Genomic DNA, 144,179 nt, shown 5'->3' on the forward strand with positions numbered 1-144,179 from the left:
TTGTGTCACTGTGGCCCAGCACAGTGCCTGGCACACACTGACTATGGAACTGAATTAATTAAAATTGCAATCATAAATGTCTCCAAATGGGGCTTTGAGTACCAAAAAAGAGGGGGAAAGAAGGTCTTGTAAGTTAGGATTCTTTTATTTGTAAGGACAGAAAACCCAATCTAAACTGGCTTAAAAATAGGGAACTGGAAAGTCCAGGAGCAGGGATGGTTCAAACAATGCTGTGAGGAACGGATTTCTCTTCCTCTCTTGGCACTACTTTCCTAGCTTGGCTTCATTTCAAACAGGCTCTTTGCCTCCAGCTAGCAAAATGGCTGCATAGCTCCAGACCTAAACCTTTCCCAGTTCCTAATCCAGCAGGAAAAAAAAATCAACAGTTTCTGTCTCCGCCAAACACTCATTACAACTTTAATGTGCTTGTGTGTTCATCTCTATGACTATCCTGATGCCATGAATTGGTTGGTTCAGACCTTAGCCTCATCCTCTTCCCTCAGTGGGAGGGAAGGATAGGATAACTTGCCTTTAACCATGAATTGGTGTTGGCATGTGCTGAATTGGTGTTGGCATGTGCTCAAGGTTGATCCTTTTTAAAAAAGGTACCTGGAGTTGGTTATTCCAATTAAGCCAGGCCAAGACACCAAGAAAGGATTGCCATCGAAAAGATAGTTTGTTACCTACAGTTCCCAAGAGGAGGGAGCCAGCCACACCAAGCAGAACCACATGGAGGAACCACCAGGGAGCAGAGGCAAGAGTAAGGAAAAGAAAGGAGAGGGTAAGAGCCTTTGTTGTGATTTAGGGCAGGGGCATAGTGTCCACTGCAGGAGCCTGATAAAACGAGGTGGATAGGGTATGTATGGATTGGTTTGCATAGTAAAGGGGTGCTCACAGGCAAGTGTTTTGTTTTGTTTTTTTAATGTTTAAAGATTTGTTTGAGAGAGAGAACGAAAGAGAAAGCATGAGTGGTGAGAAGGAGGGAGAAGCAGATTGTCTGCCAAGCAGAGAGCCCGATGTAGTACTTGATTCCAGGACTCTGAGATCATGACCTGAGCTGAAGGCAGGCACTTAACCAAATGAGCAACCCAGGTGCCCCTAGTTTGTTAATTGTAGGAATTAGCTTGCCCTGGAAAGGGCCGTCCCTTGCTGAGTTTGCAAGGCCCCACGATGGCAAAGCATCATGAAATATAGAAAAATTAAAATATGATTAATGCCCTGCTGGGTGGCAAAAAAACAGAGATATCTACTACTAACACCAAAGTGTAACATGGGGGTGTTATCGCATTCATGCACTTACCATTTACTGAGCCTTTCTGACATGCCATACACTGAATTAGGTGCAAGGGACAATAGAAGTGAAAAGAAGCAGGCACAGTCCTGGTATCTTGATTAGAGCCATTGAGCGAGTAATCAAAATTCCTAAGAAGCTTTGTTCAGTCCTACTAGGTACTATTCCACATCATGTGGGATCCAGTATTTCATTTTTAAAGACTTTAATCCACTTATTTATTTTAGGCTATCATGATATGGTTAGCCTGGAGATGTATTCTGGATCTCTGGAGAAAAGATTTGATACCCAGAAATAAAAATGCTCTCACAAGTGAGGCTAATCCTGCATGACATGTATAGCATTTTAGAAATCACAAAATGCTTTATTCTCGAGATAACCCGATGGAGACTATTATCATCTCATTTTACAGCTGGGGAAGCTGAGGTTTTAAGAAGAGGTGAAGAGATTTGCCTGAGGATTTATTGCCAGCAATGTGCCAGTCGGGGGCTCAAAACCAAGTCTGGTTCTCATTCTACTTCACCAGTACTTTCCAAACTGTGGGACCTCTACTAGTGGCGCACAGATAGAGCATCCAAATACATGACCTTGCATGGTGAGAAGTTTATTTCCATTCCAATTCTCCTTCAATTCTTGTAGTTGTGCCAAGGACAGGATCTCATATCTGTGCTAATATATCTTCGATATCTTTTACTTGCTAATCAATCTCTCTCCCTTTCTCTCTTTTTTCATCGCTCTCTCTTCTGAAACCAAGAAAGTGCAGGACTCAATCCTGGAATCTTTGGAAGGTAAATTAGATAGAGAATCTAGAATAACATCATTTTACTTTATTTATGACAAATGATATTGGTTTTTAACATTTGTAAAGTTTCTTTATCAAAAAATTGATTTTTGAAGTTAAGAAAGTATTGATTTAAAACAAATGCTAAATAAGTAAGAACATAGGTGGTTTGTGGAGATGTACAAGCTATGAAAATGATACCCAGATTACTGCCATCTGGAAATGCCACATAGACCAAGGTAGTTGGAAGGGACTTCTGGAAGGAAGAGAGGGTTTCTCTTACTTCTCTCTTGTCGAGGGAGGAAGAGGACTGGGTCAGATCCCACTCCGTGTGGCCGACATGGTTTCCTGTCAGACAGTGATTCTCAAGCCAGGCTCACAGACTGATGGCCAGTCCAAAAGGTTGTCTCCTGATCCTTTGTGAGAAGAAAAATAAGGACGATGTGAGTATCATAGTAAGAACACCAGTTATTCTGTCCTAGGTGAGGATGCACTTTATTCTGGAATTACCTCCTCCTCCTCCTCCTTTTTCTAAGTGTCCATGTGTTAAATGCCATTGTTTAACGTTAATATCTTTATTTGGCCAAACAAAAAGGTGGCAATTTTATTTTAACGACCCCCTCTACTTTTTTTTCTACATATCACTGAACCTCTGCTCTAGGAGACTTCAATTGCAGGAAACAGCTTGCCTTCTATTGTTAGAGGAAAAAGATATTGATAGACTCAGCGTAATAACTGTGGTTGATAGTTAATGCAAAGCAGCAAGCCATAACTCCTTATTGAGCCCAGCTGCTGCTGTTTATCATTGAAGAGATCCTTCTTTCTCTCCAGTGTCACTAAATAAAGATGGGAGATTAGCGAAATAAGATAGCTGTTAAATTAAAGAGGAAAAAAAGTTCAAGTTTCAAGGAGGCTGTTACAAAAACAAACAAATGTAAAGACTAAGTGACCCCCAAACTCTCTCATTGACCAATTTGCAGCTCTCATTGACCTCACAGGCCATCCTGCTTGAGAGCTTGAGACTGGTAAGCGGACAGGCCCCTGAAAGTGCCAGCCCCACCCCCTCTGAGACTCTGATCTTGGAAACGTACACTGGTACAACAGACTAACTCTTTGACCTAACAATTCCTTTTCCACTCGTTTGCCTCAGAAAACATCATCACTGGGCACAAATAATGATAAGGATGTTCAACAAAACTATCACTTATGTAGTAGAAAGCTGGATACAACTTAAATATTCAACCTCAACAGACTGGTTGGGTAAATCATGGCACATTCATACACTAGATTATTGTATAAAAACATAAAAATATGCTGTAGGAAAACACTAAATGCCATGCAAAGATGTTAAGAGTCTATTGCTAAATGAGAGAAGGAAAACAGCGAAACGTGTTCAAACATTGGATATAGTATCTTTTCTTTTTTTTTAAAGATCGGCACAATATGGTCTGGATGGTGAAGTGATGGGTGAGTTCTCTTTTCCTCTTCTAATGTAAAGGTATTTTGTAAAAATGAGGACAGTGAAGACATTGTACTTTTAAAGAGAAAACAGTAATTTCTTTAAGTGGGGCCTCATTTAACCTGGTTAAAATGGGTCAGCCACCATCAGCATCAGCTTAAAGGTGTGTGTTTGTGGGCTTGCATTTTGCGGTGGTGACGTGCTTCCCCGAGAACCAAAGGGAGACACTAAACCTCTCTGCAAACTCTTTGTAGATTCCCATCTGTGACTTGATAAATATTTGATGCAGTGGCCAGTCAACATCCCTACATTAGTGAAACTTCTGCCCAGGAGCAACTGCACAGCTCTCAGCAATGAGATGGGAGTAAGTTAAAAAGAGTGTATTCATTAGCCACTTCAAAGGATTTGGTTTTTTGAGCTGGCAATTTTGCAGGCTGGATTATTGGCTTGGCTGTCTACTGTGTGATGACCAAAAACCATACTACTAGAAGGAGGAGCTTGCTTCTTCCCTGAATGATATTTTCTTTCCTTTGTGTTTACAGCTCAGGAGGCAAATGCAGCATCAATCACCCCCCTCTCTTGCCCTGGGTTAAACAGCTGTGAACATCGAAAGTGAGTTTAGGATCTGTCCAATAGCCTTGGTGCCAAAAGCCTGGAGTCTAGTCATCCTTTCTGATAATTGTTTTGTGTAATGGGATGGGCTCCTTATTCTCTTTTAACCTCCCTGGTTAAAATTGATAATTAAAAAGTTAGCATTTTCGGGGCACCTGGGTGGTTCAGTTGGTTAAGCATCTGCCTTCAGCTCAGGTCATAATCTCAGGGTCCTGGGATCAAGTCCCCCATTGGGCTCCCTGCTCCTCGTGGAGTCTGCTTCTCCCTCTCCCTCTCCCTCTGTGCTCTCCCTCAACAAACCCCCACCTCACTCTCAAATGAATGAATAAATAAAATCTTTAAAAAAATTTAGCACTTTTGTTCCTAAATATCTTAGTTGACAAGGAGAATGGGTAAACAAAATGCAGCAGGGCAGAGAAAGGACCTGAAACTAGCGGAAATTAATCCCAACTCCAGAGGTATTCAGAAGGACCTGGGCAAACTTCTACTCATTCTTCAAACCTCTTGGCACCTCTTCCTAGAACTCTGCTAGCATCCCTCTCCACTGTTCCAGGCTTGGTGACCCTCCTTTGAACTTCTAGAGCTTCTGGGCTTTTCCTGCTAGAGCCTGTAGGCTATATTACAGTTACCTGCTTGTCTATATCCCTCCTAGGAAACCGAGTTTTCAAGAAGACTGTTCATCACTGCGTTGTATAGGTATCTGGCCCTTTAAAAAGAGCTGAGTAAATATTTACTGAATCAAGTACATTTTTCTTGAAACTGCTGCTGCATAGGACTTAAAGAATTGCAGGATCATAGAGTATCAAGTTTGAAAGTTTCTTTCATTCATTGCTCAATGCCCTGCCCCCCAGAGCTCTCCAGGCAGGCACACTGGACAACTGTAATGACAGTCAGAGGCAGACTAAGGAGGTGATTAAAATAAAAGACAAACAGGACAGGTCCTGAACTAAGGTGGGATGGAGTTAATCCAGCTTCCCCTTTTCCTGCAGGGTCCTGAGCTCACCTAACGGTCAAGTAAACCCTACCAAGGTAGCCACTGATAGCAGTTTAGGGCTCTGCTTTTCAAACCAGAGGAACAGAAAGAATGCCAAACAGAGTCCTTGAGCTCTAAAAACATAGACTCTCTTCTGAAGCATCATTTTTACTTGATGACCTGGAGGAAAACTTTATATATATATTTTAAATAAAATAAAGTATTTGATAAAATAAAAATATTATGTTTATATAAATACATAGTATGGAAACAAATATATGTATGATTTTAAAGAGACAGCACAAGACTTTAAAGAAATAGGTCAGAATATTTTGGGCTGAGCCCTCGGACTCCTGGGAGTTAAGAATTCACTTTTGGCCTGATGGGTTACTTTGGTGGAAAAAAATATAAGAAATACTACTGGTTTCACATGCTATCATCTTAGGCACCCTAGAGGCATTTCCAGTTTCACTGGTTTCTTTTGGAGACTGGAAAGTCTTTAAAAACAAAAAGCCATCAGTGCATGATCGTGGCATTTCAGGGGCAGACAGATCTTTCCTAGAGGAGGCCCTGCATTTATAAAGCCCGTTCCCTGGAGTGCCATCAGCCCTCAGCAGCCAGTCCCCATGAGGATGGGCACAGTGAATGTAAACCGGATTCAGCTTCAATATTATTTAGGCAAGCAGCTTTGCCTCTCCAAGCCTTAGTTTTCCTGGCTGTAAAGTGAAATGGTGTTGTAAGCCATTGTATAAACAGTAACAAGCTCAGTGCCTAGCTTATAATAAGCAGTTAATAAATAGTTGTTATTATTAGCGTTAATTATAAAATTAACATACACCCACTCACATCCCCCCTGAATTTGTGCTAAAATAAAAATGGGAGACCATATGTCTAAATCTTTAAAAGCTACAAACAAGCTAACAAACTGTTCAATATAATAAAATATGTTCTATCCTTCTTGAATACAGATCTTTTTTGTCCCCCCCCTTTTTTGTCCCCCCCCTTTTTTTTTTTAACAAAAATGATTTCATTGTGGTAAGAACACTTAACCTGAGATCGAGAAAACAAGTTTTTGTATGACTGAATATCAGCAAACCTGAAAGTTGACCAATCTTTAATTAATTAATCAATTAATTAATCAATTAATCTTTAATTGATTTCGGATGTGTGGTAACAATCACATGCATGATCCATACATTACTATGACTTATTATATACATTCATTTTTTCCCATCTTTTATTTCAGCTAAATCACTAATTACATTGTTATAAAGGATTTTTACATAACTTGTGATCTAATGGTAGTAATGCCAAATTAGTCACCTGTTCTTAAGTCATTGCATTCTCATGTTTTAATTAATTTTAATCTTGAGGAAAGTTGCTGGTAAGCCAAAAGCAACTGAGGTTGTCGATAAAGTTATTGCAGGACGATTTATATTCAGAAATCAACAACGGATTTTACATAAACGTTTCAAATAGTGTGATGGGGTCTCACAATAAATAATTACCAATGAAAGTGGCACAAAATATTCTGATTTAATCATAGAAATCACTATCACTTTGTAAAATAAGATGAAATCAGAGAGAGAGACAAACCATTAGAGACTCTTAATCACAGGAAACAAACTGAGGCTCGCTGGAGGGGAGGGAGTAGGAGGATGGGGTAACTGGGGGATGGGCACTACATGATGTAATGAGCACTGGGGGTGTTATAGAAGATTGATGAGGGATCCCTGGGTGGCGCAGCGGTTTGGCGCCTGCCTTTGGCCCAGGGCGCGATCCTGGAGACCCGGGATTGAATCCCACATCAGGCTCCCGGTGCATGGAGCCTGCTTCTCCCTCCGCCTGTGTCTCTGCCTCTCTCTCTCTCTCTGTGACTATCATAAATAAATAAAAATTAAAAAAAAAATAACTAGAAGATTGATGAATCACGGAACTTTACCTCTGAAATTAATAATACACTGTATATTAATTAATTGAACTTAAATTAAAAAAAGAAATCACTACCACTTTTACTGCAGTTTCCAATCTCTCTAAAAGCAGTATCTAGATAGAGAAAATATTTCTTAAGTTCTTTTTTTCAAAAAATTTGAGGCTGGAATTATAAGGTGAACCAAAAAAAGTGACAGTATGTTCTGTGATTATTCAAGTCTCTCTTGAATTGACATTATATGTTGATTTATAATAACCCTAAAATAGTTTCAGTGGAAATTAGTTGGGGATTGTTTGTATCTGAACATTCTTTTTTATAGTGCTGCAAACCTTTTTAGTTTACTTGTTCTGATTTTCTAATATTTTATAGGAATGTCACACTTACTACATGCTTTGCATACAGTTTATTTCAGTTTAGAGAAATGATTTTCTCTAAATCAAAAAACAAATGAGTCTTAGAAAGGCAAAATAGTCTAAGTCCTATCAGAGCAAGTGTCAGGAGTTTCTGGAAGCTTTGGCTAATATTACTGACAGTAGGCAACAGTTTGCACTAGGTAATTGTGGATTGTGCAAAATCAAAAATCACAGTTTTTTTAACTTAAGGATCATCTTTTATTTCTTGTACAATTCTAATCCATCTTGTTATTGTGTGTAAATTAAATCTGATTGCTTTAATGGTGTTTCATTAACATTCTCTTTGTGTGTCCAATAGTGGTTGTAGTGACAGATCTGACATGGTTTTCATCATGATGCCTCCTATTTGGGCAGATGGAGAAAATATCTATGCCATCATTGAATTGTTCAAGGATGCCATCACTTATTGGTACAGATGAGAACTTGTTTCTTAATAAGAAATTCAAATGGTGCATTGTCCATCATTCACAAAAAATGATTGTTCCTTACTCACCACTATTATCAGTAGCTAGCCCTCATCATTTTTTTAAATCAGTGCCTAAAAGTCAGTTATTTTTTGCTATTCTATTTTTTATATTGGGCATCACCAATAAACTACTCATTAGTTTTAATATCTTCTATTTTTTTTTAAAGATTTTATTTATTTATTCATGAGAGACACAGAGAGAAGAGGCAGAGACACAGGCAGAGAGAGAAGCAGGCTCCATGCAGGGAGCCCGATGTGGGACTCGATCTCAGAACTCCAGGATCACACCCTGAGCCAAAGGCAGACGCTCAACCACTGAGCCACCCAGGAAGCTCCAATATCTTTTATTTTCATCTTCTGATAGTTTGACAGTATGTAAGATGAATATTAATATAATCTACCCTACTATAAACTAAAGTACTGATTAATGTTTAGAATTATATGTGTAATTTATTCACTCACTTTCAATACTGTTTCGCATTCTCTTTCCTTTACGGGATTTTCAGGAGGTTAGCTTTTATTTATCTATATATTGGTTATTCTGGCATCAAATTTTGAAGTTATTTTTTCTACTAAGTTAGAAACTTTCCATTGTTTTCTATGAATATTGTGCTGTTCTTGTCACATGCTGGTTACATATACAACATCTACTACTATTCTCTTAAAAATAATCACAGCAATATTTTACAACCCTATTTACTCACTTATGAATTTCCTTGTTGATTACTCTTGTCTAGTTACTGTTACTTTAGACATTTTTGTAGTTCTGGTATTTGCATAGGCAGGTTTTTTGTGTTGTTTTGTTTATTTATGTATTTTTCGTTGTAAGTAACATTGTGTGTTCTTTTAATTGAGAACCTAAGTATGTCCACTCCCATATACTTTCCTTGGCCAGAGCAGCTGGTGAAGACTGACTGGGAAATGTGTAGTAACACTAACAAAATACAGTCTTTCAACTTAAAATTAACAAAGTTTCTGCAGTTTCTCCTTTTGAATAAACATTTTATTATAGTATGAAATATTACATTTCTTCCCATCTTTATCCAATGGAAAAGTCTTCTTTTTGGTAAAGATTTTATTTATTCATTTGGCAGAGAGATAGAGCCAGTGAGCACAGGCAGGGGGAATGGTAGAGGGAGAGGGAGAAGCAGGCTCCCCACTGAGCAGGGAGCCGGTGCAGGGCTTGATCTCAGGACCCCAGGATCATGACCTGAGCTGAAGGCAAACGCTTAACTGACTGAGCCACCCAGGCGCCCCCAGTGGAAAATTCTTTTCCAATAATTTGAATCAACTTATGTTGACCTGGAAGCATTCTCATGATTTTAAAAGATCATGTCAGGCTTTTTGTAGGGTCACTTTCCAATAAACAGTAAAGATTCAAAATTTTAATTTTTCTCATCCAATTTGCCAATTTTTGGGGGTAATTTCTTTATTGTCTAATGGGCAGGCCGGAATTGTGTTTGTTTCTTCTAGTTGTGAATTTTATATAAAAAATTGTCCTTTTCATTGTCATCTTTTGATCAGGAAAAAAAAACACCTCTTAGTAATGAATATAGTCACAAGTGTTTTATCTGACTTGCTCTGGTTGTAGATTTGTAAGAATACTTTCCTTGCTTATTTTGTTGTTTTGCTCAGTCACTAAGTCTTCGTTCAGTAAATGATTTGTAATGTTTGTAAATTGTATGTGGGTCATGTTTAGCAGAAATCTGTTTACTTTCATTTTTTAAATTTCATCTGCAATTCAAAAAAATTAAGCAGCCCACTTTTTTGTTTTTTCAGCCCGTCCTCTTCTGAGTTCCACTTTCATTATGTGTGGTTACATCCCAATGCCAGCTTGTTCTCATTCTCTGCAATCTATTGGATTAAAAGATTAAATGTAATCATGTTCAAAAGATTCCAAGTTTCCCTCTTCTTCATAAAAAATGTAATTAAAGTAAATGTTAAAATACTGAAAAATTAAAATTATTTTTCCTGTGTGGTCTCAAAAAGTTATTGAAGAGTAAAGAAAATAATAATAATTAATTAAGAGTAAAATCTGAACAAAAATTATTCAAATAAAGCTTAGTTACTTGTTTAAAAATTTAATTATATCTTGGGGTGCCTGGGTGGCAAAGTCGGTTAAGCCTTCAACCCTTGATTTTGACTCAGGTCATGATCTTAGGGTTATGAGATTGACCCCCTATTGGGAGTGGGTATGGGTGGGTGTGGGTCTCTGCTTAGCAGGGAGTCTGCTTGAGATCCTCCCCTTTTCTCCCTCCTCTCTCTCTAAAATCAATCAATCAATCAATCAATCTTTACAAAGATTTACTTATATTTTATAAAATATTTTTATAAATATAAAATTGTTTGCAATTCCTGTGTACATGACCATCAGTTGCTAATGCAAAAAACTGGGATTATGCTTCATGCTTTAAGCATGCCATGTCTGGACTATGCATAAAAAGGAATTAGGAATGATATTCTTTAATATTGCAAACTGTTCTTTGGCTGCTATATGTAACAACTGCAAATACTGCAGTAATACTTATAGGTCTGTAAACCAGGACTTAAAGCAAGAAAATACATGCTAAGCACTCCTGGGAAAAGATGCTTTATTATGCAGGAATCTATAACATCAATGATATGCGAGAAGAAGGATTTGACAAGCTAATTAATTTGTCTCTTCTCTTACCTAAGTGCTTCCACAGCTCAGATTTTCCTCACACTCCTAAGCAATGTCCTTCCAGGATGTTGGCAGAACAACCCACAAATCCTCATGACATTTGGCAAAAGTCACCTATTGTTTTTAGAACAGAAGGCGAGATGCAAAGAGAGATTTCCTGTGGCCTAAATGGTGTAAGTCACCAGTGTGGACTCTACATTTGTGGCTGTTCTGTGTCAGCAGTGAGTACTCAATCCCTTAGGTTCTTTAATAAATTTACCTTTTCATTGTGTGCTGCTGATTTTTAGACTCTAATACATGAGGTCTGAGGTAGGAGCCTCTCTTCACCAGGCCTAAGGGCTGTCCTGAGCTCAATAAAATATTCAACACGACTTATACATATAATTCGTATTTGTAAAATAGACATAGCTTTACTTAACCAGTACCTGAATAAATTATAATGAAAACAGTTTAGTGTTAATTTTCTAGGCATATTTTATACTAACCTACACATATATATCTATTTTTTACATAAAATTTAAAATATATATACATTTACACAAATGAGATCATAATATAAAAGCTTTAGTAACCTTTTCCTCCTTAACAATATATTATGCACTGCTTTCCACATTGTTACATAATATACACCATCAACTTTATCTTATTAATAACTACATGATACAAACTAATTTTTTTTTAGCCAGTTACTACTTAAATGGTTTTTACCCAAACTTTTGCCATGATAAAAATCATACAGCAAATACCCTCATGTAGATGACTTGGTTTTAATTACTTAAAAAAAAAATAACCTTTTGGGCAGCCCGGATGGCTCAGCGGTTTAGCACCGCCTTCGGCCCAGGGCCTGATCCTGGAGACCTGGGATGGAGTCCCATGTCAGGCTCCCTGCATGGAGCCTGCTTCTCCCTCTGCCTGTGTCTCTGCCTCTGTGTGTGTGTGTGTGTGTGTGTATGTGTGTGTCTCATGAGTAAATAAATAAAAATCTTTAAAAAAATAACCTTTTTACTTTGGAATAATACAGAAACATTACAAAGACAGTACAGAGAGTTACTGTAGATCCTTCAGCTATGTTGACATCTTACATAATCAGTATCCATTTGTCAAAACTAAGAAATTAATTAATTAATTCAACATTATTGGCTAAGTTACAGATTTCATTGGGATTTCACCAATTTTCCACTAACATTCCTCCCTTTTTTATTATTGTGATAAGAACACATAATGTGAGATTTACTCTCTTAACTTCTGAAGTACGCAGTTAAGCATTCTTAACTATAAGCACAATGTTATACAGCAGATCTAGAACTTTTTCATCTTGCATGACTGGGACTTTATACCTGTTGAACAGCAACCCCCCTACTGTCCACTCCCTCCAGTTCCTGGCACATTCACCATTCTAGGTTCTTAATGCTTTTAAACTCAAGACTGCATTTGGTCAATCACAGTGAATTTATAAATGTTAGAAATGGGTTGTCTATAGTCCCTGCTCCTGTTTTTCATCTTAAGGCTTTCTTGCAGACTTTTCTGGACAACAAAGTTCCAGATGAATATTTCACACTAATGTACCTTGTCTAGGACCCAGGGCAGTCTGATGTATTAATGTGTTAACCTTTACTGTCCAGAAATGGCAGAAAAATTAGAAATCTATATTCATTAGGAATGGCAAATGGAAACTCAAATATGTACATAATGTATATTTAAATATTTTATTTTCATATATTAATTATAAGGAGAGATACATTTATCTACCTTAATTATAAGCAGTATATGCATGCTGCTATTTCCACTTTGTTTGTCTGATCCTCAAGGATCAGATCAGATATAGGATCAGAATTCTGGTTTGGCTGATACCAATGCCAGCAGTCTTGCCACCATGCCATGCCTTCTAGTAGGTATTAGGATTTGGTGGTAGTTGTGGTTCCTCAAAGAGTTTTTAATTCTTTACAAAATAAGGATTTTTTATGCACACCAAACTGATCACAGTGGCCACATGTAAGGAGTGGAGAGATTGATAAGAGAAATGGGAATTTTACATCTCTGTGTTGATTGACATTTAAATAATGAGTATGGGTTCATGTAGTTCTTGTCAATTTTTAAAAATTAATTTAAAAAACCCTTGTGCATCAGTACTGGGAATACCAAGCAGTCAGTACAGCCACTTTTGAAAACAGTTTGAAAGTTTAATCAAGTTAAATATACACATACCATATGACCTTGCAATTAATTGCATTCTTAGTTATTCATCCACTAAAAATGAAAGCATATGCCCACAAAAAATCTGTACCCAAAGTTTATAAAGCTTTATTCATAATCACTAGAAACTGAAAACAATCCATGTGTCCATCTATAGGTGAGCAGATAAACAAGCTGTGGCACATCTTACAAGGGAATATAACACAGTAGTAAGAAGCAACATACTACTGATATGTGTAACAAGGAGGCTGAATTACAAAAGCATTATGCTAAGCTAAAGAAGTCTGACATAACAGGTTACATATGATTTTGTTTATATAACGTGCACTAAAAGTGAAAACCATAGGGACAGAAATCAGATCAGTGGTTGCTGGGGAGAAGAGGGGGGAACTAATTATATAGTGGCACGAAGGATCTTTTTGGAGTGATGCAAATATTTTTACTTGATTGTATTGGTGGTCACACAATTATGTGTGGATTCATCAGAACCCATTTAAGTTTATATCAAAAAAGGGCTAACTACAGATAAATTATGGTTTATATTACAATTGTATAAAATATAGTGTATAACGTAATATTACGTATAATATATAGTATATAGTCTAGTGTACACTAATAATTTAAATCCTAGTATATAATTGTTATAGTATATAGTATTACAGTATATAATTATATATTATATAATTGCTAGCATTAAATTATAGAATGTAACTTAATATATACTATAATTTAAATTATGTTATATGTACTTTATATATATATACTATAACTTATAGTCATATATAGCTATATATGTCTATATCAAGTTAATGTTATTTTAGTAGAAATTATAATTTATAGTTTATATTTTTATTTGTAGTTTATATAATTATATATGGTTTATATACAATTATAGTTTTATTTTATTTTGTTTTTAAACTATTTATTTGAGAAAGAGAGAGGGAGAATGAGCTGGGAGAGGGACAGAAGGAGACTCCCCCTTGAGCAGGGCAGCCCTACATGGGACTTGATCCCAGAACCCCAGGATCATGACTTGAGCCGAAAGCAGCCGCTTAACTGACTGAGCCACCCAGATGCCCTATAGTTTTATTTTAAGGTAACATAATTTATATTATAAATCATAGATCAATAAATATAATTTAAAATTTAATAAACAGAGAAAAGGGAGACGTTTCAAACAATTAAGGCTAAAAATGACAATAATGAATACCTCATAGGGATAAGTTCAGCAGAGTGTGGACCATCTGGCAAAGACACAGCAGCAGGAACTGGGTGGTGGGTGATTATGTGATGGTTCCTATTCCTTGTTCTAGATGCTCATCATGATTCATGCATCTCTCCACTCCAGGAGGCAGCTATTCGCCTATACCTGACTCTCCAGCGAATTAGAATAGGCCCCTCCTCTATGTGGAGGAGGTGCAGAACCACAGAGCACTCTTTTGCTGGCTGATGGTGCCCTAGTGAACCTCAAGGATGTCTCGGGACAGGCAGAACAAAAAAGATGTGCCTTGTAATAGTCTCAGGTAGGAAGAAGTTAGGAAGAGAGAATCTATCTGCTCAGCTCCATCTTTTTTTCTGTTTCCCACTGGTCATGCTTTATCCTAGGGAGAGTTAACTCTGTTATGCCTCAAGTTACCTCATGCAATCCTTTTAGCAGCCATTTGGGAAGCTAGATTAAATGCACTATGCTTTTTTTTAAAAAAAATTTAAGAGCCTGTTTATTTATTTGAGAGAGAGTCAGCGTGGGGGGTGGGTGGTGTGTGTGGAGAGGCAGAGGGAGAGAGACAAGCAGATTCATACTGAGCTCGGAGTCCAACAGGTGGCTCTATCTCACAACCCTGAGATCGTGACCTGAGCTGAAATCAAGAGTTTGATACTTAAGGATGCCCTGGTGGCTCAGAGTTGAGCATCTGCCTTTGGCTCAGGACATGATCCTAGAGTCCTGGGATTGAGTCCTGCATCAGGCTCCCTACAGGGAGCCAGCTTCTTCCTCTGCCTTTGTCTCTGCCTCTCTGTGTGTCTCTGATGAATAAATAAATAAAATCTTAAAAAAAAAAAAAAGTTGGATACTTACCCGACTGAGCCACCCGGGTGCCCTAACGTACTATGCTTTTATAGCATAAGTCCAGATGTTGCAAGAGAAGCAAGAAACCCAGGGCATGTAGCTCTTAGATTTGGCTGCACAGAGGCAGTGGGGAGGAGAGTTCTTGGCTTCTCCCAGCAATGAATGATCAGCCTTAGGTGGCAGATACCTATGGGCTTAAGGGGAATCAGGTCCTTACAATGGCAGTCAGGCCAGAACAAGCAGTGGGGTCCTGAAGTTAATGGCACCAAGAGAAGATGAAAAGGCCTAAGATTACAATTCAGGACTCAAAATTATTTGTTGAATAAATGAGTGAACAAATAAATCAATGGAAATGATAGGAAGATGGTAGCAGAGGCAGTGAAGTTTTTAAATCTTCCGAAATCCCCTTAAAAAAAAAAAAAGACAGAAAACTCTAATGGCAAAATCCAAGGCTCAATGTCAACATCTTTAAAAAATCTAGATGAACATGATATCTTCATGAACCCAAAATATAAGCAGATGGAAGAAAATCACCAATAACTAAAGACACACTGTATATCCATGCCGCACGAGGGAGCAGTGAGGTATCTGACGATCCTGAGAACAGAACTCCAAAACCGACAATGGGACTTAGTGAAATGCAGAGTGAAGCAATTTGAGAACAACTGGAATGAGGAGGACTTGGGAACACTCCAATAAAGCTGTGGCTGTGTGGGGTCCACGATAAGATGCAAAGATGCTGGTATAGTCTTGGCTCTGTGAACTTTTACAATTACAAAGCCCCCTTTCAGGAGAAAGTTTCACTCCAAGGGTAGAGCTCTAAGAGTAGAACCCCTATGGGGAAGGACAGGGTAGAATAAAGGAAAAAGAAAGTCTAAATAAAAGAGCAAAGGAACCACATTTCAGGAAGCAGAAGGCCATTAGAAAAGAACTCTCTGTGAGGACCTCATAAGAGGAAGATCTAGAGCACTGAAGCCAGAAAAGCTGTTCAGACTCACCCTTTTTTCACAAAAGACAAACTGAGTTCATATAAAAAGAAACAAATGAATTTGATCATGGTCAAATCCAGTATTAATCTGGATGTGTTAACTTACTTCATTGTGGTAATCATTTTACAATATATATATATATATATATATATATATATATATATATATATATATATATATATATAATCATTGAATTGTATACCTTAAACTTTATACCATATTATACATTAATTGTATGTCAAACTGGGGAAAAATTCCAACACTGTTATCATAGAAAAAATAGCCAATAAAGAACATAATAACCTGCCAACAATGAAAACATATTAGAAAGACATGCTTAAAAACAGATGAAAAATATGACATTATTGCAGGATGAGCTTACAAACTAATAAAACATTAAGAAAAGTCTACAATCAAAATTAGAAAATCTCAGAAATGAGGCAGGAGAACTCAGAATTAATATTAATTGTTTGAGAAATGGAGACTAAAATGGGACCTAAGGGTGAATAAATATAAGAGATAATAACTGATATAGGAGGTGAAAAGGAGTAAATGTCAACAAATCAAAGAGATTGAAGAGAAAGTGGTGGATATAGAAGGTGAGCCAAGAATATCAACACACATACACCTAGGATGAGTATTCTCCTGTTAGAAGACCTACAAATAAGAAAATAAGAAGTAATGGAGATTGAAAACTAATTTACATTTTAAAAGATAACATTTAAGGAAAACTTCCTGAGAAATAGAGATTTGACACTAGTACCTAGGAAATGAATCCTGAATGATCACTATCAAGATATATTCTAGAAGATGTCTGGAGTTTACCAAAAAAAAGAAAAATCATTTGGGCATTTAGTTAAAATATCAAGTGACTTAAGTGACTATCTTTGTACTTTATTCCATAATGAATAGAGCAACATATTGAAAATATTCAAAGAAAGGAAGCACTAAGGCAAAGACTTTATATCTAGCCAACATGTTAAAAGTAATGAACATTAGAGAACCAGAGAATATAGCTCCCATGTGGCATTCCTGAGGAATTTACTAAGGAAAGGTTTTTTAGACAACCAAAAGGGAAAGGCATTGATTAAAGGACTAATGATGAGCATAAATATGTAGTTACCCATAAAACTATGATGGCTATAAGGAAAGTACTTGCTCAGTCCACTTGAAAAACAGAATATGGGATGCCTGGGTGGCTCAGCAGTTAAGCGTCTGCCTTTGGCTCAGGGCATGATCCTGGAGTCCTGGGATCGAGTCCCACACTGGGCTCCCTGCATAGAGCCTGCTTCTCCCTCAACCTATGTCTCTGCCTCTCTCTCTCTCTGTCTCTCATGAATAAATAAATAAGATCTTTAAAAGAAAAAGAAAAGCAGAATATACTTGTTGATTGTTTTATAGTTACTGATGGGGGTAAAAGGATATTTATTCAAATGAGAAGCTGGTAAATTGGGATGAGAGGAAAGAAATTATTAACTAATTTAAATATTTTGGGGGAACTGATAGAAAATAACAAAAATAAGATGGTGTGTGGGGAAACTAAGATTTCAGCTTCCTTTTTAAAAAAATATTTTATTTATTTATTCATGAGAGACACAGGCAGAGACACAGGTAAAGGGAGAAGCAGGTTCCCTGCAGGGAGCCTGATGCAGGACTTGATCCTAGGACCCTGGGATCATGACCTGAGCCAAAGGCAGACATTCAACCACTGAGCCACCCAGATGCCCTTTATTTTAGCTTTAATACAAAACTAACTATTAAAGGGGTACCTAGGTGGCTCAGTTGGTTAAAGCATCCAACTCTTGATCTCAGCTCAGGTCTTGATCTAGGGCTTGTGAGTTCAGGTCCCACCTTGAGTACCAGGCTGGATGTGGAGTCTACTTAAAAATGACAACAACAACAAACTAATAATTAAAGTAAGTAAAAATATATTTGAGAAAATGAGTACAATAGACCACATAGAGAAAAATTATTACTATGAAAGGCTTGTATATATAATATATAGGACAATAGGAATTGAAAAGAATACGATGCAAAGAAGTATATACTACATACTACCATCTGAATAAAAAAGAAGGCAAAATGAGGACATATGTATGTATTTACTTATTTTTGCAATTAAGAAAGGATAAACCAGAATCTAATACAATTTGTTATATATGGGGATTGAAGAAAATTTCTCTGAGTTATCATTTCATGTGATTTTGACTTTTGAATTATGGCACTGTTTTTACTTATTAAAAAAATCATATCACTGCTCCCCTTCAGCAGCACATATACTAAAAATGTAATGATACAGAGAAAATTAGCATAGGCCTTGTACAAACACAATCTGTAAATTCATGAGGTTCCATATTTTCATGATGGGTGTTAACTAAACTTATTGTGGTAGTCATTTTGCAATACATACATATTCTTTTTTAAAATCTTATTTATTTATTCATGAGAGAGAGAGAGAGAAAGAGGCAGAGACACAGGCAGAGGGAGAAGCAGTCTCCATGCAGGGAGCCTGATGTGGGACTCAATCCTGGGACTCCAGGATCACACCCTGGGCTGAAGGCAGGTGCTAAACCACTGAGCCACCCAGGGATCCCAATACATACAGATTCAAATCAGTATGTTGTTCACCTGAAACTAACACAATGTCAATTATATCTCAATAAAATTGGAAAAAATAAAAATAATAACATTTTAAAAAATAAAAATAATAATGGGGCATCTGGGTGACTCAGTCCGTTATGCATCTGACTTGGCTCAGGTCATGATCTCTGGGGACTCATCAGGCTTCCTGCTCTGAGGAGAGTCTGATTCTCCCTCTCCCTCTGCCCTTCCCCTCCACTTGTGCGTGCTCTCTCTCTCTCTCTCTCCCAAATAAATAAATAAATAAATAAATAAATAAATAAATAAAATCTTTAAAAAATACATAAAATAAAAAGCCCACTACCACAAAGAAAAAAAAAAAAGAAATCAACATAGAGAGGAAAACCCTAATTTGAAGAGAAACAAATGAATTTATTTCAAGGTTAAAAGCCTTTTAGACACACCATTACCTTTAGTCGGCTATATTCTAAGGATAAAATAAAAGCTGCAAGCAATCTTGTACTTTATTAGTAAGTTTATTGTGGTAGAGACATAGTAATTCTGAACTATCCAGTGTATCGTAGGGAGCTGTAAATAAGCAAATATACTGATGTCGGTGAAAGCCAGGGTTTTCAATGTGGGAAAAAGGAGATAAAAATAGGGACTAGGGGAAAAGAAGAAGGACCCTGTAGTGTTGGATTGGAGTTGGAGGACTGAGATAAATTGGTTATTTAAAATAAAATACAGGGATCCCTGGGTGGCGCAGCGGTTTGGCGCCTGCCTTTGGCCCAGGGCGTGATCCTGGAGACCCAGGATCGAATCCCACATCAGGCTCCCAGTGCATGGAGCCTGCTTCTCCCTCTGCCTGTGTCTCTGCCTCTCTCTCTCTCTCTGTGACTATCATAAATAAATAAAAAAATAAAAAAAAATTTAAAAAAAAATAAATAAAATAAAATACACTTCCTGACTCTGTCCCCTGAGAAAGGCCTAGAAGCAGTGACACCCCACCTGCAATGAGCACTCTTCTCACTCAGTTCTTGGTTTCTAACAACTTTTTCTTCCTGAAAAGAACCAGGTCTGATTCCAGATCTGGGCCAAGGAAGGTACAAGATGAACTTGGGATTTCCTCTGTTAGAAGAACAAAGAAATGCTCAAAAACAGGCAAGTGTCAGAAGGACATAGAAACCAGTTTGAAAGGGCTCCCATTTTGAAGGAGAACACATTTTGGACAAACTGAAGATCAAGAAGCAAGAGAATGGTAATGAACATTCTGAGTTCATCATGATACTCAAGAAAATTGCAGAAGTGTGTGTGAGGGAAACGAAAACCCTTTTTCTTCAACAGTGGAATGCCAGCTAATAAATGTAGAAAAAATGATAGATTTTCTTTAAATTGTGGTTTTTGCAATCACTAATACAATAGTTGATTCAGGCAAGCCTTTTTAATGATTGTTAAAGCAGTGGCTGAAAGTTTTGGGGGCACAAGATACTCTCACAGTACAATCCCTCGGGTTACTTCTTAATCACAAAGGAGAAAGATATGTCTTTATGACTGAGAGTGCTACCAGACAGCACCCCAATCAACTGATTCAACTTAGTGTGACCTATGGAAGAACACAGTGACATCATGTGCCTTTTGTTGTGATGCACTGAGAAGAACCCAGCCTCACCCCTTTTAGAGCTGTTGCTAAAAATCTTTAACTGGATATAATCTGGAAGAAAAACCAGGCAACTCAAATTGTGGACATTCTATAAAAGCACTGGCCTGGAGATGCCTGGATGGCTCAGTGGTTGAGCGTGTGCTTTCAGCTCAGGTTGTAATCCCTCCGGGGTCCCAGGATTGAGTTCTGCATCGGGATCTCTGTGGGGAGCCTGCTTCTCCCTCTGCCTATGTCTCTGCCTCTCTCTACGTGTCTCTCATGAATAAATAAATAAAATCTTAAAAAAAAAAAAAAGCACTGGCCTGGGGCACCTGGACGGTTCAGTTGATTAAGCATCCAACTCTGGTTTCGGCTCAGGTCATGATCTTGGGGTTGTGAGACTGTGCCCCAAGCCCCATGTTGGGTTCTGTGCCAAGTGTGGAGTCTGCTTAAGACTCTCTCTCCTCTCTCCCTCTCCTTCTGTCCCTCCCTGCTGCACTCTGTCCCTCTTTCTCTCAAGTAAATAAATCTTTTATTAAAAAAAATAATAAAAGAACTGGCCTGAAAGTCAATGACAGGAAAGACCCATCCCCACCCCCAACAAAAAAAGCAGGAGAATTGTTTTGAAATAAAAGAAAGACTGTAGGATGACTTTAAAACAGCATGTAAAAAAAAAAAATAAAACAGCATGTAATTCTTGATGAATCCTGGATAAGAACAAAAAGACAAAGACAAACTCAAAAAAGCACCAAAGGATGTTACTGGTTACTCAAAAGAATGCCCTTGTGTCTTAGGAGGTAGATCCTGATGTACTTTGGGGTGAAGCTTCATAAAGTCTCTAACTATTTTTGAAATGATTCAGAAAGAAAGCCCTTATATAGGGGAAAATGTCCAGTGAATGTATGTAGCTGAATGTTAACAACTGATGAATATAAGTGAAGCATATTTTAGCATTCATTGTATTATTTTCTCAACTTTTCTGTATGTTTTCAAATGTTCATAATAAAAGGTTGGGGTGGGGGACAAACATATGGACTGCAGGTAGGTGCAGGACTCCACGGCAATAAATCTGCAGGGTAGCCAGCTAGTGACCCAGGACCTGAATGACCTGGCCTGAAAAGATGAGCTGTACTGTATCTGCTGGGATCCTTCTGGCTTCAAGTAACAGGATACCCGAGTCAAAGTAGCTAAAACTGTAAGGACATCTAATTATCTCATGTAACAAGAAGTCTAAAGGTGAATGGCTCCAGGGTTGGTTAAATCGTCAACTCAAGGATGTTATAGCCCTCTTCAGTTCCTCTCTAGTTCTCTTGGCTTTATTTCATTTTGTGACTATAAAGTAAACCACACAACCACAGCTTCAAGCATCATATCCTCATATGACATGTCAAAGCCAGCAGGAAGGGCATGGCCTAGCTCTTCCATAGGCTTTCCTCTCTTGTATCAAGGATAAAACTCTTTCCCATAAGCCTCCCCACCCTTCCTGAAGATTCCTCTTCCATCTCTTCGCCCTTCCAAACCAATTTAGTTTCTCACTTGGGGTTGTTCACCTGAACAAAACTAATTGGGAGGGATGGTTGTTGGATAGGCAGCCAACCATGTTTGCTACATGAGCCAGTCACACTCACTTGGTCAGGAATCTGAGCCAAGAAACCTGGCCTGGGCTTGCTGTTAGCACTCAAGCTGGCGGTGAATAGACAACCAGAAGCTGAGTCATGCCCATGGCACACTAGGCTTTGTAGAAACCAAAATTAAGACAAGAGAAAACTCAGGACATCTGGGTGGCTCAGTGGTTGAGCGTCTGCCTTTGGCTCTGGTCATGATCCCAGGGTCCTGGGATTGAGCTCTCAATGAGGAGCCAAAATCCCTCTGCCTATGTCTCTGTCTCTCTATCTGTGTCTCTCATGAATAAATAAATAAAATCGTAAAATAAATACCACACAAGAGAAAACTCTATAGAGAGAGTAAGGAAGCTATTTGGTAGGGAAAGGAGAACATAGCACCTGTGCTGAGAAAGGTGGAGTTGCCTTGAGGGCTAGAAACTGCCCCTCAACTGCCTAGATCCCTTGTTTCTTAGTTATGATTTCAGTTCCAGGCCACAGAGAATATACCAGTAAGGACTTATTTGCCAATAACAGAAAAACAAAAAACAAAAAACACCAAGAAACTGCCCTGGCATGAAAGCGCAATTAGTTATAATTGCACAGAAATATTTTAAACTACCCAAGGCAGGAAGTTTGGCTTACCTGGAAAATGTTAGAACCTTCTCTCTACCTCTTCCTTTGTGTTTCTATGGAGTTATTTCATCCTTATCTTTGCAGTAGGATATCTTCACTTGCTGGCCCCATGTTATCCTACATTCATCCACACCTCCTAAATTTGTGTTAATGTTTTGACCCCACAAAGAACCCAGGTGATAGTCCCTAGGTCCTGGTTTCAAATTCCCACAGGAAAGAAGCCGAGAGGCCCAAGTGGCGTCAGATGACCAATATACTAAGTCCACAGGCTTCAGGTCACAGCAGACAAGCATGGGACAGGGAGGAGGGTCAGTGCTTGGAGAAAGGGGTCACTGGCCTAGGCTGGAAAGATATCCCCAAAGTTATCCATCATGATCTTTAAGATAGTGGTTTTGGGTGGAAATTGGCCCCCCAGGGGGCTGTTAGCAATGTCTGGAAACATTTTTGCTTATCACAACTTAGGGGGTCAGTGTGACCTGCATCTAACAGGCAGAGGCTAGGGATGTTGCTAAACATCCTATGATGCTCCCACAACAAAGAACTATCGAGTGCAAAATGTCAATATTGCTGAGATTGAGAACCCCAGCTTCCCTTTTGATTCTAGTTCTTTCAATCAAGTCAAGTATCTGTACCCACAGAGAACAGACCCAGACCTGGGAAGTCATGGGGCTCAGTTAGTATTTGTGGGGCGGAGAGTGAATGAAAACACCATCATGAGAGTGTGTGGATGCTGATTCCGCTGCTGATTATGTGGGTTCAGGGGGCACCCTCAGTGCAGGAGCACACAAAGGCAGGAGACCGTAGAGTTCTTGCCCTGGGGCGGGGCGGGGGGGCTGTTAGACAGAAAAAGGAGATGGCATAGGCAGAAACATACAAGCAGAAGACAGAAGTATAAACACACACACTTTGGTCTTACAAGTGTTCAAAACACAAACAGCAGCTGCCTTGCCGGTCCCTACTCCTCCCCACACACCATAAGGGAGAGCTGTAATCCTCGCATTCCAAACAGCTGCCAGCTATGATCAGAGTCTTTTTTTTTTTCCACACTAACTTGTCAGGCAGAAAGGGACAGGCTCCAGGCCACTGGGTTTTGTTTTTGGCGTAGTCAGTTCAACATCTGCTTTCCTTTCCTGAGGAGGGTTGTCAGCCTAAAATCTTAAAAAAAAAAAAAAAAAAAATTCTATAAATGGTACAGAGCAGAGGAGTGTTCAGAAACAAGGAGAAGAAAGAGTTTGTAAGGCTCAACATTTTCCTGAAATTCCTGATAAATCCACGTCTACTATTTGGCAAAAGGAAATAAGTTTTATGGACTTTGCCCAGCATAATCAGTCAGAAGGTAGATAATTTAGGGTCTTTGCTGCCCTCTACTGATGGTAACAAAGACTAGCAGGGGGTTCAGAGAGGGAGAGAGGCTTTTCAGCAGAGTGCTTCACCCCTTCATTTAATTTTTCAGCACGTATTTACTGAGCTTATACTCTGTGCAGATGCGGGGTGAGGCATTAAATACAGTCGTGAGAAATGCGCACCAAGTCCTTGCTCTTATAGGATGTACATTCTAGCAAAGGCTATAGACAGTGTGTAGGTCAACAAATAAGAAGCATTTGAAGGTTGCTTAAAGAGCTCTGAAAGTAATGAACAGGGTAATGGGGAGAGGGGACAATTGAAGATTGCATGTGTCGGGAGGTGACACGTGAGCTGAGAATGGAAGCGGGAGACAAAGCCAGTAGTGGTGAGAACAGGACCCAACCCAAGACTTTCCAGGCAGCTCCAGAGGTGGGTGTAAATATGGGAGGCAGGAAAGATCTTGGTAATTTCTGGAACCCAGTGCGTAGCAGGGGACAGAGTGGAGGGAAGGCTCCAGATCATGAAGAAAACCTGCAGTCTGTAAAGGAACTTGGATTTTATTCTGAATACATCTTACTCAGTAGAGAAAGGTATTGAAGGTTGCTATTTTTGTTTTTAAAAGATTATTCTTTTGTTTCGTTTAAAGTAGGCTCCATGCCAAGCGTGCAGCCCAACATGGGGCTTGAGCTCACGACCCTGAGATCAAGACCTGAGCTGAAATCAAGAGTTTGATGCTTAACCAGCTGAGCTACCCAGGCACCCCTAAAAAAAAGATCATTCATTTTGATGCAACATATTTGCTATAGAACATCAATAAATATATTTCCAGAAGTACCAGAAAGTTTACAAAGGTACATGTTAAGTAAATAAGTGAACATCTAATAGGTAACCATACTTAGTCTCCTCTGTGGATAATAATGTCCCTGTGTAAGACCAGGGACAAGACAAGGAGGACAGAGGGCGCTGTGCGGGGGTCAGGCTGGACCAGAATGATGCTGTTGAGATGGACACAAATGGATGGGCCCGAGGTGCCTTTGGGAGTTGCATCTGCAAGACAAGGAGATGGGCTGCAGGTGGAAGATGATGAGAGTTGCCGAGGCTATGAGGGCAAAAAAAATTGGCCCTGACATGCGATTGAAGAGAAGTGGCATTTGCAGCCTGCGACCCTCGCTCCTTGTGGGCCGGCAGGTGAGGGCCATGCACTGGTGCTTGTTCGCTCTCTTTCCTTCTGCTCAGTCTGGGTGATTATACCTGACAGGTCTCAGGGAGGCATTCCTCATAAAAATGGCTGTAAAGCCTTTTGCTAATATGAAGCCTCCCATAAATGTCAGGGGATGAGAATTACAGCCCCGCAGCCTCATAAAAGAGAGAGCGTGTCGTGGCTTGAGGAAGCCACAGCGACTGGGAGGGCACCGAGCTGCCTTTGGAAGCTGTATTTTAGTTTCGGGGAAGAGAGGACGGGAGGAAGTGGAGTGCTGGCTGAGGCCACAGTGGCTCCCAGCCTTTCTTGAAAGGCCCAGTTATCAAACCTGTCAGCAAAGTCTCCCTGCATCTGGCCTGGGGCTTCTTCAAGGTGAAGTAGAAGAACTCTTAACTTGTTCTTACTTTTAACTAATGAATCTGAACTAAGAGTTGGTCTTCCCAATGGTTCTCTGCAACTGCTCTTACTAACTCAGTCAGGAGGAATAGGGGTATTAGGGAATCTGGCCTCGGGCAGTCTCTGATTCCGGGGAATAAACAACATACTGCTTCCCACCTCCTCCAGGCCTTGACCCACCTGTCAGCTAATTAGTACATGTTTCCCAGGTGTTTTTCCTGCCCTGAGCTGCTCCCCTGCTTACCATCTGCCTGACATCCCTTTGATGTACCCCATATGTCTAACAGCCCAGACCCCAATGCCCTTTATTTCTCCCCTTTTATTTCTCTCTTTACTGTGCATTCAAGATACGGCTCAACATCCCCGGGATCATATGATAAGCATGGCATTGTGCTGAGGTCTTGGAAATGGGGCTGAGGGGCCTGGAAATATGATCTGAAGGCCCTGCTCAGAAGTTACTCATCAAGCTGACTGCCAGCTGGATGAGCAACTTTGAGGAGCACATACACACTTGAAAAGTGGAATAAAAAAAAATAACAATGGCTAACATCTATATTGAGGCCTGACTGCATGCCAGGCACCTGCCCGAGGGCCTTATCTCCGGGGCAGGGGGAGGGGTCTTCGGAATAACCTGAGGAGGTGAGTATGACTGCTATTTTCATTTTCTGTTGCAGGAGCTGAGGTTTGCGGAGGTGGTGAGTGGGGGAACCCTTCTTCAGTGTAAGAGGGCCTGATCCTGAAGCCTGGGCCCTGCTTTGTCTCTGGCCCATCAGTTACGATGACATGAGATTCCTTAGTGGCATGGGGGATATTCTGCATGCTGTTCCCTCTCTGAAGCCATGCTGTCTTTTTTTTTTTTAAGATAGATTTATTTATTTATTTATTTATTTATTCATTCATTCATTCATTCATTCATTCATTCATTTGAGGTGGGGAGGGGCAGAGGGAGTGGGAGAGAGAATCTCAAGCAGCCTACCTCCTGAATGCAGAGCCAGAGGCGGGGCTCGATCTCAGGACCCTGAGATCAGGACCTGAGCCAAAATCAAGAGTCAGACACTCAATGGAGTGAGCCACCTAGTGCCCCGTGCTGCCTTTGTTTTTTTCCTTTCTCCTACACAACTGCATGTGCACATACACGCACATACACATACACCCCTTGATCTATATGCCCATCCCAACTCTTGGATCTTAGTGCACTTTGACATCGAATCAAAATTATACCAACATTATTGCATGTTCATTGAGCAAGCTTTTTCAAGGGCAAACACCAATAGCCGCAATAACTTCCAATAAACTCCAACAAATAATAACCTCCCCTCCAAACATCAACAAATTTATGGAGCAATTTTCTACATTATAAAACATTTTTATAAGTTTTGCTGTAGATTTTTTATTTACTAAGGTAATAACAATAAATAATAATAGTAAAGTAATAACCCTGTCTTTCTGGCAGAATTAAGTGTTCATTTAAATTTCAGAGCACAGATCTGAATCATCCTGCAGTTTTGCCTGTATCAAATTTTACCAGTTTTTAGATTGTTTTTGTGAGGGTTCTTCAGTGACTGTTGTTTCTACCAGATCCAACTTTTCTGAAACAGATTTTGCAAATATGCATCTGACGATTTGATCAATTTTTAAGAGATTGATTGATGGGCACTGAGGGGGGCTCTTGACGGGATGAGCACTGGGTGTTATGCTATATATTGGCAAATCGAACTCCAATAAAAAATATATAAAAGAGATCGATTATTTATTTAGTTAGTTTATTTTAGCAGGGCAGGGGCAGAGGGAGAGAAGCAGACTCTCTGCTGAGCATGGAGCTCAACATGGAGCTCAATCCCATGACCCTCTGAGATTATGACCCTTAGATCAGGACTGTGGGGTCATGAACTGTGCCAAAACCAAGAGTCAGATGCTTCACTAACTGAGCCACCCAGGCGACTTGATCTTCAGTCAACTTTTAGTCAACAACCACATCTTAGCACATGCAGTCGTGACATTTTTAGTTTTAATTTGTATTGATTATTTTTCCCAGAAATACCCATTATAAATCGGACATCAGACTAGTAGGTTGTATTTATTTCTTAGTTACCCCTGAGAAAGTTGAGAGCCTTTTATGCAACAGAGAGAGCTAGGTAAAACAGAGAGAAAGATCCAGACATGAGGAGATAAATATAATGAGTGGAGATCAAGTAAAAAGAATAAAATTGTATTTATAGTAATGGTAATAGCTACTGTTTATTGAGCACTTACTGTGAACTCTGTTCTAAACATTTCAAATAGAGTTACATTTATTTAACCCTTACAATAATTCTTTGCAGAGATATAATTATTACTTCCATTTTCAGGTGGGAAAGCTTTTGCACAAAGACTGGAAATCAATTGTCCCAAAATACACAGCCAATAGAGGGCAGATGCAGGATTCAAAACCAGGCAGGCTTGTGATGGAGAGTCTGTAGCAGTCCTTGTACATTTATTGTTTACTTCTCAATATTGCAGCATTGAAACACCCTTTGGGACAAAATGGTGACTTAAGTCAAAATGTCCTTCTTTCACCCCATGCTTTTCTGCAATCTGAAAGGGCATGAAGTTTTGATGTTGTGGTGTAAGTGACTGGGCTGTGAGTCAATTACTTAATTTCCACTGTTTTCGATTTTGTTCTAGAAATCCTACAGTATCTGGTAATAACAGATTTCATTAGCAATTTGAATGTAATAAATAAAAGTCTAAAACCAGAACAGGTCTATTTAGAATATACATCTGTCCTGCACTGTGTGTGTGTGTGTGTGTGTGTGTGTGTGTGTGTGTATATATATATATATTTACTGTACTCTATACTTGATCTGTAAGGTTGGAGAATTTATCCCTATGTATTACCCAAGCTGCCCAAGTCAGAAATCCTAATGTTGCCTAAAACTTCACCTGTCCCACACTGCAATCCAATCCATCACCTAAGTTTTGTTGATTTTATCTTTTGTGGTGGGGGAGGGGGTGCAGAGGAGGAGAGAGAGAGAGAATCCCAAACAGGTCCACACCTAGTGTGGAGTCTGATGTGGGACTCAATCTCATGACCCAGGGAGCCAAAATCAAAAGTCAGATGCTTAACCAACTGAGCCACCCAGGTACCATAGTTTAAATAGTTCCTGAACCTATGATCTCTTCTCAATCTTGCTGTCATTATCTCAGCTCAAAGTCTCATCATGGTAAATACTGTCTCCCTAACTTCAATCCTGCTCTGTTTTAACTCCTTATTCTCCCTATAGTCCAAGTGATCATTTTAAGAAGCACATATGATCCTGTCACTCCCCCACCTGAAACTTTTAAATCATTTATCACCTGCAGAGTAAAATATAACCTCACCCACCTTTCCAGCCTGCCCCCTGCCACCCCCTGGCACATTGGTCCTAAATGTAGTTCCTAAAATAGCTTCCAAATCACTGTTCCTAATGCATCTTTTCCTAGTCCTTTTTGCTGCCTCAGTTTCCACCTCCACAGCGGAGTTTTCCTCCAAATATAGTCCCCCCTTCTGTGTTTCTGAGTTCTAAGCAGTATGGCATAAATGTTTGGAGCAGACAGAGTCATGTGGAATGACCCACTTATACGTAGGAGTTTGGGCAATTCAGTTAACCTTTCTAATTCTCATCTGTGAAGTGGGGATAATAAGTAGCTGCCATGTATTATTGTCATGAGGAGTTCCATGAGAAGTTCCATGTAAAATACCTGCTATAGTAATCCCTTCGTAAATACTAGTAATTTGTCTTGGCTAAGATTTGGTTAATCTACCCCCTCTTCTAGACTGTGTACTCCATGGACAATGCCTCTTGCACCTTTAGTAACTAAGATAATTTCTCACACAAAATGAGCATCCATTAAATATTTGCTCAATGGACACATGAATGGATTTGCCAGATGGACAAGTTAATTATCTTCTGAATCCAAAATTAGAACACTTGGTCTGATACATTTTGTGTAATGGAGAAGAGTTCAAGTAACTTCTAAAACAATGAGTTATTATGTTAGCAATAAAAAGTTATTACCTCACTCTGTCCCAAGGCCGGTGGGATGCATAATGACGTACTGCAGACATTGAGTTTCATAGATTTTAAGAAAGAGAGAGTTCAGTCAGATTTCACTAAGGAATACAAGATCACGGAGACCTGGGTTCTAGTCCTGTCTCTGCCACTAACTGGATATGTGACCAAGAGAAAGTTTCCTTATCTGGAGACAAAGAATGTTCGGCCAGATGATGTCAGAGATTGCTTTCAGCTCTCCAATAAAGTTCTTTTGTAACTTCTCAAAATTACAATTGGAGAAATTGTAAATGACAGGTAGTATGCAAAGCAATTGTAATATAAGAGTCTTAAATATTATCTTTCAATGAGGATTCCTAAGATAATGTCATTTTAATTTTGAGAAACAAAAAAATTTTAATAGTATGATTTTGGAGCTGGAATGAGCCATAAGACATGATTATTGTTAATAAAAGGAAGAGGAAGGCTCCCTCCCACTAATCCAGTAAAAGAAATGCTGTTTACACAATGGATTTGATGAACTGTTTGTGTTAATAACCAAGTTATTGCAAATGTGTCATTGAATATTTTGGGACAAGTCCAAAATACTGAGTTAAACTAGTAAAATGCATATACAGTGAACTTAGATCTAGTCATCTGTGTTAAAGAATCAAAAACTTGCACATAAGTGGGTGACTATTCCAAGACAAATCCAAATTAGGGTAATCTTAGGGAATGTGATTATCATTTAGTAAGTGGAGGCCTAAGTAATCACATGGAATCCTACTAGGGAAAAATTGTGGAAATAAAACAAACATGGTTGTCTTGAAGCAGTATACTCTACTCTGGCCCACAGATCCCAGGTGGTCCATGGAATTATCTTAAGAGTCTACAAATTCACGAGCTCATCAACCATTTGTTGTCTGTTGACTGAATCAACCAATGATGCTGATGGTAAAAATGACTTCCTTTCTATTTGTTTTCTATAGAGCAGAATAGAAAAGAACACAACCCTTTAAAATTTCCTTCTAGTTAGGGAAGTAGGGTTAGATACACATGGGAAGAAGAGGTTCTTGTGTAGGGCAAAGAGTTCCCCAATGCAAGGGCAGACACAGATGGTCTAAATGGAGGGTATATATCTCTATTTGGAACAGTGAATTATCAAGCTTTCATGACCCAATGTTATTAAAAATTCAAATAAAATAACTTATTGCCCTTTTTCTGCTTCAGTCTCATTGAGCTGTTTTCTGGTAATTTTGCTAGCTTTGTTAAGTTTGCCCATGGAGAGGACAGGGACATCTTGCTCACCTGACTATTGTAATTCTCCATAAATAAACTGGCATTCTGGTTTATGGAGATGGATCTTTCTGTGCTCAGTTTAAAGTGAGTGTTACTGACTTCGGTTTTGATCTTATTTTGCCAACGAAATCTACCTGGGAGACTGTAAAGCTAGGAGTACAATCCTTAACCACCAGTATTTCCCAAGGTCAAGGGTACCTTTGGAGGTCACTTGGCACTCATGTAGCTGAAGCTTTTTCTAGGGACATTTTGCACTGCTTGCCCTTATCATTGGATAAGCATCTTGTTCCATCCTCTCATTTCATGGACGAACTAAGGTATACATCACAAAATGACTGTGGTTTTTATCCTCTGCACTTAGTTGGCATCATTGAAAGCTAGCTTTCTGCAAGCTGATGATATATTTTGAAAAATTTTTTATTTTGAAATAATTCTGGATTTATGCAGGAGACACAAAGTTAGCACAGAGATACTCTGCATCTAGTTTCCCCTAATGTTAACAGATTACATAACCATAGTACATTTATCAAAACTAAGAGGTACAATACTAAGTGAACTACAAGCTTTATTGAGAGTTCATCAGTTTTTTCCACTAGTGTCCTTTTCCTGTTCTGGGATGCAATCCAAGATATCATGTTTCATTTAGTTATCATATTTCCTTTGTTGCCTTAAATTGGTGACAGTTTCTCAGTCCTTACCTTTCTTTGATGACTTACACATCTTTGAAGAGTATTGATAAGGTATTTTGTAGAATGTCTCTCAATTTGTATGTTTGATGCTTCCTTGGGTTTAGACTGCTGTTATGGATCTCAGGGAAGAATGACACAGAAGTGAAGAGCCCTTCTTATCACATGGTATCAGAAGTGCATGCTGTCACTGAAGATATTATCCTGCAGCACTTGGTTGAGATGGTGTGTGCCAGATTTCTCCACCGTTAAGTGTAAACAATATTAGGTAGAGTAAGTCACTAATGTCAACCTACACTCAAGGAAGGGGACACTGAGCTCCATCTTTTGGAGGGAGGAGTATCAAAGAATTCATTGATGTATCTTAAAACCATCACAGTGTTTTATAACTTTTGGGTGGAGATATTTTGAGCCTCTGCCAAATATCCTGTTTCTCTCTATAGTTTCATCCACTAATTTTAGCACGCATCAGAAGAACCTGCCTAGAGCATAATTACTGTAGTATTCTTTTGTTTTCTTCATTTTTTCTTCATTTGTTAGAAACAATATTTTTTAATGGATATCTGTTTGTAACCCAGGGTGTTTTGTGACCTGGTATCTTTTAATCTGGCTCCTGACCTTGGTCACCAGGGATAAGTCCTTGTCTTGAGAATCTCTTTTCTTCTAGAAGAGAGATTCACAGGTTTCTTTCCCCCTTTCCTTTGTAGTGATCAGATTTTCTCTAAATTTTGGCATTTAAACAATAGTACACATACCATTGTTGTCAGCTTTCCAACAAAAAAGTCAAACATGAGATTTCTGTTATCTTAATCCATTTTATAGGATGCTCTCTTTAAAAATTTTTTAATTTACAATTTAAGTATAGCTGACATATAATGTTACACTAGTTTCAGGTGCACAATATAGTGATTTGACAACTTTATATGTTATGCAATGCTCACTATGTTGAATGTAGTTACCATCTATGACTATAAGGTATGACTACCTTACTCTTTATCTAATTTAGCTTGTGTTGGGATAGCTGGTATCATCAGTTCACTTTACTTTCTTTCTGTTTTTAAAGACTTATTTATTTGAGAGAGCGAGCAAGGGTGTGAGCAGAGGGAGAGATAGCGGGAGAGGGAGAGAGAGAATTTGAAGCAGATTCCCTGCTGAGGGCAGATTCCGCATACGGGGCTCCATCTCAGGATCCTGAGACCATGACCTGAACCGAAATCAAGAGTCCGATGCTTAGCCCACTGACACACCCAGGTGCCCTGTTTACTTTCCTTTCTTATTTTTTGTCAGACTACAGACTGGAAATGTAGGCAGATACATTTTGCTGTGTATCAGTTTAAACAGTTTTATGTAGTTCCCTACATTGCAACGTCTCAAAGGCTTAGAATATTTTCTTTGTTAATGGAAAATTCCAAATACTAAAGAATAGAGAGGATAGTATCATAAACTCTCATCTACCTATGACCCACCTTCAGCAATTCTCAACATGCAGTGAGCCTTGTTTCATCTGTAATCCTCTCCCCTGACTTGCAGCTCCCTACTCTTGTTTATTTTGAACCTAATCCCAGGTATTACATTATTTAATCTGAAAGTCTTCAGTAGGTATTAGAATGCTTTTTGTTGTCAACTAGAGATGATAAACAATTCGTGAATTTGCTTGTTAACTTATTTATTGACTGGCAGTGAGCTACATTCAAAAGAAACAAGTTGAAAAAAACATGGATTCAGTCCCTACTCTCTTGGAGACTACATTCAATTGGACATTGAAGTGACAATCTGAGCCACTTTAGCTACTTCACTTGTTAGTTACTTAACTTCTCTTTGTCCCAGTTTCTTGATATGTAAAAAGGGATAGTAATGATAACTTACTTAGAAGATCCTTGTGAGGAACAAATGGATAATTCATGGAAATTTGAGCATCAAGAATGATGATTGATTTTAGTTAATCGAAATGGATTGAATCTATTGAAAACCCATGAGTCCATGCTAAAGCTTAAAGAAAGGAGTCAGAAAAAAACAAATTTGTCTCTAGTTGGGATGGCTATCAAATCACCTTTTTATTTTGAGAGTTCATAAATGAAGGGAAAGAATTAAGCATTTATCCATGTTTTAAAATAGAAACCGTATTTTATAGTTACTAAATAGCTGCTGTTGTTCAAGGAAATCTCCAATTTACAGAATTGTTAGCTGGTAAATGTAGAAGGTAACATAATTAGAAACTTATTATTTTGCCACCCTCTGAGGAGAACATTGATTTAGGAAAAGACAAAACCACTAAACACTGCTAAACCATTTAAGTTAACAGTTGATAGATAGGGTGACCATTCATCCAATTTTATCAGAAATAGCCCTGGTTTCTAACTACAGTCCATATGTAACTATTAATAGTGCAGATAGTATTCTAATTACAATGGAAGGATGTAACTGTCATTACTGTAATCCAGTGTCAATCTCAGCATTATCAAGGGTGGGATAATCAGATATGCGTGGACTTCTTGGTGTGTTATAACTAAAATAAACAACACTACTTATGAAATTTTCTTCATAAAAACATTCAGTTTATATCTAACCAAGTCTTCACATCTAATTTCCAGGTTACAGAAATACCAGGGTTAAAAGGAGGAATCAGAGAAATCCAGCAGGTGGAACTGGCCTGGTATCTTCAGCAAGTCAGCATCCTGATAAAAGGAACTCTTCTAGATCAAAAGCGACTTAAGCAACATAGCAACCAGATGCATCGAATGGTTCTGAATTGGATCTTAATTTGGACAAATCAGCTTAAAATGACATCTTAGAGACAGTTGGGGAAATGTGACTATGTACTTGGTATCACTGTTAATTTTGTTAGGTGTGAAAATGTTACTTTTGATATGCAGAAAACTGTGGGTCTTTTTTTTTTTAAGAGATATATACTGATGTACTTAGTAGTGGAATGTTACAATATTCATAATTTACTTTAAAATACTACAGAATTAAAATAAAAAAGTTGACAGGAAAAGAAATAAGACAATACATGCAAAATGTCATCTACATAATGCTCCATGTTACAATATGTAGTAACAAGTGGTTGGAATGTTAAAAGACATGAAGGGTGCTATAGGAAAAGAATATAATAGAGGATATTACCTATATGGGCATAGCAGGAGGTCAGATTTTCTCTCTGAAGAATGCTTTCTGGAGGAAGTAAAGTGGAAGTCAAGACCTGAAAAAGATAGTATGGCAGATAAGATGGCCCCCAGCGATCCCTGCCTACTGGTTTTCAACTCTTGGGTAATCTCCCCTTGAGTGTGAGCTGGACTGACTTACTGACCTGGTTCTGATGAACAGGATATGTGTAGAAGTGATGAAATTTCACTGCCAACATTGGGCTACTAAAGTCTGTGGTTTCTGTTTTGGGCATTCTCTTTTTCTCTCTCTCCCCCTCCTTCCCTCTTTCCATTTCTCTTTCTCTCTCCCTTTCCTTCTCTCTTTCTTAGATTGCTTATGCTAGGAGAGGCAAACTGCCACATTGTCATCAGCCCCATGGAGAGACCCATGGGTGTATCCTCAGTTGTTAAGAACCTGCAAGGAAGTAACACATGCCAACAACAAGATGAGAGCGTTTAGAAGCAGATCCTTAAACTTCAGGTGAGTCTTCCATCTTGGCTGCCAGCCTGACTGCCATCTGACAAGAGACTTACAGCCAGGGGCTGCACCTGGACTCCTGACCCAAGGAAACTGTGAAATAATAAATTTTGTTGCCTTAAGCTGTTAAATTGTGGGGCAATTTGTTATACCCAGAAATAGATAACTAATACAGATAAGGAGTTACCTGAGTGAAAAAAGGCACAGGTAAGCTGCTATGATGATTTTCTGCTCTGATCCTTATGTTGATTTAGTGTGATGTTTACTGTTCAGAGACTAACATTGTTCTAGTATCTTGGCTGAGAGCTCAATGTTTTCACATGTACGGGTGACAAAGCTGAAGACTATCTTGATCTTAAACATTTCGGTGAAGCATTAGCTAGCAAAATGCCCTAGAGCAACTCAGTTAACAAATTTTATTGAGGCTTGTCAATTGTTGCCTAGGCCATGGCAAATGGTTATTTATAAAACCTCACAGCAACTATTTCTTTTCCACATAAAGAAGCTGAAGCCGTGGGAAGTCAAGTAATTTGCCCAGGATTACACAGCCAGTAGTTAGTAGAGCCAGTATGAGAACCCTGTTCTCATTTACTCGAAAACCTGTTAGCAACTGCTGTCCATCTGGCCTCTTAGGTAGTCAGCAAGTGTATCTCCATTTCTGACTTCTCTTTCAGTGTTTCAAAGACAAGTATTTCCAGGAAGGAACAATATAGCTGCACAGCACAGTGGATAGTATTGCTTTATAGGTAAATGAACACTCTACTAGGACTTGGGGATTCAGTGAAGAAAATAGAGTCCTTTCAAAGTATTTCAGTCTAGAGGAAAGAGGAAGAAATGATATATTAGCTATGCTATCTTTGTGGTTTGGGTGAGATGTGGAATTTAGCAGTACCCAATTGGTTTTGATGTGACATAAATCTGTGCTTGAATCCTAGCTTCACTTCTTATTAGCTGTGTGCATGTCACTTCGAGCCAGTTATGTGCTCCCTCAGTTTTTCCATATGTAAAATGGTGACAGCAGGTCTGCCTTGCAGGGCTGTTGAGGAGATTAAAGACAGTGCATGCAAAGTACCCACCATAGGTTTAAGATGGTGCTTAAAAATGGTAGTTATTAAAAAGAAAAGCCTGATTCTGCATTGGAACCATTTTTCAAGATCACTTCAGCTATGGAGCTAAAACTTCAAGCCTTGATACTAATTAGTCTTAAAACAAACACCGTCTCTTTACCTCATTTTGATATAGTAAGTTTTAGGGTCCATAATTCAATTGCTGCCAATTGGGCAAAGGTGGTATTTGTTTTTCTGTTCTGTGTAGATAGGCACAGTTTTAGTATCCTGGCTCATCAAGCTTTGACTATTGAAACGTGCATTTGGTCTGCAAAGATCAGATATTTGCAGTATGATTTTTGTAACTATTGAGTGCAAAATAACTGAATTTCAAGCTCAAGTTTATGTGAATAAGTTGTGGCAATGAAAAAATGAAATGATTATACATGTATAATAATATATATACCATATATATACATATATTTTTTATTTTTTATTTTATTTTTTTATTTTAATTTTATTTTTTTATCCAAAATCTGTTTATTGGAATAGTGTCCCACTCATCTTGATTCAGGGAGCTTTTAGTGCTGCTTCCGCCTGAAGGAGCATCCTTCTGTAAGCCTTGCTTTTCCTCCCGTGGGCTGGCAGAGGACAGTAGAACAGCCGACACCCAGAACTACCGTCTGTGCGTGGCTGAAAAGGGTGGTGATTTTGTAGCATCCCGGGCACTTCACGTCCATGAAGTAGGAGTTGGGGCTCTGCACCAGGTGCTTCTTCTTGTGCTTCCTCTTCTCCTCTTCCGGGGACGGGTGCAGGAGATCCTTCGCAAGGGGCATGTTCTCGTGGGGAGGTCGTCACCGCCTGCTCTAAAATCTAAAAAGAAGATAATACAATAAGATATAAAAATCTAAATGTCTATATGTAGATATAAGTAATAAAACTAGCAAAGGATAAAATTTTCATTACAACTGCAAAGAGTTTCGTCCATTCATTCAAGCTGATAGTTTGTTTTCACTTTTTATACAAGCCAGTGATTTGCTTTCTAGAAGATAACTATTTTGAGGTGTTTTATTTCTCCCCCAGCCATGGGGATTAGTTTGTGGTCAGCCATCTATACCAGTATTAATCTCAGAATAGTTTGCCAGGATTTGGGAATGCATACTGATATTGAAAAAGAGACCTAACCTCTCACTCTTAGACTCCAGTTTGTTTGAATGTCACATATGTAGTGAAGTTTATTTATTTTTAAAGATTTATTTATTTATTTACTCATGATAAGACAGAGAGAGAGAGAGAGAGAGAGAGAGAGCCAGAGACACAGGCAGAGGGAGAAGCAGGCTCCATGCTGGGAGCCCGACATGGGACTCGATCCTGGGACTCCAGGATCGAGCCCTGGGCCAAAGGCAGGTGCTAAACAGCTGAGCCACCCAGGGATCCCCCTGTAGTGAAATTTAAACCATTCTTTCTTTCACCAACTGATCACCTCAAAACTCTGTTCAGCCCTGATTACATTTTATCATACTTAATGGATTTTGAATATTTTAGTGGGGTTCAGTACAGCAAGTGTTTACTGCAATATAATTCACATAAAATAAACTTTATCCTTAAAACTGTACAGTTCAGGGCAGCCTGGGTGGCTCAGCAGTTTTAGCGCCTGCCTTCGGCCCAGGGCATGATCCTGGAGACCTGGGATGGAGTCCTACATCGGGCTCCCTGCTTCTCCCTCTGCCTGTGTCTCTGCCTCTCTGTCTGTCACGAATAAATAAATTTAAAAAAATCTTCAAAAAAAAAAACCCTCTACAGTTCAACGCATTTTAGTATATTACCAAATTGTGCAACACTCATCATCACTATCTAATTCCAGAACATATCCATCATCCGAAAAGTAATCCCATACCAATTGGCAGTCACTCCCTTCACTCCCTGGAAGCCACTCATCCACTTTGTTTGGATTTGTCTATCCCAGGCAGTTAATATAAAGGGAATCACACAATATGTAGCTTTTTCTGTTTTTTTTTTTTTCCTCACTTAGCAAAATGTTTTCACGGTTCATCTATGTTGTAGCATGTATCAGTACCTCCTTTTCATGACTAATATTCCTTTGTATGGATATAGCTCTTTTTTTTTCTTTTTAAATCCACTCGTTACTTGATTGGACATTTGGGTGACTTTACTTTTTGGCTATTATGGATAATGCTGCTATAAACACTTAGCACATGTTTTTGTGTGGGTGTCACGTTTCCAATTTTCTTGGATACGGTCCTTAAGAATGGGGGCTTTGCGGCCACGCTGCTTTGGGTTCAAGGTCACGCTCTGCCACTTACTAGTTCTGCGAAGTTTCGTTAGCGGCTGTGGCTCTTCCCGGTTCCCCCTGCCCGTGTTCGCAGACGTCGGAGAGCGGGTCAGGTCCCTAGGACCGTGCCTGCTGCATGCGGTTAGGTCTGAGTAAAAAGGATCCATTATTAAAAAAAAAAAAAAAAAAAAAAGATGTTATTATTTAAATATTCTGATGGGTTTGAGACTATTTGGTTAGGGTTCATCTTCATCACGCCTACGATACCCGAGCCTAAAGATTCATTTTTCAGGTTTTCCCCACCTTTAACAAAAAGAGGAATGAACAGAATTGCCTCTGGGAATCAGGGTGCGCGGACTTCAGACAAGCGTCCCTCGAGGTGGAAGGACGGACGCTCCGTGGGGCGCAAAGCGAGCAGAGGCTCGCGGTCTCCGCGACCTGCTGACCCCGCCCGCCGGCCGTGCTGCTCGCCAGGACGCGCTTCCGAGCTCGCCGTCTAGCGCCGACCGCGCGGGCCTCAGCGCCCGACTCGGAAAAGCCGGGAGACGCCTCGCGTGCCACGGCCGCGCCGTGATTGGTGTGGGCGCGGCCCCGGTCGGGTTTTGATTGGCTCTCGCCACGGAAAGGGGCTCCGCGGGGCCAGCATTGCCAGGAGGGGGCCAACATGGCTTCATAGCGGGCTTTCCTGGAAGCCGGCAGACACGTGGCTACCGCAGCCCGGCGGTCCGCGGGAGGACCTCGCCCTGCTTGCCGCGAGAGGGCGCCGGCGGTTCCTCGTCGCGCCCGTCTCATTTCCCATAAAGCCTCCGAGTGACCAATCACCTGGCTGTCTCGATACCGCTTTCAAAGTCGGCGGGCCCGTCCGCCAATCGTAAGGCGGGTACCGCCCTCAGCCCGAGGATTGATGGAAAGCTGCACCAATCAGCTCACGGATCTCTGCGCTCTCCGCCTCGCTCGCACGGGATTGACGACGCGTCCGGCCAATAGGGGACGCTCAGTCGGCGGGTGGATGAACGCGGCCCTCTGTAATGGCGGAGCGTGGCGGGGACGGGGGGGACGGTGAGCGATTCAACCCGGGGGAGCTCAGGTAAGGGGCGCTGCCCCCTCTTACATTTCAGCACGGGGGAGTCCCAGGGGCTCCGCCTGCGGCGCGGAGGTCCGCGGTGGGGGGGCGGGCGGAGGAGCCGCGGCGGCTCGGGGCCAGGACCGCATGGGGCTGGCGAAGGGGGAAGGGGAAGGTGGCTTGAATGAGAGAGCCGGGCCGGGGCTGGGCCGCGGCCTCCGGCGCCTTGGGCCGGCGCTGCCCGACGCTTCCGCGGGGCCGCGGCGCCCCTCGCGGGCTGCGGCCTGCGGGCGGGGCCCGGCGTTCCCGCCTTGCGGCGCCGCCTCAGCCGCGTGCCGCCTCCGCCTCGGCCCCGGTCAGCCCTCCTCAGCCCTCCTCAGCCCCCCTCAGCCCCCCTCAGCCTCCCTCCGGGCTCCGCACCGCGGCGGGCCGGGCGTCCCGCCTCGGCCCCCCTCGCCCGCGCTCAGCTCCCGGGACCCTCCGGCCCCTCCTGGCCCAGCCTTGCCCACGCCCTCCGCGGCCCGCGGGGGTCTCCGCGTCTGCCCTGAACCTTCGTCCCCCACGTCGCTTGCTTTTCTGAACTTCCTGTGTGTTTCCTTCCTTTCTCCCCCGCTGTGCTGCTCCGGGCGGCGGTATGAACCACAGCGGTAGCCGCAGCCGTTTGTTACGTGCTGCTTGTGTGTGCCTTTGGAGTAGTTGCTATTGTCATTCTGCAGGCCACAGACCAGAGTCCTCTCCGGTTAAGTTACTTGCCCATCTTACAGGTGAGGAAACTGAACCTCGCAGAGGCCGAGGAAGTGGGACGAGGCCGCATAGGTGGAATCGTGGCTCCACGAAGTGGCTCGAACCCAGGCGGGCGGGCTTCCGAGCCTGCAGTCTGGATCGCTCTTCCATACTTTTGCTTACGCCATTGCCCTGAAGAGTGCAGTGACCTTTCTTCCTCTGGTGTCTCAGTGCCTATGGAATTTGCAATTAATATGTGGTTCCGTAAAGTGTCTTGATAAAGTGAAAATTCTTTATAGTCAGCGATTTTTGAGGACCAGAGGGACGGAGCTTTATGTATGTTCGGTACATTTTTTTTTTTTTTTAAGCCCCCTTGCATGGGGGAAAATGTCATTTCAGATGTTCAGCTCTCATTCTGAATTGTGCCATTGTCAGCGTTTGGAAATGAAAAAGAGCAGTGTAGGTTATGAGGACTCTTTAGCATTGTCTGGAGCTCAAGATGAAATTGTATAAAGAAATGGGTATTGTTACTCAAGTTTTCAGGAGAAAAAAATCTTCTAAATTATGAATTGTCACACACAAAAATCCTTGTTTGACAGGAATAAAATCTTGTTTTCTTTCAGAGATGAATTTCAAATCCTTTAAACCCCACATGTACACTTTATTTTTTAAAGATTTAATTTATTTATTCATGAGAGGCAGAGAGACAGGTGGAGGGAGAAACAGGCTCCCTGTGTGGAGCCTGATGCAGGACTCCATCCCAAGACCTGGGGGATCACGACCTGAGCCAAAGGCTGACGCTCCACCCCTGAGCCATCCAGTGGCTCCTCCCCACCCTCCCTTAGGTACACTTTAGTAATGAGTGATCAAAGTGCATTGTCAGGGTGGTTCAGTATTAGTGATGGAACGTTTATTCCTGATTGTGCTCTCAAGAGAATAGTTACTTAGCTAGTCATATTGGGAACACTACTTTGCATTTTAGAGCTTCACAATGAGTAGCCTTTTAGACTTTTTTATTTTTATTTTTTTAAAGATTTTATTTATTTATTCATAGAGAGAGGCAGAGACACAGGCAGAGGGAGAAACAGGCTCCATGCAGGGAGCCCGACGTGGGACTCGATCCCGGGACTCCAGGATTACACCCCAGGCTGCAGGCGGCGCCAAACTGCTGCGCCACTGGGGCTGCCCCCTTTTAGACTTTATTAATAGTAGCCTAGATATTGTAAAACTGATTTGAATAGGGTTTTAAATTAGGTGTTCTCTTGCGTATATTTTATACCTTGGCCTCTTGGGTTGGAAGTTGCTTCCAGAGTGTATTGTAAAAACTATTTCATGTAAATAAAATAATTTATTTTAGCATTTCTCATGGTTTAAGAGATTATCTATTTTTGTGGCTTCTTTGATGGTAGAAATTGAGCCTTAGTTTTTGTATTTGTATCCTTAATGTATATCATGTTCTGTCTGTAGTAGTGCCTGGCAAATAAGGTATTCAATGGATGTATGGTAAATAAATGAATATAGGAAATTTAGAGATGGTTTCCTTATTGGGCCTATATTTTGTGTGTGCTCTGTGACAGTCATTGACCTAGGTGCCTGCTGGCATTAGAGTCTCTTGAACCAGACTAGAAACCTTTTGTCCTCAAGGAGCTTCCATGCTACTTAAGACTGATCTAAATTCTAAATTAAACTAATCTCATCAGATGATCAGCCTGTAAGTGTGAAGAGCCTTTCGCAGGGTCACCGAGTAATTGGCAGGGTCTAGGTCTCTATACAGCCCTACCACTTAATTTGATTCCCATGTACCAGTAGCACCTCTCTATTTTTGCCCCTTCTATTAAAGTACTTGGAGTGTTGTCTTCACTACAGAGGGCGTTGCATATCTGGATAGAATACTTGTAGGGAAATACATTTGTTCTTTTGCGGAAAAAAAGTTATTTTTTTATTCATATAAGAAGCCTTCTGTTTTCCAAAAGGATTGAAAGTGGTAGGGATGCCAATAACCCACAGTAGATAGAATTTATTCAGAGATTCAAATGCCACCTATCCCTTCATGTTTGAGGACCATTAACAAAACTTCTGTTGAGTCCTGTTTCTGTAGATCCTTTATCTGAGGGCTTTGTTTACCTATTAATGCTTTACATCTTACAACAAGGTACTTGCAATCTCAATTTCCTCAACTGTACAATGTGCATAAGAGTACACTGGTGCTATCCCTGGCTAGCTGCTTTAAACAAGTTATTTTTTTGTGTCATAGTTTCAGTGGTGCCAAACTTAACCTTACTGGTTGTCTGAGGATAAAAGAGTTGGTATAAATACTGTCCATATAACTTGCCTAGTATATGAGAAGTATCCAGTTTTCACTCTCATTAAAGGAGTAATGCTTGAACAAGTATCATCCTGGGCACTGGGTTGCAGCAGTACACTAAGAGGAAATTATATACTAGGGGGTAGAGATAATACAGAAGTAAACAAGTGAGGAATTTCTCCATAGCATTTATCATAATTGAAAATTCACATTGAGTAATGAGCCAGAGGGATTGGGAGAGGTTTGGGATGGGAAAAGAGTTTGAGGTAACGTTTGAACTGAGACTGAATAATGAGCCAGTTATGTAAACATCTGGGGAAAAGCATGCCAGGCAGAGGCTTCAAGGTAATGAACTGTTCAAGTATTTGATCAAAAAAGAAGACTGGAGGGATCCCTGGGTGGCGCAGCGGTTTAGCGCCTGCCTTTGGCCCAGGGCGCGATCCTGGAGACCTGGGATCGAATCCCACGTCGGGCTCCCGGTGCATGGAGCCTGCTTCTCCCTCTGCCTGTGTCTCTGCCTCTCTCTCTCTCTCTCTGTGACTATCATAAATAAATAAAAAAAAAAAAAAAAAAAAAAAAAGAAGACTGGAGTCTATAGAGAGGTCAGGTTACAGAGGGGTCAGTTACAGGGAGTCTGATAATAGTAATTATAGTAATATAGCTATTATATAGCTATGGCAATATAGCTAACGCTATAGTGTAGCTAACGTCCTAATATTAATACCGTTTAACACCTACTCATCTTCCTATATACTAATGTTATAGCCACAGTAGTACTAGCTAATACTTAGTGAAGACTTAACTGCTAGGTGTCGCTCCAAGTACTTTATTAGCTAATGTTTTCCTCGCAGTTTCTAGTAAGGTTGTTGGGATGAAACTGGTATAAAGAGCTCTGCACGTGTGTCATACAGATCTGAATCAGAAGATGCCAACTTTAGGCTGTTGATGGGGGAAATTCTGTGAATCTTGTCACCATTTTTAGTGGCAGACTTGATAGCTAAGTTGTTTAGTCAAATTGCCAGTGAAGTGTCTTTTCAAGTAGTGCACTGTGCTAGGTTTTATAGGGGAACGAAAGTAATGATAAAATCGTTTACTGTGTACCGGATACTATCCTAAATGTTTCACAGGGATTATCTCATTGAACAGAGAGATAGGAGATAGGTTTTATTTCTCTTCCCCTGCTAATTTACATCTGAGTATACTCAAGCTCAGAAATTATGTAACGAGCCTCAAAACAAGAAGCAGAGCCCTGATTTGACTTTTCTGTGATTCTAGAGCCTAAACACTTAACTTCAAGCTGTTAACTAGGAAGTGAAATTCTAAAGAAAGAATTACTGTAAATTTTTCAAAAAGGGAGAGGCAGACTCGAAATCAGAAGATTAAGGTGCATTTTTAACTCAGTGCTGAAACAGAGTATCTTTCCTTGGCTTTTTTTTTTTCTTTCTTTCTTTCCTTGGCTTTTAATATTTTTCTGCCCAAAGGTTAAGATTTTCTTCAGTAGCCATGGCTGTCTTTGGGGGGTGCCTATGGTTTGAAGAAGACTAATCATTCTGATACAATCATTGCTGCTTTTTGTAGTCACTATTTTTACCTCATACTTTGTAACCTTGAGTGTACAATCATTTGCAATTTTGGTTAAATACACCTGGTATAATAATTAATAATTCTTGGATGTGTTTATTTATAATCCTGGTGTTCTCATGGCAGGCATATTGATTCTTAGGATTTTTTTGTGACAGTTGACCTACAGTGTGGAAAATTTAGAAAGTTCAAAGGATAATCTTAAGCAGAAGGTTGAAAAATGCAGAAAAGTTGGAAGAGCTTGGTGAGGAGAGTATAAAAATTATTATTTTCAAATATACATAAGGAATGTAACTAGTAATCTTGTGAGCACAGAAATGTAAATTTCATGTACAAAGGAGAGAGAGTAGCTACTGAGAAGAATAAGGCGAATTACCTTAAAAATAGTTTTTAGAATATTCTGCATAACCTACTTGTAAGGTAGCTTGTGTAGGATATCACCTAGGTATTCATCAGTTGATTGTACACATACTGAGACCTACCGTGTGCAGACCTGTGTGCTAGGAATATACAGGGTAGCGGGCAGACCTAATTTCTGCTCTAAAGGGCCTTATGTAGACAGCAGGGCGTAGTGGTTAAGAGCCATTTGCCTGTGTTCAAATCCTAGTTTTACTGCTGAACCAGCTGTGAGGTCTTGGGCAAGTGCTACTTACCTTTTCTGTGTCTTAATGTCCTCATCTTTAAAATGAGGTTGATCATGTAGTTGAGCTTTGAACAATGTGGGTGATAGGGATGCTGACCCCCAGCCCCCATGCAATTTGAAAATTCAAGCAGAACTTTTGACTCCCCCCAAAACTCATCCATTAATAGCCTGTTCTTGTCTGGAAGCCTTATCCATAACATAAGCAATTGATTAACACATGTTTTGTATGTTATATGTATTGTATACTGTATTCTTATAATAAAGTTAGCTAGAGAAAAGGAAATCATAAGGAGGAGACTATAAGTTAGTACCGTACTGAATTTAGTGAAAAACATTTGCTCATAAGTGGACCTGCGCAGTTAAAACCTGTGTTGTTCAAGGGTCAACTCTAGTGTCTTACGTCATAGGGCTATTATGGTGGTTAAATCCCTTAAAAAGAGCTTAGAGCACTGCCTGACATAGAGTAAGTAGAGTTAGTAATTTTTTGAAAAAGCACTTGTAAGAAGAGGTGGATAATACCACCTTAGATGTTACTACCTATCTGTTTAAGTGCCATGGAGAAAACCAAGGTGTTTAGCTAGAATTTGAAGGATGGAGTGGGGTGCAGTGTAGCAAAAGGCTTTTCATTTAAAGAATACTTGTGATCTCTGAAGCCACTGCCCACCTCTATCTCCTGTAAAAACTTTGTATTTGGAAGTAATTTCAAGAATTTCCAAAAATGAAGGTAATCACTTATTGTTAATATTTTATCTCTTCTGCTATATAATTTGCATGTATGCATGCTCTTTGTTACTCTGAACCATTTGAAAGTAAGATACATATACTATGGCCCTTTACCCCTAAATACTTAAGTGTCTATTTTCTAAGAATTGAGATACTCTCTTAACTACAACACAGTTATCCGACTTCATAATTTTTTTTTTAATAAAATTTTATTCATTTATTCATGAGAGACCCAGAGATATAGGGAGACGGAGAGGGAGAAGCAGGCTCCATGCAAGGAGCCCGATGCGGGACTCAGTCCTCTGACTCCAGGATCATGCCCTGGGTTGAAGGCAGGCACCAGACTGCTGAGCCACCCAGGGATCCCCCAACTTCATAAATTTACACTGACACAGTACTTATTCTCCATATCCCAAGTGTTATCCTTTGTAATTCAATACGTCCTATATGGCAATTTTTTCTCTTTAGCTTCCTTTAAAATCTAGAACATTTCCACAGCCTTCCTCTTATGTATAACTTTGATATTTGTAAATACCCCCCTTCCTTTTTTCTTCTAAAATTTATATATTTTAGAGTGTGCACGCATGGACGAGTGGAAGGGGCAGAAAGAGAGGGAGAGAATCTAAAGCAGACGCTCGGTGGAGCATGGAGCCCAACACAGGGCACGTTGATCTCACAACCCTGAGATCATGACCTGAGCTGAAATCAAGAGTCGGACACTTAACCAACTGTGCCACCTTGGTGCCCCTCCTTCCTTTCTTTTTAATGGAACATTCCTCAGTTTCTGTTTGCCTAATATCTCCTCATTATTAGATTGAGGTTATACATTCTTGCCTGTAATAGGTGATATTGTATCCCTCTGAGTCACATGGTATCCATTTATCCATTTTAGATGATAGTAATTTTGATCATTTGGTCAGGATGTTGCCCAGTTTCCTTAATATGTAGTGTTTCTTCATCCTACCCTGCAACTGTAAATAGCATGTGGGGTGATGTCTTAGGACCATCCAAATTTCATCCATATCCAAAGTTCCTCCCAGATTTGGTGACCATTGATCATTCTTACCAGTGTACTTTTTACCATGATGATTGCAAAATGAGGACTTTCTAACTCCACTTGCTTTTAAGGACCTTTTAAATTTGATTTTAATTAGAGATCAGTAGCTACATTTTATAATTTTGAGAAGGAAAAATTTATGCATTGCTTTCTCACACAGGATGGCTCAACAGCAGGCCTTGAGGTTCCGAGGCCCGGCTCCCCCACCAAATGCAGTGATGCGAGGCCCACCACCTCTTATGCGACCTCCTCCACCATTTGGTATGATGCGAGGCCCTCCACCACCACCTCGGCCCCCTTTTGGACGCCCTCCTTTTGATCCTAATATGCCGCCAATGCCTCCTCCAGGAGGGATTCCTCCACCTATGGGCCCTCCACACCTCCAGGTAAAGAATGTAGAGGTTGCTGTTTCTATGTCAGTGTTAGTATCGATATTATATATGAGTTTTGCTTAAAAACCAGTTCTTAGTTTCATTGTATAGGAAAATGGGAGCTAAAGAGAACATCCATATGTTAGCATCTTTGTCCAGAAGCAGTGGTAATATAATTAGTACAGAAATTCAGAATGGGACTTTAGATGGTGATAGGCAAAAAACCATACATGTAAAACTAGGATTCAGCAGGGTAGTTCTTACATGCCTTTGTCTCTTGAGAATTTAGTAATCTGTCTTTATGGGATATGAAATTTGAAGTCTTAATATATAGAGTGAGCGAAATTTATTTTCATTGATCCATATTGCCAAGAAGTATAAATGTATGTATATATATTTCTGAGCAGTTCCCCCCAGAAATGATGCCTAGGAGAGAATCTAGAAAGTGACAATAAATACGTAAGTGGAATACTTGGATTTTCTCTCCCTGAGGAGAAAAAAAGAGTTATCTTAAAATTTTAGAAATAGAATTATTGTGGTATTTCTTTAAATAAATGCTTTTTTGGTATTTTAACCTGAGGCATTATATTTCTCTCTAGTTTACATAGACTCATTTATTGTCTAAAATGATGTCATGAAGATATCGACTCTCAAATGTCTACTTTTGAGATTGTATTCTTTTTGTTTGAGTATGTATCTGTTTTCATGTTTATCTAGCCAGCACACCTCTGAAACCGAATAAATATAGTGCTGCCATCTGCCCTCCATTAGCTTAGATAATCAAGATTGAACTTACTAAAAATAGAAAAGGGTAACGATGTAGTATTTAAGTGAAGTTAATTCAGTCTAGATAGGGTTATATTTATGGAAGAGACACAAGGTTTTAATATTTTGCTAAGTAATTGTATTGCCTTCCAAGAAGTGGATAGTTCCTATATGCCCCCCCCTCCCCAGTATTAAATGGTTTTATATTTCTTTGAAGATTAGAATAAGAAATAGCTTTTTGACCTACTGACTCTGGTATAACTTGTAATGATAGGTGGTGGATATATTCTAATTTGTGTCTTTAAGAGTTAAATCTACTTGTGAAATAACCATAAAATGTAATGAACTAATGTAACTCTCTAATGGAAATAAGTCAGATGTTGTAATGTGATATTTTCTAATGTTGTGATGCATTTCTTGGTCTTGATGGATAAGAGAGTGGTTTTACTTCAAATCCAAATGATTTCTAGCTAATGGTGCATGAAACATATTTAGGGTGGTTATTTCATAGAATGAAAGTCTGTGTGCTGTTGCTGGAAAGACCAAACTGAATCCAGAAAAACCTGGAGTGTGGGAAAGACCGTTTTAGAAAAAGGAAACGCAGTTTCATACTATTAGCATAGTGTTTGTCCCGTTATACAGTTTAAGTTACTTTGGATAATTGAATTTTAATGTTACTTATAGATTATAGAGGCATCTTTTAAATTCCTGTTCGGAATCTGTTTTTAAAATACCAGGCCACTTTTCTGCTTTAGTAAGTAAGATATAGCAGTTGCAGTTAAATTGTTTGACTCGGGGTCTTGTGTCAGCAATTGTTAAAGAATGACAGTAAAGGAATTGTCAGAGATAGGATTAGATCAGCAGTGGCTCCAGGAAATTTGTTAAAAATTGTAATATATACCATTTAAGTTCTTATTTTCACTAAAAGTAAAATGGATAACTATTTAACTGTCTTTTAAACTTCCTGATGTTTGTGTTTTTAAGCTACATTATTAGTATTATTTGGGAAAAAGAAATGATGAATATTTTCCTACCTTATTATAGTTAACTGCTTTATAGGAAAAGAGAATAAAGGGTTAGGTATAGCTGATTTTTCTTTTTTAGTTCTTGCTGTGTTATTTTATGAAATAATGTTTCTCTTATGATTGGTTCCTGTCATAGATGAGGTATGGAGACATTGGTGTGCTTGGTGTTCAGCAAAATGCTAAATCAGTTTTTTCCTTTTGAAAATAATCCACTGCCCAGGGTCATGAAATAATACAGTTAAAGTATAAAGAATATAGCAAGATTGATTCGTCCATGAGGCTGTAACACAGCGAGGACTCCTGTTAGTATTTTTTAAAAAAATATTCATTCATTCATTCATTCATTCATTCATTCATGAGAAACACAGAGAGAGAGAGGCAGAGACATAGACAAAGGGAGAAGCAGGCTGCATGTAGAGAGACGGACGTGGGACTCGATCCCAGGCCTCCAGGATCATGCCCTGGGCCGTAGGCGACGCTAAACTGCTGAGCCACCCGGGGTGCCACCCTGTTAGTATTTTGATGTATTTCTTTTTAAGTCTGTTTTAGTAGTCATTTTTTTTAATAATAAATTTATTTTTTATTGGTGTTCAATTTACCAACACAGAATAACACCCAGTGCTCATCCCGTCAAGTGCCCCCCTCAGCGAGTAGTCATCTTTGTTAAAGAGAAACTTGTCTTATACAACCTAGATGAATGTATTTGAATGGACTATAAAACTAGTTTCTCTTATATACTACTTTACTATTGGGTAGAATTTAGTCATTTGAAGGAAAAGAAAGATAAATACAAGTGACCATTACTGTTTTCCTTAATCAACAGAGACCACCTTTTATGCCTCCGCCCATGGGAACCATGCCTCCTCCGCCGGGTATGATGTTTCCACCAGGAATGCCTCCTGTTACTGCTCCTGGTACTCCAGCATTGCCTCCTACCGAGGAGATATGGGTTGAAAATAAAACTCCAGATGGGAAGGTAAATTATAAAATATATTTAGGTGGTTATCCTGGCAGATGAAAATCAGTGACTGTATCCTTGCCAATTAAAACAAGTCCCAGATAAGCACTGGATAGGTTAGAACGCAAAGAAAGGCTCACCGGATTGGACTTCTGCACAGACGTAAGGTTGCCTGGAATGCTCACATATGTTTACTTATGATTCTGGAAGCTTGGATTTTAAAGTGTCATGAGGTTTGGTGTTCGCTAGGAGAACTCCCAGAACTCCGCATATAGTAGTACTTACAGCTAAGACTAATTACAGTGAAAGGATCCGAAGCAAAACCAGCAAAGAAAGAAAGGTGTATGGGGAAAGACTGGAGGAAACCAGGCACAAGCTTCCAAGAGTCCCCTCAGTGGAATCAAATAGAACATAGAACATGTTTAATTCCTTCAGCATGGAATTGTGACGGTACCTGTGAAGTGTTATCTACCACTGAAGCTCGCCTGAGCGAATGAGTACAGGATTTTCAGGGAATGGTGGGAGCCCTCTTAGAATTCTGGTGTCCAAATGCCAGTCACGGGTCAGCTTTGCAAACAGGGCTTTCTATGGAGAGCAGTCTGAGGCCTGCTGTGTTAACTTTGTACACAAAATATAACTTTGGTTTCCTTTTAATGTTCAAGACAGTGTGCTCATAGGACATTAGGGGAAGGGGTGAAAAGGGAAAAATTACCTTTAGTATTATAATAAACAACAGCTAGTTTCCATCTACTTCTTTTTTCTAAGTTTTTTTTTTTTAATACCTTTTAAGACAATATAGTTGCATTACTGTTTTTTAATGATAGTTGACAGATTCTGGGATACCAACGATTTTGCTTCCTCTGCAGGTTTATTATTATAATGCTCGGACACGTGAATCTGCATGGACCAAACCAGATGGAGTTAAGGTTATTCAGCAGTCAGAACTGACACCTATGCTTGCAGCCCAGGCTCAGGTTCAGGCCCAGGCGCAGGCGCAGGCACAAGCACAAGCTCAAGCGCAGGCCCAGGCCCAGGCCCAGGCCCAGGCCCAGGCTCAGGCCCAGGCTCAGGCACAAGCACAGGCTCAGGCGCAGGCCCAGGTGCAGGCCCAGGTGCAGGCGCAAGTACAAGCACAAGCAGTAGGAGCTTCCACCCCTACAACCAGTAGCCCAGCACCTGCAGTGTCCACTTCAACATCATCATCCACCCCATCCTCTACCACTTCTACCACAACAACTGCCTCTTCGGTTTCGCAGACAGTATCAAGTGAGTACCAGCCAGCATGTATTTTCATTCAGGGGCTAGAGAAATGGACAAGTAGGGACTGCATTGCAAAATGATCCTAGTGTTTCAGGTATTATCTTTGATTTTATTTAAAATACACATTGACATTAAGATTTTTGGGTTAAAAAAAGGAACAGGAATTTACATTAGTAGAAGAAACTATTTGTGCTTTTGGCATTCATGGAGCTAAACCGAGGAGTGCAGAAGTAGCTGTTCATCTTGGCCGATAGTAAAGCTGGGTGCGGGGTTTGTAAAATAAGTGTCTTTGTTCCTGCCTTCCAGGCCTTCCAGTTTTTTTAATTGAGGCAAGCATAACATATGTGGGACAATTAGAAGTGTGCACAGTTATACAGTGAGAATAGAAGGTGTAGGAAGTTAAGAATAGGGAGAGACAAGTAAATGGGTGGAGAAACTGGGTTTTGAGGTTGGTCATGAAGGATGAGTGGTAGGACTCGAGTAGGTTTCAAAGTAAAGATATTTTTCAGGTAGAAGGACAGCATGAACAAAGGTCAGGAGATGAGAACAAATACAGTTCATAGGATTGCTAAGAAACTCTTCTGAGTTGGGGGTGGTTATATCGGTTAACATATTTAGAGTGAGACTAGATTACAAAGAGTTTTAAGGACAAATAGGTGAAGGAGGTAGGTTCCGGGGTCCTGTGTAAGTGGCGTGTTCTGGAACATTTTTCTGGTGTTCTTTGTTTTTACTGTGAGGGTGTTACTGAAATCAGGAAAAATTACTAGGAAGTTTTCATTAATCTCGTTTAGAGGTAAATAGGTCTTAGAATAGGATACAGGTGGATGGATGAAGAGCAGAGATAGAAACAGTCAGAAAAGTGAGAGAATTTTCAGGTGTCACATCACAGAGGCCCCCCGGGGTAGACCTTTCCAAAAAAGATGAGAGGGGATTAATAGATTTTAGGAATGGGAAGAGAAGAATTATTAATTAATTTACTTAAAAGGATGTCGTTTATATTTACATTACTAGTTCTGGGAGGTTTTTTGTTTGTGTTTTTATATATATGGTGCTACTTAATTTTAGGATGAGATTGAGCCCAAAAATAATGAAAGAATGATTTTACCAATTAGATTATTTGTTATGATACAGGCATGAAAATACATAGTTAACCCTATAGATAATTAGAAGTTGGATTATTTTGCTACCTGGATAATAGATGAGAATAAGAAAAGTCCCGTAGCTTCAGGGACTTGGGAATTATTAGTGTCTTTTACCTTGTAAGAAAGAAGTGAGAGAGATTTAATAGTAGTAGATTCAAATTGGATTGATAACAAGGAGTAACTGCAGAAGTCAGGTACACCTGATGTAGACTGTATTGATATATTTTAACAGCTGTACTTGATATATTTTAGAAGTTTGGGGGGAAATGCGCTTAGTAGGAAGATGTAAATAATGCTTTACGAGTATTTTCTCGTTTAGCTAAGGTGAATTCCGCCATGGAAGTATAACGGACAGGAGCTAGCTGGCTGAGGGGCTTTCCCTTCTTGTAGGCTCGTGCTTCTCAAAACCTGTGTGGTAATGCAGGAAGCTGCCAGTTTTTATGGCATACCTGTGGCGATAGTGGCAGAAGGAGATTAATAAAAGCATTGCAGTTCTCTGTGGATGCTGTGTTGCTTATGCTTTGTTACCTTCCTTCTTAGGAAGGGGAAAGAGCAGTACTTTGTTTTAAAGAAGGTTGGTAGTAGAATACTTTAACTGTCCTGTGTGTATTCTGTTTCTGTATCATAGTGGTCTGTCCATTGGCCCAAAGCTGTCTTGCTGCTATAAACTATTCCTTTCAGAACTCTGGTTTGTCATTTTTTTGTACTGCCCTTCGCTGATTGGGAGGCCCTTATTCTAAGAACAGAATAGCAGAAACATGTTCTTTTTATTGCCTTTAAGCATCACTTTTGATGTTCTTTCTGAGTATTCCTGATGTCTGTTTTTATTTCACTTGATTCAGTATCCTGAAGTGTTGTCATACTACAGTCTTAGTATTTCTCCATCTGTTGTAGTCACTTGTCTTTTTAAATTAATATCTGAAGCTGGATTAGTAGTATATTTGAGGCCTAGCGTTTCATTAGTTAGTTTAGCAAGAGGAGTTGGCAGGAGTTCAGTGACCATTAAGTCCTAGCTACCATTTTCCCAGTTTTCCATTGAATTCTTTCATTGCCTTTGTGTCTTTCCTCTCATGACTCATGGCCACGATCAGATTTAGAAAATCCTGTGTCAACAGGAGAAATGGATTGAGTGAATAACTTTTTGCCATTTCTACTGGTGTTCCTTTCCACTTGAAATTTGATACTTTTGTAACTCCTATTCTTTTCCTGACTACAGTACTTTTTATCTTGCTTCTACTAATTATATCTAAATAATTATTACTATAACATTTTTAAAAATGTAGTTGTATGAACTGCGGTATAGTCCTGTGTGCTAATGGAACTAAAAATTATTAAGAAATTTATGTTTTAGCCCCAGTTGAGCATAAACTCATTTTATTGTGTGCAAGTTCGTGAAAAATGCTGATGGAACCCTCCTTCTCAGGGACATTGGGAAGAATAACTAGACATATTTTTAGCCATTACGGTAGATTACAAATGCTAAGTGGTATATTTATGGGACTGGGCAAATGTTGCATGTAATTTGTATTTTTCACACTGTTCTATAAAATTATATTAATATGATACTGTACCCTAAGGCTAGGTCTATGCTAGACCAACAATTCATTCCTGGGCCCCTGAAGATACTTGTTTGGCCCTGCTGTCTATTTAGCCAAGGTGAGTCCCGCATTAACAAGTATGAAATTGCTCACATCTTCCCAGCCTAAGTGAGTTTTTCATTAGTAGGAGCTGAAAAAAGATATAAATTTTGTTAGTTGGATTATTGGGTGGCTTGTATTCAACAGTGTGCTTTCCCTTAGAATAAAATTGGCATAAAGATTGGGAATGCACGGTTTTATTTCATTTAATTTGATAAATTCATTCTTAGTCCAGTACAGGTAGTTTGAAGTTTTTCTTTACATCAAGAAAAAATGAAGTATTTGTTACCAGTGAATTACCAAAATGAATTCTGTTTTGGAACTAAATGGTTTATAAATAAATAATAAAAATGTTTTATAATATTTGAGAACTAAAACTTTTTAAAAAGTATAAAATACGAATTTATTTATTTTGGGAGGGTCACAATTTGATTTTAAATGGGATCCTAGAGATGAAATGTTTTATTTTTGTTACTTAAAAATAATGTAGTAGAGTCAGATTATCCCTAGTTTCACATTCTCTTGGTCTCTCACACTGGAAACCTGAGTTGTTATTATTTTTTCTTTTTCCACTTTTTTATTTTGAAATTATTGTAGAGAAACCTGACTTGTTTTTTACTCCATTTTGTTCATACTCAGTCATCAGTTATTACTTACCTTTTTCTCTGTTCTTCCTTGCTTGGACAATTCCAGAAAGGCTGAAATTGATTTTCCCACCTGTGTTCTTCCTCTTCTTCCCATTCATCTGCCAGATTAATTCATCAAACAAACATTGATTAATCCTTTCCATACAGAAACCTTCATTTTGCCTCTCTTAGACCTTTTCTATACTCACAAAGTCACACAAATAACACATGTATGCATTCTTAGAAAAAAATTGAGACTAATGAAGGATATATAGCAAAATGTGGAAGACATTTACAGATGTAATGAGAATATACATTTTGGTGTGCATTCTCCTAGATCAGTTTTCTACACTTACATTAGCTCTTCCCTCTCCCTGCCCAGTGAAGTGCAGACTCCTTAGACTTCTGTCACAGCCTGCTACTTGATGCCTCTGGCCTGCCTCTCCAGCCATAACTCACTGGTTCTTTTGATATGCCTTGTGTTTTATTAGTTGACTGCTTGCCATGTATTTTTTAAACAATTCCTTGTCGTTACCTCCTCTTTGCTTTTACTCACTTTTCTCCCTCCACTGTCATTGTCCTTGTTGAAATCCTAATCTTTCAAGGCCTGTCATCACAGTATACAACTTTCTGTACCCTCTCACAGTTAGAAATGGTCTTTGCGTCTTGATGTACACTCTGCTACATTTATCCCATTTCATTTTGTATTTTAGTTATGTTTGTATTTCATTTAGCTATTTTCAAGCTTCTTGAAGACAGAGACCTTGTTAGAAATTTCTCGCAGTGCATGGAATGGGCTCTTAAGTACTTACTGAATGAGTGAATGATGAATGAATATAGCGAAATGGTTTATGAAGGAGTGATACATATTCTTTTTTTTTATCTTTTATCAGCACCCACAACACAAGATCAGACCCCAAGTTCCGCTGTTTCAGTTGCCACGCCTACAGTTAGTGTTTCAACTCCTGCTCCTACAGCCACACCTGTGCAAACTGTTCCCCAGCCGCATCCCCAGACGTTACCTCCTGCTGTTCCTCATTCAGTACCTCAGCCAGCAGCAGCAATACCTGCTTTTCCACCAGTAATGGTACCTCCGTTTCGTGTTCCCCTTCCTGGCATGCCAATTCCACTTCCAGGTAAACCAATAGATTCTAATAGTCCTTTCCAGCTATGTTTTCATATTGTCAGTTAGTTTGTTCTCATGTGTCTGTTGCATTTGAAATTTGCCTTGAATCTCACCTGTTTGAAATGTTTTTGAAAGATTCATGGCTAACTGCAATATTTTCTCTTCAGTTTTGGTAAATGTCCTTTTTTGTTGTTGTTTACATGTCTTAAAAATAGAGCCACATTTGAAGCTACACTCATTTTTGATAATGGCCTCAGTGAGTTAAAAATGATCATCTTTTCATGTAACTATGTTCAAATGCAATATCTTTAAAGGACTGAGTCTGTGAAGTTGAGAACTTATCAGGTCATTAATAGCTAATACATATTGATTTTATACATCGTGCCCTGTTCTAAGCACTTTACGTGTAACTAACTCAGTTTTGCAACCATGGTATGAGGTAGGTACACAGATAGGTTAAATTACTTGCCCATGGTCACATAGTAAGTGATCGTATTGGGATATGAGCTAAGCACTCCAGACCCAAATACCATGCTCTTAATAACTATGTTATACTGGGAAGAAAATGTGTCACTTAACTGTAAGAAATTCATCAAAAAACAAAACCAGAACTTTTCCTTGTAACATTTGTGAAATGAAGCATAACCTGCACCATTTAAATAGTTAACGGTGAGATTGTGAAGTAGAATTTTTCCTGTAGCGGTTAAAACAGTGACAGTGTTGGGCATCCTAATTTGAATGCATTTGCTGTTGGCAAACACAATTAACTCTTAATCTGTGGTCTGTTCTCCTAGTATTTCAGTTTGAAGCTTTTCTACATTAGAGAGCTCAAGTTCACAGGGCTAGTTTGTAGCAGAGGTGTATAGAACTTAGGCCCCTTGTCTCCCAATTTCATATTCCTCCCGCTGTCTTTTGCTACTTTATTTTTACTAGTTTTTATATAAGAATAGGGTTGTAGTACAGCTGTTTCTTAGATTTGTACATTTTAAAATTATCGTTACTGTTCTAAATTATCTTTTTCCTTGTGACCACTTGGAAAAAAAACAGTCACTTAGGTATTTATTATACCTTAGCAAGAAAGAAACCAGAATTTTAAGAATTAGTGAGGTTTTTTTCCCCCTAAGGAAAACCTTTTGCACATTGTTGATGTAGTGTTAGGTAATTAAGTGCCCAATATGTGATGTTTAGGAAATTCAAAACTATTTAAAAGTAAGAGGGAAACCAAAAATGTTTCCTCATACTAGGGATTGCCCTTTTTCTAAATTAAATTTAAGAAAAGCTGCTGGATAATTGCCTCTTTGGATATACTCTTGGTAGAAAACCAGGTGATAAATGGAGACTAGGTTGACACTGGTCATGAGCTCTTGAATCTTAGGTGTATTTGGGGTTAAGGACAGTATTCATACCAGCTGCTGGATTCTGAATGATCTGAAGGAGCTTGGGTTGTTAATTCTGTAGAGGGAAGATTGAGGGTTGGGTAGGGTAATCATATTACTGAAGTATTTGAGAGGTTGAGAGGATTTTTATTTTGCTTCGGAAGTTGTTAATAGGACCAGTGGGTGAAAGGTATAGAGTAGCAGAATTGATATCTATAGAATGTTGAATTTTGTCACAATAAAATCCCTTCATTTATAGCTCTGTTTTGATGTCAGTCTTCTCTGATCCTCATCCCAGGTTTTAGTGGTGACCGTTTGACCAAATGAGGTAGTACCTATGAAGTTTAGTCATAAAAAGCATTTAATAAATGGCAGTCACTAATGTCATCTTGTAGGTCATTTGGAAGTGAGCTTGAGGTAGATAATCTGTAAAATTTTGTCCAAGATGCCAAGATTCCTTAGAGAGTTAATGTATGATAGAGAGTAATAATAATAACAATATTTGTCTATGTGGTAAGGCATCTTTGATACTACAAATTAATTTTCTCATTTCCCTTTCAATTCCGTTCTCCATAGTGCGAGAAAAAAAAGAAAAGAAAAAGATGACTTGTTTTGCTTCTCCCCAGATCTTTTATATACAGTGGGATTGATCTCTTTTTATCAATTTGGCAGTAAGGTAAACAGGAAGGATTTGGATGTTATTTATTCTGGAGCTTTAAGTTCTATCTCTAATAGCAATGTATGGCTCTAATGAGAATGATTAAGGAAGGGATAGTCAAATAAGATGAAGGAAAGGAGTGGAAGAATTACGGGTAAAAAATACAGGAATAAGACTTGGCATTGGGAATAGTAAATTGGATTAAAATTACAGGATGTCTGAAACTATAAAATCTTAGAATATGAAGAAACTTGTCATTGACATTGGAACTCTTCAAAATGCTAAGTGAAATTTTCTAAATTCTTAGTAGAACATAATTTGAGAATAAACTTACAGGAAAATTGAAGATGCTCCCTTCAGGTTCTTTTTAATTTTATTTTTTAAATTTTATTTATTTGGGAGAGAGCATGTGAGCATGAGAAGAGGGAAGGGCAGAGGAAGAGGGAGATAGAGAATCTTAAGCCACCTTCCCCCTGAGTACAGAGCTGGACATGGGGCTTATCTCAGGAACCAGAGATCATCACCACCTGAGCCAAAACCAAATCTGACTGAGCCACCCAGGCACCCCAGATGTCCCTTTAAATAGAAGATTAAAAATTCAGATATATGGCAATTTTGAGTCTTATGTATGTAATCATCCTTAAAGAAAACCTTAAGTTTACCTTTATAGTATGAAAAGAAACACAGATGACCTTTCAGTATGGTCTCTTTGTTGTTAGTCAAATATAGGCATTCTGTGTTGGCCCAGTTGATATTTAACAATGGCACTTAGGCCTAAATATGAATAGGTTTGATTTTCTGTTTTAGATGGATAGTTAAAATTACCTTTTGGGAGTGGTTTTGGAGAACATTGAGAATAAAGTTCATATATGCTAAGAATTGAATTTCTAGTGTTGACTTAATAGGTTCAGTGGTCCTGCAGATGGCAGTATTTATACAAATTTAAACCTAATATGTGGTATAACTTCTTTAACCAACTTAATTTTTGCATTGCTTCTTTTAACATTATGGAAAACAGAACCGTACATATGACTTAACTCAGCATGCTTTTATGATCTAGTGCTTTTGTTTAGTTTCAGAGGTAGTTGAAAGTTTAGCTTTAATATTCTTTACTTAAAATGGTAATTAAGAAATTAAAGGCATTTTTCAAAAATTGGCAGTATTTTTGTGTGTGCGTGCGTGAACTTAGGTACATTATTTACAAACCCAGGGGTTTAATTTCAATTTTCATCTCTAAATTAAGTGAAATTTCTTTTCCTGTACTTTAGTGGGGGAAAATAGTGTATTACTTTAAATTATTGGTACCAAACTAGGTTTAGTTTTTTCAACCAAAACAAATAGAAATTAAAACCTAATCCCCAAACCCCTTTTCTTCCTGCCTTCAGCCTTTTCCTTTAAAAGTTTTTTTCTATTTCACACTTAATTTTGGCTTTCTTCAATTAATCAGTCTTAGTTTTCCAGCTTTTCCTTTCATTCCCTTTTTATCACACTGTAATGCATCATGATGAGTCTTCATTCTTCTAAGAACTGTACGTAATTTCCATTCTTTGATACAAGTGCTACTCCTTTAGTTGGCTTAAATAATAGAGGTTTCTGAAACAATCAGCCCATGTAGTCATAAGTGATACTAAAGGGGCTGTATTTTTCTTCACATGTTAGCCTGCTTCCACATTGTTTCAAGCCTGTGACATTCCACAGAGCAGGCACTGAAAATGGATATTTTGTCATTAGTTGAATGCTACCCTTCTTTTCATCTCTGCCCTTTTATTTGAAATATTTGCATTGGGATATTTGGATCCATCTCATACCTTACTTCCTTTCTCTCACACCCTTCTTTGTCCTATCTTATTCTTTTTCTCCTTCTGCATGGTTATGCTCCATGCCTCAGCTTCTGCATGTAGTTCCCACTTAGCAGCACAGAGAAAGTGTCTTGTCAGTGTCATGCTGCATCTGCCTTTCACTGGTATCTAAGCAACAGCAGCATGGGTTTGATGTCCTGTGGGAAAATGTCCCACACGAGAACTTGTTATATATATATTTAATGAAGGGGCTTCCTTCATCGATTTTAAACTCTCAAGACTCCTTCAAGTATTATCACAGCTGGTTTGATAAAAAGGTAATTGATGCTATAATTTAGAATTAGTTATCATTGGATTTGGCACCACTTCCCACAAAATGTCAAACAAAAAAGAAATTTTACTCCATTCTTGGTCTTTTTCATTGGAAATTGCATTCTAAATTGTAGTGGTAAATTACTTCCCTGAATCCCAGTGGTAGCCGACATACCATGGCAGCTTTCCAACGTATGCTTGCTTATCCATTTTACAGGTGTAGCAATGATGCAAATAGTCAGCTGCCCGTATGTAAAGACAGTCGCTACCACCAAGACCGGTAATTTTTAAAACCATCTTAGTTTGTTTTGTCTGTAAGTTGGCATGGTAGTGAATGTTGTTGTTTATCCTTTTATTTATTTATTTTTGCCCAAGTGAGTGGATTTTTTTATATTTTTCTTTTTAATGAGCAGTATAAATGCAGTTGTCATATTTGGCCAACACTTAATTTTCCCAATTGCCTGTAGTATTAGCTTCTTTGGTTCACAAAAGCAAATAAGGTCAGATCACTTTATATCTTAATTTTTGTAATAAGTGTAAACAACTTCATTCTCATATTCATAACATTTAATTTTATTTTTGATGTGTGTTTCTAAGTTAAATATAAAAAAATCATTTCCATGTGTAAAGTGATGTGATTATGCTTGCATGCTAGTGAGTATATGTGTGTGAATATTTGTGTGTATAGTATAAACTTAAATTTTAAACTTCTTGAAGACAGCTACCTGAAACTTAAATTCTAGAATAGGATTTGAGGGTTTTTTTTTTCAATTTGGATTCATATACCTTTAATTATTTATATAATGTCAGCTTGTTTAGCTGTCTGATTAAAAAAAATACTAAGCTTGGCTTATCTTTTAAAAAATAGAAACTGCCTTTTTTTTTTTTTTAAGGAAAAAAACCTAAACTGACAAAGAGTTAACAGAGACACCTGACTTAATCACTTAGTATATTAAAGTGGATTTGATAATAAACTCAGTCATTTACTTTAAAACTGAGAATTTTATTCATACCCTTTTAGGTACCTTAGAACTAGAAGATAATTTTGCCTCAGGAAATAGGCTCAGTAAATGTTTGTTGGCTTGATTTCATTAGAATTTGAGAGATTCTTTATAAAAATATATTTCTGTTCACATGTAGAGAATGTGTCATGATTTTTATAACTTACTGTTAGGACTTCATCATAACTTCGATCCAAATTTTTGACTATTCTTAAGGTACTTCTTGGGTTGAATTTCTGAAATCTAATTGGATTTAGATCTTAGACCTAAACCAGGGAAATAGCATTAAGTAATGAAATGAAATCACATTTTATATGATTTGTTGTTTTTGTTCCAACTGGCTCATTCATTTATTAATATTTAATGGAAGATATAGCTCATATTTTAAAGTTTTCGTTTTGCATTGCAGTTTGATACTTGGACCTAACTTTGTATTCTTCTTCTTTTAGGTGTATTGCCAGGCATGGCCCCTCCTATCGTACCTATGATACACCCCCAGGTTGCTATTGCAGCTTCCCCTGCTACCTTAGCTGGAGCAACGGCGGTTTCTGAGTGGACTGAATATAAAACAGCAGATGGAAAGACATATTACTATAATAATAGAACATTAGAATCAACCTGGGAAAAACCCCAAGAGCTAAAGGAAAAAGGTACTGTTTTAATGACTTGTTGAGACATAGTAAAAGCCATGGTACTATAAATAGAATGCTGTTTGAAATTCTGAGTTAAATTCCTTTTTAACGCATTTTAAGAATTTGCTAATTCCATCGTTGTTGGATTATTTATTTCTACCAAACTGATAAATATGTATGAATTTAAAAAGCCAGTTCCACTTAGATGTTGGTCTATGATTTTTTTCCATCCAGAGAAATTAAATTATTTATCTGTCACATAATCTGTTATTGCAGTTAGGAATTACGTAATTGTTCTCCTGTGTAATTACTGAGATTATTGATATAAGGAAGAAATGTGTGTATAGCATTTGTTTCTGAAGAAAGAAATAGAGGCCCTTGGGGAGTCTTGGATGAAGAAAACTCATAATTTTCTGTATTATAAGTTCCTGTTTCTAAGTCTCTTAGTATCTTATCCCTTTGAGCAAAATGAATCATTGCTACAAAGGATGCGTGAGTGACTTGAAAGACTTCATGTCCCTCTGCAATCAGTGGTTCTTCTCTAGTGACAGTTTCCTGATGGGATAGCAAGGTATTTCAACTTGACCATTACATTATATTGAAATTAATCATGGTACAAAGAAGAACATTTTATCTTGGTGGTTAATAACTCCTGGTTACAGAGTATCTCCATTCTTTAGTCTCTGAAAGTTCTTGGAAAATTATAACAAAAACCATTGAGTGACATTGTCTTAACTTTGTAATAGAAAAATTGGAGGAGAAGATTAAAGAGCCAATTAAAGAACCTTCCGAAGAACCTCTGCCAATGGAGACGGAGGAGGAGGACCCTAAGGAAGAGCCTATAAAGGAGATAAAGGAGGTAAAGGGCCACGACCGGTTAACTTGGGAGCTAGCATTGATTATTGTCTACAATTTAGTTGTAATTGAAAACTCATCTGATACAGTTTTAGATAATTGTTAATGGTCTGACTTCTGAAATTTTAAGGTTCTTTGAAGTTGGTAATTCAATTTTTCCTTTAAAAGTTTCATTAAATTACTTCTTACAGTAAATCAAGGCCCCTAAAAAGAAAGGGCCTTGGACCAAGACATGGACCCAATTCCGGCCTCCTGATGTATAGACTGGCACATGGTAAAAATTAGAAGTACAATTTTTTTAAAAAAAAGGTTTTATTGTTTTATTTATTTATTCATGAGAGACACACAGAGAGAGAGGCAGAGAGATAGGCAGAGGGAGAAGCAGGCTCCCTGCGGGAAAGCCCGATGTGGGACTCGATCCCAGAACTCTAGGATCACGACCTCAGCCAAAGGCAGACAGACGCTCAACCATTGAGCCACCCAGGCATCCCATAAATACAATTTTATATATTTGGGGAATGTTACATTTTATTGGTCTTCTCCTGACATTGGAATGATCTCTAACAGCACTATAAGAGCTCTGCTTTTTGGAAGCTTCCTTTATTCAGTGAGAGACTAATGATAGTCATGTTTTATTAGTAAGGAAGTTATTAGCAGGAGAAAGAAGGAACCTTAAGTGAAGAGGTCTCATCTAGTTTTCTATCCTAAGTTCTCTACTTTTGTTCCTAAGCAGATAGTGAATCTGTAAGATAGGACCATCTGCTGTTGCTGGAGTCTGCTGTTGTAGAATTTGGCTCTGTCTAGGGAGCAAAGTTTTAGAACTTTCTTAGAAGTCCCTACTCACAGTCCTCACTATCCTAGCAACAGGCCTGATGTTGGTTGTACTTTGAGGTATTTGCAGTATTACTTGTATTTGTGTGAGATTCAGGTATAGTTTTGTGATACTAATTAAATGGGAGTAACCTCATTTCCCTTAGGAGCCCAAAGAGGAGGAGATGACTGAAGAAGAAAAGGCTGCCCAGAAGGCAAAGCCAGTAGCTACTACCCCCATTCCTGGAACTCCATGGTATGTACTTGGCTCAGTTAGTTAAGTTACTTTATTTCATTCTTTGTTAATTTATTGTCTTATTTGATAAACTGTTTATCATATAGAATGAAACATGCTTTAAAAAATACATACCAAGTAGATATTTTTATCTGGTGAATATTTTGGTTCTTGTTTCTTGTATTTTGGGTGTTCAGACCTAAAACTCAATTGTCTTTCTCCTTTCATTGTAACTGTCTCTTAATTTTTATTGTGCACAATTATAGACTTGAACCACTGTGAGATCCTGAATCTAGTTTTTATTGTGTGAAATAAGTTTTTGAAATTAGTTTAGGGGCAGCCTGGGTGGCTCAGTGGTTTAGCGCTGCCTTCAGCCCAAGGCATGATCCTGGAGACCCAGGATTGAGTCCCGTGTCGTCAGGCTTCCTGCATGGAGCCCGTTTCTCCCTCTGCTTGTGTCTCTGCCCCCCCCACCCCCATGTTTCTCGTGAATAAATAAATAAAATCTTTAAAAAATAAAATAAAATAAATTTGGTATATATGCCTACAAAGATGATTACACTTACAGAACTGTGTAAAAATTTTTTTAAGTGTTTTTCTTTTCTGCTTTGGTTTTCTTTTCTTTCTTTTTTTCTTCCTTTCTTTTTTTCTCTTTCTTTTCTTTTCTTCTTTCTTCTTTCTTTCTTTCTTTCTTTTCTTTCTTTTCTTTTCTTAAAAATTTGTTCATGAGAGACACATAGAGAAAGAGGCAGAGACAGGCAGAGGGAGAAGCAGGCATCCTGCGGGGAGCCTGATGTGGGACTTAAATCCCAGCACTCCAGGATCACACCCTGAGCCGGAGGCCCATGCTCAACCACTGAGCCACCCAGGCATCCCTCATTTTTCCTTTTCTTATTCTTCCTGAGTCAGTGTTCTGTCCTGGTCCTGCTGCAGCCCATTTAATCCGTGTACAGTCCACACATTACATAGAGTTGTTCCAGATGTCTTGTAATCTATAGATTCCCCTCCATTGTGTTTTCATTGCATCTTTCCTGTTTTTGGTATTTAAAAAATAAATGTTGGTTACATGGAGACTCACAATCTGAATGTTACTATTGCATCCCAGTGATAGTGTTTCAGTCTTCTATTCCTGAATTTCCTGCAAACTTGCAAGTGTATGCAGATACCTGGTCAGATTCTCATCAGATTTTTAGCAAGACCAATTCATATGTGGACATTTGGCAGGGTTGGGGGACGTTTTTCGTTGTCATAACTTGGAAGGGGTTAATAGCATGTAATATCTAGTTGTTAGAGGGTACGGATGCTCCTAAACATCCTACTATGTACAAGAGATCTCCCTACAAGAATTATTTGGCCCAAAATGTCAGTAGTCCTGAGGTTTTCACAGTAATGAGTTGGTTTGGGTATTATAGATTCATTGATTTAAATACATGTTCTTTGCTTCTCTCCAGGATAATTATTATGCTTACCAAAGTTCAGCTGTTTCATCTTGGGCTGCGTGAAGCCTCTTAAGATTGACTCCGGGGTTTTTTTGTTGCAACCCTGTTCTTTGATACCTACCTTGTTTTCTACTCTGACAAAGATGTTTCTGGCTGTCTCATGTACTCATGTATTTCCTGCATCAGACCTAGATTTGGCCATTTTGCTACGGAGCCTGGTTTCTTTTCCTGGGATGTGGCATTTATAGGATCTAGGGATAGTTGTTATTACTGAATAAGTCATTTTTTTTTTTTTAGATCTCTTTGCTAGATAGATTGAAGATGCATACATTTAAAGACATATCATGAGTTCATATAATTATTTGTAGTTGAGGTTTACTATAAGGTTTTTACTGAACCTCATCATCTAGTTTAAACTCAGTATCGCCTTTCTTGCTGAAAATCCTCTTACTAAGCAATAGCAACATAATTATTTATTTGCTTTTCTCACACACAAGTCACAGAATTACAGTACTAACACTGTCGCTTTTACAGTGTGATACTGAAAACCATTTTTAACTCCTCCCCCACCCCCATTACATTTATGTTCAGGGAATCTTACTCAAGGGGTTCATCACAGATTATTCTGTTTTAAAGTCATTTGGAATAATTGTTTTCTATATATTTCGTTCTACCAACTTGATGCAAAGCCTCATTTTAAAAAATAAAATATTTACAAAATATTTACCACAATTGAAGTTATGAAAATAGTCCATTCAAAGAATATGTTCCTAGATTGTGGTTTCTGCGTTTGTACGTGAAAAGTTGGTAACCAACTCTGAATCTCACCAGTCTGCAACTTCATGGCCCTCAACAGTTTTCAGATTTGGGTCTGTCCTCAAATTGGTGGAATTTTTCTTTTGGAATTTATTTAATGGCTTATCTTTATCTGTTTTTCTTTTTCTGGAACATTTGTTATTTGCATGTCACATCTTTTATGTTATCCTCGAAACCTCTTTTTTCTGTATGTTTTATATCTATAGTTTTTGTGTCCTGCTTTGAGTTGTTTTCTCATTGATTTGATATTATTAGAAGAGAATACATGAATCCATAAATACATTATGAAAGAATTACATGGAAAAAATTACAGAATTCCACTTTCATCTAGCCTCTTCATTAATAAAAGTTTGGGTACATATGCTTTCTAGACCCTTTGCTATGTTTTATGTACATGTATACAGGATTTATGTGTGGTGTACATGCGTGTTTATAGTGTCTTAAAAACAGTATTCCTGTTTTTTTTTTTTACTAAATGTCTCAAATTTTGCTATTTATGTATATATAAATCTATTTGTGATAGCATAGTTTTCTGTAAACGCATAATTTTTCTATAATGAGTTGATTAGGTTGTCCCCCACTCCTCCCCCGCTCTCCCCCTATTAACAAAAGTTGCTGTTGCTGTTTAGGACATCCTTAATACATATTTCTTTGTGAACACATTCAGATATTACTGTTGAATTGATTTTTAGAGGTGAAGTTGCTGAATCAAATGATTCTGTTATTTAATATTTGGTAGATACTGCTAAGTTAACCTCAGAAAGGTTTTGGCAGTTGGGGGGAGGGAACAAGGCAGGCTGGACTTAGTCAGTTAATATTCTCGGCAATAGCCTGGTAGTACCAGTGTTCTCTCCCTCTTACCAGTGTGGGCATATTCTGTTTACATCTTGGGTAATCTGTTAAGAAAAAGAATCCTGTTACATTTTCCAGATTGAATTACTGGTGTAATTCAATTTATTTCATGTTGATTGGCCGTGGATTGCTTCCTTCACAGTTTTCCTTGTCCTTTTTATGGACTTGTCTTTTTCTTAATAATAGGAGAGAGCCCCCTTTTTTTTTTTTTTTTTAAGATTGTATTTATTTATTTGAGAGAGCTTAAGTGGCGGGGGTGGGGGAAAGAGACAGGCAGAAGGACAGCAGACTCCCTCTTGAGTGTAGAGCCTGTTGTGGGGCTCAATCCCAGGATCTTGAGATCATGATTTGAGCTGAAGTTAGACACTTAACCTACTAAGCCACCCAGGTGCCCCAGAAAAGATCTTTTCATGCATGCTATTAACTCCTTTGATTTTTACATACATTACAGTTTCTCCCTACCTGTTGATTTTCGTTTTAATGTCTTGTCATACATAGATTTTATATTTCAGCGAGATCATATTTATTGATATCCTAGGGAATATTCCCCCTTGCCGCAACTCTGTGTTCCTAGTGCTTATACAGCCCATCTGCATACATGTAAGACAACTGCTTATCTAAATTATTTTCCAAGTCTGTCAGTGAAAAATGTATTGTCAGTAGAACTTTAATTCCTTAATTCTTTCCTGTTTCTTGTAAAATGGGTAAATGCTAAACAAATTACTAAGGGTGTGCTTGGTTGGCTCAGTCAGTGGAGCGTAGGACTCTTGATCTCAGGATTATAAATTTTAGCCCCATGTTGGGTATAGAGATTACTTAAAATCTCTTTTTTTTTCCTTAAATTTTTTCAAAGATTTTATTTATGTATTTATGTATTTATGTATTTATATGAGACAGAGAGAGAAAGAGAGGCAGAGACACAGGCAGAGGGAGAAGCAGGCTACATGCAGGGAGCCCAATGTGGGACTCGATCCCAGGACTCCAGGATCACACCCTGGGCCAAAGGCAGGCGCTAAACCGCTGAGCCACCCAGGGATCCCCAAAAGATTACTTAAACTCTTAAAAACCAACAACAAATTATTTCGCTAAGCAGGCTGTGCCACTTCATTTGGATAATCAGATTTTTATTAGTCTTTGTATTGCTTGATATCTTCAGATGTTGATCTTGAAGTAACGGTTTCTTCAGAGTTAAGCTAGATGTGAAACATGAAGTTTCATATTCCTTACTGATACTGGTATGTTTTACCTAGTATTTCACAACATTAGATTCTTTGTTTTAAAGATCAAAATTAGAAGCATTTTGTATTCCTTAGGGTCAGTAAGCTTTAGTTTCTGGTCCAAGTGAGTTTTTAATGTTTTGACAAAAATTTTTAAAGCTTATGGACTAATTGTAATTTTTTCCATTGCTTCTTGAGATTGCATCATATGGCTTTAGCTTGCAGTTACTTGTACAGTGTCCTGCAGAGTGCATAGTGAGGGCTGCCTATATTTGCTGTGCTTTCCTTGTGTGTAGTCTGTGTTGGGTTTTAACTTAGGAAAATTGATCTTTCAAGTTTTACTTGGTATTGCATGTACAGAGAGTAGCACAAGGCCACTAGCTCTTGTGTTTCATAGGTTTTTGTTGTTATTCCCAGGGCTTTTTACTCCAGTATTTTATTATGAAAAAATTGAAACCAACAGAAACATTGGAAGCATGTTTCCGGAACAGTGAGCACCATATATTGACTTAGCTTCTACAATTAACATTTTATAATATTTATCATTTACTTACCATCCCTCATCCCTCATGAATCTGCCAATCATAGCTATTTATTTGATAGGTTAAAAGTTATAGATATTAGTACACTTCACGCCTAAACATTTTATCATGCATTTTATTAGCACAGGGCAGTTTTTAAATAAGAATTCTTTTTTTTTTTTTTTTAAGATTTTATTTATTCATGATAGTCACACAGAGAGAGACAGAGAGGCAGAGACATAGGCAGAGGGAGAAGCAGGCTCCATGCAGGGAGCCCGATGTGGGATTCGATCCCGGGTCTCCAGGATCACGCCCCGGGCCAAAGGCAGGCGCCAAACCGCTGCGCCACCCGGGGATCCCTTAAATAAGAATTCTTTGTCCATAATCTTTGTTAATTCTGAAATGTCCTGACAGCTTCTTACTCCACGTTTATTTTTAAAGATTTTATTTATTTATTCAGGAGGGACACACACAGAGAGAGAGAAGCAGAGACACACACAGGCAGAGGGAGAAGCAGGCTCCATGCAAGGAGCCCAATGTGGGATTCGATCCCGGGACTCCAGGATCACATCCTGGGCCGAAGGCAGGCGCTAAGCCGCTGAGCCACACAGGTGTCCCTCACTACAAATTTATCGTTAGTACTGATGGAGCTATATTAGCACATGTTTTGAAGTTAAAATGAATTAGTAAAATACTATATCTTAAAGTTGTTACTGTTGATATTAAACAGTGTTTTAGAAACCAGCATAGAAAATTTAGGGTTAGGTTTTTTCCCCCCCAATACAGTTAACCATCTAATGAGTTGGCTTAAGTATCTCAGGATTATTATTTTTTGAAGATTTTATTTTTAAGTAATCTCTACACCCAACATGAGGCTCATACTCATAACACTAAGGTCAAGAGTCACATGCTCTCCTGACTGAGTCAACCAGGCATTCCTCTCAGGATTATTCTAATGTAACCTATAACACTCGTCTCCACATCTGCTTTTATATTTATGTTTTTAAAGATTTATTTATTTATTTATTTATTTATTTATTTATTTATTTATTTGAGAGTGAGGGAGCACATGCATATGAGCATGAACAGCAGGGACAGAGGGGGGAGGGAGAGAGATTTCCAAGTAGACTCCATGCTGAGTGTAGAACTGGATGTGGGGCTCAGTCTCACCACCCTAAGAACATGACCTGAGCTGAAACCAAGAGTCAGATGATTAACTGTGCCCACCCACGTGGCCCCCACACCTGCTTTTAAAATTAATTACAGAGTAAAAAAAAGTTTTGTTTTCCCTAGGATCAGTGAACTTTGCTTTTCTGTTAGATTCCATAACAAAAAAATAGGTATCTAGTACATGATACATTTTCTCATTAAAAAAAAAAAACAGATTTTATTTTTAAGTAATCTCTACACCTAGCATGGAGCTCAGACTTAGAACTCTGAGATCAAGAGTCACATGCTTTTCTGACTGAGCCAGCCAGGAGCCCCTGTTTCCTCATTTTTCTGTGTTACCAAGTACCGTTGAAGTACAAGGAGCTGAAATATTTAAAGTTCATTTCTACAATCGACATAATTTCCAATAACCCCGAAAGTTTTCTTGTGTCTCTTTATTGTCCTTCCCTCTAATCCAAACCCTAAGGATCCTTCTGCTTTCTGTTATTTTACGTTGCTTTGTATTTTCTAGAATGTTATGTCAGGAATCATTTAGTATATACTTTTTTTTTTGTTTAGCTGCTGCTTAAAAATATGACATTGAGATAATTCATACATCATACAGTTGACTCATTTAAAGCATACAACTCCATGATTTATAATATATTCACAGAGTTGTGCAACCATTACCATATTTAATTTTAGAACAGTTTCATTAGCCATTTTCAGTTTCCCCCTCCTAGAACTTTAAAGGTGTTGTTTTACTGTGTTCTTGCCTCTATGGTTTCTGGTAAGGAATCCATGGTCATTGAACTTGTTTCCCTGTCAGTGGTGTGCCATAGTTTAGAAAACGGCCTAGAAAAGTTAGGGTAGGTCCCCCCCCCCGCCCCCCAGTAAAGTTAAACATCTGCATAAATGACATTTACAGAAGGCATTTTTTTGTTTTTTTTTCCTTTCTTTTTTTATTGGAGTTTGATTTGCCAACATATAGTATAATACCCAGTGCTCATCCCATCAAGTGCCCCCCCTCAGTGCCCATCACCCAGCCACCCCATCCCCCTGCCCACCCTCCCCTTCCACTACCCCTTGTTTGTTTCCCAGTTAGGAGTCTCTCATGTTTTGTCACTCTCTGATTTTTCCCACTCATTTTCTCTCCTTTCCCCTATAATCCCTTTCACTATTTTTTATATTCCCTGTATGAGTGAAACCATATAATGATTGTCCTCCGATTGACTTACTTCACTCAGCATAATACCCTCCAGTTCTATCCATGTTGAAGCAAATCGTGGGTATTAGTCGTTTCTAATGGCTGAGGAATATTCCATTGTATATATAGACCGCATCTTCTTTATTCATTAATCTTTCGATGGACACCAAGGCTTCTTCCACAGTTTGGCTATTTTGGACATTGTTGCTATAAACATTGGGGTGCAGGTGTTTTGACTTTTCACTGCATCTGTATCTTTGGGGTAAATACCCAGTAGTGCAATTGCTGGGTCATAGGATAAACTCTAAGGAACCTCCACACAGTTTTCCAGAGTGGCTGTACCAGTTACATTCCCATGACCAGTACAAGAGGGTTCCCAGAAAGCATTTTTCTGTAGTTCTTTAGCTTCCTGAAAGCGTATTCTTTTTTTCCTCTCTTTGTTCTTTGGGTGAAATAATTATTGATCTACTTTCTAGTTTACTTATCATTTCCTGTCATCTCCATTCTGTTCTTGAGCCAATCCAAAGAAATTTAATTTCAGTTGTGTATTTTCTTTTTAATTGTTAAATTTTAATTCCTAAATAGTTAATAGGCAGTGTTATATTGGTTTCAGGTGTGCAATAGAGTGATCCAGAGCTTCCATACAATACCTGGTGCTCATAACAAATGTATTCCTTAATCCCTATCCCCTGCCCCACCCTCTGGTAACCATCAGGTTGTTGTCTGTGGTTGAGTTTGTTTCTTGGCTTGTCTCTTTCTCTTGTTTCCTTTGCTTAACTTGTGTGTTTTTCATCTCTAAATGTTTTAGAAATGAAACTTGAACTTTTGAACTATGAGTTTTCAAGGTGTTTTTTTTCCTTCATCTCATGAACTCTAGTTATAATTACTGCTTTAAAAGTCTTTGATTGCGGGGCAGCCCGGGGGGCTCAGCGGTTTAGCGCCATCTTGGGCCTGGGGCATGATCCTGGAGTCCCAGGATTGAGTCCCACATGGGGGCTCCCTGCATGGAACCTGTTTCTCTCTCTGCCTATGTCTCTGCCTCCCTCTCTCTGTGTCTCTCATGAATAAATAAATAAAATCTTTAAAAAAAAGTCTTTGATTATCTCAGCAGAGAGGTTTATCTGATATTTTCAGCATCTAGATCATCTTGGCTTGGCAGCTGTTGAGCTACTGGTGATAAATACCTGGTTTCTGTTGGGAGTTTTTCCTGCCTGTGCTGCTGCTACCGTGCTACTGTGTGACTGGGGCCCCTCAGCTTTGAGGGAGGAAAAATGGGAAATTTATGCCCTCACAGTTGCTGCCATAAATAGTGTCTTTCTTTCTTTTTTTTTTTAATAGTGTCTTTCTTCTGTACTTATTTTTTAAAAACTATATACAGTCCTTATATTCTTGTTTTTTCTGTTTTCTCTGAACTTCTTGTAATTAACAGGAATAGTGAGTTATAGTGGGCTCTGGTGTCATAGTGCAATCAGTGTTTCTTATTTTTTAGGCCAGATATAATAAGGTACTAAAGACCTCATAGCAGTTTACATTTGAGTATGTAAAATTCTGATTTGGTAAGAAATATTAAGAGATACTACATAATAGGTATTGTGCAATGATCTGTTCTTTAGTTTCCGAACAGCTTAATATACCATTCTTACTTGTCATTAAATTTATTCTTTTACGATAGGTTCAAGTGTTGCACAGTTCAATGTTGGACTGCTGTTGTAACCTTAGCCAGTCAGCTCTCCCCTTCAGAAATCATCTTCGGCTCTGTAAATATTATTAAATATGAAGGTGTCCTCCCTGCCCCCCCTCCCCTCCCCCTTTAGGCAGGATGACAGTAAAAGACTTATATCTATCACATATGTTCCGTAACGTAAGAAACCTGATATGTGAATCAATTTGTAGGTGTGTTGTTTGGACTGGTGATGAGCGGGTCTTCTTTTATAATCCTACCACCCGTCTTTCTATGTGGGACCGACCCGATGATCTGATTGGAAGGGCAGATGTTGACAAAATTATTCAGGAGCCTCCTCATAAAAAAGGAATGGAAGAAGTGAAGAAACTAAGTAAGTTTTAAATTAAGAATTTATCCTCTAATTTTATCATTCTTTTAATATTTTTATAGAAAATATGAAGCCATTTAGGAAAACTTGCTATTTTCAAGGAATATAAGTGATTTAATAAATGGGAAATAGACTACTATGCTAGTTTGAACTCAGTAGTAGAGATACTAAAATATAGAGAGTTTGGACAACTGTTTTTTATAAAATATTTATATGTATATATTTTTTAACTTTATTAAGATTTTTAGTTAGTCCAAAATATATTGGTTCTGCTATGGTTTGTTTGCTTAATAATACTAAAATATTGCTCAGTTGAGCCATTTAGCACTTTGTAACCAGTAATATATTTTTTTAAATAATTAGAACTTTACAGAGTATTTTAAAAATACTTACTAAAGTTCTACAAAATACAAAATTTTATAAGGATATAAAAGCATACTCTTTTAAAGATTTATTTTTATTAGCAAGCTCGTGAGGAGGTGGAGTGGGAGAGAGAAAAAAATCCTAAGCAGACTCCCCACTGAGTGCAGAGCCCAGCCATGACCCTGAGATCATGACCTGAGCTGAAATCAAGAGTCAGATGCTTAACTGACGGTGCCACAAAGGTGCCCCCAAAGCTTACTCTTTTCAAGTAGATGAAATTTAGGGAAAGTAAGTCTTACTCTTGATAATACAGGGACAAAGTTTATTTATTTATTTTTTGTTGTTTTGTTTTTTTTTTAATTAATTTTTATTGGTGTTCAATTTACCAACATACAGAAAAACACCCAGTGCTCATCCCATCAAGTGTCCACCTCAGTGCCCGTCACCCATTCCCCTCCAACACCCGCTCTCCTCCCCTTCCACCACCCCTAGTTCGTTTCCCCGAGTTAGGAGTCTTTATGTTCTGTCTCCCTTCCTGATATTTCCCAACATTTCTTTTCCCTTCCTTTATATTCCCTTTCACTATTATTCATATTCCCCAAATGAATGAGAACATACACTGTTTGTCCTTCTCCGATTGACTTATTTCACTCAGCATAATACCCTCCAGTTCCATCCACGTTGAAGCAAATGGTGGGTATTTGTCGTTTCTAATTGCTGAGTAATATTCCATTGTATACATAAACCACATCTTCTTTATCCATTCATCTTTCGATGGACACCGAGGCTCCTTCCACAGTTTGGCTATTGTGGCCATTGTTGATAGAAACATCGGGGTGCAGGTGAGGGACAAAGTTTATTAAGAGATTGTCTTTTAAGGTTCGGAAAGCATTTCACTATATATGACACAGATATTTTTACATCATTTTTATTGCATATTTATCGGTAATTTGCCCTTATATTGACATAATTGTGTTTTTATAGAACTCCTCCATCTGCTGTAGAAGCATAAATGAATCCCCTTATACTTCCAATGAAATAAATCCTAATGTATGTCATTCATAATAATTGAGAAATCTTCATGTGTTATATATATATGTGGTGCTACATTTTTGTTTACAAGTCCTTTCTAAATCAGTGAAGCTTTGCCTGCCTGTGCTAAGGATGCTGGGCACCACTTTTTCCCTTCAGCAGTATCTATTTTATAGCTGTGATACATGACACCAAATAAACCTAGTGTTGAACCATGCCAAGGAGGTGTGAGGTTTTCTTTTGTTTTTTTGAATGTTTTTTTTAAAAATATTTATTTATCATTTATGATAGACATAGAGAGAGAGAGAGGCAGAGACACAGGAGGAGGGAGAAGCAGGCTCCGTGCCAGGAGCCTGACGCGGGACTCGATCCCGGGACTCCAGGATCGTGCCCTGGGCCAAAGGCAGGCGCTAAACCACTGAGCCACCCAGGGATCCCCTATTTTTTTTTTAATGTTTTCAGATATTTAATTCAGTTATTTGATAAGTACATGTCTCATGAATAAACTTTACAAAGTGAATTCGAAATTTAATGTAAAGGGAAGATAAATTTAGGAAGTACAGAATTGTTTGTTTAATCTTTTATAAAGGAGAGAGTATTATAGGGTGGATATTTTTATATAAATAGTAATTTTTTAAAAGAAAAGATTGTGTAATATGTTCATGTAACTTCATAATAATATTTGTTATGTTTTTGCCAGGACACCCAACCCCTACAATGCTGTCCATCCAAAAGTGGCAGTTCTCTATGAGTGCAAGTGAGTAAACTCTTAAATTGTAGCTACTTTTTAATATTATTAAAGCAAGTATTCTGGTAGTGGCTAACAGAAGGATTCAGACTTAAATGTTTTAACTGTTGCTTGCTTATTTTTTATTCTGGCGAAATTTAATTAAATTTGATCTTACAGTTAAAGAGGAACAAGAATTAATGGAAGAACTTAATGAAGATGAACCAGTTAAGGCCAAAAAACGGAAGTAAGTAATACTCACAGTTCATGTAATTCAGGTAGATGATACCTATTTTAAAAGTTGGTTAGGTCACAGTCAGTTTGTGGTCGGGACAGGTAATGTGTATGTTGTTAGGAGACAGAAGTCATGATTGCTCTCTAAGACCTGATAGTATAAAACTTTGCTTTAGAATGTAGAAATGGTGTCCCTTTTATTGCTAGATTTGCAGAATATTTGATTACTTAAATATGTATTATAAAGCCAAGTGACATTTTAGGAATAGTTGCTAAATTACTTTTAGACATTCATTAAGCCTAAATTTTACAACAAATCTCCTCCTTACTAGTAGAATCCAACAGAGACCATTCCAGAAATTTCAGATGCACAGACTTCTCTCTCTTTTTATGTACTTGTCACTTAGCTAGTCCTTGGGTCTGTGTCATTACTGCGTGGTGAAGAGGGAACCTGTGAGTTTAGAAAATGCTTTGGGGGAAAGAGATTGCCATACATGGGAGCATTTAGGTTGGCCAGTGCTGTGTAGTTGGTTAAAATTGTAATGTTTCTAATTATGGGGGGTGAAAGGCTGGGGTAGAGGGTATTTGTGTGTTGGGGGGGGGGGGGGGAATGGGACCATTATTTAGCAGCAAAAAGGAAAGTTTGAAGACATTATTAGGAACTGGATGAACTGTAGTCCTTATCTAAAAAGGACAGATTGAATGCAGCCAAATTATGGCAAAAAAATAAGTAAGACAACCCCCTTGGAAGGGTGGTTCTTTAAAAAAAAAATCATTTAGCAACAACATTAAGAAATTAAGTTATTAAAGAGCATCACTCATAATCAAACAAAGTAATATAGCTGTTTTCATTTTTGCAGTTGACTTTTTAGTTCTTGACCAAATATGTAAATATTTTTATTAGTTGTAATCAACTGATTTTGTGTTCTTTAAAAAAAAAATCTAGAATAAGATGTTTGTTTTCTTAATCATTATAAATGACTGTATTCATTCTGTTTATATAATCATAATTTTGGATGTTCCTACAATGTTAAACTTTTAGGTTGTTTTTAATTGTTTGTTCTTATAGACAACTCTGTAAGGTTTTTAACTGCTTTTATCAGGAGAATGTCAAAGAAGTCCTTTATGTGGATTGCCCGAGCTTCTCTATTTAGGTACAAAGTTAAAAGCCTATTTTTCCTGGCTTAGTTTTTCTTTATTTCTTTTATTGAGATAGATAGTGATAGTTTGTATTGTGACATTTCCATTTAGTGTAATTCTGTAAAGGTTATTTGTTTTCATTAGTTATATTTCTTGGATGTCTTTTAATTCTTTATTTAAATAGTTCTTAAATAAATTATTATAAGAGGGTATATTGTTTGGCAAATTACTTTTACCTGTTTGTTTTGTGCATATCTTAGGTCACAGACTATCTCGCTAAGTTCCTGCAGGTCACGGACTATGTCTTCTATTTCTTTTGATTCATTCCCTAAGTTGCTAATAACCTCTCACTTAATATATTTGTGGGTCAGCCTTAGTTCCATTTAAATCTCCTGGGCTACCTTCACTTCCCTATATAGTATGCTTTTGAAATTGATGATGTTTTTTGTCATCCTAATTCCCTTAAGTTTGTGGAGGGCATGTGAGCCAATTTTATTTTTATACTTAGCAGATCATATTTAAGAAGGAAGATCTGCTCAGACACACCCAAATATTAACTGAATCACTTACTGTTTTGGATTATTCACATGAATGGGCCTTCTTCATAGTGCAGATGTTTGAGAGGTGACTCCATTTCATGTTTACAATCTCCCTTGAGTGAGAGCAATAGCAACAGGGTTGTCCTTAGCACTGAGGTGCATTTTTGGAGGAAAAAGAAGTAGTTTAGTCATTGATGAACAATTCTAATTCCATCTAACTACTCCTGGGCCTATGTTGCTCTCTGGGACCTGTCCTTCAACTTAAATCTCAACTTACCACCCAGAAAGTGAGTAAAAAAGATGTCAGGTAGGTAAGGTATATATCTCACGTATCCACTTAGCCAAGTTTGCAGATATTTTCATTGTATTTTCAAAATGAATATTTGAGATTACTAAGACTTATACCAATTTTTATTAGATTAAAAAATATTTTATGCATCTATAATGTAAAACATTTTGGAAAATACTGTTTTTCCTATATCATTTCAAGAACTAAAATTATATTTTGTGCTGTTTGTTTCTAACACATAGAGTCTTACTGCAATGTTAGTTTTTTGTTTTTGTTTTCGAAAGTAAGGTAGTTCATTCTGTGTATCAGAGGGAGAGACAGCACAACAATATAGCCATTGTAACATCGTTAGAAGCTCATTGTAACTTTATTATTATTATTATTATAATGAAAGTTGCTTATCCCTTAGATTTCATTTGAAACCCTCAATATAATTTTTTTTTGCCAAAAATATGCTGCTCAGTAGTGAGTCTTGAATATTCCATTGATTTAAAGATTTTAGTAAGATTCCTTATTAATATATTGTCAGTTGATGCTTTATATTTTATTTTTTTATAGGAGAGACGATAATAAAGACATTGATTCAGAGAAAGAAGCTGCCATGGAAGCTGAAATTAAAGCTGCCCGAGAAAGGGCCATTGTCCCTCTGGAGGCCCGAATGAAGCAGTTCAAGGACATGCTGCTAGAGAGAGGGGTCAGAAAACAATCTTTGGGGGAGATATTTCTGTTTTGTATAAGTAATATAAATATGTCTTGCTAAAAGGTCAAATCTAAGGTTAGTGCTCATGTTGTGGGGGGGGATAAGGGAAGCCTATCAAATTACTGTACTCAAAGGGCCTTTTTCTTGGCTCATCATATCATGTTTAACTAAATGCCATTTTACTATCCTTTTAAATACAAATAACATTTAATATGTATTGGGTTATTACATTTTGGTGAGTAATATAAGATGCGTATTAACAGAGTATTAACATTACAGAGTGGCGGACTACGTGGGATAGGTAAGGTATAAATGACTCTTTAATATTTTCACAATGGCTTTTGGTTAAAGGAGAACTGGTACTTACTGGTATTATTAATAAAGTTTAATTGAGAGAGGGTTTCAACCTTTTGGTTATATTCACAGATTCATTTGAGTAAGTATAATAGTTGAATTTAAAATCACAACATTGTTCAAAAGATTGGAGCAAGCATGGAAAATCAAAATGCAAATCTTCAAGGCTTTTTCTGATGTACTGATTTTTAAAATGTCACACAGTAGTGGTTATTTTAATGAGTAATTAAGTGTGTGTTATTTCTATATAATATAGAAATGTTCAGAGCCAATTAGTGTGGAAATTTGCTCTTGCTAGCCTCCCACTGCTTGTCATTTATTAGTGATGGAAACTTCAGTATGGTTTTTATTATGTCTCCTTTTTAAGCAGATGTCCTGTAGATTTCAAGGAAAATTATATGACCTTTATGTTTTTAGAGCCAACTTAATTATGAAGCAATACATTTTTATTTTAAAGGTGTCTGCTTTTTCAACATGGGAGAAGGAGTTGCACAAGATAGTTTTTGATCCTCGGTACTTACTTCTCAATCCTAAAGAGAGAAAACAGGTAAAAGGAAAATAACATTTAAGAAATGTATCTCCCTTTGCAGCATAATTTTTACAACATAAAGAATAAACCAGCATCCTCCTCTCCCCTAACACAGTACTTTAAAAACATAGTCTTAAACCTTAGAACACAGTGATCTTCTATGTGGACATTTCTACCTCAGAAATATTGGGATAGTTTTGCCTTTATTGTGGCTGTTGCTACTGCTTCATGAGCATTTTGTCTTTATGCCTTGTACACACTGAGGTTATATTTAAAAATTTTTCAAAATTCATTTCAAATGTGCTTTTCAATTTACTTTTTCTTCGGCAAATGATGGCAAATTGAGAGTAGAAAAAAATGTCAAAATAGATATGAGTAGAAAGGAAAAAGAAACACATGCAATCCTACCCAACTGATGGGATCATGACTGAATACTGGTGTTAATAACCTTCATGACTATTAGTGCCAATATATGTGTGTGTATGTGTGTGTGTTGTATATAGACAATATTCAAAGGCATGTTTACGTTTCATGTGCACATTCTACATCAAAGTGGCAGCTGTTAAAATGTCTTTTCATTATACGCTTAAAGAATTGATGGACACTTGAGGGTCTGCTGAACTAGAGTTAACACCAATTAGAGTTGCCTGGTTATTGAGTTGCCATTGATTCCCATGATGACTCAGTGATACATATCCTCTCACAGTGATTGCTTCTTCCTCTAAAGCATTGCACACTTCTAACTTAAATAGCTTCTGAATTACCTGGACCACCCTGACACTGATCTCTGTAGAACTGTGAGTATGTTGAACCACTTGCTATAGGGCTTTTGGGCTACAAGATTTCATTTGGTAGTCTGTCCTATTATATATTGATAATTTAACAGTTGGAATAATTCTCTACACTGCTTGTGCCATTATGCATGTAGGTGTCATCACAAACTTTTTATGAAGAGAGGACATTTATAGTGTGCCAGACCTGTATTTTAGTAGGTGTAATAGAAAAGCATGACTTCCCAGATACATTTGCATCTGCATTTCAAATGCAGTAGGGCTTTTTTGTGTTTGTTGTTATTTGTTTTAAACTGTATAATGGTCTCATTCTCACCTGGGGTGATGGCCCTATCAAAAAGTATAAATGAGGGGATCCCTGGGTGGCGCAGCGGTTTAGCGCCTGCCTTTGGCCCAGGGCGTGATCCTGGAGACCCGGGATCGGGTCCCACGTTGGGCTCCCGGTGCATGGAGCCTGCTTCTCCCTCTGCCTGTGTCTCTGCCTCTCTCTCTCTCTCTGTGTGTGACTATCATAAATAAATAAAAATTAAAAAAAAAAAAAGTATAAATCAGCCTTGGTTCTTTACTTCTCTCCACTGTACATTTCAAGTCTGTCAGCAAAATCTACCTACAAAAGCTTGTAAATACAACTTTTTATTCACCATTTCCCCCACTATCACTGTATTTCAAGCACCGTGACCATTTCTTGGTATCTCTGTAGCCTCTGACTGATCTCTGCTTCTTCCATTCTTGTTTTTTTTTTTTTTTCTTTTTTTAAAGTTTTATTTATTTATCCGTGAGAGACACAGAGAGGCAGAGACATAGGCAGAGGGAGAAACAGGCTCCCTGCAGGAAACCTAATGCAGGACTCAATCCCAGGACCCTGGGACCATGCCCTGAGCCAAAGGCAAATGCTCAACCACTGAGGGACCCAAGCCCCCCATTTTTGCTTTTTCTGTTGTCAAGTTCTTTTTTTTTTTTTTTTAAAGATATTATTTATTTATTCATGAGAGACAGAGAGAGAAGCAGAGACATAGGCAGAGTGAGAAGCAGGCTCCATGCAAGGAGCCCGATGTGGGATTCAGACCCGGGAATCCGGGATCACGCTCTGAGCCAAAGGCAGACACTCAACCGCTGAGCCCCTCAGGCATCCCTGTTGTCAAGTTCTTTTTCCACACAGCAGCCAGACTCATTTTAAAGTTTAAGTGACAGGGCAGCCCAGGTGGCTCAGCGGTTTAGCACCGTCTTGAGCCCAGGGCCTGATCCTGGAGACCCGGGATCGAGTCCCATGTCAGGCTCCCTGCATAGAGCCTGTTTCTCCCTCTGCCTGTGTCTCTGCCTCTCTCTCTCTGTCTTTCTCTCTCTCTCTGTGTCTCTCATGAATAAATAAATAATCTCTTAAAAAAAAAATAAAGTTTAAGTGACAGATGAAGGCATTGTTACTGTTCCCTTGCTTAAAAAATGTGCGGTGCTTCCCATTTCGTGTAGGATAAAATTGAAATTCTTTATCATGACTTACGAGATTCTACTTACACTCTTAACTGCATACTTCTTGAAGTTCTTTTCTTAGATTCATTCATCCCAGCCACCCTTCTTTTGTTATGCCTTGAACAAGTTAGGCACAATCTGGTATTTGTTTTTTCTGTCTGGAATGTTCTTCCCCCAGGTGTTTGCATGTGCTCCGTCTTTTCATTCAGGTGTTTGTGTGAGTGCCTTCTGATCAGTGTATCTCTTTGCCTTCTTGCTTTTATAGCACTCATAGCTCTGAATGTCTAAAATTATCTTCTGTCTCTCCTAAAATATAAATATAATATAAATTCTGAGGGCTAGAACTTTGTTTTGTTCATTGCTGTATGTGTAATGCTTGGAATGATGCTTAACCTAAAATCTCTGGAGGTTTATTTTAAAATTTTTGTGACTTATTCTTCATGCCATTGAGTGTTAACAGTTTCTTACTGAGTTAAATTAGAAGTACCTATTGAGAACTAAAATTCTTTCCCAATTTAGGAGGCATTTTTGTAAGCTGATGGTGTTATCTCCTGTTAAGAGAAATTCTTAGAAAGAGGAAAAATAACAAGCATTATTCTATTTAAATAAAAACTATACCTTTTAAAGGTTCTCATGCTGGTTGAGTAGAATTCTTAGAACTAGAATGTAAGAAATGAAAAGAGAAGCTAACATTTGGCATTAATCCCCGTACTTTTTCAGTACTTAGTTTTATTATTTGTGTAAGAGGAGAAACCAATCAAGGAGAAACCAATTAAATACTAGGATACGTATTTGCACTTTGTAACTTCATTTCAGAAATGTTTGTTTTGATTTTAAAAAATCTTAACAGTTTAATTGAAAATGTCTTATAATCTAAAAGTACATCTCTTTCACTTTTGTCCTTTTCTAGTTATCTATAGATTTATGTGTATTTTACATCATTATAAAATAAGTATTTTATATAATTATAACCATAAATTTTAACTTTAGATTTTCCTTATATAATTTTTTTTTAATTGGACTTCTTGACCCTTAAGGTGTCTTCCAACTCTTTTTTTTTTTTTGAAGATTTATTTATTCATGAGAGACACAGGCAGAGGGAGAAGCAGGCTCCATGCAGGGAGCCCGACGTGGGACTCCATCCCAGGTCTCCAGGATCACGCCCTGGGCCGAAGGTGGCGCTAAACTGCTGAGCCATCCAGGCTGCCCTCTTGTTTTTGATAAAAGATCACTTAAGGAGTCAGAAATATTTTGGTTGATTTGTTTTTTGTTTTGATAAGTTTTAAAGTGAATAACAGGGCGGTCTGGGTGGCTCAGCGGTTTAGCACCGCTTTCGGCCCTAGAGACCCAGGATTGAGTCCCACGTCGGGCTCCCTGCATGGAGCCTGCTTCTCCCTCTCCTTGTGTCTCTGCCTTTCTCTCTCTCTCTGTATCTTTCATGAATAAATAAAATCTTAAAAAAATAAAAATAAAAAATAAAGTGAATAACATTTTTCAACAGAATCAGACCATTCCCATATAGGATTTTTGCCTCTGATGTAGAGACTAGTTATGCTAATGCTTTGAAATAAATTGTCTGTTACCTTATTTCAAAATAAACATTTTAAGTAGTATGTGTTATTAAGAGCTTTTTATGATTGATAGTATTATAATATGGTATAACATTACCAGGATAGTTACTGTTATCTGGCTGTCTTGGCCACTGTTCACTGAGTCAGTATCAAATTATATATTAAATTGAAGTGGGAATCAAATAATAGAGACCTGTTGAAAAGGAAAAACTATTCCTCTACGCATTAAATACTTGGACATCGATTGTGTAGGTATTTTTACACATTAGTTCTCTGACAATAGCTGGCTGACCAGCCATTAAATTGAGTTCTAACACCATCGACATGGAGTTAGAATCAGATCCTACAGATTAAGGGCTTAGTCCCACAAGACCTGCCTTCTCTTCAGATGCCAATAACAAGTAATAGTTTCCCAGATTCTGCACCCTTTTGTTCAGTTTGGCTACAAATCAGAGATTCCCATGGTACCCTCCTAAGGTTTAATCATTTGCTCTCATGGCTCACAGAACTCTGGGAAACATTTATATTTACTGGTTTATAATAAAGGATATGTTAAAGGTTACAATTGAACAGCAGATGATGTACGTAGGGTGAGTGAGGTCGGAAGGGTCCTGGATACTGGAGCTTCTGTCTCTGTGAAGTTGGCAGTATACCATTCTCTTGGCACATAGATGTGTTCACCAAGCCAGTAGCTCTCTGAATCCATTTGGTTACAGTTTTTATGGAGGCAGCTTGATGTTGGCATGATCGATAAATCACTGATCATTTGTGATTGGACTCAGTCACTAGCCTTTGAAAGTTCCAATTCTCTAATGATATGGTTGGTTCCACTGGTAACTGCTGTCCTGTGGTTATGTAGAAGATTCCCAAAAATCACTTCACTGACACTAACTTAAGTATAGTTGAAAGGGCCTTGTTATGACTAACAACATTGTTCTTTTCACCTTTCTCTATTTCAGAACTATAGGACAAAAGCCAGGTACAATAGTAGATGCCCCTATTGCTCTTATCACTTAGGAAATTATAAAGGTTTTAGGATCTCTGGCCAGAAACCAGGATGAAGACCAAATATATATATTTTATTATTTTTTTTAAATTCCACTTAGCCTACAGTGTAATATTAGTTTCTGGTACACAGTGTTGTGATTCAGCACATCATACAATACCTCATCCTAACAAGTGCCCCTGACCCCTTATCTCCATCATCTGTTTTCACCCATCCTGCCACTTATCTCCCCTCTGGTAACCATCAGTGTGTTCCCTATAGTTAAGAGTCTATTTCTTGGTTTGTCTCTCTCTTCTCTTTACTGATTTGTTTTCTTAAATCCCACATATGAGTAAAATTATTTGGTATCTGTCTTTCTCTGACTTATCTTGCTTAGTGTAATACTCTTTAGCTCCATTTATGTTGTTACAAATGGCAATTTTTGTTCTTTATCAGATATATTTTTTTCTTAATACTACACTCATACATTTCAAAAACTTGTATTTTGAAGAAAAATAAACATACAGAAAAGTCTAAAAATCATAAGTTTCAAAATTGCCCATACTATGTAATGACGTAGATTAAGACATGGAAACAGTTATGCAAGACAGCTAAGTCCTAAAGGTCTGTACAGCAATAGTGCCTGTAACAAGCAGAACTGCATTGGATGCTCAAAATTTTGCTAAGATAATAGATCTTTTATTAAGTGTTCTTAATATCCCATACAAAATAAGAATAAAAAGGGCTGAGGAGTGTTTTGGAGGTGATAGATAATGTTTTTGGCATAGACTGTGGTCATGGTTTCTCAAATGTATATTTATCTTCAAACTTAAGTTGTATACGTTAAATATGTAGAGCTTTTTGTATGTCAGTCATACCTCAATAAAGTGGTGTAAAAAAAAGAAAAATGGAATATTACCAACACTCTAGAAGCTGCTTTGGTTTAGACAGTATAGCCTTTTAGAATGGATGATTTTGATTATGTCTGTAAAAGTCAACTAGGAAGTCTTTGAAAATTTGCTGACTTTCATGGTGTTTATTACAACATTTTGTTCACAAGTTGATGATGTAAGAAAATACTTAAAATAGAGAACATAATAAAGCTGAAGTGTATTGGGAAGCATGACACATATAATTGGGAGAAATTTGGAAGCACAACAGAACTCCTAAGTTTCTTTGAGAAGTTAATCTTAGCTAGTGATTTCTGACCTTGATGTGGGATATTATTCCAAAGGAAGGGATGTGAAGTTTTCTTGAGCCTCTGAAGAGAAAGTTAACATAGATTCTCTTGGGTTTTATTTGTAATTTACTACCTTAACAAATAAGAAAGTATATTCCAAGGGGGCACCAGGGTGGCTCATTTGGCTCAGGTCGTGACCTCGAGGTGTGAAATTGTGCACCATGCAATTGGGCTCCCTGCTCAGTGGGAAGTTGGCTTCTCCTCTCTCTCTCCCCCTCCCCTGTGTACCCTCTCTCACTCTCTAAAATGGAGAAATCTTTAAAAAAAGAAAAAAAAAGAAAGTTACGTACCAAGAAAGGAGAGAGGAATTGAAAAGAGCCCTCTTTTCCAATTCCGTCAGCATGCAAATTATAGTGCTATATTTAGAGGGTACTGAAAATGACCTACATGCCTATCAGGAGACCAATGAGATAATGGTAGATATTTCCGTACACCTATTAAAGACTAGTAGAGGGATCCCTGGGTGGCGCAGCGGTTTGGCGCCTGCCTTTGGCCCAGGGCGCGATCCTGGAGACCCAGGATCGAATCCCACATCGGGCTCCCGGTGCATGGAGCCTGCTTCTCCCTCCGCCTGTGTCTCTGCCTCTCTCTCTCTCTCTGTGACTATCATAAATAAATAAAAAAAAAAAAAAATTAAAAAAAAAAAAAAGACTAGTAGAGTTATATGGTCTGACCTGGAAAGAAGTATTAAGTGTTTAAAAGAAAACATTTTTTGTTTGACTTTTTCTGAAGATGTGCATGCACACATTTAAAAAGTCAAATAGTTCCATAAGATATGCTAGGAAAAATATTAGAGGGCTGTCCCAGTTGTGTCTTTCTGAAGACAATTCTTCCAGAGCCTTCTGACTTGCTTCATTCTGGACTGGTTGCCCTCAACACCTGATGTACAGCTGTTACCTTTGGGAATGACCACTCTTTACCACCATCCTGGGATGTCCCTAATCTCTCTTTTTTTTAGGGGGGGAGGTTCACCTGTTTCCTCCATCATAAGTCTTTTCTTTCTTGGTTTACTCCCTTTTGATGCATTCTTTCCCTGTAATAGCTTCTTGGGAGAACATGCATGGGAAGTAAACTTCTGAGGCCTTGCATGTTTGAAAATACCTTTATTGTATACCCTTAATTTGGAATTGTTTGGGTAAGATATTTGAAATTGGAAGTCTTTTTCAGGATTTTGAGTATGTTATTCTTTTTCTGGTTTTCGGTGTTGTTTTGGAAGCTGTTACTTGTTCCTTCGTTTATGGATATATTTATTTTTCCTTTTTGTAGGCTTTTAGGATCTTCTCTTAGTGTACAGAGTTCTGAAATCTCACTATGATTGTGTGTCTTCGTGGAAGGGGCCCAGTTTGCTGGGCCCTTGGTGGCCCTTCCAGTATGTGAACTTGCATCTCTCAGTTCTGGGAGATTCTCTTGTATTGTTTTTTTTTTTTTTTTTTTTTTAATTTGTTTCCACCTATTTACTTTTTCTTTCTGGGACAGAAATTTTGCCCTTGTGGGCTTTTCCTTACACTCTCTTTCTCTTGTTTTCTACTTCTCTTTTAAAAAACAAAAACATTTTGGGTGACTTTGTCATCTTTACAGCCTAATCCTTTAATTTGATTTTTCATTTCTTCTGTCATCCTTTAATTTCTAGGGTTTCTGTTTTCTTTTCCCTGTTTTATGGTTCCAATTTCTTAGTTTTATGAGATTGTTGAGGGTTTGTTTTAAAAAATTTCATTTTCTCCTGTGTCTCTGCGCCTCTCTCTCTCTCTCTCTCTTTCTCTCTCTCTGTCTATCATAAGTAAAGAAATAAATCTTTAAAAATAGGCAGGGGGGAATCCCTGGGTGGCTCAGTGGTTTGGTGCCTGCCTTTGGCCCGGGGCGCGATCCTGGAGTCCCAGGATCGAGTCCCACGTCGGGCTCCCGGCGTGGAGCCTGCTTCTCCCTCCTCCTGTGTCTCTGCCTGCCTCTCTCTCTCTCTCTCCCTCCCTCTCTCTCTCTCTCTCTCTCTCTCTCTCATAAATAAATAAATAAATAAATAAATAAATAAATAAATCTTTTAAAAAAATAAAAAATAAATTTCATTTACCTGCACAGTTTCTGTTTTCTATTTTGGTTTCTATTTTTTTATGTTGGAGAGTTTCCTTAGATAGTCTTTACAGAGACCCTGGCTGCTCATGATTAGGAATGAAGCACTAAAATGCTCTTTGGGCACTCTGAGTGTCTGAAATGGGGTCCTATGACTTGGCTTAGTATAAAGTATAAAGCATGGATTCTCAATCGGGGCAGTTTTACCCCAGGATACGTTTTAGGTTGTCAAGACTGAGGGGGTGTTATTGGCATCTGGTAGCCAAAGATGCTGTTAAATATCATCTGGCCCATGTGTCCTAAGTGTTGAGGTTGAAAAACCCTGCTGTAGAGTGATATTAGCCAGTGTGTTGAGGATCTGTTGGTACAGTAGGTTAGTTTTTTAGGCTGGTCAGATTTTTTAAAAGAACCTTTATAGTGTTCTGATGAGGCACAGCCTTACGGCTTTTGTTCTGGGAGAACTCTGTCTTACTCTTTGGTATGTAACTGATTAACTTGCTGTTTTCTCAGTCTTGTCTGCCTCATTTCTAATTTATGTTTCCCCCTAGGCCACAGATACTGTTTTACCTTTCAGAGCAAGGATCAGCAAAACTTTAACATAAAGAGTCAGATAAGAAATATTTTAGCTTCAGGGGCCACAGTAGTGTAATCCTGCAGCTCCAGTGCAGGAGGGCCCATAAATGTAAAGGTTGTAAACATGACTAAATAAAGATTTACTTCTGGATCCTGAATTTTGGATTTCATCTGATGGTCATTTGTCATGAAATGTCATGAAATTTTCTAGTATTTTTTTTTCCTAACCATTTAAAAATGTTAAAACTTTTTTGGGGCTGTGCAAAAACAGATTTGGCCAGCAGATTGTGAATTGCCAACCCTTGTTCTAGAGAATAATCACTTGCCTTTTACTGTGAGGTTCAGGAGTGGCAGTGACCTCCAGTAGGTGAAGTTGGCAAGGGAGATCTACTGATTGACTTATTCTTAAACAGACTAAGATCAGTCTGTCTTTACCCTCACTTCTCTGGATATCTGGTGCTGTCACTTGTGGAGCTTTTTGAGGATTCTCTAATTAAAATTAAAAAAGAAGATTGGTTTCTTTGTTTTCTTGATTGCTGAGTTACTCAGGTCCACTTTCTCACTTCTGCCAAGTCCTTTCCTACTTATACATGTTCTTTTTACCTTTAAGAGTTGCTTTTTCTCTTTTTCCCATTGGCCTGTTCTTGATGGTTTGTAACTTAAAATGTTCTATTGGCATTTTATTGGCATTTGAAGAAAACAGGAAACAGTCATGGCATGCATGTTCAGTTTATTGTCTTGTCTATATACATTGTTAAGTGGGTAAAAAATTACAGGATATATGTAAAGCATTACATTTTGGTGAAAATAATTATGTCCTAAAGAGAAGCACAGAAATAAATTTAAACTATCTGTTCCAGGTTTTTTCCTAGAAGAGATTTGGAAGGATTCTAATTTCTTTCATATATTTTATATTGCCTGAAATTCAATTTGAAATCAGGGAAAATGTATTCAATTTGAAATTAGGGAAAATGAAAATTAAAGATGCTTTTAACTTTCTTCTAGAAATCTAAACAGAGGGTTTGTGAGACTTGCTACAGATAACTTATATATAAATGAAATATGTGTAGTTGGCGCATTTATCTATTATAGTTCGGACAGAGATATTTATTTAGTATTATAGATTCCATAGTTTGGTAATTAAATGATTTATATGAAAGACTAACTTGTCAAATTGGTTTATTTTTGTGATAGGTATTTGATCAGTATGTAAAGACGAGGGCAGAGGAAGAACGCAGGGAAAAGAAAAACAAAATAATGCAAGCCAAGGAAGATTTCAAAAAAATGATGGAAGAAGCAAAATTTAATCCGAGGTATATGATTCATTACTTAACATTTCAAAATATCTATGTGCTTTCTCCTAAGAACAGTTAAGAAGACGTGTATCTTTTGGATAATTGGATTATTTGATTATTGGTTGCTGTATTTCCAATCTTCATTCTTAATATATTTCCTTTAGAGGAATCTCTTGTGCCCTTTGAGAGGCATTGGTTTTTGAGAAGGCTACCTTTGTTTTAAAAGCTTCCCTATGGGAGTAAATTTCCTTCTCTAGAAACTGGCAAATGATTTAAAAAAGAAAAATCTGTATCTTTTTAAAGTCTGACACATAATAGATTGTAGAATAGGAACATTAATTTGAGTGAATTGAAGTGGTAAAGAACCTCTGCTTTTGTCTGACATTTCAGTTGATTGTTAATGGGTATTGAATCTGTATAATGTATAATGGGCTGAAGAAGATGAGACATTTTAAACTTACATGGCTAACATCGTAACACAATAATGGCATCATTTAGTGGATATTATATGTGCGTTTAAAAGTATATGTACATCTTATACTTATTTTTCAGGTAAGGAAAGTAAGACAGTAAATTAGGTAACTTGCCCACGTGAATCTGGGGTTTCAGTTAGATTCCATTGTTAACATTGAATAGTCTAGGCAAGGGAGAATTACTTTCTTATTTATGGCTTAGTTTTGGCAGTGGTGTTAGGCTGCTATGAAAAATTTGTAACATGGAGAATCTCCAACAAAACTGTAGGGTAGAATTATGGAGCATCTGGGTTAAGTGGTACTTTTTGTAAAAATCCATTTTGTTTAAACAGTTACTTTTGTCATTGGAGATAGAGAAGAGTGATGCAGTTTGAGAAAGTGTATTTGGTATTACGATTTTATATTTAAAAGATGAAGAGAAACCTATGGCATTAATACACATTTCAGACAAAGTTAACAGAGTATTTGTGTTTCTGAAGAATGCAATATTTGTAAGGACGTAATCAAGTCTCTCTCTAAGGCTCTCTAAGGGTTCTTAGATCTTAATGTTTGGTTAATCAGAAGAGTGAGTTCTTGGGTCAGATACTTGGGAGTGGGTTATTAAAGACATTTTGGGAGGCAGTTGAGGAAATTTGAGCATAGTTTGTTATTACATGATATTAAAGAATTCATAATATTTTTGGGTACTGTGGTTGTGGAGGGAAAAGGATTTACTCTGAGGGAGATACATGGCTGAAATATTTATAGATTAGTCTCATGATGTCTGCAACTTGTTTTCAAGTGATTCAGCAAAATACATCTATTTATTAAAAGCATTATGGATCTGGCAATAATGGATCTTGAAATTCAAGAGATATCCATTTTGTGGATTTGACAGATTAAGTTTGCTGTATCAAGTATCCTGCTAGTGTTCTTTTGGAGCTGATAGAATTGTTGGAGTGATCTGTATTTTGCGGGTTACTTCAAAAAATAAAGCCATGAAAAAAAAAAGCCATGAGGTACATAACTGGAAGTCTCGCACCAGGAACATTGTGCTGTATTGCTATATTAATATATTTAATAGTAGCATAGAGATTAGGACCAATTTTAGTGAGTGGCAGAAAATGAGGAGGAAAAACTTAAAATGGACAAAATAGTGTGCATTAACTCGAGTTCACTTTGAAATGGAAGAAAACCACTGTCACTAAGCTTTTTAGTAGAGTTTGTAAAGTCCTGGAGCTTATTCTAGGGAAAAGAATGCTTGGGGAGAATTACCTTAATGCCCATTTCTACATCTTTTTTCTATTTTGATGGAAAGGTTAAGACATTCTTTGTAGGGTCAATTCCTGGTCTCCTGCCTCTATTATCCACCTTCAACTCTCCTTGAGAGAAAAAAAAAAATCTCCTCTTACCAAAGCAGTGCTTTTTGGAGTTAGGAGATAAGTCATATAAAAATCTATCTGAATTTAATGCTAAAACTTCATCTTAGTCTTTTCTGTGAAAAATCATAATTATTTACCTATTGTATTACAAGTTATAGAAATACCTATAAAATAATTAAATTCTCACTTTTGTAAGTTGATTTTGCATTTTAAAAAGTTTATTCTTTAATCATAGTAGTAATTGCTCTTCTCTCTTAAGATTATAATGCAAGGTGCTTAATTTACCATAAAAAGAAAACATTTGGGGATCCCTGGGTGGCTCAGCGGTTTGGCACCTGCCTTTGGCCCAGGACGCGATCCTAGAGTCCCGGGATCGAGTTCCGCGTTGGGCTCCTGGCATGGACCCTGTTTCTCCCTCTGCCTGTGTCTCTGCCTCTCTCTCTCTCTCTCACTCTCTCTCTGGCTATCATGAATAAATAAATAAATAAATCTTTAAAAAAAAAGAAAACATTTGATGGACTACATATGATCCCCTTTCTGGGATATCTGTTTTTTACCTAAAAATTTTATTAAAGGTACATACCCATTATTCAAACCAACTGCAATATTTCATTAATGAAATTAGATATTATAACATGTAAAAGATTGTTAGAATCTGGATTTGGTTGCCAAAGTGTAAAAATAGCAAACACTAGCTGTGAATGATACTTCTAGTTTTCAGTTGCTATTTTAATTTAAATTCTAAATTTTGAAGTTAACCAGTTTTTTCTTTATAGTGGAAGTTGTAACATAATCTTTGTTTTAACACCAGAGAAGATGTGTTTTATAATTGCATTGAAATAGTTAAATAGTTCTTAAAAGGAGAAAGTTAAATTTATTTTTCCCCTCTAAAAAGATGCTAAATGTGGGAGTATTTATTTATTTATTTATTTATTTTTTTGTGGGAGTATTTATTATAAAAGCAAATTATTATTATGCTTCAGATATTGAATTCAGATATTAAACTTCAGATATTGAAGTATATCCAAACATGAAAGCTATATTTAAAGCCTTTTATTTGTGAAGAAAATTTTTATGCTGAGCCTCATTAGCCCTCATAGGCCTCATCCTTTTTATATAGCCTGCTATATATTACTAATCTTTCACTAAACATACCTAATTGTGCTTTTTGGATCTCTGCATGTTGATGTTTTCATCCAAACCAGGGAAAGTTTTGATGAGCATTTTTTTCTGCTCTGATTCATTTTTTTCCCTTTTAGAAGTCTAATTACACCTTTTTTTTTTTTTTTAAATTACACCTATTTAAAGTGTTTGGTATTTTCGCACATGTTCCTGAGACTATCTCCGGCCCCCCCCCCCCCCCCCCCAATTTTTTTCTTGCGTATTCTTTTGGTTAGGTAACTGGTACTGATCTAACTTGGAGTCACTGCCTCTTTATTCACTGTCTGCTCTTTTGTTAAGCCCATTCAGTTAATTTTTCCTTTCGGTTAACTTTAGGTTCTTTTTTTTCTGTTTTTAATATCTGAAACTTTTCTTTTTTTTTTTTTTTTTAATTTTTTATTTGTTAATGAGAGTCACAGAGAGAGAGAGAGAGGCAGAGACATAGGCAGAGGGAGATGCAGGCTCCATGCACCGGGAGCCCGACGTGGGATTCGATCCCGGGTCTCCAGGATCGCGCCCTGGGCCAAAGGCAGGCGCCAAACTGCTGCACCACGCAGGTTTCCCCTGAAACTTTTTTTCATTCATTAAGACTTTGTTTTTAGTTCTTTGAACCCATTTTTCTTTAATCCTTTCAGTGTAATTATAATAGATTATAATAGATTATAAAAGATTTATCTCTGCCTAGAACAACATCTGGGCATTTGGGGGTTAGTTTCTGTGGATTTAAATAATTTTTTGGTGTAGATTATGCATTCTTTGTATGTTGAATGTTTTCTTATTGAATGTTGGAAATTCTGGGTATTTTCTTCACAGGCAGTTCATTTTATTACAGGCTGACCTTAATTTAGCTTTGATTTAAGGTTTTGTCAGTGCATATCTCGGAAGGTGAAAGGTTTTTCAGTGGTCCAGCTTTGTCTCCCTGGTGCACCTTTTGTGGACTTTATTGTTCTAATGTTGTTCTTTTTCTGTACTTCTCAGTTTCTGTGTAGCACTTTGGTGGGGAGTATAGTCTTTGCCTGCTTTGGGACAGTTCAGCCTTGGTGGTCTACTTACTCATGGGGAATTGTTTTGTGGTATAATTATGGGGTACTCTCTTCCAATTGTTTCTTCCTCTGCTATTTTAGCACCCAGACTCTGATCCTTACTGCTTATGGCTATTGAGACCACTATATCCTTGAAGTATAACTTCTTGGGAAATTGTCCCATGGCAAAGGGCAGTTGGGACACTCCTTAGTCTTAGAACTCTTACCTGTTGTCCACTGTTTTAAAATCAGTTGCTTCATAAATTTTGTCTTGTCTTATGATTGTTTCTGGAAGAGAGCTAATTCAATAAAGTTACTCCTCCATGGCTGGAAGCAAGATTCAGCCTTCTTAAGTCTCTGGAAGCACATACATTTTTTTTGCTCTTTGATGTGTTATCCCCCAGTATCAGGCTGATAGTTTGCAAATTGCTAACCACATTTTCACCCTTTAGCCATCTTTTACTCTTTTCTGTAGCTCATTGTTCACTGTTTAGGTAGATAAGGGGCTCAGTGATTCTTTGGCACATACTCTTGCTGGCAAAATGGTCTTCTGCTATACCTTTCTAAAGCAGAAATAGCTCTACCAAAGTTAGCACACTTGCCATTTTGTTACAGAGCTACTTTTAGTGAATTTGCAGCCAAGCATGCTAAAGATTCAAGATTCAAAGCCATCGAAAAGATGAAAGATCGAGAAGCTTTATTTAATGAATTTGTGGCAGCTGCAAGGAAGAAAGAGAAAGAAGATTCGAAGACCAGAGGTGAGAAGGTAAGATGGTTTTAGTTCCAGCGGTGTGATTGACAGGAGTGTGAATAGAAAGGGACTGATGTGGGGGGCTGTGTTGCTAATCTCATTCACGAGCATAAATTACAGGACCCACAGTTACTGTTTAGCTTTATAAGTTAACTTTTACGATTGTTTATATGTATGAATTGTCACTTCACTTCCATGATATTTATTTTAATAACTTGGCTAAACTACATAGATTTGCTTTACATTTTATTTTACATTTACAATTTATTAATACTGAGATGCCCAGTAAACCCAGAACTGTTAGATCTGTCTACTCACTGGTGCCTGTTAAGATTTCAAGATTCTTAATAAGTGGTAACCTTTAAATTTCAAAAAGCTTTTTTATCTTTTTTGCCTTCTAAAAGATAGCATTTTAGTGAGTTTCTGATCTTTTAGTAAACATACCTTACATATAAATTATTGCTTATCAGAAATAAAGGTCAGCTATTAAAGATTAATGAATTCCAAATGTCATTTGATAGCACTATCATTAGTGGAGAGGAGCCCACCACTGGAGAAGCAGACTGGTGGAGATGGCACCAGTGGTGCGTGAACCATCAAAACATAACAGCCACTCTCCTTAGTGTCCCTATGTGCTTTGTGAATGGAGAAAAAGGAACTCTGAAGCCTAATCATTTTTGGCATTTAAAATGACCTGTTATTCCAGAAAGTTAAAACATCACAAGTTCTATTAAGAAATGTTGTTAGGGGAGTAAAGCACTCTTACTAGAAAGAAGCCTCTTTCACTGTAAATAGCAAATGTTGGGTGAAGTAACTTTTGTCAGAAATATCTGAAATTTCTTGATTTTATAATATATTGGGCTTCAGTGTAGATCCTTCCAGAATTATTTCATTATTAACTTTTTTCCCCCCAATGATTATGCTTCTCAGGAAATGTGCATAATTGAGTATTGAATTAGAATCATGTCAATGAATTGTTTGCTACTTTTGACTTTTAGTAATAACCTATTTGATTAAAGAAAATCAAGTAAGGATACTCTATGTGATTGCTTTTATACAAATTGGATTTTTCTGTTTGCATTTGTAACTAATGTTCTTTTTCTAAACACTTCTTAGTAACTATTTTGTGTTCTGTTTTATAACAAGTGGATAGACTTTACAGTTTTGTACTGTGCTGCTTGTCAATCACTTCAGTCTGACAGCTGTCAATCATTGATACCAAAGTATTATGGGATTCCTTAGTGAGGAAAGAATTGGTATCTCTGGTGACTTAGCCTCTCGCAGTTCCGGTACTTTGCATTTTTTTAGTCTTTTTCCTTAATGAAATGGTGAGAGTTGTGCCCAGAATATGTTAATTGAAATGAAATAAATAGACATTAAATAAACCTAATATATTCAGCTTTATTTTCTTTTGATTGTAAAATTCTCTAAATTGCAGGTTTCATTTTGTATCATTACTAAATTTTTTAAAAAGAGGCAGGAAATTACTAAAGTGAAACTTTCTCAGTCAGTTGAAAGAATGCAAAATTACTAACTAGACTGTGGAAACAAATCTTTAGGGGTTTAAATATAGTATATTTTATATTTACATTCTGAAAAGTAGCTGGTTAATGAAGTTTTGCCACTTTCTTCATGACTTTTACTGTGCTCATTTTTAGGAAGTTTATTGTCTATACTGGTTTTTAAAAATCACATTTTTACTATGTGTAATTGAATAGTAGGATTAGTGCTTAGTAGCATTGGATTTTTTTTCTTTATTCTTGTGATTCTCTAGCTGTTTCTTGTAGCATTGAGATAATGCAATTAATAGCTGAATAGTAAAGGTTTAAAGGTAATTATTTGCTGAGTCAAAAACCTATGAAGGACATTGACTTTTGATGAAGTCGCCTTTTTTTTTTTTCTTTCAGAAGACATGTTTCATATAGCTTTTACTGATAATTTTCCATTTTATAAAAGATGCCCCTAAAACTAAGCATTTTATTTTTAAAATGCTTATTTTTACTAAACTGTTTAGTTTGCCAAAATAGCTGCTTTTAAGTGTTTATTATAATTTTTAGTTATTATAACCAAATTTTATAAAATTACAGTTCAAATAATATGCTTTTTGGAATAACACATTTGAAGTTGCATATAAATAGAGTTAATCCTCATGAAGTTGGCATTTTTCTCTCGACCCTCCCTTAAATTTCATCTTGAACAAGTTAAGCATTTTTGTTACAGTTACAGGCTATGGAGACTACATTTCCTTATTAAACTGAACAACATAGATGGTAAGGTATTTCCATTTGCAGAGAGAAGAAAATAGGGAATATAGGGCCTCAGATTGCTGCTAGTGGCATTTACTTTTTGTTTTTTTAAATTACATTTACAATTGTTAAATAATGCCCATATAGGTAGCAGTTTTGGTAAACCACATAATAGCCTGTCATGATAGTATCCACAGTGGAAGGAAGATTAACTTTATTTAAAGTTCACTTTGTTTATATATCACACATTTTTAAAACCTATGTGTTAATCCTTTATAGGTTTTGTGTCTAATATGTGAAAATTGTCTTTAAATCAATATAAATTCCTACGGCTTGGAAGGATTCCTATTTGATAAAGCTTGCATGCTTTATTTAACATGAATTTTGTCAACTTTGCTTTGTAGTTATATGCATCTAGGAATTGGGTGTTCATCATGTCAGATACAAAGTAGACAAGATGAACAGGAAAAGTGTTACATCACTATATCAAGTAGTTTCTTTTTTCATTGTCTGGAAATACTGGCTTTATGAGTATTTCTTACTATTCCACACAAAGGCAAGAGCTAAGTTTAGTAGTAAAGAAATCCACAGCTGGTTAGCTCTTGTCTTTTAAAAAATTCTCTGATAGGGAAACTTTTTCTTACAACTTTCGAGGTATTTTCCAGAAAGAACACCGTCCTCCCTTTTAATCCTCTCATAGAGGAAGTGAAGGTTTGAATAGGAAAAAGGAATGATTCCATTCCTAATTTCTCATTCCCTCCGTCAGGTAGGAAGCCAGCATGTTTAACTCCTATGGGGAGGCGAGGTTCTTGAGATGATCGGAATCCTCTATGAAATTGTTACCTCGTGTGTCTCCCCTGGTAGGGAGTATAAGATAATTTAAGATTAAATTTTAAAACAGGTCCTCAAAGGTGCATAAAAAATAAATACCTACCTTGTCCCTTTCTTCCCTAAAGAAAATGAGAATTACAGTTTGGGAGTGGGGTTCTAAGTACTGTATATGCTAACGCTAAAGGATTAATACCATTTTTACTCTTGGTATAATGTTAACTGACTTGGTACTTGATGGGTTAAGAATGTTAATTCATTAATACTTTTGAATTATATAATGGTAAAGGCATACATGATTAATGACTAAAAAGTATAAAAAATATGAATATAGTGTGCATAATTATTGATTATAACCATAGAAATTCTGTAATTTTATATGTAAGGGTGCGAACATTGCTTTTTTAAACTAAAATACAAAAATTTACTCTGCTCTTTACCTGTTTTTAAACATTTGACAATTAGTTTCAAGTTCTGAATGAATGAGACTTATTTGTGCTTAGCTTTTTCCAAATTCCCCTGTAGTAACAAGAAATAGGTCATTCTTCCTGTCTTGATGTTACAGTATAGTTTTACTGTCAGTTCATAAGCCTGAATCTTACCTAAAAATAAATGTGAATTCTTGTTTTTTATTAAAAAAAATGGCAGTTCTGAAATGAAAAAGTTAAAAACAACCTAAGAAGATTTTTTTTCTGTATTTGAATAATTTCATTGGAGAAAATTATTTGTTTTGAATTTGGTAGATTTTAAATGAGAGCTTATATGTGTGTTGATTTTATATTTTTCCTAAAAGAGCAATTTTGATACTTTTTTACTAAAAAATATTCTGCTATAAATGCATTTAAAAAGTTACTATTCTTGTCTTTAAGGTAAGTGAATAGTTCTTTCTGCTTACAAACATTTGCATATGAGGAATTTCTCATGGTACATCTCCCCCCTCAATCCCACTACATGTTTTGAAATACAGATTAAATCGGATTTCTTTGAACTATTATCTAATCATCACTTGGACAGTCAGTCCAGATGGAGCAAAGTAAAAGACAAAGTAGAAAGTGATCCACGTTACAAAGCAGTGGATAGTTCATCAATGAGAGAAGACCTTTTCAAACAGTACATTGAAAAAATAGCCAAGGTAACCATTGTTTTTACTTGTACATGTAAACATTTTATTTTTTGAACAATAAAATTCTTAATTGCATTATAAAGGTATTCACTCCTCTTGGGATTTGGAATTTGTCTTTTTAAAAAAAATTATTTTTAAGATTTTATTATTTGAGACCAAGGGCAAAACAGAGAATAGGAGCAGAAGGGTTGGGGAGTATGGGCAGAGGCAGAGGGACAAGCAGACCCCCCTGCTGAGCAGGGACACCAATGTGGGGCTCCCATCCCAGGACTGCAGGATCAGGACCTGAGCTGAAGGCAGATTCTTAACCCACAGCCACCCAGGTCCCCTGGGATTTGGAATTTTTCTTGTTGGTATTCTTAATATAAGGATCTCTAGTAGTTGGTGTGGAAATGAGGTGGTATAGTGTTCAGGTATATTCTTGATAAAAACCAGGGTTGAAATTTTCTGTTTGGTAAACTAGTTATTCTGTGGAAACATATTTTGATAATATAATTTTACTTTTACAGAATTTAGACTCTGAAAAAGAAAAGGAGCTTGAAAGGCAAGCCCGCATTGAGGCAAGCCTTCGAGAACGAGAGAGAGAGGTTCAGAAGGCTCGTTCAGAACAAACAAAAGAAATAGATCGAGAGAGAGAGCAACACAAACGAGAAGAAGCTATCCAGAATTTCAAGGCTCTTTTGTCTGACATGGTATATATTATTCTTGCCTCCCCCCCCCCCAAAGTATTGGATATTAGAGATCTATTACCTTGTTTAGTGAAAATTTTCATACTCTTTAAATTGACTCTCAGAGATATAATTTGTTAAGTTGTTTTATAAATTACAGTGTTTTCAAATGCAGTTCTTGGTATTAGCACCATTAGAATAGGAAAACCCTAGTTATTTAACACTTTCAGAGGTTAGATATTTTGTGTATATAAAAATTTACAATCCTTTAGCCTCAAAGATAATTTTTTTTAAAGATTTTATTCATGAGAGAGAGAGAGAGGCAGAGACCTAGGCAGAGGGAGAAGCAGGCTCCCGCAGGGACCCTGATGTGAAACTCGATCCTGGGATTACGCCCTGAGCTGAAGGCAGTCGCTCAGCCACTGAGCCACCCATAATTATTTTATGTCCCTTAAAGTCAATTTTTTAAATCTTGATAGAAATTAAACTATCACATGCTGAATATAAATTAAATAATTAAATTATCACATGCTGAATGCTGTACTAATAAACAAGTGTTGAATGTAATTAATTAAACCTTTTTCTTGATGATTTAGGGTCATTACTGTGGTGATGAATTATTATACATGTAGATGGTATAAGATCTAGGACTGGAAGTTTACTGACCCCAGGAGATACCCTGGAATTGTTTTGACAAACCCTTCTGCATCACCCAGGGTTGTTGATGTGTGTAGGGTTTTCACCAGACAGTGAATGCCCGAAGGCTGCTTTGCTGTTCTGCTTGTTTTGTCCTCTCTCTGTGTCACCGTCTCTCCTGCTGTTTCTCCTCTCTTTTGTAAGGGCTCTTTACTACTGTCTCTTCTGATTTCTTTTCTTGCTTCTGCTGATCTGTTTTCAGTTTCCTCTTTCATTTCTCTGGACAGTTATAGTCATTTCCTGATTGTTCTCCCTGCTTTTACTTTCCCCAAATTCATCCTCTTTATTGCAGTCACAGAAATCTTCATAAAAACCAAATTCTATTTTGCACTCTTCCTGTGGCTTGCAGAGAGAGAATGTTCTCCTGGCTTCTAGTGGTCGCCTACATTTAAAATTTCGTCTTCCTAGCGTAATATATAGGCTGTTCATTCCTTGACTCACCCACCTTCATATTATGTTATCCTCTGGTTTCCTCTCTTGCCCTCTAAGCTCCAGCCTTTCTGAACTACCTCTAATGAATCATAATTACATTAACGAATCCGTCATTGCTCATGCCAATCCCTCCACCTCGAATGCCTCCTGATGCCAACTCATTCTTCAAGAGAACACTCAAGTATCTCTTTTGTGAGGTTGATCTTGGCTCGTTTAAGGCAGATTTGTTTTTCCTATTCCCCTTTGCCACCGTATGTTCAGATACATCTCTGCAGCATATACTACGTGCTGTTGCTGTTATTTGCGTATATGCCTCTTTTTTCTTAAAAAAGTGAGTTGTTTGACGGAAGGCATAGTGTCTTATTTGTTTTTACAATATCAAGCTTCATGTTTACCTGACACGTTTTTCAGTGCTTGATAAATGTTGGTTAGATAAATACTTTTGCATTCTTTTTTCTTACATGTCTTTTCAACCTCTCATATTTCTTAGCATTGGCTGCTGTGTGACTAGCAATAACTTGTGATGCCATTTGCAGCCATGAAGGGTACCTTTCTGCTGGTTATTGAGCCAGCCTGATCCATCATACCTTTTCTTATTAGCCATGTTAATTCTTGCTTACGCTGGAAATTGATAAGTGTACATTTGAGCTCAAGATTTGTTGAGTGTTTTTTTTCTCCTGTGACCTCTTTAGTACTTCAGTAAGATATTTCCTGTTTTATTTGTACCATTTCTCCTACTGAAATTTGGCAAGATGTTAAGTTAGAAGCTCTTCCCTTCATCCGTCTCCACCTGTAAATCCATACTTGATAGCTTTAGGTGAGCTCTGAGAGGTGGGCTTTTTGGCTTTAAAGAAGTAGATTTTCAGTGACTGCTTAACTAAGGTGGAATCACCAGTAGTTCCTTTCATTATTAAATGTATCATTTAAAAAAATGTATCATTTTTAATCTAAGTAAGTAAGCCTTTTATTGTTGAAACATGAGAAGTCTATGGTGATAGAATTTCTTGGTATGTTTTTAGGTACGTTCTTCAGATGTGTCATGGTCTGATACTCGGAGGACTCTGCGGAAAGATCACCGTTGGGAATCTGGATCTTTGTTGGAAAGAGAGGAGAAGGAGAAGCTTTTTAATGAACACATTGAAGCACTTACCAAAAAGAAGAGGGAGCACTTTAGGCAACTTCTGGATGAAACTTCTGCAGTAAGTTCCTTGTTTTCCCTGTTTAAATCTAGATGGGCCTTCATGAATAATTCCAAAAGTAAAACATCGATGTGATTACTGGTGTCATGGTGTTTAGATCCATTACTGGAATTCATGGGTTTTATGACCCTTTCTTCTCTGATTTTATTTTTCCTTTTTTTAAGTAAAATGTTAATGGCAGTCTTACTATGTAGAAATTACTTCCTTCTGCAGTTTTCACATTCGTATTTGCTCCTTTGGTAATTCATGTCCCTAGCTGTATGATCATTGGTCCCTTCTGATGATAGGCTTAATAGATTCCATCTTTTGCTTCATCTTCAGTGTGGTACAGTGGCCCCCTTTTAGGTACCCTCTGTTCAGGTTTTCTCCTGATTCTCTGATCTCTTTTTGATGATGGTTTCTTTAGAAGTTATGGTGTGATCTGTGGAGTTTGCAAGGCTTGCTAGGTGATAGTCTTAGGCTCATTGAAGTATGGCCATGAAAATAACTCTTGTGGCAAGCCAGAAAGAAATTTCATTAAAGCTGCTTCCCTGTCCTTTAATTAGTCCAGTTAAGTTTGGGCAATACAGGAGGTGGCAGGTCAGTGTGTGATGTTGTGTATCAGGTATGCTCCCCTTTGACCCTCAATAAAAGTGAGTCATATTTACGGTTTTTTATTCACTTGCCTTTCAAAGATTACCTTAACATCCACATGGAAAGAAGTAAAAAAAATCATTAAGGAAGATCCTCGGTGCATTAAGTTCTCCTCCAGCGACAGGGTAAGAGGATTTTGTCTGAGATTTACTTATTGTCAGTTTGTAAATATTATTTGGGTGCTTAACAGTACCACTAGTTTCTTGACCAAAATGGAATTGATGGTGTTAGGTGAATAATTTGTAACTGTATGAGAAAGAAATCTGAATTTTAAATTCATATTTTGTATCTTGTATGATACATTAACAAGAAAGCACAGTGGAAACTTAAAAAATTTAATCCATGGGGTCAAGCCTCTGTTTGAGGATGTTAGAACTTTAATGAAGCTGTGGGGTTTTTTTTATTGTATAGTCGGGTCCCACTAGGTAAATACATTCTCTCTGACAATTGGGACCAAGTGGTCAGAGCCCCGTGAAGTGCGTAGAAGTAGAGCTCCTTTCTGGTACACTCTGCCTCCTGTATGGAAAACAAACTCAAGCTGGGTTCTGAAATAGTGACTGATGGCGAGGGCAGCATAGCTGACCACAGTCTTATTCTCTGTCTCCATCATTGCCCTTTCCTGGTTGATTTCTCCAGGTCTAGGGTGCACAGCCCCATAGATGTAATATTCTTTCCCCTCTTGCTTTTTTAATAAGTTGGATTTTAAATGTGTGGGCCACAGCATACTCATGGCTGGGAGGGAGTGGTAGACGAACAGCTGATCGATCCAGTCTCAGTTTCTAACTTTTCTGATTGTTTGGAATTGACAATCTTTTTTTACTTTATTTTTTTGCCCAAAGAGCTTATCCTCATCACTTCCTGTTCCCTTACTAGAAAAGCTAAGTGCTTTTGGTGCTAGGTGATATAAATACAATCTATGGAATGGCGAGTTTACCCCACCCCTTAATCTCTTTATTTTTAAGAGTGTCTACTGCTTGAGGTTGTTAGGAACAATAGCCTCCTCAGACCCTCAGCATAGCATCATACCTAGCAAGCCCTCGAGTTTAGCTACAGCTCATACAGTGTATGGGACCTTGTTCCTGTTTTTTTCTTTTTTTTTTGAAAGATTTATTTATTTATTTATTTATGAGAGAGAGAGAGAGGCAGAGACACAGGCAGAGGGAGAAGCAGGCTCCATGCCGGGAGCCCGATGTGGGACTTGATCCCGGGACTCCAGGATCGCGCCCCGGGCCAAAGGCAAGCGCTAAACCACTGAGCCACCCAGGGATCCCCTCCTGATTTCTTTTGGCCTTAAAAAATGTACATTGTGCATTTTGCATTTCAGTGAATGTTACATGAAGAAAAATAATGCACCTCAGTGGCTTTTTCTTTTGAATTATTTATGATGTGACTTAACTGGTTTAATAAATAATTGATTCTGATTTTGGAATTAGTGACTTTTTTTTCTAATCTTACTGTCTTTTTGCAGAAAAAACAAAGAGAGTTTGAAGAATACATCAGAGACAAATACATCACAGCCAAAGCTGACTTCAGGACGCTTTTGAAAGAGACCAAATTTATAACCTATAGGTGTGTGTAATGAAATGTTTCATATCAGCAGTCATTGTCTTTACTAGTCCTTACTCTGATGGCCAAAGCATTCTTTGCATTCACACACATGTTGACATTATTAATTTTTAGGAATAAGAAGAAGCAAACTTTTATCAAAGGCCAAATACAGCCCATGTCTACCTTACCTTTTTTTTTTTTTTTTTTTTTAAAGAAAGGGCCCAGATGTCAATTCTTATTTTGTGTTACCCACCCATCCAGTTTTTTAAACACACTTTTGTTTTTACTTCACTGCTTTTTTAGGAGTACCCATTACTATTTAAGAATTGTGTCTGTGAGGAGACTTTTAAAATAAGTCCTTCTCTATTCATTATCTTTGCTTCCTGTGGAGACTATTCAGTGTTATGGAATAGTTTGAAAGCTTGAAATCATCTTATTTAAGCTCAGCAGAAACTATTACTTTTTTTTTTTTTTCAGCCAATAGCAATTTGCTGGATACTTTAAAAATTCTAAATGATAAAATCAGAGTTTTGAAACAAGATTTCTCCGTAACATGCCCAATAGTTCCACATTCCCAACAGTTGACCATCAGGAAAATGAGTTTACATTGCTTAGTGGTCAGTGTGCAGGAAACAGTTTTGTTTCATGCTCTAGTTTTTCTTCCTTTAAGGGAAAAATTGGAAACATCTTAATGAAGGGTATGTGCACGGGAGGATAGATAGTGCTGAGGGTGTGGTTTTTAGGTATTTTGTCATTGGATTTTTTGGTCAGGATCCTTAATGTTTTGCATCAGCTTGGGCTTTTAAATTAGATGTGAAGTAAGACTTCTTTCTACATTTTTATAGTTAATTTAGTGAAAGATGTGAAAGTGAAAGCTTGTGAGAGATGCTGGGATTGGCAGCCCCGCAGACTGAAGTCCTCTGTTCATCCACAGAACAGGTACAGCACGGGCAAGATTTACCCACCCACCCTCAGCCCTGATCTGGAGGGACCACCAGTAGGGGTGGGAGGGTAATTCAGCTTCTGAGGCCCTTTCACTCCTTGGAGTCTTTGCTGAGGCGACTTACAAAGGTGACCACTGCAGTGAAATTTTTCTTAAAAAAATAAAATGGAAACACGATTAGGAACTAGATGGACATTTCCAGCTCATTTCTGAAAGACCTATGAACAGCAGTCAGTAATTCTTGGACTTCTTTTCTTATTTCAGATCCAAAAAGCTAATCCAGGAATCTGATCAGCACCTGAAAGATGTAGAAAAAATTTTGCAGAACGACAAACGGTATCTAGTACTAGACTGTGTGCCCGAGGAGAGGCGTAAACTGATTGTGGCATATGTGGATGACCTCGATCGCCGGGGTCCACCCCCACCTCCCACAGCATCAGAGCCCACGAGACGATCAACAAAATAATTCTCAGTACTCTTCCACAGGGGTATCTGAAGTCAGAACGCTTGCATGAGCCAATTTTCAGGTTTTTACATGTATGTGCATTAGTCAAACTATTGCAGAACCATCTGACGAACAGAAGGAGAAGCATTCGTGAACAGTTTCTGAACAGAGAACACTTTGGAAATAATTTATGCTTTTCTTTGTGTGGCATGACTGACATACATACTCAAATATAGGCTGTCTCTAGTAAATCTAAAAATCTCGAAGCTAAAAATCATCCTTTTATAAGAGGTGTGGAAGTCAGTGACTTTTGGTGACGTTCTTTCTAGCAGTGTTAAACATGCAAGACGTAAGAGCATTTGTGGTTTGAACTTGCAAGATGCAAATACCACAGACTCCAAGAAAAACCTAAGTTGGGGTTTGTTTTGTTTTGATTTTGTTTTTTAAAGCGGGTAAAAGAGAAAACACTGAAAATTGAATTCTTATCTTCCAGAGGCTAAGATTATTATAATGGACATACTTTTACCTTTGTCTCTAAAGAACACTTTAGTTTTGTTTGTTCACTTAATGTGCTTTGATTATCCCCTCAGAATTATAGGCCAAGTCTTGTTGTTTAGCCTAAGAGAAGATTTATTTAGTCATTTCTTCTCAGGTATGGAACCACGGTCATAACTAACATGTTGGCCAGAATAGGACTGCTGGCTAAACACGTTTTATTTACCATTAAGTGATCTTTATCAATATTCTGGATTAGACAACAAATTACCTTTCTTGGGTGTTCCCTGTAAACTATACTCCTGTTTGAATGTTAAACTTTTGTTTCTAAAGTTTAATTTTAAGATGTTTGAATGTTCAGTTTATGTATTTGAACTACAATAAACCAACCCTTTTTATATATGTGGATTGTATATGATTATTGTTACAGAATTTATAAAAGAAACTTCTTTTAAACCTGTTCTTAGAAGCTATAGCAAATGTAATTTGGCACAAAGAAAGTTGACTTTACATCTTAAATATCACATAATTTTTAAAGGCTTGCATGTAATAAATTATTTGCAATATAAAAGGGAAGGAATGTAAAAAACCATTTTGGTGCTTGGTCTCTTAGCAATATCTTAATGCTTCGTGGCAAGAAGATGCCGATCTTTTTATTTCTTTTCTTGTTTTTGTCTTTTATATTACCATATGGGTGATTGATGCCTTCTTGGCACCCTTTCAGTGTGTCCTGCACATCATACCCTGACACCCACCTTTGATCCACCCACTTATTTCTAGCTGTATCTCCCCAGTTTAAAGACTTCTGTGTCTCATTCCTTCGCAGATTTCTCATTTCAGAGTACCACATAAATGCTTAAGAAAAATATGTTACATGTATAATTTCTTTTCCCTGTTATCTCAGACCGGTTATGATCACAACAAAACAAAATGATTAAGTGCTGATAGATCTGTATTTGCATGTCATGTGCACACAGACACATCACATGCAGATACAGACTCATCCACACATATGTTACTTAGTACTTAGCTTAAGTATATTAAGTGCCACAGAAATTATGTATATAGGAGACTGGAATTACCTGACTAAGGTCTTAATCTGTACAACTGATCATTAAGATATCCACCCTCCCCTCCACCCCACCACCACTTTTTTTGCTTTTTTTTGAAGGTCATTTTTATAATTCCATTGAGTGGCTTTTAAGTTCTGTGAGAAATGAAACTACCGTGTTTGCTAAAAGGAGCACAACTATTCTAGGAGTATATAACTGACCTACAAAAGTGAACTTTCTAAAATGCTTTATTTTTCTGAATTCTACACAATGTTGTTTGCCCACTATCTGTTTCTCACAGTTGAAAAGTGTGGAAAAAAATGGTTTGGTGATAACTTATTCTGATTTCTACTTCTTTTGTAAAGTATTTGGGATTGATTGTTCATTTAAGGTGCAAATCAAACTTTACTATGCAAGATTCTTTAAAATATCAAGTCAGGACTGTGTATTAGGTTCTTAATGAAAAGGTCACTGTAATTACACTGTCTCAGAATGTCCATCTTGATTTGGCACTTACCTGCAAACTCCTTAAAAATACTTGCTTCAGTTTACCCTGAGACCTCTATCAGTGTGAAGCTCTGACCTCCCCAGAAAGCCCCATTGTGCCAAATGATGATTTTGAAAGGAGCGTTCAAGACAAAGACAGCTTTTTAAGTCTCCAAAACTATCTGAAGTAAAGCAATTGTTTTTATTTGTTGATAAGTTAAAATGTCAAACACTGGAAGCTTATATCCAACATTTACTATATATAATGAACAATCTTCAAATAGTTCATCACAGACAATTTTAAAGGTAATCCCTTTGTATAACTATTGTCTCACCAAACAGTATTTGGATATTTGGGTTAAATTGTACTTTGTGATCTTGTGAGCCTTAAAATAAAATTTGTAATGAACCAAGTAAAATGGAAACAGCCCTATCTTCTGTTTAAAAAAAAAAAAAAAAAAGCAAACCACAGCCATTTGTAAAGACGAAAAGCAACCCCAAAAACCCACAGACATTTTTTAAAAAATGAAAGTTCCATCCACAGCATGTTTTTATCTTTTAAGTTCTCTGTGACTCGACCTAAAGGCGTTTTTTTTCTGAGGGAACCCCCTCCTTGCAGATACCCTAGAGTTCCATTACAAAGTAATCAAGAATCGTGGATAAGTGTCCTTATATTTAATAGGGAAAGAAATGTATCATAATCATGTTTTATTGGGTATGCTTTACCTTGCCATAAAGTGAATAGTTACTGCCTTTTTTTTTTTTTTTTTTTAGTTACTGCCTTTTACTAGAATTATGCTGGTAATATGTTTGGGGACACAAAATTTAATAGCACTGCTTTTCTCTCTGCATCACCCCTTGTACTGTTTGTTTTTTGTTCTTAGCCAAGTTCTGTCTTGTATCCATGGAGTTTTTCTTTTCCTAATTTTTTCTTTTTTACACTTTCCTTGTTACTCCTGATCATCTTTATAACAAAGACCCTGAGAAATTTTAAGCCTCGGGCAGGATTCAAGTTACAGTGTTCAGGAGACAGTACTATTTGACAAGAAGGATGACCATTCCTTCTTCGCACTTGAGGGTTGTATTCAGCAATTACTACCTTGTATCATTAACCGCAGCTTCTGCTTATCTTGACCAAAAGGAGGTATTGGGAGGAACAGGTAATTGGGAAGAGAAGGAAGGGCAGTTTTAAAAGTTCTTTCTCCATATCAGAATTTAGAATGTCCTGCTGAGCTGCTAAAGTCCTCAGACTTCGAAACCGAAGACTCACAGAGGTGGCTTTGCAAAGTGAAGCAGGTTTTAGGATAAGGCAAAGTGCCTTTACTTAAACTGGGCCAAAATAAGCAATGGTTTGAAAGCCCACAATAAGGCAGTGCTTACTGCCTTACTCTAACGTTCTGTCATGGAAATTCTGCATGGATTAAGCAAATGAAGAGCACTCCTTAGCACTCGTTAATGTGTTTAAAATCTCTTCCGTGGAAGTAGATTTTGAGCTTTGGTTATATGAAATAAAGTCTGATAAGGGATGCTTAAGGCTAGCAGGTTCTGGAGTAAAAGTAAAGGAGTTCAGCTTTTGGCAAAGATGGGCTCTGCTTGAGCCAGTACAAGGTGGTCCTAAGGAGTACCCAGTAAAACCATGATTGTGAACAAGGGACAAAATACTGGAATGTCTAGTTGAGTGTGCCAAAAGCATCTTCACACAACACTTAGATTAATTCTTTGGACTGCCAGTATATAATTCTAAAATAGAGTCCTTACCCTTACTGTGGTGTTCTTACCAAATCGCACATTTTGAAAATGCATACTGTGAAGCGCTTTTGTAATTCCTAACGTTAGTAATTTTACCGTGTCTTACGTGGTAAAGGCTGTAGTATCGACAAGCAGCACTACAAGTAAATTAAATGCAATCATCACAATTTGTTTTGCTTTGAGACTTAACCTATTTATCACAATCTCCTGTCTCCTGATCTTCACGTTCCCAGGGGATAGGGTCATTGTCTTGTACACAAGGGACTGTGTCCCTCTCGTGCCAGAACTGCTCTACATCAGGGAGGATGGGAACCTGTGCCTTCTCAGTTTTCTCTGTGCTGGAGGAGGGAGAGCCAGTTTTCTCTTTCTCTGGTATGGATGTTGGGGACTCAGGAGACGGAGCATTGTCGGGAGGGACCTCCGAGTTACCCGCTGGTGTTTTCTGAGATTCTGAGGCAGTTGGTTGCTTTCTGGTTATCATCCATCTCCATAAGCTTTTCAAGTCTTCCTTGAACTCCTCTGACATCACTAGAAAAATCAGAGGATTTGCCGAAGAGATGGAAAACAGGAGGACTTGAGACAGGGCTATAAAGCCTTGCGGTGGGGCCGGGCCTCCAGCTTTCACATGCCATATCCACAGCCAGGACACCCACTCCGGGAGCCACAGAACAGCGGAAGTGACAGCGATGCTCAGCAACATCACCGTGAGTTGCTTTGAGCGCAGCTGGTTTCTAAGATTCTGAGTCTTAGTTCCCCGCTTTTTACACTGGCCATAAGCTCTCCAGAAATAAAAACTGGCAAAGAGTGACGGGAAGCAAAATGCCAGGAGAGGGTAGAGCTTACCAAACATTGCCATGAACTCTTCGGCCACGGGGGGTACATCCATGAGGCACACTTCCACCCCTGCGTGAAGCCGGGTGGTGCTGAAGAACCATTCTGGCAGCGGCAGCAGGCTAGCCACAGCCCAGATGGCCACCAGCACTGACCAGATGGTGCAGCTGCGGATACTCACTTGCTTGGCGGGGTCACTCGCATACATGAAGCATACCTTGGCCACTGCAACAATCGTCAGGCTCTTGGCTGCCATGCACGTGTGGATGAACCAGTCAGAGGACTTGCACACAAACCAGCCAAGATCCCAAACACCTTTGAAGTATGCTGTAGCTCGGACGGGTGCAGAAAACAGCAGGAGAGAGAGATCAGCCAGGCTGAGATTCAGAATCAGGGAGTGGATCATGGACGGCTTTCCTTTCCAAGCGCTATGAAGGAGGACACCAATCACGCAAAGGTTCCCCATGAAGCCCACCAGGCAGACGGCCACTAAGAGAGCCGGCACGATGGTCCTCCAGTCCTTGGAGTCAGAGGGCACGTACCCTCCGACAAAGTGGAGGTGAGCAGACACGTTCATGGTGCTGGAGTTGGAGGCGGCGAGGGCAGCTGCCAGCATCACCTCTCCCGCGCAGCTCGTCCTTACATACAGGAGGTAGCTGCTTCTTGCCTTCCTGCCCCAGCTCTTAAGCTCTTAAGCGTAGGAAATAAATAAGCTGTCATCGGTGTCGAATGACACCCCTGTACCCTCCCCTCGCTTGTTTCCTGAGAGCCAAATGTGGAAGAAGGGTGACCGCTCACCTCTGCGCTGTCGCATGCGGTGCACCTTCCACTCCACCGAATGGCAGGCAGCAGGGGCGCTTGGGTGCTGCTCATTAGCAAGCCTCGTGTCAAATCGGCAGCCCTGTGGAGTTAAAACCCCATGTACTCATAAATGATAAATGAGGACGACATACATGTAAGTGGGATATGTTCCTGGGGGGTCACGAGCCAGTCAGGCAATTATTTCCAACCAGCTGTTTCTAAAATCTTGACCGTGGACTGTAATTCAGGAAACGCTGCCTCTGAGCAAGTGACGCTTGGCGCCGCAGCCTGCACCAGATTCACCCACGTGCTTGATCCAGGTGGCTCAGGGGTAGGGCCAAGAATAGGCATTTCTGACAAGCTCCCAGTGGATGTGGATGTTGCGGGGGGACCGCAGTGTTTCAAAGCGTGAGCCCGTGAAGCTTCTCCCCCTGCAGAGAGGAGCTGCCGCCTTGACCCAGTTTATACCACTGGCAGCGGCCGCCGCCTGGGATCAAACACGCAGAGCTGGATAAGGAAAACAAGTGCAGGGGAGTCCTGTGTAAAAATCTAATTACAGATGGCTCCAGGTGTTGTGAGGTTTTTAGAAATGGTTTTAGACTCTGAGTTAGACTATGTGGAATATGATCTCAACAGGTGGTGGTGATGAAGGCAACCAAGTGAGGGACTAGGTTGCTTTGCGGAGACAACTCCTAGAGGATTCACCAGGAGCAGAGGAATAAGAGAAAAATAAACAGTCTTTATGCGGGAGGCATTTGAGGCATTTTAAAGAAAGTTATGTGTTAGCGTTGGGACATGAGAAAGTCCTTGGAACAAAATATTCTAGAGCCGGTATTGACACGTTATAGGCAAAGATGCCCTGAAGGCATCAGAGGAGCCAGAATTGTTCAGGAAAAGGAGTCTGTGGCATCGCTGTGAAGACGCGTCCTCCTCCGAGTGTGGCCGAACCAGAAGGGCTGAGTGTCAGACGCTGAGAAGGTGCTGGGTCGGGCGTCCCACCTTTGGGATCCCGTCCTGGCTCTGCTCTCAAACCAGCCTGTCTCTGCAAAGTAAGGGGGTGACGCTTAAGTACTCCTCGAAGCCCCAACCTCCCCGATAAGAACCGATGGCATAAACGGCTCCTGAATATTGGGAGGGCTGTCGGTGTGTCTGTCCGCCTTTCCTCTGGAAGGCCGTGCTGCTTCGGGAACAGCAATGCAGGCAGCACCTGGTCCCAGCAATGTAGTGTGTGCACCCCCCAAGGCGCCCCATGCACAGAGGCCACACCATCCTATGGGGAGGAAATGGGGGGGATAGGGAAACTCCTTGAGCACTACTTGGAGTAAATGGATGTCATGTGACTTGGAGATTCCCTGGCGTGTGTGGAGGACAGCAGTTCAGGGCCAGAAACAGAGACCCCTTGACATCACGGCTTCAAGCTTGTGGCACCCCAGGCTCCTGAACACATGGGACAGACACGAGTTCAAGGAGGCTCCGACGCCACCAAAGTCTGCTCTTTAAATGACAGCAAGGGAAACGAAGCTGTGTCGTGTGGTTCTTCCCCAGTCTGTTACGTGGACTCGGGGGAGGCCTTCCCCATGCTCCGGCTAGAGACCAAATGTCTGGCCTGAAGGATGCGAAGGCTGAGTTTTCTACATTTTTTTGGAGGTAATGTATTTTAACTTTTTATTTTGAAGACATTGCAAAATCACAGAAAAAAGTGCAAGACCTTTGCAAGTCCCATACTTCATCCAGACTCACCAGTTATGAATACTGAGGCACATCTGCTCCTTCTCTGCATATATACATGTGCCCATATGTATATATACACACACGAACGTATTACTATTTTCTGAACCTTCTGAGAACTAGAAATGAGTTTTCGAGTGTTCTTCCTGGATCCTCATGAACCATAGAAATCAAAATAGGACCATGTGCTTGTAGCACAGAGGAAGTCTGTCCTTTGGCCAGCCCCGGGACCCAGTCCCACTTGATGCTTTTCTTCTGATCTGTCGGCACTTGTGCATCTAGGTCCCTACAAGCATGATCTCCAGCTTGTGTCCACTTTTTCGTCATTTCAATATCATTTTCATCTAAAGGCTAAATGTAGTTTGGCAGACCTAAAGGGGAAAAAACCCCACCATATGCATGTGTCTTATATGCAAGTTGACCTTTGTTGGTAACATATTGGCTTAAGTATAGGATTAGATTGTACGCGTAGTGGACGTTTGTCGGGTTTCCCTGTTTTTATTTATTTTGGCGAGCTTCCTAGTATGTGAACCCCTTTCCTGTTTGATGGAAGGGATCATGGGGAGAAATTATGTAGGAGAAGTGGACCGAGCAGAATACAGAAATAGTTATTTGGGATGAAAAGTGGAAGCAGCCTCCCCACCCTCAAAATGCTGAAAACAACCCAAATGCCCATAATGGTGAATGGATAAACACATGGCTACATTCATATAGTGAAACACTATTCAGCAATATAAAGGAACGACACATGGGGCGCCTGGGTGGCTGTCGGTTAAGCCTCTGCCTTTGGCTCAGGTCATGATCTCAGGGCCCTGGGATCGAGTTCTGCGTCGGGCTCCCTGCTCCAAGGGGAGTCTGCTACTTCCTCTCCCTTGGCCCCCCTCTCATGCACTCTCTCTCTCTCTGTCAAACAAATACATAAAATCTTAAAAAAAAATTTCAAGTCATAAAGGACCTCAACCAGCTTAAACTTCAAAAGAACCCAAACAATGCAAACTAGTGGCTACACTTTTAAGTGGCTTTTAAAATAGTTATAATTCCGGTGTAGAAAAACTACGGTGTTAGTTTCAGGTGAACTTAAGTGGCTTTTGAAATAAAAGCAGAGCTGAGGGGGCCCTCCTCCCAGGGCTGGGCAAAATTCATCCTACAACTCAGGTCCAGGGAATGGTGAGTGGTAATAACAACCATTTCCTGGGGGAGTCCTAAGTGCCAAGCTTGGTGCTGCACATTTTATGCACTGGACCCTCAGGACAGCTCCTGGAGAGGGGTGCTGCTACCACTGCCTTCTTATAGATGGTGACCCAGAGACCCGAAATTACTTGCCTGTGGGTCTGTAGGTCGCACAGCCAATAGATGTCACCCTCATGGGAGCTGACCCCAGGCCTAGAGATCTAGAGGTGGTGTTCATAAAGCGGGCGCTATCCTCCCCCCACACCACCAAGGAAGCTGTGGGATACTCACTGTTCTTTAGGCATCACGACTCTGAAAATGGTGGGGTTCAGTTCAGCAACATGTATGGAGCCCGTTGGCTCTGGGAATACGAAGCTTGTGTGGTTTTCTCTCGGTGCATGTGTACCGAGCCACTTCTGTGTGCCAAACACCAAACACATGTGCTAGGGCTTGGCACCCTGGGTGGTGGAAGGGTCCCTTGTCTTAAGGAGCCACAATCTAGGTGAAAGGAGGAACGGATGAGCAAGTCCAGGGACAGGGCCATAGGAGGCAGGCTGAGGGAGGGGGGGGTCCCTGGAGGGGCTCCAGGGGGGTCCCTGGAGCAAACCAACAGTTGGCGGCGGAGGGTCTGGCACAGGCCTCCTGCAGGCATGAAATCTAAGCTAGGACCTCGGCCCTGCCCCTCCTGCGCATCTCTGCTGGAACTCGTGGGTGATGTGCGGGGTGGGGGGGTACCCTTGCATTACACACAGCAGAAAAGAGCTGATTCGTATCAGAGAAGTTAGCACGTCTGAGAGCTCATCCCTCCCTCTGCCTGTGGGTTTGCAGGCCGTGGACGTTGCAGGTGAAGCTCAGGGAGGAGCAGAGTGGATCGGGCCGGGCTTTGGCAGCCAGCTTCGGTGCGTGAGCCCGATGAGCCACTCAGCCCGGGGAGTGCAGCCACACGGCAGGTTAGCCCCCAGGGAGCAGGTCCCGGCCGGCCCCTCGCTCCCACTCTCACAACACACAGGTGCTGTCTCCCCTTTGCCAGCGGCTTTGCTATGTTGGGAGTTCCTCTCCCCAGGGCCCCGGTTGTGCTATTTTTGGGGCCACACTTCACCTTGTTTGTGTGCAGTCACTTTGGCCAGGGGTCCTCCTGGCTGGCACATCCTGTTATTTCAGGTTTCATGTCTTGGAGGATTGTTCCAGGCTGCAGATGCGAGCCGAGGGCCAAACTGTGTCTAAGGGAAGAGTTGAGTAGGTCTGGCTGGGGTCTAGGTGGCCACTCCTACAAGACAGCACCACCCCTCCTGTTTCTTTCTTTTTTTTTTTTTTTTAAGATTTTATTTATTTATTCATGAGAGAGGCAGAGACATAGGCAGAGGGAGAAGCAGGCTCCATGCAGGGAGCCTGATGCAGAACTCGATCCCAGGACCCCAGGATCACACCCTGAGCTGAAGGCAGATGCTCAACTGCTGAGCCACCCAGATGTCCCCACCCCTCCTGTTTCTGCTGTTGGTTATGTGTCACCTAAGTCCACTGTAGGGATGGCTCTCCCGTATATTTCAAATTCCCCAGACTGCGAGTCTAGAGATCTGAACCCTGCTCCCTAAAAAATGAGAGTGTTACACCTGCACAGGACCCTTCTGTGTGGGTCAAGGCTTCATTCCAGATGTGCAGACAGATGCTCTGACCGTGTACATTGACTTGTCCTTTTGAGGCCCCTGGCGCCTGGGTAGCAGGGCACAGGCTGGGATGTACGAGTCTCAGCTGCTGGACTGATGCTTCTTGTCCCTCACATTGTCTTGCACTTCGTCCTGCTGGGGATTTTTGTCTTTGTTGTTAATTCCTATTTTGATTTTATGGAGGATGAAATTTGGGCATAGATGTCAAGGCTCTCTGGAAAGCACGAGGATGGTATAAATATAAGGAGGTCGATGCATCTTGCCTGCTAAGTCAGAGCTTGAAAAAAAAAATCACTCCTAGTCTCATTGAAACACAGCTGTGGTCGATATTGTGATGTGTATTCTTCAAACTTTTTTTGTCCTTCCCCAGAATTTGCTTGCTTTTTACAGGATTTGTTGTTATAATGCAAATGATAATTGTAGCTATGATTTTTGTTGTAATGTAATGAGAGGCCTTAGTCAAAAAGATCCTGGAGAACTCTGTCTCAGGGATTGATTCCATCACAGTGAGTTGACGCAGGTCTGCTTCTTGTTGGCGCACGTTCTCTTGGGAGAACAGAGTCTTCTCAGCAAGGAAAAGGGCTGAAATATTTATTCGGGTGCCAAATGGTGAAAATCCTGCTTTGAACACAGTCAGCCCATCCCTAGCTATATTTCTTTTGTTTTTGTAGGCTATCATTTGATGTCGGTCCTTACGGAATGACAGGTCCCATCATTTAGAGGAAAATCTAGTTAAAAAAAAGAAACAAAATTCCATTGCCATGTCAATTTCCTTAACTTTTTTTTTTTTTTTTAAAGAACTGTATTGGTACACCTGGATGGCTCAGCAGTTGAGTGTCTGCCTTCAGCTCAGGTTGTGATCCCAGAATCTGGGATCGAGTCCCACATCGGGCTCCCTGCGAGGAGCCTGCTTCTCTCTCTGCCTCTCTCTCTCTCTCTCTCTCTCTCTCTCTCTCTCTCTCTCTGTCTCTCATGAATAAATAAATAAAATCTTAAAAAAAAAAAAGAACTGGATTGAGCTGTGATTCACATACCATAAGAGCTCCTCCAAGTGTACAATTCAGTGGTTTTTGGTATTTTACTCTTCACACCTTTGTGTCCATCCTGATGGGATGATTTCCTCGGGTCTGACTAGAGATGTTTCCATGAACGCCAAATCCAGCAGGTGGCGCGTGGCATCATCACAAACATCCAGTTACGGGAGGAATGTGCGGATGTTCAGAGACTTGGCATTCGCCTGCTTTCCCGTGGCATGTTAGGGAAGAAGAAAGAATATTATCATCCCTGAGTCTGGGATTTGTCTTTCTTTTTAACATGGGAGAGGCAGCTCTTGTGATCTATAGATTGTGTTCTTCATGTTGACTCTTGGGAGGGGAAAAACAAAAGTTTAAAAGAATTTTATTAAACATCCTTAAGGACTAAATATCATGCTGCAAATCTTTGTAAAAAGAAAACATACCTGGATGAAGGGGAAGGAAGGCAAGAACTTGATGCCAAGTATTTCAACCTGGGTATACCATGTTGGTTCTGGTAGCTTTAAGGCTGAGTGTGTTAACCTACAAAAAATCTTTTTCAGTCTCTCATTATAAATCCTTGATGAAAGTTCAGGACATCCTTCTAAAACTTTTCTACCTTAGCATTATTTTACCGCCTGTTGAGTACTTATAATTGACAAGAGTTGAAACATGCAAGTTGGAGCCACTCTCGTGAAGTAGACCTATAATTTTTACCGACAAAATTTCTAAAAATTAGGTAAAGGAGTTGATAATGTCATCAATTGGTGGAAGAAAGTGAAGCACCCCAGAGATTTTGGCCTGATAGTAGTTACAAAATTGGTTACTTGCTGAACTGAGCTAGACCCTGGATTCCTGATTCTGGTTCCAGCTCCTCCCACCAGATAAGCCTCCCAGTGGGACATCAGTACCTTGAGAGATGATTTCAGGTAATCTGTATTAGTTTTTTATTCTTGCTGTTATAAATTTCCATAAACATAGCACCTTAAAATAGTACAACCCATCTTATAGTCCTGGAGATCAAAAGTCCTAAAATCAAGTGTCTGAAGGACTGCATTCCTTCTAGGGGCTGTAGGAAGGTGACTGCATTTCTTGGCTTATGGTCTATCCTCCATCTGCAAAGCTAGCAGCAGAGTATCTCCCTCCAAATACCCCCTCTGACTTCTGCTTTCGTTGCGGCATCTCCTTCTCTGACTCTGAGCCTGCTGCCTCCCTCATATAAAAGACCCCTGTGGCTACACTGGGCCCACTGGATAATCTAGAGTCATCTTCTCTTCTCAAAATTATTACTTTAATCATGTCTGAAAAGTCCTGTTTGCCATATAGGTAGGGTAAGCATTCACAGGTTCCTAGGGTACAGGCATCTTTGTGTGTGGGGGTATTATTCTCTCTTCCATGCATTCTTAAAAAAAGTTTGGTGAATTTGGGAAATGCTGGACTACACAAAGTTAAATAGGACTTCCCCGCACTTAAAAAAAAAAAAAACTATTAGAGCTTAGATTTGTTGATACTTTTGTCTTTGTGAAGCACTTTGCTAAATTTTACATGGTTTGCCTAATTATTGTGACAATACTAAGGAGTTCAGTTATTTTTAGGTATCAGATGAAGAAACAGAAGTTCAAGGGTAAATGATGCAAGGTCACATTGCTATAAGTGGTAGAGCTAGAATTCAAACTTATATCTGTCTGATGCTAGAGCTTGAGTCTTGAGGTTCCATGATGTTAATACTCTAATATGTAAGGCAGCGGGTGTGGATGCAGAATTTTCCAGATGAACTTAGCCAGCATTATAGCATCTGACCAGGCTAGTGTTCTTCAGAACTCTTTATGAAACGATACACTTGGTGGCCTTGATAGCAATGTTATCCAATAGCACTTTCTATGATGATGGCAATAGTCTATATCTACAATTTCTAATATGGTAGCCCTTAGCTGCCTGTGGTGATTAAGCACTTGAAATGCTATTAGAATAGCTGAGGGACTGAATTGTAAATTTTATTTTAATTTAAATTACTTACATAGAAATAGTCACATGGGGCTAGTGGCTTCTACACTGGGCAGCACAACTCTTGACTTTTCCCTGTTATTTAAGTTAAACCCAAGCCCGGGTTCATGTAATTACTTTACTTTTGAGCATAATACTCTATTTGACAATTAATTGATATAAAATGCTATTTGAGGAATGGTTGCTGACAGCTTTAGAAAGTGAGAAGGATGTGCTTTTGGGTGGAAGATGGCAGTAAAAGAGGATTTCAGGCGTCATAAGAAAAGCCAGTGGAGATTTGCAGACCACTGAGTCCCAGTCTTTGATACAACTATCTTGGTTGTTGGTTAACTGATAGCGTCCTGTAAACATGGATGTCCTCATGGAATTATTCTCAATTGTTCAACAAGAATCTATGAAGCCATTCTATTTAACTGTGGGTAAATCAAGGCAGTAGGACTAAGGTCTTGTAAAGTCGTTGAAGCCAGTTTGTTTGGGGAGATAGTATGTACTCTGGTGAAAATCATCCATCGTGTTACATAGGACAATATCATTGGAAATGGAAAGCAAGTACTAAGTTAACACTGTGGTCAATAGTGCTGACTCTTAATTTAGCTATGGAAAACATTTTTATCGGATGAAAGCTAAGGCAGGAGCCCAAAATCTGCAACAGATAAAATGAGAGCCTTTCTGTTTGAAGCAGGGGTTGAGTGAATCATGGTCCAACAGAAACCCCCCTTACTTCCTATTGAGGCCCTGGAGGTATGCCTCTGAAACTCCAGGGTATATCCGTCATGGAGAATCTAGAAAAAGGGTTAAAAGCTCAGAGTCAGGAGAGCTTCCGGATTTCTCAGGAAACGCTGCACAGGAGAGATGGGATATGACACCTCCCAGATGACTTTATATGCATATTTTCAAATATATGTTGTATGTAATCTCGCAAAGATGCCACTAGATGCCTTTGTAAATTTGCTTTTTCATATTATTTCATAAATAACTTTGATTGATCTACATCTTTAAAATGGCTGCTGAGTGTTCTATGTTTGTGTGGAGCAGGATATAAGTTTGAGAGGAAGGGGATTTTTTTAGGATCTCATGTCACTTATTGAAGCCAGGCCATTCCCGTCAACCTTGGGTGCATTCCTTACCTAGAATCAGACTTAGCAATTACGAAAGGGCCATTCTTGTCCATAAATGCCACATGACACTGGAGATCATTGAATTGGGTTTAAATCTTGCCAGTCATTTGCATTTCCTGTGTCACGTAGGTACTGCAATCACCTGGACAATTGAATATCGAATCTTTGATTTCTTCACAGTATCCATTACAAGGTCTTTGCCCACTGAATCTTGAGTGTTGCATTTCAGGAAATGACAAATTCGAAGTCATGTGGTCAATAAGTGATTGGCCTAGGATTTGATCCCAGGTGGTCTGTCTTTGCCATTTGAGCTCCAACGCATTAATGTGTCTCTAACATAAATTTTCTAATAACTGTAACCCCAGGTAATGAATTATGAAAGGGAGTACATGTAATCACAGTTCCATCACGGACTCTGCGGCCCAGCCCACACCACTGATGAGCAAGCAGTGCCCCCTTGTGGCAGCTGGAAGTACTGGGTCAGCTGACAGAGAAGAGTGAACCTGATGATCTAAAGGTACTTGCTGAGTGCCGGTAACTGGCAAAAATCGTGGTTGGATGAAGGTTAAGGACTATTGCCGAACGGGACAAAGATGAAAAGTACTTTTCATTGGGATCAGGACATCTCAGTATAGCCAGAGGAAAATGAACACAGAGATTAAAAAAAAACATTAAAGATGCTTCTGAGGGGGCAGGTGTGCAGTCTTCTAAACTGTGCATTGAGGACCAACAGCTTTGGGCTTGACAGGTCGTTTGAAATGGAGAATCCCAGGTCCCACCCCGTGGTCCCCAAGTCAGAATCAGTGTTTCCCAAGAACCCCAGAGGAACTGATTTGCCCCATAAAGTGTGGGAAATGCTGGCACACAGCAGAAGCGTTGAGCTCTTGGACTGGAGATTTAGATAGAGCTGGAGTGGATCCTGGTTCTGCTGATCCTTAGCTGTGTGCCCTTGAGCTGAGTAACGGGTGCTTCGGGTTTCCCAGCTGTAAGTGAGGAAGGCGGTCAGTACATTCCTCGTTGGGTCATCGTGCAGCAGCCCTCACTGCTGTCACTGCCAACACTGAATGAGGGCTCACACGTTCCAGGCACTGTTCGGAGCTCCTCTTAATGTGATCTTGAAGGCTACATGCCTGGCCATTGGTAAATGCTCACCAGTGGAAAAAGTGCTGGATTGTGATGATTGTAATCCTCCTAGGCATGGTCTTAGAGCAAGCTGATGGAAAGGAAACGCCTCCACGGAAGACAGGAAGACTGCAGGTTTGGCAAGTGGGGGCCAGGAGCTTTGAGGGCTGGATGCTGAACCCTGACCTGTCTTTTCATTAGTGATGCAAAAGAGATGATTTAAGATGAAACCAGTTTTCAGAGAGCTTGCTTAATCTAATTGACAACAGGAAATCCACTTAAAACACTGGTTCTGAAACCTTGTGATCCGAGGCTCCCTTTACACTCTTCAAAATTATTGAGGTCCCCCCCTTGGAGCTTTTGTTGATGTGGGTTATAGCTGTATCTTCCAGTATTGACCTTATTAGAAGCTAAACGCTGAGATAGATTTTAAATATTAACTCATTTAAAGATATGTTAACATAAGTAATAGTTTTTATAAGAAATAACTACACTTTCTAACATACAAAAACTCTCGGGAGCCGTGTGGAGTGTTGACTGTCTTTGCAAATCTCCTTAATACCTGGTTCAATAGAAGAGCAAAGATTCTCCTATCTGCTTTCCATTCAGTGTGTTGAAGTATCATTCATCATGTAGACTCTAGAAAACTCCAGTGTACACTCATGAAAGCAGGAGAGTAGGAAAGGCAAATAACATTTTAGTATTATTAGAAAAGAGCTTTGATCTCATGAGTCTCCTGGAAGGGTCTCAGGGACTCCCAGGAAACTGGTGGTTTAAAAGATGAAACACATTCATTGTAAGTAAATATATGTAGTTGAAGACAAACTATTCTTTGAGATTAATTAATTGCTTAATGGGCCAGAGCTCTGCTGGGACCTCAAGTTGTACTTGAAATGCATGAAACAATTTCTGTAAGCATTAGAATTCTCAGCTTTGCTAATTCGGATTGGTTTTACACACCTGTGGGGTTTATCGTATTTCCACAGGAGTCTTTGATTAGGTGCACTTGGCAAATTACCTTTAGATTTCCAGTTCAGCTGTAAAATATTTGGCATTTTACATTCGTGGGCTGTCCTGCTGCTAGTTAGGAATGTGGTGATTAACTTGCAGGGTGGGATCAAAGCATGGCTTGGCTTTCCTGTCTTATTTTATCTTTTAGAGAAGAGAGAATGGTGGTAAAAATAGAACAGAAATGTCTAATTAAATGTCTTTCAAAATACAACTGTCAGGGGAGCCTGGCTGGCTCGGTCGGTGGAACTGTGACTCTTGATCTTGGGGTTGTGAGTTCAAGTCCCATGTTGGGTAGAGAACTTACTTAAAAAACACAATAAATAAATAAAAATGAAAACCCAAATTGAGTTGTCAAAGTGTGTTACATTGGAACGGGCTGTAAAATCTTGGCCTGCAGACTGGGAAGGCCTGGGAAGGTAGTGATTTCCCCTCCTTGGAGGGCTGCATTTGGCATGAGTTCAGTGACAAAGAGCGTCTTGTGTTTTGGCCCCCTTTTCTGTGACGGCTACTTTGAGTACCACGCTGTATGACAAGAAGTTGTGCATCCATTCTTTGGGCGGGCTAAGTGCCCTGCTGCCCCTTAAAGTTGAGGACCAAATTGATATGCGTTATCATATTCAGGAATATGGGGACATTATTTCATATTTTCATATTACTATTTTTTTGTGAAAAAAACCCTCAGGGCTTTGCTATGCAAATGAAGCAATTCTGAATTTTCTTCTCAAATCTTAAGAGAGCAATTTGTATTTGACGTTTGGCATACCTGTTCACTTCTTAAGTGGTTGTCAAAGTCATGTTCAGTTTGTATTTCTTGAACACCTATCCTGTGATGCTAGAACAAGTCCAGGAACATGGTTAGAGAGAATTTTGTTTTTGAGAGGCTGACCGCGTGGATTGCAGCTGGTAACCAGCAGGCGGGGCTCCTGTGGCAGCTTTGTGCAGTCGCAGGGCTTTGCCAGCAGAGGCCCACGGCGAAAGTAGCTTGCTGCTGAGGACAAGAGCCCTGGAACCTGTGCGACTTCAAATCACCTACACCAGGCCTGGCTGGTGGATCCCGAACAGGATCTGGGTCCCTAAGAACCCCCTGGCACTCATGCTAGCTGCTGATTGCCTTGTATGAAGAAAGCCTGATTTTTGGCCAGATCTTGCGCTTTTTCAAGAGAAAAAAGTATTCCAGATTTCTCGGTGAAATTCTTTTTCTTTTTAAAAAAACTTTATTTATTTGCTCATAAGAGACACAGAGAGGCAGAGACACAGGCAGAGGGAGAAGCAGGCTCCATGCAGAGAGCCCGATGTGGGACTCGATTACCGAACACCAGGGTCACGACTTGAGTCGAAGGCAGACGCTCCCACACTGAGTGGCCCAGGCGTCCCTCTCTGTGAAATTTTCTGATTGAAAAAATCGTTCTTAATTTCTTTTAAAGCATCATTCAGACAAAAAAAAAAAGAAAAGAAAAGAAAAGAAAAGGACATTCGTGGGCTGAATTTGCCCTGTGGTTTGCCAAGACCTATAGAATCCTAGGATGATTAACGGCCCAGACTTACTGTCTCTTCTTAGGAAAGGAAATTACCATCGTATTTCTTTATACAGGAGGAGAGTGGCATATAGAAAACAAAGGTAGAGTTGCTTTACTATTTCAGGGGAAAGTCAGGCAGTCTTGAATCCTGCTGATGATAAATTTTTGTTTTGGAGTCCTGAGATGGGAGTTGAGCTGCTTATGAGGCAAGAATTCTCCTTCAACACATTCCTTTTTGAGTATTAATCAGTATTTAGAATTGCTCAATATTTATAATAAGCCTAGTGGTGTGGGAATGACCACACCCCCCAGGTTTGTGGGATTGTCTTTCACATATCCTTTTTCCCCCTGCGACCGCTTGCACACGTGTCAGCATGGTTTCTTGACTCGCGATTGGGGGCAGTGCGGTGACCCTCTGGCTGATGACCGGGCACCTGCCCTCCAGCCCTGCTGCACCAGTGTCCCCAGAGGTCTGTGTGCATTTGCTTTGGCCTTCCTCCAGAAGGTTCTTTGTTCTTTCTCTCTGGGCAGCAACTAGAATTAGATCAAGTTTTTTCCTGCCTCCGTGTTCCTTCTTCCTCTTGAAACACTTGAGTGCCTTCTAACTGCTCATTAGGTGAAAGTGAAAACCCTCCATAGACTGGCCTGTGCCCGCTTCCCCTGATTGATCTTAACCGTGTCCTCCGCTCTGCCCTCCAGCCACCTGGCCGCCTATTTACCACGGTTTCTTCATCTCCCAGCTTTGGAACAAAACTGTTTTAAATCCGGCAGAGAGCTTTAGTTCCAGTTGAAACCACAAGCCCTAAGCTCCATGGAACATGATGAGAAACACTGAGTAAAGAGGATATTGACACAAGTATTTTCATTTTATTTTTTAAAGATTTTATTTATTTAATCATGAGAGACACAGAGAGGGACACAGAGAGAGGCAGAGACGCAGGCAGAGGGAGAAACAGGCTCCCTGCAGGGAGCCCGATGTGGGACTCGATCCCAGGACTCCAGGATCATGCCCTGAGCCGAAGACAGATGCTCAACCCCTGAGCCACACAGGCGTCCCTTCATTTTATTTTTTAAAAAGTTTTTGTTCATTCATTTAGGAGAGAGAGAGCTCACTGCATTAGTAGGGGGAGGGTGAGAGACATTGGGAGAAGTGGACCCTCTGCTGAGCAGGAAACCCATCGGGTGGAGGGGTTCCAGCCCAGGACCCTGGGATCAGGACCTGAGCCCCCTGGGTGCCCCAAGCAAGTATTATTAATTTTGGTTATTCTTTATCCTTTATTTAGAGACATAAGGGAAAGGATAGAGGATAATGATACTGGGAAGCATAAAATTTGAGTGAAATCTCTATTGATCATCTTTTCAGCGTAAAGGTCAAGTTCTTTCTTTTTTTAAAAGATCTTGTTTATTTATTCATGAGAGACACAGGCAGAGGAGAAGCAGGTTCCCTGCAGGGAGCTCGATGCCGGACTTGATCCCTGGACCTGGGATCACACCCTGAGCCAAAGGCAGACGCTCAACCGCTGAGCCATCCAGGCATCCCTAAAGGTAAATTTCTAAGTGTTCACTTAAAAAAGGCACAAAAAATTTTTTAAAAAAATAAAAAAGGCAAAAAAAACTTGTCTGTATTACTCAGTGGTTGGCTTAAAGAGTAATCTTGAGGGTTGTAGATTTGTATCTTGGAAACTGCTTGAATTCGTAAGGAAAACAGCATTTGTTAACATGTTTGTAGAAGAATAGTGATCTTTAATTTTGTGATAGTGACCAAAGACCATGGGTTAATCTTCCTATAATAAAACCAAACAGTACATTTAAAAATAAAACCAAATAAACGTTGTTACTGTGAATCTTGGATCACTCTTAGGCTTCCGTTGGTTTAGCTCAGCAACGCCCCATAGGACTTCTGGTGATGATGGAAATGTTCTACATTTGGACCGCCCAGTATGAAATGGGCTAGTGCAATGAAGGGATAGAATACTTGGTTTTAATTAAACTTTTAATTTTAATTAAATGATCAAATCATTTAATTAAACTATTTAATTGTAATTAGAATAGCCACAAGTGTGTGTTGGCTTCTGCTATAGTCTGAATGCTTGTGTCCCTCCCCTCAAACTCCTGTTGAAATTCTAACTCCCAAGATGATGGCATTGGGGGACAGGGCCTTGCAGGAGGTGATTAGGTCATGAGGGTGGAGCCCTCCCCCAATGTGATTATTGCCATTACCATGAAAGCAAGAAGTCTACGACCGGGAGGAGTGCCCACATCTGACCCTGCTGGTGCCCCGATCATGGACTGCCAGCCTCCAGAACCGTGAGAAATCAATTTCTGTTTACAAGCTACCCAGTCTGTGGTACTTTGTTACAACAACCTGAACAGATTAAGAGAGTTACCAGCTAAAGGTGACTTGGTGGTTAAGAAAGTGTTGGGAAGACTTTGCTTCTTCAGGGTTTATTTTAAAAAATACGTGGGTGATTCTAACAGGTGAATTTGAAAGTACTGTGTGAACTCTTTAGTCTATGATAGGGCCTGTGAACATGCAGGGTCTCACTGCTTGGAATATTCTTTCCCCCTTTTTCCCAAGCTAACTCATCCTCATCCTTCAGATCTTTGTTCAAGCATTGCTTCTTCTGGGAAACTTAGCCTGATATTTCTTAGGAGACCCAGTCTCCTATTAACAGCACTGGTGCTTCCCCTTCACTACAGTAAATGGGTGTTGGGAGGAGTGGTGGAGATGCAAAGGAGGGACGGATCACACCAGACAAGTAGCAGTTGCTTTGTGATTGCTTTGGGGAACCAGGAGATGGATGCGGATGCAAGGTTTTCCACTGGAGGCGGTGCATGTGGAAGTTCCTCTCTGGCATCGTTGTCTTGATAGAGCCCGCCAAGGAACAGGGGCCCTGAGGGGGGCAGATTTGGGAATTAGGATGATGTGGTCATTCTGAAACAGGAGAGTTGCTGGGTCTGGGCCAATGCCTCGTTGAGGTTGGGGATGCTGGTTTATTGTAATTCCAGTCCGCTCGGGCAAGGCTTTCCAGGTGTGCGTGTAGAGGAAGTTGACGGTTGGATCTTCAGGGTTGGGGTTTTGCCAAATCTGGAACAAAAGGGGTCAGATGTGTTGAAATCAGGAAAAATTGCTCTTCATTTCTGCTCTGTTGTTGAGACACCTGGGGCTTCCTGCTGATTTTGCTAATATGTCATCCAAACTCGGTGAATGTGAGTTGACTGTGGATGCAACATCTCAGTGACATACTCCATTAGCTTCGCTTGTCTTTGTCACTTGGGGGGGGGGGCACTGTAAGACCAGCGGGATATGTAGGTCATGCTTTCTTTCCAGGCCCGTGGCTGACTCAGGATAGAATTGTGGGGCATCGCTCTCACTGCACAGGAGCAATCTGACATGACGTCAACCCTGTGACAGCCATACGCCTTCTTCCTGACTTAGAAATGGTGATGGTGAAAGACTAAATGCTTCTGACAGGGCAAGTAAATGAACCTAACCCTCCCCTTCTGGGACCCAATGATTCAGCGACAACAAAGCCCTGCAAGTGGCTCAGTTGGGATTCATATGTATCTGGAAGGGCCCAGGCTTGTTGCCTGCTGGGTGGTTTCTGGCGGCCAGCCTGCAGGTGTGTGTGTGTGTGTGTGTGTGTGTGTGTGTGTGTGTGATGGGGCTTCCCAGCTGACCATGTGGGTGAGAGGCCCCTGGGGAGGGGGCTGCTGATCTGGTCTAGCCCTTCTGTGGCTGCATCAGGGTAGCTCAGTGAGAAGCATCTCCAGAGCACCTGATGCCCTGAGCCCTGCCAGCTGCTGCTTCCTCAGGCTCTGCCTCCTTCTCTTGTTTTCATTAAAAAAAATTGTGTATCAATTTGAGAGAGACAGAGAAAGAGCACAAGCAGAAGTAGGGGCAGAGGAAGAAGCAGACTTGTCACTGAGCAGGGAGCCTGACCATGTGGGGCTTGATCCCAGGACCCGGAGATCATGACCTGAGCTGAGGCAGATGCTTAACTGACTGAACCACCCAGGCGCTCCTCATTTTCAATCTAACATGGATGCTACCCTTTTATTTTAACGTCATTTCTTAGATGTACAGATACATGAATGAATTCTAAAAAATGAAATAGGAAAGAGCTGTGTTTTCCTTGGCCTTCTCTCTGTAATTGCAGCCTTGCCCTCCTTTCCCCAGAGATGATCACTGAAATTAGTTGAGTGTGTATCTTTGCAGACTGTTGGACTTGGCTTCTGTATTGCGGAGGATTTAGATTTGGCTGCATATTATAGGAAAACTCAAATAAAAATAGCTCAAGTCAGTTAGAAGTTTCATTGTCACATAAGGAAGTTTGGAGGCGGGCAGTCCAGGCTGGCATGGTGTCATCAGGGATCGGGGCACCTGTCTGCAAGCTCCTGTCTATTTTCTCCATTCTCAGGGTCACCTCCTGGTCCAGTATGGTGACCAGAGCATTATTCATTCTATCCACATCTAGGGCCAGACATGGAAGAAAGGAAGGAGATCTTACTTGCACCTACTTCTGATTATAGCTCAGTGACCAGAATTTAGTGGCTATACTTACTTGCAAGAGATGCTGGGAAGTGTAGTTTTTCAGCCAAATTCATTTCTACAATAAATAAAGTCATAATTCTGTTATGAAGAAACAGGGGAGAATGCAGCTTGCAATTTCTTTTATACAAACCTGTATGTATAAAAGTATGTAGTGTTATGTTTGTGGATTATATTACACATAGAATTTTCATCTTGTTTTTCTTCTAGTGCAATACCTGTTAGAGATCTTAGTATATCAGGATGCAGGATTCTGAATTTCATTCATGCTTGCGTAGGATTCCACGTTGCCAAAATACTGTGATTGGTTGAGCTGTTTCTCCAGTGGAAATCACTTAGGTTATTTTCACCTTTTTTTTTTTTTAAAAAGATTTTATTTATTTATTCATGAGAGACCCATAGAGAGAGGCAGAGACATAGACATAGGAAGAAGCAGGCTCCCTGGGGGGGAACCCAATGCAGGACTCGATCCCAGGACCCGGGATCATGCCCTGAGCCAAAGGCAGACACTCAACTGCTGAGCCACCCAGGTGCCCCTATTTTCATCTTTTCACTATCAGCAGTACCACCACGAACACCCTTGGATGAGGTTTCTTGTGTACACTTACGTGTTTTCTTAGTCTATTCAGGCTGCTGTAACAAAATACCACAGACTGGGGGGCTTCTAGATGAAAGAAACTTATTGCTCACATTTCTGGAGGCTGGAAGTGCAAGATCAGGTCCCAGTGTGGTCTGGTTCCGGTGAGGGCTCTCTTCTCAGTTGCAGACTGGGAGGCTGACATCTTGCTGGGTCCTCACATGGTAGGCAGAGCTAGGGAGTTCTATGAGGTCTTTTTTTAAGAGCACTAAATGCCTTCATGAGGCTCTACTTTCATGTCCTAACCATGGATGACCTCTCAAAGGCCCCACAACCTAATTCCATCACAGTGGGTGGTGGGATTCCAACTTGCAAATTGTGGGGGGACTTAAACATTCACACTGTAGCAGGTGTCTTCCAGAAGTGAGATAGAGAAGTGAATTGGTGAGTTGAAATTTATGCACATTCACAACGTATCAGGTAAGGCCACATTTGCCTCTGAGCCGGCTATCCTATTGAATACCTCCTACATCTGTGTGTGAGCGTTTGGCTCACCTAACTTGGCCTACACTTGAGGTTATATTACTGGAAGGTTTAGGACCCCCTAATACTGGCCTCAAAGAAATGCCTGTTGAGACTCAAGAGATCAATAAATTAGTTTTTATCTAAAACTCCAAACTTCTTGTCTCTTAGGTAATTTTACCACTAACTTCACTTCTATTCTGAAGGCAGCTGTCTCCTACATAGCTACATCTGGGCCGTCGGTGCTATGGGATTTGTGGCAATCAGAGAAGAACTCTGTACTGAGGGCCTCTTAGTGCCAACTGACACTGAGTATTTCCTATGTGCTTGGCATGCTGATGTCCAAAGGTCTTCTTATGTGTTGTCATTGAGCTTCTTAGTAGATAGGGACCTTCCTCCCTACTTCCAAAGATGGGGAAGCCGACACATACAGAAAGGGAAGTAAATTGGCCAGGGTTTCCCAGGTAGAAATGTCAGCGTTGGGATTCAAACCAGGCTGGCTAAGATCTCTTGTCCAACCTGAAACACTGCATATGCCTGTGGCCATTTAATATTTTAAACACAACCATTTTGAGTCTCCCCATATGCACACACACTGATAATGGTGTGGATGTTGTGATTAGAGAGAGACAAAGGTGTGAATGGGGGATGGTGATTTAAACGTTGTGGGGACAGCCCAGCCATTACCTTCAGGGCCAGCTCATAATGTAGAAGACAGTGTAGGACTCACCTCATACTCACCGTAACACCTTCTGTAGATATTGACCTTGTATCATGCAGCAAATGTCGTGTGCTAGGGGAGTTGCTGGGGTGCTGAGGATCCCTTTGCATGGGAGGAGGTAGTTGTGGTAATTTCTGGAGAACGCATATTGAAGCCACTGAATGCAAGAACCTTCTACTTCCTCTCGTTCCTGCTGCCTTTGTCTCAATGCAAGGAGTGCCCTTTCAATAATGAAAATCATACACTGTCACTTTACCCTGATGACACCAATCTTCTTGCTGGAAAATGCTAGATGTTCCCACTTCAAGAGCTTTACATTTGCTCTTTCTCTGGAGTGCCCTTCCTAGAGATCTTCTCAAAGCAGGCTTTGGGGTCCTTTCAGGGAGGTGTTTCCTCACATGTGTTGTCCCAGTGATAGCCATGCAGCGTTCTCCCCATGACCTCCTCTACTTCCTTGAGGGTCCTCACCTGCAAGTCCTCCTGCATCACTGTGTGTCTGCCCCATAAGGACACGTGGGTGTGAACTGCTCCAAGCAGAGCCCTGGTTCAGGCTGCCTTCCCTGACTGGAACAGAGTCTGAAACAGTCAGTGTTGGTTGTATGAATAATGAATGTAGAAGTTCTATAAGATCAAGGTATAGTTGATTTGCAGGTTGGTTCCTTGGAGTCTGCTTTTCCCTTTGAGGGTGGGTGGGGGGAATGACTGTCATAAGCAACTGCTATGTGGCAAATAAATAAGCTATTTGATATGATTTCAGGTGAACTCACCATAATTTCATGAGGAAACTGATGCTTCATTGGGCAGGTGGGGAAGCTGAGGTGATTGGCATAGTCAGGACTAGAGCTGGCCCTCCCAACGTCATGCCCTTCTCACTGCTTGGGACCTCAGGATTCCTCACAGTTTTCTACTTTTTTTTGACACTACCCAATTGGATGTCTTAAAGAGTCATGAGCAAGTGGTTACTTCAATAAAAAATAAGGGTGACTGTATCAGGACCAAATCCTTTGGGGAAAATGCTTGGCATAACTTTATCCTATTTTCAGCAAAAGGCAATTCCTCCCTTCTTCCTCGTGTTTGGATCCTAGTCAATCAGCTCCATTTACCTTTTAGATGCAAGCAAAGCGGTCCTCTGTTTTCTTGGTACCTTTCGAGTGGATTGCACAGTATCTGCCCTGCTAAGTTCCCAGACTTTCCTATTTTGCCACTAAATAAATTTTGTCAGACTGGCCTGGCTTGGCAGGAGATTACACGTTATGTTGGTGTATTTAAAAAGTGGGTAATTCATTTGTTAAATGAATATAGCAATTATTAATTTCAATTTATCCTGTTTATTGGGAACAGCTGTTCATTAACATTTATTTAACTGCTAATTTTAGAGCCAAACTAATTACCTCAAACATAGCGCTGTGGTATTCTGTGCAGAGAAGTCTGCCTAACTGCCTGGCATGCCAGGAAGGAAAATAGGGAGCTCTCCAGGCTGCTGTTTTGCAGGTGACCAGGTGGGGGCTCTCCTCAGTTGGAGTTCAGACCTTATGCCACAAATTTGTCCTTGAGTTGGAAAAGCTCCCAGATGTTCTCAGGCTACAGTGGCAAATTGTCCCTAATAGCCAAGCAGGCAAAACGAAAATTAATGAAATGGGAAGGTCTAAGAATCACAGAGCATCATTGTACTGTGCTACAATACTTGTATATTTTTGTGTGTTTTTTTATAGATTTTATTTATTTATTTATTCATGAAAGAGAGAGAGAGAGAGAGAGAGAGAGAGAGAGAGAGAGAAAGAAAGAGAAAGAGAAAGAGAAAGAGAAAGAGGGAGAAGCAGGCTCCATGTAGGGAGCCCAACATAGGACTTGATCCCAGGTCTCCAGGATCACGCCCTGGGCTGAAGGCAGCGCTAAACCACTGAGCCACCTGGGCTGCCCTGTGTATTTGTTTACTTTTATTTGTTACTGTACTTTTGATTGACATAGAGTTAGAAGAAATCTTTCTTAATAGTAAGAAAGACAAGCATGGTGATAAATGATCATTGACTCGCAGTCAGAAATTCCAAAAGGCAGTAAGGACTGGTGGCAATTGTAGCAAACTGGAGAGTGTACCATTAGAGATTGGGCAGCTGTTTCTCAGAGGAGCCAGTTGGAATGTGGGCCTCAAATGGTCAGATCTTTTAATTTTTCAAGGGTAGCTAGATATACAGATTTTTATGTGATATCTCCCAGATTTTAGATGTGAGCTCAAGTTTCAAAGGAATACATAGTATATAATAAAAGAATACATCTATGAATTGAGACCTACCTGTTGGTAGCTTCTGGATGAAGGGTTTCCCAAGACCTGCTTTCTCTTCAGGTAATACTCAGGTGGCAGGTGAATAGACTTGACTTCTGAGATTAAATCTAATTTATTTGGTTTTCAATAATTTCTTTGGTCTCACTAAAAATATTTTGTCTTTTTTTAAAAGATTTTATTTATTTATTCATGAGAGACAGAGAGAGGGAGGCAGAGACTGAGGCAGAGGGAGGAGAAGCAGGCTCCATGCAGGGAGCCTGATGTGGGATTCAATCCCGGGACCCCAGGATCATGCCCTGAGCCAAAGGTAGACGCTCAAACGCTGAGCCACCCAGGTGTCCCAAAATATTTCATCTTAAACAAAATTGTTAACCTGTCTATGCCTTGTTATCTTCATTTGTGAGATGAAAGAGTTGGGTTTTATTTATTTATTTACTTTATGAGGTCTAAATAAAATTTTCATGATCTGCAACTTTAATATGGTTGAAAACAATAAGTAACATGCAACTTACAGGAGTCAGTTAAATAGTAAAATAATTTTCATGTAGGAGCCATTTCATGCTGGATCTATTTTTTTTTCTTTTAGAGACCAATCCTCTTTGCCATACTCAAGACCTCAGCTACAGTGTGTATGAGGATTACTCAAGGTCCTTATAAAAATGCAGGTGCCCATCTCCCTGGGATTCTACATATTTTTAGCATTGGATAGTAGGCACCTCCGGTGGTCCTGATGCAGAAGGTCCCCGGAGCAAGCTTTGAGAATCTTGTGCTTTGGCACTTAATGTCTATCACCTTCTGGATGATACACTCCTCCCTCATGTGGATGAGAAAGCTAAAAACCACATTCACCTATCTCTCTGACCATTAGGATTCTTTTTTTTTCCTAAGATTTGATTTATTTATTCATGAGACACACACACACACAGAGAAGAGAGAGAGAGAGAGAGAGAGAGAGAGAGAGAGAGAGAGAGAGGCAGAGACACAGAGGGAGAAGCAGGCTCCAGGCAAGGAGCCCGATGTGGGACTTGATCCTGGGACTCCAGGATCATGCCCTGAGCTGAAGGCAGACTCTCAACCGCTGAGCCACCTAGGGGTCCTGCCATTAGGATTCTTGATGGAATTTAAATCCTGGCAAGGAGATGACCTTGCAATTTTGAAGGTAGTAGGGATGCAAAGACCATTCTTTTTGTTTGCCTTGAGATTTTGTGCTGTCAGTATATGTGAATGTTAGTAGCAGCTGGCTCCGTGTTCACTGTTCTTTACTTTTGTAGTCTGGGGAAGCTGTGGCTTAGGCAGTGGTGGTAGCCATGGAAACAGCTACAGCTTGATAGCTCACTGGTAATCATAGCTCCTGCTCTTTGGATCGTCACTGTGATAGTTGATAATCTCCAAGTCAGAGCCTGTTTGAGTCAGTACAAGTGAGGTTCTGCTGGGTAACAAATAACCTCAAAATCTTAAGTGGTTAACCACAACAAACGTTTATTTCTTGTTTATAATATGTGCCCAGTGTGGATTGTTGAGGGGCTGTGCTTTGTGACTCCTCCCTCTAATCTTGAGACAGATGAATTAGCCATCAACTCAGTCTTTGCTGGGTACCATGGCAGAGGGATGGAGAGGTGGAGGGATGTCCTGGTAATCATCACCTCTGACCAGAAGGAGTGCATGTCTCTTAGTCTAAAAATATCAGTGATTGAAACTAGCCACAAGTTTCATCTAACCACCAAGGGGTTAGGAAGTGGTTCTAGAGGTGGTAAGCTGAACTAGTTGGTGAGCAGGATTTAAGATTCCCACAAAAGCCTAGAGGCGGCCTTTAAATTTCATTTAGCTAACTCTTTGAGTGATTCTTTTTTGCAAGCATCCAATCCCTGAATTAAATCTCCATCTTTTCAAGATACCTAGAGTGGGTTTTGTTTTATTCACTCAACTCTGACCATTCAATAAATACTCCCTTACACTTGTTCTCCCCTCTTCCCCACACATATACTATCTTGAATCTGTGTTAATTTATATACTATGTAAATCATGTTCTTTGAAAATGCTTACTCCCATAATGTTCTCACCTGTGGAGGTTCCACCTTAACCATCCCCATTAGTTAAATCCTATTTCTTATGTTTATATAGCTATGGTGTATATATGATCCATCAGAACTCTGGATTTCCCTCCCCTCTGCATGACACCTTTAGCAGCCTCTCAGCTCAAGCCCCCATGACCTCACTCTACAGAGGGGCTCCACTCTCTCTGGCCACCCAGCATAGTCTGATAGTTAGAGGATGGCTCCTGGAACAAGGTTGATGGGGTCTCAATCCCAGCTCTACCATTTCCAGTGGTGTGACCCATGGAAATGTCTTAACCTCTCTCTGTCTCATTTTCATATATATAAACTGGCAGTATTTTCTGTATAAGAGTTATTTTGAGCATAGATCTTTTAGAATGGTTTGGTACATGATCAGTACATTTCACTCAATTACACATTGTCCAATGTTTAAAAAATGAGACAAAAATGATCCAATAGATGGTTTTGTTGAAACCATAGCCTGAACATAGGCAGCCTTTAACTTACAGAGGTAGGTTCTTGTAGTGATCTTTGCATTTCAAGGACAGAGTCTTGGCTAATTGGTAGCATGTCTATTACTACCTCTTTCACACTGATGAATAGTTACATGAATGAATGAAATTTGAAAAACCGTGATCTAGTCCATTAGTCCCACAGTCACTCAATTTGAAACCTGGTCTCAAAAACTCTGGAGCCTCTTCACTGAAGAGCTTTTTCATCTCCATCTGAAGCGGCCTGTGTTTGTAGTTTTTTTTTTTTTTTTTTTTTTTTTTAGCAAAGAAGGCTCCAGAGTGAATGTTGATTTGGGAACACCCTTCTGAGGCTGATTCCTAGGCTTACAGGACTGGCTGAATTTTACAAGTTTGCTCCTAGGCGTACCCTTACTAACGGAGTAAATCGATCTTTTCTTTTTCCCTCAAAGCTCACCTCTCTTTCCTCTCTCCCCTGTTTCTGTTAATGGTGCCACCATTTTGCTGGTTAAGTTTTGTATTTCAGTTTCTCAGGATTGGTTGCCTGGCAGGAAACATTTTTAGAAATCTGAAAAGAATAGGATGGAGATCAGAAATAATTGTCTGCCTTGGGTACGGATTAGGAAGAAGATGGCCCACTTGATCAGTTCTTCAGCTATAACCAAAGCAGACATTCAGTCTCTTCTCTATGATTGTATTTCCTCATTAAATCTTCCCGGGCTACCTTTCTTCACTGTTCCACCAATCAATTTCTATTCCCCATGAAGACCCAGTGAAAACCCTATGTCTCTTCTTTTTTTAGGGCAGTTTTAGGTTTACAACAAAATTGAGAGGAAGGTACATAGGTGTCCCATATATGCACTGCACCTATCCATGTATAGTTTCCCCCATTATTAACAACCCCCACCAGAATGTGCATTTTTCACCACCATCAATTATAATTACCCCAAGTCCATCATTTACCTTAGGGTTTATCCTTGGTGTTGGACATTTTATTGGGTTTGGATACATGTATAATGCCATGGACCCATCATTATATTATAAAGAGTATTTTCAGTCCCCTAAAAATTCCTTTGTGTTCCATCTATTCACATGCTCTGCCTCCCCCCAACCCCTGATATTTTTTTATGGTCTCCATAGTTTTACTTCCCACCCCACCCCCCCCCGGATGTTAGATATTTAGAATTATATAGTATGATGTTTTTTATTTTTTTTTATTTTTTTATTTATTTTATTTTTTTTAGTATGATTTTTTTAAGGTAGCCTTTTCAAATTGGCTTCCTTCACTTAGAATTATGCATTTCAGATTCCTCCATGTCTTCTCATAGCTTGATAGCTCATTTATTGTTAGTGAATAATATTTCATTGTCTTGATATACTAGTGGATTTATCCACTCACCTACAAGGATGTCTTGCTTGTTTCCAAGTGTTTTGCAATTATGAATAAGACACTATAAACATCCAAGTGCAGATTTTATATGTATATAAGATTTTAGTACTTTTGGGTAAATACCAAGGTGTGTGATTGCTGAATCGTATGGTAAGAATATGTTTAGTTTTGAAAGGAACTGCCTTTTTTTTTTTTTTTTTGCAACTTTGGAATCTGTGTTCCAAAGTGGCTGTACCATTTTGCATTCTCTCCAGCAATATATGAGGGTTAGGTTTTTAACATAGATTTTTGTTTATAGATATGTTTTCAGAACTAGATTGGCTATTACCAAGGGCAGGGGTGAACTACATCTTACTGTCATGTGAATAATGTTCATTGTCTTATTCATAGAAGCTTAAGCAATAGCACTGGATTTGATACTTTTTTTGTACTTCAGTTGGTTGGTGCACTAAGGATGGGTCGAGGGACATAAATACTTCCCAGTTAACAATGATGTTCAGAGACTTTTGAATTTCCTTGGAAGGAATTAGAATAAGGCAAGTTGGATAACTGCCTGACAAACTCTTTTCCTCTTCACCTACCCCATCCACTCTTGACCTGGGTACCAATTCATATTCTTTGCTTCTCAGTTTGTTTGCTGCACTTGGTTAGAGAAGCTGTATTTGCATTACCTGGGGAGCTTACCCTTCTGTTAGCAATGGTAACTTTTACCAGTTTGGATTTCTTTGCATAATTACTGCGTTTTTCTTCCAAAAGTCTGGAAACTTCCAGCATTCCCTGACTGCCTTTGCTTTTCATCACATCCCCAGGACACATTACTGCTCCCAGTAAATAGGAAATATTGAATAGCTACTTTTCAGATGAAAGAATGTTTACATTAACTTTTAACTAATTTTTGATTAATTCCCATCATTTTGCATTATCACTATCACAACTTGATCACTTCTTGTGACCATATTAGGATGGGTGAAAGATCTGACATGATGAGGAAGTGAAATAGGTTGGAAATGTCCCCAACCCCACTGTTGAGGCCAAGGGGACTGGCTTAATTATAAATAATTATATATTCTAGATTATAGTAGCCTTAAACTCAATACTAATTTTCTATTAATTTCACTAAATTTTACCCAACACTGATTATATGGGTGTTTTTGTTGTTTTGTTTTGGTTTTGGTTCTTTTTTGACTGTGATGTCCCTTCTGAGCCCTCTAAGTCCTCAGACTGGTCATTAATACATGATCATATACCTTGGCTATGTGGAAGAACCAACAATACAAAGTTATCTTAGGACTGCCAGAAGAACTCAAATCATGCACTGAAGAAAACAATTCCCTTTCTTGCAATATCAGAACGTCACAAAGACCACAGTTTATATGGTATTACTTCACTTTTAATTTTACTTCCAAGCCACTGATCAGTAGGATTTGAACCCATGGTGAGAATTTTGCCCTAAAAAAAAAAAAAAATCCCCACTGTACGCAGCAGAGAGATGCAAAGAATTAATTGCCATGTCAACTTTCATTTTCTGCCTAGTTACACTGAGCTAATATCTAGATTTCAGCTGTATTTTGTAGGCAAACAATGTGCAAGCTACCCATATTCTTTTGAAATTAACAAGGGTTGAGCCCACATGTTAACTTCAGAAGACCTCAGATCTGTCTTGCTTATATCTGGGACTTGAGGCAAATCATTCAAATGGAAAACTTCATGAACAGAGCTGAGGACTCTGCTCATTGTGGTGGAATCTGCAAAATGGAAGCGAGGCCCTGTCATAACAGCCTCACTTTTGCTGCAGAGCTAGAGGTGGTCCCCCAGTTCAGGTGGACTATGATACAAACCAAGAATAGCTCACAAGTGGCCTTGGTATTCTTAGGTATAATTCCTCAGAGGCATTGACCTCTATGTTGAATGTCTGTAGTTGTACCCTGTCTCCATGATCTCTCATCATGAATTCATAAAAAATGAGTCTACTTTTATCACCTGCCTGTCTCACCCCTGGTAGCCAGAGTGGTAGTTGCTAAAAATAATGCTAATTATAGCAATAATAATAGCTGCCGTTTATTGGCCATCTGCTACATTCTTGTAGGTTGCTAAGGGATTCCTATGTGTTAGGTTGCTTATTCTTTTTATTTTTTATTTTTTTAAGATTTTATTTATTTATTCATGATAGTCACAGAGAGAGAGAGAGAGAGAGAGAGAGAGAGAGAGAGAGAGAGAGAGAGAGGCAGAGACACAGGCAGAGGGAGAAGCAGGCTCCATGCAGGGAGCCTGACAAGGGATTCGATCCCGGGTCTCCAGGATCGCACCCTGGGCCAAAGGCAGGCGCTAAACCGCTGCGCCACCCAGGGATCCCTAGGTTGCTTATTCTTAAACCATGCTGTTGTCAGAGACCTGTCTCATCTTGGGGAGAGTTGGTTTGATGTGTATCTTCATGGGACTCTCCATGGTGGGGTAGTGCCCTACTTTCCCAGGTATCACACTTCTTCTCTCTCTGCTTCTAGGAGGCATGTTAGCCAAGTAGACACTCAGGGTGGATTTTCTGAACTTGAGCATGAGCTAAAAGACAAGAGGGCAGAGAGGGGATGATGAAATCTGTTTGGGCTGCTGGCAGTAGCATTCTGGACAGACTTACTGCCCTGTCTGTAGAGCACTGGAGGCTCCGGCTGACCTTCCATGTGTGTACATCTGTACTTCTGTAGATTCTCATACAATCTTCTTGACAGCAACCAAGTATTCAATCATATCTATGAATTGAAAACTTTTATACCTATTTCACATAACAGGAAACTGAAACTTACAGAAATTATTGACCAAGGTCATGTACAAGTACGTTGCAGGGTTGGGTACCTCACAGACATGGGATATCCAAATAAGTTGCTGTCATTGACCATCCATTGTCCAGGTCAAGAGACTCTTAGCTCTGCTTTCCTGGTCCATTAGATATGGTCACAGCATCCCAGAAAGACAACAGAATGGCCTAGTCTTCACAAAAGGCATGTGATAAGGTATTTCCTTCATTTAATGAGATAAGCTGCCTTGATTTTCTTTACCTGGGTTGATCTACTAGATATCCTCCTCATTCTTACCCTCTTCATGTTCCCCTTTAAATGCACCAAAGGATTGCAAACCCATGAGAAATTTCACATTAAACACAAATTTCTTGCTTCTTGAAATCTAAAGCTCCAATTAAAAGACAAAAACCACAACTGCATAGAACTTCATCATTTGAGCCCCAAGACAGAAAGCAGCCATAAAAGAGTGACACAGTGGAAACAAATTACATGCATTTATCAGCAAATGGGGCTGTGTATGCTAATGGGCTTCAGCTTGGGAACTTGAGGCCTGGCTGAGTCAGGCTGGTTAAAAGCACAATTCATTACCAGGAGCCAGCGAAGGATACAGGCGCAGCATTTAGTGCCTGCTGTGGGTCCCACAAGAGCAGCTGAGCACATGCGTGTTCAATTGGAATGATTTCTGCTGGACCGTGGTTGTGAAGAGGCTTCAGGGCAACAGGACCACCCTGACTCAGGCCATGCATGGGAACTAAGGCGGGCACTTCTCAGGTTCCTGGGCCGTGTCACTTACTGTGCTAGGAGCTTTATGGGCTTTTTTGGCCTTTGAATCCTCAAGGCAACTTTCTGATACAGGTAGATGACCACCCTATTTTAAAAGTGAGGAAATGAGGATTCAGAAAGGTCCTTTGCTGAAGGTCAGATAGGAAGGGATCGGTACAATATGAACCCAGTTTTTAGGTTGCCCTTACCAAGCTGCCTTACCTCACAGGACCTGTGTCTGAGGAAGAGGAACTCCAATAGTCAAAGCATTTGTGAGCATGGGCCTTCAAATTGGGTCAGCCTGGTTTCAATCCCCTTCTCTGTGTGGCATCTGACAAATAAGACCTCCCGGCATCTGTTTCTCTGTTCTGTGGAGTTTTAATATGTTGTTGTAAGACATCAGATTGGCCGGCTATGTGACACAGTGCGGGGCACATGTTGACAGTCAATGGGCATGTTGCTGTTATTTTAACTTGACTTGCCTTTGAGGCCCCTACATTCTTTGTGTTTATTAACCTCTGTATATCTAAAGGACTGCAGGGACTCCTTTTCCTAGCTCTAAACTGTCATCCCACCTTGTGGGCATTTATAGAGCCTCCTTGTGTTAATGCTGTGGACCTGGGTGCTGTCAGGAATCAAATAGAAATGGAACTCAATTGGTGAAGACTACTACTTTTTTTTTTTTTATTACTGCATGTGACAGAAAATAAAATTCAAACAAATAAGAACAAAACTGTCTCAAATTGAAGAATGTCTCTGGCTTCAGACTTGGTGTGATCCAGGCTCCAACAACATAATAGGTGCCTGGTGTGTCTCCCTGCTTCTGTGCCTGCATTTTCTTTACTCTGGGTTAGCTCAGTTGCGAGTGATTCCAATTCTCCATCTCAGGTTCATGTCCTTGGGAAAAGTGAGAGAACCCTTGAAAGTTCCAGGATTCATTCTGGACTGTCTGAGACAAATGCCCCCAACCCCACTGATGAGACCAAGGGGACTGGCTTAATGACTGGCCTTAGAGAGGTAGGCTCCTCGCCAAAAGGACTGTGCTGAGAGGGATGGTCTCCCTCTGAGAGGAGCTAGGGTGGGTCTGCAGAAGTAAGGAGATGGATGCTGGGCAGCAAATAACCAAATGCTGGTAACAAGAACATAGCCTCTGTCTTTCTGGTACTAGTCTAGTTCAGGAATCAGCAAACTTCTGGAAGGGGCCAGTTAGTAAACGTTTTAGGCTTTGTTGGCCATGTGGTCACTACTCAACTGTACTGTTAGAGTGGGATACAGTTGGAGCCAATTTGTAAGTGAATGAGCATGATTGCTTTCTGATAAAACTATATTTATGGACACAGATTCAAATTGCATAATTTTTATGTGTCATAGAATATTCTTTAGATTTTCTTTAACTGATGAAAACATAAAAACCATGTCCTAGCTTGCAGACCATACAAGAACAGGTGGCAGGCTACATTTGGCCAACCCCTGGTCTGTAGGTTAAGAACAAAAAATTTCCCAGCCCCCCCATTTCCTCCCATTGCCATGTGTTTTTTTTTTTATTTATTTAAATTTTAGGTAGTGAACATACAGTGTAATATTGGTTTCTGGAGTAGAATTCAGTGATTCTTCACTTACATAGAGTACTCAGTGCTCATCACAAGGGCCCTCCTTAATCCCTATCACTCATCTTGCAGAACCCCACGCACCTCCCTCTATCACCCTTCACTTTGTTCTCTGATAAAAGTCTCTTACAGCTTGTTGTCTCTTTTTCCACCCCCCCATAGGTTCATCTGTTTTTTTTTTTTAATTCCACATGAGTGAGATCATATGGTATTTGTCTTTCTCTGACTTATTTCACTTAGTGTAATACAGTACACTAGTAGCTCCATCCACATTGTAAATGGCATTGGCATATTTATTTATCTCCTATACCATCATTAGCAGGGAAAGTATGGCAGTCCGGGTGAGGGGCAATTGGTCCAGTGTTTGATGGGCAGCAATACTCAGGTCCAAGTACCTATGAGCAATTTTATATTTAACAGTCTTTTGTGGCCGCTCCAGATTATTATGTTGGACATACTTAGGAATTTTCTGTTTTGTAAGTCTCGGAGAGCTCTTTGATCAATCACCAAGTATTTTCTTGGTTTTCGATCAGTTTTCTAAATAGCCACAGGAGGAAGAAAGAAGTCCAAGAATCCTTTGATCTACTCCTTCTCTCACTCTTAACTCGAGTCAAAGTAAAATTTCTGTTATTCTGCATGAAAAAAATTAATATTTTACATTTTAAAACTTGAGCTCTTTCTCTTCCACATATGTGAGCTTGTTGGAGGCAAATTAAAAGTATTGAGATTTCCAGAAGACCAGCATTTAAGACTATGCACTAGAGCTGCTTTCAGATGTTTTTCTTTCTTAGTAAAGTCCAGAAAAAAGTCTGGAAAATACCTTTGTAAAAAAATTCAAGTATAATTAATATAGAGTGTAATATTGTTTCAGGTGTACAATATAATGCTTTGACAGTTCTATATATTTCTCAGTACTCCTCAAGTAAGTGTACTTTTAATCCCCATCACCTATTTCACCCATCCCTTCACCTACTTCCCCTTTGGCAACCATCAGTTCTCTATAGTTAAGAGTCTGGTTTTTTGTTTTGTCTCTTTTCTCCTTTTTTTTAATTTTAATTTTTTAAGATTTTATTTATTTATTCATGAGAGACACAGAGAGGCAGAGATGTAGGCAGAGTTGGAAGCAGGCTCCCTGCAGAGGAGCCCAATGCAGGACTCAATCCCAGTACCCCGGGATCATGACCCGAGCTGAAGGCAGATGCTCAATCACTGAGCCACCCAGGTGCCCCATGTTGTTTTTTTAAATGCCACATATGAGTGAAATGATGTGGTATTTGTCTATATCTGACTTACTTAGCTTAATACTCTCTATATACTTCCATGTTGTTACAAATGGCAAGGTTTCATTCTTTTTTTATGGCTGAATAATATTCCAGTGGTGTGTGTATACATACATACATATATCACATTTTCTTGATCCCTTCATCAATCAATGGGCTCTTAGGAAGCTTCCATAATTTGACTATTATAAATAATTTTGCTATAAACATTCCTTTGAATTCGTAATTTTCCTTTGAATTAGTAGTTTTCTATTCTTTAAGTACCCAGTAGTACAATTGTTGGATCACAGGGTAGTTCTATTTTAACTTTTTGAGGAATCTCCATTCTATTTTCCACAGTGGCTATACTTGTTTGCATTCCAACTAACAGTGTGTGAGGATTCCTGTTTCTCCACATCCTTGCCAACACCTCTTGTTTCTTGTGTTGTTTATTTTAGCCACTTTGACAGGTGTGATGTGGTGTCTAATGGTTTTGATTTGTATTCCCCTGATGATGAGTGATGGTGAGCACCTTTTCTTGTGTCTGTTGGCCATCTGGATGTTGTCTTTGGAGAAACATCCATTCATATCTTCTGCTCATTTTTAAATTGGATTATTTTCTTTTTGGGTGTTGGGTTTTATAAGTTCTTTATATATTTTCGATACTAAGCCTTTATCAGACATGTCATTTGCAAGTGTTTTGTCATATTCCATAGGTTGCCTTGTAGTTTTGTTGATTATTTCCTTCATTGTGCAGAAGCTTTTAATTTTGATGTTGTCCCAACAGATTATTTTTGCTTTTGTTTCTCTTGCCATAAGAGACATATCTAGAAAAATGTTTCTACAGTTGATGTCAACGAAATTACTATGTTTTCTTCCAGGAGTTTGATGGTTTCGGGTCTTACACTTGGACTTTAAAAAAAAGATTTATTTACTCATTTGAGAGGGAGGGAGGGAGGAAGAGAGGGAGGGAGGGAGGGGGAGAGAGAGAGAGAGAGAGAGAGAGAGAGAGAGAGAGAGAGAGAACAAAAGCAAGGGAAGAGGCAGAGGGAAGAGACTCCCCACTGAATACAGAGCCTGACATGAGGCTTAATCTCAGGACCATGAGATCAAGACCTGAATCAAAACTAAGCATTAGATGCTTGATTGAGACACTCAGGTGCCCTCACACATTTATATCGTTTATCTATTTTGAATTTATTTTTGTGTATGGTTTAAGAAAGTGGTCCAGTTTTATTCTTTTGCACATAGCTGTCAAGTTTTCCTGACACCATTTGCTGAAGAGACTTTTTTTTCCCATTGCATATTCTTTCCTCCTTTGTTGTAGATTAATTGACCATGTAATTATATATATTTTTTAAATTTTTTATTTATTTATGATAGTCACAGAGAGAGAGAGAGAGAGGCAGAGACACAGGCGGAGGGAGAAGCAGGCTCCATGCACCGGGAGCCTGATGTGGGATTCGATCCCGGGTCTCCAGGATCGTGCCCTGGGCCAAAGGCAGGCGCCAAACCGCTGCGCCACCCAGGGATCCCATGACCATGTAATTATAGATTTATTTCAGGAATCTATATTCTGTTCTATTGGTCTCTATGTCTACTTTTGTGCCAGTACCATACTGTTTTGATTATTACAGCTTTGAAGTATATCTTGAAATCTGAGATTGTTATAACTCCAGCTTTGTTGTCCTTTCTCAGTATTGCTTTGGATTTCAGGGTCTTTCATGGTTCTATACGAATTGTAAGATTATTTATTCTAGTTCTAGTTCTAGGAAAAATGCTGTCAGTGTTTTAATAGGCAATATGTAGATTGTTTTGGGTACTATGGACAGTTTAACAGTATTCTCCTAATCCATGACCATGGGATATATTTCCATTTGTGTCCTCTTCAGTTTCCTTCATCAGTGTTGTAGTTTTTCAAATACTGGTATTTCACCTCTTTGGCTAAGTTTATAGGTATTATTTTTTGTTTAGGTATTTTATTATTTTTGGTGCAATTGTTAATGGGATTTCTTAATTGCTCTTTCTGCTGCTTCATTCTTAGTGTATAGAAATGGAATGAATTTCTGTACATTGATACTGTATCCCAAAGCTTTACTAAATTTATTTATCAGTTATAGTGGTGTTTTGGTGGAGTCTTTAGGATTTATTATATATAGTATTAAGTCATGTGCAAATAGTGAAAATTTTACTTTTTCCTTACCAGTTTGGATGCTTTATTTTTTTTTTGTAAGATTGCTGTGGCTAGGACTTCCAGAGCTATGTTCTGGAAGTGGTAAGAGTGGACATCCTTGTCTTATTCGTGATATTAGGGGAAAAGTTCTCAGCTTTCTACCTTTGAGCATGATGTTAGTTGTGGGTTTCTTCCATGTGGCCTTTATTATGGTTAGATATATTCTCTCTAAACCTATTTTGTCAGGAGTTTTAAAAATCATTAATTATTAATGTCAAAAGCTTTTGATATATCTGATGAGGTCACCATGTTTTTATCCTTGGTTTTGTTAATGTCATATATCACATTGATTTTGTGAATTTTGTTCTTTTAAAAATTTATTTATTTATTTATTTATTTATTTATTTATTTATTTATTTATTTATATACCCACTGTGTACTTATTTTTCTACACCCACTGTGGGGCTTGAATTCATGATCTCAAGATCAAGAGTTGGACCTCCACTGACTGAGCCAACCAGATGCCCCTGATTAGTGATTTTCAAATCTTTCTGCATCCCTGGAATACATCCCACTTTATCATGGTGAATGATTTTTGTAATGTATTGTTGGATTCAATTTTTTATAGTCTTGTATTTAGAGTCTATTTTGTCTGAAATAGGTATTGCTACTCTATCTTTATTTTAGCCTCCTTTTGCATGATAAATGTTTTTACATCCCTTCAGTTTCAGTCTTCATGTGTCTATGTCTGAAGTGAGTCTCTTATAGGTAGGATACAGTTTGGTCTTGCTTTTTTACATCTTTAGTCACTCTTTGTCTTTTAATTGGAGCATTTAGTTCATTTACATTAAATGTAATTATTGGTAGGTATGCCATTCTATTTCTCATTTTACACTGGTTTTGTAGTTCTGTTATTTTTTTTCTCCTGCTCGATTCCCTTGTGGTTTGATGGCTTTCTTTAGTGAAATGCTTAAATTTTTTCTTTATTTTTTTCCATAACTTTTACAGGTTTCTTATTGGTGGTTACCATTAAGTTTATATATAACATCCTTTACAAAATAGCGGTCTATATTAAGTTGATGATTGCTTAAGTTTGAACCCATTCTAAAAGCACTGAATTTTTACTCCCCTTCCTCCACTCCAGGTCTTATGTTTTGCTGACTTGAGTATTCCTGGTTATGCTTTTTTTCATTTTGGCTCTTTGAATATGTCATGACATTACCTTTGGGCCTGCAAAGTTTCTGCTGCAAAACTAGCTGATAGCTTTATAGGATTTCTTTTGTATGTTACTATTTTTTCTCCTGCAGCTTTAAAAATTTTCTATTTATCACTACTTTTTTTGCCACTCTAATTATTATGTGCCTTCCTGTGGTCCTCCTTGGGTTGATTTTGTGGAGTGCTCTCTGTGCCTCCTGGATCTGGATCCAGGAGGATCCAGAGACATCCATCTGGATGTCTGTTTCCTTCTCCAGATTAGGGGCATTTTCAGGTATTATTTCTTCAAATAAATTTTGTACCCCCTTCCCTCTTTCCTCTGGGATCCTTATAATGTGAATGTTATTACCCTTGATGATGTTGCTGAATTCCCTTAACCTATTTTCATTTTTAAAAGATATTTTATTATTTATTTATTAGAGAGAGAAAGAGAGAGCGAGAGTGAGCACACAAGTTGGGAGAGGAGCAGAGCAAGAGGGACAAGCAGACTCCATGCT

The 144,179-nt window shown here is 39.1% G+C and overlaps 3 protein-coding genes and 1 non-coding gene across 9 annotated transcripts; 2 read left to right on the forward strand and 2 right to left on the reverse strand.

The window, feature by feature from the left end:
* The first annotated feature begins 18,091 nt into the window (after positions 1–18,091).
* On the forward strand, positions 18,092–18,199 carry LOC121498330. Its single transcript, XR_005989716.1, has one exon. It is a non-coding gene; the product is annotated as a U6 spliceosomal RNA (small nuclear RNA).
* Positions 18,200–36,397: 18,198 nt separating this feature from the next.
* On the reverse strand, positions 36,398–39,039 carry LOC121497509 (40S ribosomal protein S27-like). 2 transcript variants are annotated; one of them, XM_041767212.1, is made up of 3 exons: positions 38,493–38,713; positions 38,221–38,337; positions 36,398–36,769 (listed from the first exon to the last, which is right to left on the reverse strand). In XM_041767212.1, exon 3 carries the CDS (start codon positions 36,730–36,732, stop codon positions 36,478–36,480), a length of 255 nt encoding a protein of 84 aa, XP_041623146.1. In that variant the 5' UTR covers positions 36,733–36,769; positions 38,221–38,337; positions 38,493–38,713; the 3' UTR covers positions 36,398–36,477. The 2 variants fall into 2 exon arrangements, with proteins under 2 accessions (XP_041623146.1, XP_041623145.1); XM_041767211.1 differs by having other exon boundaries at positions 36,738–36,769; positions 38,493–39,039.
* A 150-nt stretch (positions 39,040–39,189) lies between these two features.
* Positions 39,190–105,993, forward strand: TCERG1 (transcription elongation regulator 1). 5 transcript variants are annotated; one of them, XR_005989451.1, is made up of 24 exons: positions 39,190–39,276; positions 46,445–46,670; positions 49,269–49,421; positions 50,270–50,669; positions 54,962–55,204; positions 59,557–59,619; positions 60,790–60,990; positions 61,719–61,831; positions 62,805–62,893; positions 71,967–72,127; positions 74,220–74,276; positions 74,427–74,493; positions 75,584–75,634; positions 77,007–77,142; positions 77,960–78,049; positions 87,917–88,035; positions 92,650–92,800; positions 96,827–96,991; positions 97,492–97,674; positions 99,798–99,977; positions 100,652–100,735; positions 102,079–102,179; positions 103,004–103,097; positions 103,366–103,506. XR_005989451.1 is itself a non-coding variant. In XM_041766894.1 (23 exons), the coding sequence occupies exons 1-23, from the start codon at positions 39,218–39,220 to the stop codon at positions 103,565–103,567; spliced, it is 3,294 nt and encodes a 1,097-aa protein (XP_041622828.1). In that variant the 5' UTR covers positions 39,190–39,217; the 3' UTR covers positions 103,568–105,993. The 5 variants fall into 5 exon arrangements, 4 of the variants coding, with proteins under 4 accessions (XP_041622828.1, XP_041622829.1, XP_041622830.1 ...); XM_041766894.1 differs by lacking the exon at positions 103,004–103,097 and having other exon boundaries at positions 103,366–105,993; XM_041766895.1 differs by lacking the exons at positions 75,584–75,634; positions 103,004–103,097 and having other exon boundaries at positions 103,366–105,993.
* A 1,525-nt stretch (positions 105,994–107,518) lies between these two features.
* On the reverse strand, positions 107,519–108,775 carry GPR151 (G protein-coupled receptor 151). The gene has a single exon (XM_041765643.1). The coding sequence runs from the start codon at positions 108,773–108,775 to the stop codon at positions 107,519–107,521; it is 1,257 nt and encodes a 418-aa protein (XP_041621577.1).
* Between the last annotated feature and the right edge of the window lie 35,404 nt (positions 108,776–144,179).

Source organism: Vulpes lagopus, chromosome 8 (genome assembly GCF_018345385.1).
Source record: "Vulpes lagopus strain Blue_001 chromosome 8, ASM1834538v1, whole genome shotgun sequence".
NCBI lineage: Eukaryota > Metazoa > Chordata > Mammalia > Carnivora > Canidae > Vulpes > Vulpes lagopus.

What these genes read in the sequence shown, in the direction of transcription:
- TCERG1 (XM_041766894.1), top strand. Translation starts at nt 39,218, where the DNA reads ATGGCGGAGCGTGGCGGGGACGGGGGGGACGGTGAGCGATTCAACCCG. An exon ending in ACATGCTGCTAGAGAGAGGG is followed by an intron (nt 77,143 to 77,959) that starts GTCAGAAAACAA and finishes TTTATTTTAAAG; the next exon opens with GTGTCTGCTTTTTCAACATG. An exon ending in ACATTGAAAAAATAGCCAAG is followed by an intron (nt 96,992 to 97,491) that starts GTAACCATTGTT and finishes TTACTTTTACAG; the next exon opens with AATTTAGACTCTGAAAAAGA.
- LOC121497509 (XM_041767211.1), bottom strand. Translation starts at nt 38,981, where the DNA reads ATGAGACGGGCGCGACGAGGAACCGCCGGCGCCCTCTCGCGGCAAGCA.
- GPR151 (XM_041765643.1), bottom strand. Translation starts at nt 108,775, where the DNA reads ATGCTGGCAGCTGCCCTCGCCGCCTCCAACTCCAGCACCATGAACGTG.